This window comes from Peromyscus eremicus, chromosome 11, assembly GCF_949786415.1.
Source record: "Peromyscus eremicus chromosome 11, PerEre_H2_v1, whole genome shotgun sequence".
NCBI lineage: Eukaryota > Metazoa > Chordata > Mammalia > Rodentia > Cricetidae > Peromyscus > Peromyscus eremicus.
The window spans coordinates 18,924,559-19,068,737 of record NC_081427.1 but is presented as its reverse complement, the minus strand read 5'-3'; the positions used below and the strand labels follow the sequence as shown (position 1 = coordinate 19,068,737).

At 35.2% G+C, this 144,179-nt stretch overlaps 1 long non-coding RNA gene and 1 pseudogene across 1 annotated transcript; both read right to left on the bottom strand.

Moving 5' to 3' along the window:
• Window positions 1-29,830: 29,830 nt before the first annotated feature.
• Window positions 29,831-118,185, bottom strand: LOC131921469 (uncharacterized). Its single transcript, XR_009382012.1, has 4 exons — window positions 118,074-118,185; window positions 62,261-62,366; window positions 56,368-56,491; window positions 29,831-29,979 (listed from the first exon to the last, which is right to left on the bottom strand). It is a non-coding gene; the product is annotated as an uncharacterized LOC131921469 (long non-coding RNA).
• LOC131921467 (origin recognition complex subunit 2-like) lies at window positions 114,421-116,553 on the bottom strand (annotated as a pseudogene).
• Window positions 118,186-144,179: the final 25,994 nt, after the last annotated feature.

Below are 144,179 nucleotides of genomic sequence, written 5' to 3'. Positions count from 1 at the left end.
GAGTTTGTGGAGTGTGTATATTGAGGATCACACTAGGAAATTACTTGAACATCAAATAGAAGAAGATTCCAAGTCCTATGGGTCAAATATAAAACCTTTTCTGTACAACCAACCTCTAGTTGAAGCTCATTCCAGGAATATTTTGTTCTGCACCACATACTACTTCTCATTTCAGAAGTTATTAGCATTAAAACACAAAGCATAATGGATGTAATTTAGAAAACTTCTCTATTCATTTCACTGCCTAGAAATTAGTTTATTTTTTAATTCTTCTCCAGCTTTCAGATCAGGATTCTAGAGAATTACTGAGAGTTTAATACCACACTACAATCATTATACCTGGCATAGCTACCAGCTCATAGAAGCACAGTTGAATGGTGCTCTAAAATTGAAGGATAAGCAGCAAACTGTGAAGCCGTGGTGTGAATTGCTATGTTTATTCATCTGAGAGGATCATGAAAGTTTTCTCTTCTCTTTAATCCCTGTGAGTCATTCATTATTTTTTTTGGAGTTACAGCAAGAGGTGAGAGAAAAGAACATAAAGGTTTCAGGTGCTGTTTAAGGTGTATTTGTTTGTTTAGATTTTTTTTATTTTTAATTTTCATTTTACATAATGCCCACTGTTCCTTCTCCTTTCCCTTCTCCCACTCCCTCCACCTCCCCGCACTCCACCCCACTCCACCCACTCCTTATAGGAGATGAGGTCCCCCCTTGAGTATTCAACATAGGCAGGCATACCAAGTTGGGGCAAGCCCAAACCCCTCCCCTCTGCATCATGGCTGAGTAAGGCATGGCACCATAGGGAATGGGCTCTAATAAAGCCAGTTCATGTACTCAGGATGAGTCCTGGTTCATTTGCCAGAGAACTCACAAACATCAAGCCACATATCTAACACTCCCATTCAAGGGGCTTAGTGGGTCCTGTGCTGGCTTCCCAGCTGTCAATCCAGAGTCTGTGGGCTACCACTAGCTTGGGTCAGCTGTCTCTGTGGTTTTTCCCATCATGATCTTTGCTCTTATAGTTCCTCCTCCCTCTCTTCATCTGAACTCCAGGAGCTTGACCAAGTGCTTGACTATGGGTCTCTGCATCTACTTACATCAGTTGCTGGATGTAGGTTCTATGATGACAATTAGGAGAGTCATTGATCTGAATACAGGAGAAGGCTAGTTCAAGCACCCTCTCCACCACTGCTATGAGTCTTAGCTGGGGATATCCTTGTGGGTTCTCAGGGATTTCCCTAGCACCAGATTTCTCCCTAATCCTATAATGGCTCATTCTGTCAAGACTTCTCTTTCATTGTTCTCCCTCTCTGTCCCTCCCAAACTCAGCCATGTCAAGTCCTCATGTTCCTACCCCCATCCCAACTCCTCTACTCTGCCATCCCAGTTTACCCAGGAATTCTTAACCCTTTCCCTTCCTTGAGGCAATCCATGTATGTCTCTCTCAGGGTCCTCCTTTATACCTAGCTTCTCTGGGGTTGTGGGTTAAAGTCTGTTTATTCTTTGCTTTTCATCTACTATTATTTACTTATGAGTGAAAACATAATGTCTTTGTCTTTCTGGGTCTGAGTAACCTCACTCAGGATGATTTTTTTTTTTCTAGTTCCATCCATTTCCCTACAAATTTCATGATGTCAATGATGTCATTGCTTTTTACTGCTGTATAATACTTCATTGTGTAAATGTACCACATTTTCTTTATTCATTCTTGAGTTGAGCAGCATTTAGGCTGTTTCCAGGTTCTGGCTATTACAAAAAGCGCTGCTATGAATGTAGTGGAGCAAATGTCCTTGTGGAGTGGTTGAGCATCTTTTGGGTGTACGTCCAAGAGTGGCATAGCTGGATCTTGAGGAAGACTTATTCCCAATTTTCTGAGAAACTTCCATACTGATTTCCAGAGTGTATGTACAAGACTGCACTCCCAGCTGGGCGTGGTGGCGCATGCCTTTAATCCCAGCACTCTCGAAGCAGAGCCAGGCGGATCTCTGTGAGCTGGAGGCCAGCCTGGGCTACCAAGTGAGTTCCAGGAGAGGTGCAAAGCTACACAGAGAAACCCTGTCTCGAAAAACCAAAAAAAAAAAAAAAAAAAAAAAAAAAAGACTGCACTCCCACCAGCAGTGGAAGAGATTTCCCCTTTCTCCGCATCTTCTCCAACATAACCTGTCATCAGTGCTTTTAATCTTAGCCATTCTGACAGGTGTAAGATTGTATCTCAGAGTCATTTTTATTTGCATTTTCCTGATGGCTAAGGATGTTGAACACTTTCTTAAATGTCTTCAGTCATTTTATATTCTTCTACTGATAATTCTCTGTTTAGATCTGCATCCCATTTTTAAATTGGATTATTTGATATTTTGATGTCTAGTTTCTTGAGTGAGAAATTTTGCGTATTTTGGAGATCAGCCCTCTGTCATATGTGGGATTCATTAAAAAACTTGTTGCATTTTTTAGGCTGCCATTTTGTTTTATTGACCATATCCTTTGCCTTACAGATGCTTCTCAGTTTCAGGAAGTCCCATTTATTAATTGTTGCTCTCAGTGTTTATGCTACAAGTCTTATATTTATGAAGTGGTTGCCTGTGCCAATGTGTTCAAGGCTACTTCTAGGGGGCTGTTTTTAAGGACTTTGGGGACAGTGAGACACCCTCTGAAGACTTGGAATGGGCCCTTTGGCCCCTGAAGAGGTTCCCTAACTGTACTAAAAAGCACATGCGTATGCTTCAATCTTAACACATGAGGTTTCTTAAGAACCTGTCCTGAATGGAAGCTTTTTGATGAAACATGGGGAAAAATGGATACAACTTTTTGTAAGCATTTATTATTAGTTTTATTATTCTGCCCCATTTTCATTTAATTGGAATCAAATTATTATCTTATAAATCAGGCCAGTGATATTATTACTATTCCAATTTTACAGTGCTGAGGAAATTATATTCAATGCTTGCAGGCTCTGAATTTAAGTATTTAAAAATAATGAGTGTTTTTAACTGAGGGATGGGGAGAAAGCAGAAACTCAACAAAACTGTGTACATAACACCTTAATATATATTTACATATTCCATATGGCATATATAATGAAATACTTCATACACATGCACATGGTGAAGGATAACTTCAGCTACTGTGTTCTGATTTTTACGCTTTGATATTGTGATAGTATCTCATCAAGGTTCTCAAGCCTTATTGTTTTCCAATGAAAAATTAGCAATTCAACTCAGATTACTACCAGTAGTTAGATATATTCCACATGAAAAAATATAATTTTTATAATTGGATTCATAGTATTTGTCAAATTAATTAGAATAATTTTATATTTGGTGGGTTGAACCACTTTATATCTAAAAGAATAAATAAACTAAGTCACTTTTTTTTTTATAATCCTGATCTTAGGACCTGGAATTCTGGCTAAATTATATCTGGATAACAAGTATACATTAAGCACATCTGGACAATATGAAGTTTAGCACAATGTGAGCACACACTTTATCTTAAGCCCATAAGAATCATGTTGGAAAAGCATAGATAACTGGCATAACATGATTGATGATTTCTTTCCAAAGAAATTTTAGCTGTGAGGGCCATAGCTATGTCAATATTGCTATGGCCTTTGAAATTATATACTAGAGTTAATTGAATCTGTATTTGAATAATTGCCATAGTGTTGAAATATCTACTTTACATCTAAAATCATCAATAAGTGATCTCTCAGCATTACATATTCCATGTTATATTTGTATTTTTATATTTGAATATAAAATTTAAAGTTTTCAGTTTATAAATTCAAAATAATATTCAGAACTTTCTGAATCATAAACATATTACATAATTACTTTAAAAATATCCTTATGTTTGGGAACATAACTGTAAATATCTGAGTACTTATGTAATTGAGGTATATAGTTTCATTTATATAAATGGGGAAAATACTAAATAACTTAAAATAGTATATATTAATATTATAGAATTTCTGAAATGTAGTAAAGATTAATAATTCCATTATCTCTGGTAATATGGCAAGGACAACCATTTATTTTCATGACATTCTTTTCTATGTAGTAATGGCTCTCATATATTTTTATAAGAATATTATTTGCTTGGTCAAAAAACTGAATGGCTTTATTATAGCCAATGGGGCATATACAGAAATTATATGCATGGAATATAGCAAACCTACTTACTAAAAATACTGTCTTTCTAATCTCTACCATACAGGCTATAAGATAGAGACAATGTGTCAGTTGACAGAACACCAGTGTAAACCCTAAGGAATGATTATAAGCAAGATAGATCTCAAAAACTAAGATGATATTGTGAAATAGAGCTTGTCACCCATTCATACCATTTCATTTCCTTAAATAAGAAGAAAGGAATGTCCATTTTTTTAATCTTAGCTAGTCATCATTTAACCATAAATTAACACTTCATTACTATGTGAAGTTAATATTTGAAAGTATTGTACCCTTAATAAAATGATCTAAACCATAATTAAATGACTCAGCAGTTTGAACATGAATTGTATACATAATGCAGGAGAGAAAGGTTGCTACCTTTTTCTTAGAAAGTAGATAAAAATTCATCAATGTTTACTTAGAGGAGAAAATAAGTATTCACTTGGCTTATACTTTCACAAGATAGAGTTGCTGGCATTGTCTTATGTTTGTAGAAGGATGAAAAAAGCAGCATTCAATCCAGGCAAAATAATATAATAATTTCCAAGTTCAAAGATAAGGGTTTTATCTCTGCTCCACAGAATCTCTGTGTATAATGTTTTCAAATTATCTAACTTTCTTATAGTGCTAGGGATCAAACTCAAGTACTATTACTTCTAGTCAGGAGTCCCAGTACATAACTGCATTGCCAGATGACACACATTCAACTTGACTAACTGTTCAATATTTTTGATTCTGACAATTGAAAAACCCAATAGGTTTTAAGTCCATCCAAAGCAAAAGATTTTGGTTTGTCATTTGCAATATATTTCAAGAGCCTTGATTTCAGAGCTAGTCTGTGGAAGTTAGCAGAGTTGTTAGGAATAGCTGGAGAATGCTGTTCTCCACAATTAACTATAAGCTTTACCTGACCTAACCATGGTAACCAGATTTGATCTGGGACTGTTGAAATGATAGATAGCTGACAGAGAAAAAAAACTTATCTATTGAGTGTTATTATGTGTCCAAAGATGTATGCATTCTTTGTCTGTACAGTATAATGGACATATCACAGCTAATGAACTAGAGATCATTTCACTATAAGTATGCCAAAATAACTCCAAATTGGCTAATCAGAGAAATGTCTCCTCTCAGAAAATGGGGGTTTCTCGATTTCATAGTCTCTGCTACCTGACATTGATACCTGCCATTCAATGCAGACAAGCATATGCATTCAATAAATTTTCACATTTGTTTAGATCCTTCTCCTCTTTTCTGTCCCTTTTCATCATTTCTGCCCCCCAACTCCTTTACAGTTACTAGTTCTGAAGTTGTCTAACTCATAGCAATCACAATCAAATACAAAGCCACATCTTAACCTGCTGTAATTAACTGTACTTCCTCTAAGAACAAAGGCAATGTGTAACACAAATCTTAAAATGTCTTAATAATAGAACACCTAGAGCCAGATATAGGGGTAAAAGCTGAAAAGATCAGAGAAACAGAACAATCCAGCCAAAAGCTCTTACCTCAGTCTTAAGACATGAGTTCCTCATGCCTTATATACCTTTCTTTGCCCAGACATCAATTCCTGGGATTAAAGGCATGTGTGCTTCCCAGTACTGGTATTAAAGATGTGTGCCCCCACTGTCTGACTCTGTTTCTAGTGTGCCCTTGAACTCATAGAGATCCTGAAGAATCCTCTGTCTCTCTAATGATAGGATTAAGGGTGTGTGCCATCACTATCTGGCCTCTACGTCTAATCTAGTGGCTGGCTCTGTCCTCTGATCCTCAGATAAGTTTTATTGGGGTACACAATATATCACCACAGCAAAGAGGTGGGGTTATAATTAGAACACTATTTTATAGGTGATCATAATGACTGACACAGAAACGTGAACATACGGGAGACAGTATTAATTGGTATCCGAAGTTTTTCATGCAGAGCTTTTAATATGGCAGCACATTTAGTTTTTTTGTTAAAAAAAAAACCTACTTCCTCCTCTGCCCTTCTTCTAGTAACCTGCAATGATGAAAGACTAGAACTAATCCAATTTTGGCCACCAGAAAGGAGAAATGTACAGCAAACTATGGTATGAGACAAGGAAAGCTTCACTCTGGGTTGACTTCTTTAATTAAGCTGGTTCTTACATGAGGTCTGTCTATTATCTATCAGGTTTCTTTCTATTCTGTAAAACATTTTATGTTTTATGTTCAAAAAAGTATATTACTTGGATAACTTTTGAGACTAATTTAAGTTTCTATTCTTTTTTGTCTCTTTTTTCTTGATTCTTCTTTCATACAGTGCACCCTGACCATAACCTCTACTCTCCTCCTCCCAGCCCCCCAACTCCCCTCCAAAGGCCTGTTCTTCTCTCAAGTTTCTATTCTTAAATATTATATATAACTTTACTATTATAAATGATATTTTATATTTTTTATTATTTCTTTTAGGTGAAGCATGTTTATGAAATTAAAATAAGGAATAAATGTTCTGCATCAGCATTTCCTCAGATGAAGCATAGACTTTCAATCCATAGATTCATAATTTTTTAACTATTACCTGCTATTCAGCTATGCATGTGTTATTTTACATTTTGTGTAATAGATTTCCAAATATGATACATTAATTGTCAACAACTTAGTAGTTAAAAATGATGCAAAACTTTCATTCTGCCAGGCACTGGGTAGAAAATATGACTCAGGTTATATAGTTCACAAATAAAGGTATCATAAAGGTAATGTTCCTTTCTGGAAAGGAAATGTGTATATATATATATATGTGTGTGTGTGTGTGTCTAAGTGTGCAGAAGTTCATAGATACAGATGTTGATATTGCTGTATAAAAACTCAGGTATTAACAAGCATGCAGAATCAGTACTGAGAAACTGTATCATCTACAAATTATTTATATATTAGAAATCAAGAGAGAAAATCAAACATGATTTCAGGAAAATAGAAATGGGAGCCACTGTACCTCGTAGGGGCTCACGTAGGCTGTCTGTGTCCTCCTTCCCTGACCCATCCTGATACCTCTAGGACACACCTAGACTTGCTGATGTAGTTACCTAAGCCCCTCCTTGAAGCCCATTTTCACTCCCCATGGAACTCCATGCTACACATTGCACTGACTCATCATGCCCCTAGTTCTCTCTCTGTGACACTCAACCTTTTCTTCCAAATCATCTCAATTCCTTTGTAATTCATCGCTCTCTTCTAGAGACTCCATAGGCTTCATATTTGGTGGGCACTGAGGTAGATTATCTTTAATGTTCTTTAAGCCCTCTACTCAGTCTCCCTGGGTTGCTTAGATGAGCCTCTGCCCCTTACCTCATTTCTTTCTCCAAGCCCATCCCCTTACCTTGGGTGATGTCATGCAGACACAGTATAGGCCTTGTTCTGTGGCTGCTGACCTCTGTGGATCTAGACCTCAAAGCCAATGTGAAAGACCTCAAGAATCAGTTCATTTTCCCATCCAGTGACCTATCTCCCACCATACTCCCTGGTCTAGAACTGCTTGGAGTCCTAACCAAGAGAACCAACAAGAACTTTATATCTGTTAGAAGTCTGAATCTGATCCCAGAAACCAAGAGTGGGATTAAGATTGGGAATCAAGCATGATCTGTCTCATTTATAACTTGACATAGTGAGGTAATGCCAGCCAAAGAACCAGGCACATGCAACCAACGACATGGTATTCATCCATACCAAGAAACAGCACAAATAAGTCTAGATGTCTGGATTCCATTGTAAAAACAAACCCGAGCAAGAAGAGATTATTCTCCTCCAGAATCCATTTAAAGGAATATCCTCCAAAAGTAGTTTAGCTAAAGAAGGGAATGAGGATTTCAAAATAGCAATGGTGGATATGTTCAAGGACATTAAAAAGAAGATGGGCATATGGCTGAAATAGAACCTAGAAAATACAGTGAGTTAAAAGAAATTATCAAAACAATTCATGTTATGAAAATAATTTAACAAATAAATAATATTGATGAAAGAAAAGTCTACCTGAAGTAAAACTCAAGTGAAAAACTCAGGAAGTAAAACAAAAAGTTTAGAGAAATAAATATACACAACTGCCATTATATAGACAGAACAGATTATATTTATGTATTAGGAACACAGACATGTAACAACAGTTAAATAAAAAGAGTCAATTAATTTGAAGGATATGAAGGAGGGATGTACATAGGAGGTATTGTAGGGAGGAAAGGAAAAACAAAATGATGTAGTAATATAGTTTTAAAAGCTCAGAGGAAAGCCCCATCAATAGACTGATTGAAATAGAGAGAATTTCAGATCTTGAAGACAAGACAGAATAAATGGGTGACTCAAACAAATGTTAATTCTAAAAATTATGCGTGTACAAATATTCAGGAAATCAGGAACAAAGATCAAATCTATGAATAATAGATATATAGGAAGGAGAAAAAAACTCAAGTAAAAGATACAAATTTTTCTTTTTTTCTTTTTCTCCCATATATTACATCCTGAGCACAGATTTCCCTCCCTCTTTTTCTTCCAGTCCCTTCCTACCTCCCCTTTCCTATAGATACATTTTCCTCATTTTCCCTTCATATAAGGGCAGATCTCACAAGAATACCAACACAACATGATAAGTCAAAATAAGACTAGGCACATAACACATATTAAGGCTGGATGAAGCAACTTAGTAGGACGAAAAGGGTCCCTAAATAGGCAAAAGAGTCAGAGATAGCTGCTGTTCCCACTGTAAGGTGTCCCGCAAAAACATACATGCACAGAATCTAGGTCAGACCCATACAGGCTACCGGGTTACTGCTTCTGTCTCTGTGAGCCCCTATGAGCCCTTATTAGTGGATTCTGTGGGCTGTTTTCTTATACTATTCTTTACCCCTCTAGCTTCTATCCTTCAATCCTTCCTCCCTCTTTTCCTCATGATTCCCCAAATTCCACCTAGTGTTTGGTTGTGGGTCTCTGCAGCTGCTCACATTAGTGGCTGGATTATGCCTTTCTGATGACAGTTGGGCTAGGCTCCATTCTACAAGCCTAGCAGAATATCATTAGAAATTATTTCATTGAGTTTTTTTCAAGTCATGTTTGGTTATATTCTAGGTCTCTGTGATATTCAGCCTCTGGGGCTTGGCACTCCAGGTAGCGACAAGCATTGGTTCCATCTCATGGCATGGGTCTCAAGTTGGAACAGTCATTCGTTGACCACACCCACGAGATGTACATCACCTTTACCCCCAGCACACGTTAAAGGCAGGAAAAATTGTATATCAAAGGTTTTGTGGCTGACACTCTTTTTTTCTCCAAACCACACATGTGTATTTCTTTTGGCTCCATGTGCTCTTCTCTGTTGTGGACCTCCAATAGAATGATAACCAACTGTGTCAGAAGTCAACACTAGTCTTGTTTGAAATCTCTTTCCCCTAAATGATTCCATTTCTTTATAATTTAGCCCCAGGTAAATCACTAGGACAATGGCAGAAGATTATTACATTCTTGGACTATTAAAGAAGGTTCTCTAGTCAATGTGTTGATATTGCTGCCTGCTGAAACTCCTTGTGCTGAACTTCTAAAATCCAAATTGATCTCAGCAATTCTGTCTCCCAAGCTTCTACTAGGATCACACATTAATCTTAGCTTATAGTACTCAACTACTTTTCCAGGCCAAAGTCTTACACATTCTTCCCAAAACCACCATGGTCAGGCCTGTAGCACCAACTTCTTCTATCTTAGTTATGTTTCTATTGCTGTGACCAAACACACTGAGCAAAAAAGGAAGTAAAAAAGAGTTAAATATATGGTGACAGCTGGAGAAGAATCTGAGAACTCATGTCTTGGTCTAGAAATAAGAAGCCCAGAGATAAACATTAGAAATGATGTGAGTCTTTTGCAAAAGCAAACCCTACTCCAGTGACTCTCTGCTCTAACAAGCTCTGGATCTTTCTCAAACAATCCCACCAACTGGGGACCAAGGGTTAATACATATGATTCTATAGAGACAATTCTACTTGAGACCACCATAGATACCTATCAAGATGCAAGAGGCATAAGGGATACCAAAGATATAGAACTATCAAAGAAACTCCTAAGATAAAAATTCAAACACTAACTGTAAAGTAGAAAGAATAGTTATTAAAAGCTGTAAGGGAAAAATACTTAGTCACATATAAAGACCAACCTATTTGAATAAAACCTGACTTTTCAATCAAAATTCTAAAAGCCATAAGGGCCTGAAATGATATTCTGCAAGCTCTGAAAGGTCACAGACTATAGCATAGACTACTACTACTACTACTACTACTACTACTGTATCCGTCAAAACTATCTATCATTATTAAAGAGAATAAAAAATATTTCATGATAAGAACAAATTTAAGCAATTTCTGTCCACCAATCCAGTGCAAAAGAAGACACCAGAAGAAAAACATTTGTCTGAAGAGTTTAATTATACCCAAGAGGACACAAGGAATAAACAACCCCCAAAGTGTTAATAAAAAAAGATGAAAGAAATAAAAACAACAAAGCAAAATAAAAAAATAGCAAATCAAGTAACAGGAATTACTATGTATCACTCAATAATAACTCTCAATATTAACAGTCTCAACTCTTCTGTAAAATACATATTCTAACAGATTCAATCAGAAAAAATACACCTTTCTGCTGCCTCAAAGAAACACATTTCACCATCAAAGACAGATATCACTGTAGAGTAAAACAATGTAAAAAGTTGTTCAAAAAGAAAAAAAAAAGAAGCAAGAAGCAAGCAGTGTTATTTATTGAATATCTGACAAAACTGACTTCAAACTAAAAACCAGCAAAGGATGTAGGAAGGACACTATGTCTTCATTAAATAAAAAGCTAATAATAGGATATTATATTGTAAACATTTATGCACCAAATACAAAGTCACCCAAGTTCATAAAAGAAGCATTAGTATATATAAAATGATTTATTGATTTAAGACAGCTAGAATAGTTGGTTTCAATAATCCATCTCAAAAATACACAGGTTACGCTAAGAAAAACTAAACAGAAAAATGTAACAAATAATGTCATATATCAAATGAACCTAACAGACATCTACAGAACATTCCACTCAAACACTAAAGAATATACTTTATTGTCATTAGTCCATGGAAATTTATTCAACATGGACCATATATTAGGACACAAAGTACAATTCAAAAAATATAATAAAATTGAAATGACACACTGTCATATTTGACAACCAGGAATTAAAGTTGAAATGGTAGAAAGTACACAAAGCTATGGACTCTTAACAACTCATAATAGAATAAATAGTGAGTCAAGGCAGAAACCAAAAAAAAATTGAAAAAAAGTTAATAGACTCTAATATAAATACAGAATATCGAAATCTCTGAACCACGATGAAGAGAATACTAAGAGGGAAGTTCATAATGCCATGTATGTACATCAAAAAACTCAAGAGATCTCAATCAATAATTTAATGATACACTTGAAAGGTTTAGAAAAAACGACACTGAAAAATAAATTAAAGGAGGCATTAGAACATGGGGATATTCTATGTAACACATGAATAAAATGAAATTTTTAAAATAAAATAAAAAGCAGCTCATTTGGAAAACCCTATACAATACATGCATGAACACCTTAGCTTGCAAGTTCACAGCCCATGGAAAAGCAAGATGGGGTAGCACAGGTTTATTCTGTTTGCCCTTGGATATAGAAACTGGAGGATCCCTGGAATTCACTGACACCAGATTGGCAGACATTCAGACATTACTCTTTAGCATCTATATGCACATGCATGTCTGTGAAACTCATGTAAGATGGTTATTGTAGCCTTGGTACCAATATTTCATTGATGGGCAAAAGGCATATGTTTCTGATGAGTGGAAATGAAAGTGCATTGATTAGTAAGTTATATGGTAGTACAAATATATAGTTAAATACGCATATATTTCTAAAAATTTAAATCAATAAGTTGAGTTAGTGAGTATATAAATTATACAGTTTTATGTTATAAAGAGAATTGTACTTTATACTTTCAAATAATAAGTCTTCCCAGTACACAAGCAACAGTGGCCAGATTACTCATATTTTATTATTATTATTAAATGAGCACAACTAGACACGTCATTTTACGTACTGATTTAATTAAGTACATTCTTAAGCATTTTCAAATATAATTATATGGATAATTATAAGTACATATTATTTTAACTAAATGAATCAAATTTTAACATTTTTGTCTCTCTGTGCAGTAGTATGTCTCTAGTGTCTAGAATCAAGCTGGGAGAATCATTCTCACCATGTCTCACATAAGGACATTTCTATTGTGACACTTCCCTATATTGATCAGAGTTTATCAATGAAAGTGCTATATTATCAAGTAGTAGCTGTTTCATCACAGCTGACTAAGCAATATCAGTGGCCTATAAACATCCACATACAGAGGTGATATAGAACTGTCTTAAAATATGCATATGGCAATAAATTACTTGTTGATTAGTAAGTTTTGATACTCAAAATATACACACGCCATACAAAGGGAGTGTTTTTCTCACATTTCAAAACATGTCTCTTTGAGACATATTATAGAACTACAGCCTTAAAGTCTGAATCAACATAGTGCAGCATCTCATATAGGTCAGAAAACCTAGCTTGTAGTAGAATATTATTTTAAGGTGAGTTACTTTTGTTTGTGCTGCATTTGTTTAACTCTGTGAAGCTGTGTCAGTGTGCCTGTCTAAAACAACTGACTGGTCTAATAAAGAACTGAATGGCCAATAGTGAGACAGGAGAATGTATAGATGGGGCTGGCAGGCAGAGAGAATACATAGAGGGAGAAATCTGGGATGAAGAGAGCTAGCAGCCAGAGAAGGAGGAGGACTCCAGGGGCCAGCCACCTAGCTACACAGCAAGCCATGGAGTAACAGTAAGATTTACAGAAGTAAGAGAATGGGAAAAGCCCAGAGACAACAGATAGACAGGATAATTAAAATTAAGGAAAGCCTGCAAGAAACTAAGCCAAGCTAAGGCCAGGTGTTCATAACAAGAAAAGCCTCCATGTGTGATTTATTTGGGAGCTGGGTGATGTCCCTTCTTAAGAATAAAGAACCAACAAAACCAGCTGGCTCTTCTGACTTCTCTAATTGAGACTTCATATCACAAAACTCAAGAACTCATCAAACTCCTGTCTTCTCAGGAAACTAATTCCACTTTCTACTTACTGCAGCTGTGGTAGAACCCAGGTCCTTGCACTTGTCAGCCAAACATTTCAACTCTTATTTCTGGCAAAGAACCTTAGGTCTTAGATTTTCCTTCTGATCCATGCTTGGAACAGCATAGCCCACAATCAATAAGATGTTCTGGATCTTACCCAGAAACAGATTCTCTGGGAGTCCTTTTCTCTGTTGACAGAGAAAGTTCTTGGCTGTTAACAATTTATGCAATTGTTAGGAGTATTAAACTAGGTAATCCAGAACAAGTTGTTTTCTTAAGAGTTCAGACCTCTGCAAAAGCATGTGTGATATTTAATCTTGCACTTATAAATTCTAGATAGAAGAGAAATTGCATATTTGAGAAATGTTGTTCTTCCTATCATCAGAAAGTATATAATGTCATAAACAAAAGGACTACTGGAATCAGTATTTGAAATACAGTCCTTTACGATATATATATATACATACATATATAATATATGTATGTATATATAATATATATATAATATGTGTATATATATGATGTTTAGTTCTCATCAGCCTTTATTTAGTGATGGAAATATTTATATTTTAGTAGACACACAAACTGTTAAAGACACAATCTTGAGAGACTGGTATATGAGTATTCTAGTACAAACTTGAAAAGACTCGTGGATGCATTAATTTTCATAAAATAATTTTGTATTATTAAATATCTCTGCTTTTACATGTAAAGATATGTGTGAAGGAATGGATTCAACATATTTTGGAGAAGAGAAGACAACAAAACAAAATGATATGTTCTCTAATATGTATGTAATTGACTATTTTTACATCGGATTGCATCTTAGAAATGGGTAGAGTTTTGAGATTTGAACTTGGGAAAATATGACTCCTAACAGAATATGACATAGTTGTGCCATCTTTTCTGTATTCTGGCTGTGTTTCTGAAAGGTCATGACTTAAAGAGCAATGCCTTCCTCCAATTTCAGCTCAATTCATGCATTGACTACTTTTCCTCTTTGTGGGATTGCTGGAGTGAGCATGCTGTCATTTTCCCCCTAAAGGTCACACTGGAGAAAGGTTATAGCACATTGCAAAATCACAATTACAACTGTATCCCCTATACTAGAAAAAAAACCCTCATTTATCAAAACCAGATAGTGGTCACAAGTGGAAAATGCTGAAGCATTCAACAATATGAGCAACATATCCAAGTTAATAAATTTTACAATAAATGATGATAATAATCCAAAAAATTACATAGAAATAGAATGTGTATACATAAAAAAGCATTTAAGTCCAGGAAAGGACATCAAGAAAAATAATATAAACAGAAATAAAAAATAGGAATAAAGTAGGAAAACTATGAATTTTTCCTCTAAATTACTTAAAACAGAATGCAAATAGTATTAGCTATCCAAAAATGCTCTATGGCAAATTATAGATATCTTAATTGTTTAATATTGCAATTCTACCATTCACATACACAATGTATGATTCAGATGATTTACTTAATTTCAGCAATTTTAAATTATTTTTACAACCTGAAAACTAGATCTTATATTTTAAAAATTAAGTTAAATTTTTTAAAACAATATCATGATATATATCCTCTAAGTGGGAAAATATCAGAAGAGGTAATACTAAGGATAAAATATAATAGTTATTAAATGGCATAAGGGAAAATTGGTAAAACAGTCACAGCAGGTCAATGTTTCTTTTGTTGAGTCAAATTTACTTGGAAGAATCAATAATTTGTAAAGCCTTGAGATATTGTGGTTCATGGAGATATCTAATTTTTTTTTTATGACGGAGACAAAAATCATTTCATAGCCAGTGAGTCAGGTTGTCATCCAGGGACAGGAGAAATATTATTTATAGTTATAAAATCTAAAATTTCGTGAGAAATGTCATACTCAAATAATATAAAATTATGGAAAATATGATATCCCAAGTACAGAGGATTCAGATTTTGATATGAATTATTGCTTCATGATAGGAGAACAATTTCTTTCACCTATTACAATAAATTATGTGCTTTATTATTTGTTTGTCCCCATGTATAAAAGGCTTAAATTAGGTGTTATTTGGATAGTGGTCCTATATATAATTGCCAAATGTCAAAGGAAAATCCTACCTCACCACTATTTCATAAGTAAAATTAGGTTCTGAGATATTAACATTATCATTGATATTAGCCTGTTAGCTAGTAACTCAGCCTTAGGAGAGAACTGGAGTTATTATTCAGAGAACAGATTTCAAACACACATAATATGATGTAGTTAGGACATTTGAAGTTCTTTTTCAAGACAGCAATCACTATAAATTAAAGGACAATTAATTTGCTGTAGGTGATGCTTTCTTTTACTATATCACGAAACAGTTATTTGATTAAATCGTACAGGACAATGTAAGAGAACCATCAATCCAAAAGACATAAATAGAATTTTTACAGTAATAAAATAAAATAGCACATGAACACAAGTTTTAATTTTTAGACCAATACTCTGAAAAATAATTTTTCATGAAGGTAGTTATTTAACTTCCAGCATTTAAGAACTTTAGAGATGCTGTAGACATCAGTTGATTCATCAAGTACTAACTGAACATTTAAGATGGCTAAAAGAGTATGCTAGACTTATGGAAGGTAGACTTACGGAAGGTACCTTATAGAAGATAAATTTTGTGAAATAAAAGCCATTGATAAGCCACTGGAAACAAAGTAAACAGAGTATGTGAAAATAGACATCAGCCTAGAGGATAGTGGTCTCTTTTAACTTTATTTGATTGAGTGGGCCTGTGATTACCACTGCAGGATACAGAGGGCCAACATCCATTCAGTCTACTTGGTCATCAAAAAAACAGCCTATATAAAACCAAAATTTAGGTTGTTTGTAAACTAAATGTGCAAGTTTTATAATTAGGAAGCTCTTTACTAAACTTTATTTACTTCTTACTTAGTAGAGTTTCCTAAAAGTTATTTGGCAATTGACACAAATAAAATTCACTCCAGAAATAGACAATTGGTTCTACATATATTTTTGAAATATTTGTTTGAGAATTTGAAACAAGACTGGAGAGGTGGCTTGGCAGCTAGGGATATTTATTGCTCTTGTAGGGGATCTGGATTTGATTGTTCACAACCACATCAGGAGATCTTTCTTTTTCACCTTATTCCTGGCCACTGCCCACATATGATTCACCTATGCACAATCAGGCACACACATCAAAAAAATAATACATATAAATAAAAAAGAATGTGAAGCAAGTAAATACCCATAGCATACACTGCTTTATAGCTCTAAAGGACTAAATTAAATGCATAAAATATTGTGTTAATGGAAATTTTAAAATCTTCATATTTATTCTTTGCACAATGTAAAATGAAAAGCCACTGTGGCAATATTTCCTGTTGAGCGAGTTAATTTTAGTCTATTAAAGGATTAGCTATCCCAACATTAAGATATGTTGAATGTAAAAATGAGGACAGATTACATGTTATATAGACATATTTTTCTTAAACACAGTCTTTTTTAGCAGAAGTCAAATTTTCTTAAAAAGCTACACTGATTAGATTTGCTATACTCACCCACAACTGTCTCTTCTTCAATTTATTAGGTGAATACTCTAAATGTCTTTTATTTTATGCCAAGGTTTCATCACAGAATAGTATTATCTTTGTTCATATAAATATCATACTAATTTTTTACATTAAATGTTATCTTCAGTTATAATGTTTTTCTATGTTTGAGTGAACCTTAATTTTAACAAATATATAAATAATCATTTCAGCAATGTAAACCATATTGATGCCAGTAAAAATAATGCTATATAGCTGATGATGTATCTGAGATGGTTAAAGTTCTTGTAATGTAACATGAAGGCCTGTTTTGTTTCCTAGGACCTGTGTCAAAAGGACAGGCTTCATCGAAGTTTATAATTGAGCTCCAGGGAATGGAGACATGTGGGTTCCCAGGGCTCACTAGCAAGCCAACCTGATCTGGGGATGTCCACACCAATAGATATTCCTGGTCCCACAAGTATTGTTTACAAAAGCTGCTGAATCACGTACATTAAAAATAAAAAAAAAATCATTCATAGGTTGTCAAAGAAAGGAACATAAATTAATACTCTCTATTTTAATTAGGTTTTTAATGTGAGAATTTCATTGTGGCATTTATAAGCATACTTTCTGACTGTACTTCTCCTTGTTTCTTCAACTGTTGCATTGAGTTTTGTCTTGGTGTCTTTTCTTTTCCCAGTTTCTTTGTTTCGGCTTTCAAGTCAAATCATTCCCACTCTTCCTCTTCATCCCTTTTGTTTCTATTAAATTTTCTATTTCCCTTATTGTTGTATCCTTTCAAGTTTCATAAAATAACCATATCCATGATCATGGCTTATAAAATTAAAATCTGAGTCTCACATATAGGAGGACACACAGAGTACTTGTCTTTGTGTATTTGACAGATTTTTGCATAACACACTCTCTGCAGACAGCTTTTAACTAACAGTAATTTGTCTACTAGGTATGGGTCTTGGTGCCCTCCTTCCTTCTCCATGGATGCCAGAATTTTCTCCAGTTTGAACATATGCAGGTCATTTGCATACTGTTCCAACTATTACAAGTACATCGAGTTCATATTTTGATTATTCTGAGAGGCTCCATTTGATAGCCACATAACAAGGAGCATATAGACAACATTAATAGGATTAGGCAAACATGTTGTATAAAGGAGGATTTAAAGTTTGATAGGGATGGAATGAGGCTAGATATGGGAGGAAATGGGGGAAGGAGATGAGTATAATCAAAACAAAATTCAGGGAATCCTCAAAGCAAAAATAAAAATATTTAAAAGTATTTGTATTTGTATCCCATAATTTTCTATATTTATTCAGTATTTGATAGTTATTTAGGCTGAAAACAATTCCTAGGAATTACAATTTGTTCTCTGCATACTTATTGGCTGTGGTTTTCTGTATCATTTGTCTTTGATGTTAACTCTTTTTCTTGAGATGAAATGAAATCTCAAAAGAATGTTAATTGGCTTTTCTGTAATACATAATAATGTTGAGCACTTTTATTTCCCTAAGTACTTTTTGCTCATTGTATTTATCTTTGTAATAACTGTGTTTGCAGGTCATTAGCAGATTTATTGATGTTTTGGTTCTGTTTTGAGACTGCTCTGGTCTATGAGTTTCTTTTATGAGGATGTAAATATAAAAAACAGAACTTTCTTCAATTTTGTTACTGTATCTTGACCTGCCAAAATGATGTCACAAAGCATAAGTTCTTAGAAAGGAAAAGACACTGCATTTTCAATTTGAAGTTCAGTGATTCTTAGTGCCGTAGACCACCTACTCCATGGATAAACAACATATAATATTAGTTTGATTAATAAAGTAAGTAAGGGTCTTCTCCCAAGTTTTCCAAATAAGTATCTTTATTTTACTCTATCTAGACTTATATGTCACCTCATTCAAGATGACCTCATTATATTTCACCTCATTCAAAATGAACAGATGGCAAAACATTTTCCTCAATGACATATTTACTATAACCTCACTTGTCATCAATAGTATGTATCTCTGATTTTATTATTCTTGTATATTTTTTACTATTTTTCTGTGTGATGTAAGTATACATGCATTGATGAAGGAAACTTTCTCATGGAATTCATCACTGCAACTTTAGTACAAACACAACATTGGAGATAAAGACATTTTAAAACCTGCTATAGTATCAAATTAATAGAGTGGTAGTTTTATTTAGCTTTTAAATTCATAAGAAAGTCACTAAAATGTCTTAAATGTAAGAGATAAAAATTTAGTAACAGATCGTGCTGGGGAGGATGTGGAGCAAGGGGAACACTCCTCTATTCTTGGTGGGAGTTCAGACTTGTACAGCCACTATAGAAATCAATATGGTAGTTCTTCAGAAAATTGGGAATCAATCTACCTCAAGACACAGCTACACCACTGTTGGGCATTTACACAAAAGACACTCCATTCTACCACAAGGATATTTCTTCAATTATGTACATAAAGGCTTTATTTATAATAGCCCAAATCGGGAAACAACCTAGATATCCCTGAACTGAAGAATAAATAAAGAAAATGTGGTACATTTATACAATGCAATATTACTTAATTGTTAAAGAAAATGATGTTATGAAAGTTGCAGGCAAATATATGGAACCAGAAAAAAATCACCTGAAAAATCTTAGTGAGGTAACCAAGATCTAGAAAGATAAACTTGGTAATATACTCACTTATAAGAATACATTAGCTGTTAAGCAAAGGAAAATCATGCTTCAATCCACATATCCAGAAAGGTTAACAAGAAGTCTAGGGGGGATGCATGCATCTATCTGTGAAGAGGAAATAATAGATTCTTGTGGGTGAATCAGTGCCATTTTGGGATAGGAATTAAAGGGACTACACAGGAGGGATGGAGGGAGAGAGTATGAGGAGAAACAACTGGAACTGGGGATCATTTGTTGGGTGAGGTGGAAACCTAATGCAGTGGAAATTTCCTGAGACCTATGAGGGTGACCCTATCAAGGATTCCTAGTGATGAAGGATTCAGAGTCTGAACCACCACATTCTTCTAGTCATAGAACGGGGACACCACCCACGCCACAAATCCTTCAATCTATAACCTGTTCTGTCTACAAAATATGCTGGGCAATGGTGACTCAGAGCTTGTGGGAATGGTCAACCAATGACTGCTCTAATTTCAGCCCCAAGGCATGAAAAGGAGCCCATCCCTGACACTGTCTGGTTGGCAAGCAACAGGAAACAGGATAGCCCAGAGACCTAGACTAGAACCAAATATGACTGACACAAATCAAAGTCAATGAAATGATTTCTAATGATATTCTGCTGTACTCAGAGTTCATTGCCAAGTCCATTTGTCATCAGAGAGGTTCCCTCTGGCAGCTGATAGGAGCAGATACAGAGACAGAGTCAAACATTAATCAGGGCTCTAGGACCACATGGAAGCAGGGAAGGAAGGATTGTAAGAGCCAGAGAGGTAGAAGACTCCAGTAGAACACAGCCCACAGAATTATCTAAGCAGGTCACATAGAGGCTCAGAGAGACTGAAGTGGCAATCACAGACCCTGTAAGGGTCTATGCTCGGCCCTCTACAAATATGTTGCGGTTGTTTAGCTTGGGCTTTTTGTGGCACTCCAAATAGTAGTGTGGAGATGTCTCTGACTCTTTTGACTACACTTGGGACACTTTTCCTCCTTCTGGGTTGCCTCATCCTGCCTTGATATGAGAGTTTTGCTTAGTCTTATTGCATCTAGTTATACTGTGTTTAGCTGATAGCCCCAGGTGTTCTGCTGTTTTCTGAAGGAAAATAGAGGGGCAGTGAATCTGGAGGAGTGGAAAGAGGGAGTATGAAAAATCTATGTACTGCATGAGAGAAGAATAAATAAACAGAAAGAACAAATTAGAAATAAATGATAAAGTAAAAGTAAGTATAGATTATTTAAATTTTCTATTCTTTTATCCTTTCTGTTATGTATATTTCAGATACATGTATATACCAAGCAAGCCATTCTAACTATGGGTTATGGGTTAGTAATTGCTATTTTTCCCAACAGAAAGTAAAGATGTTATACTGCATAATTATATTGTTCTAAAGCTGTACAAATATTACTTAAATTTTTGTAGAATCTTAAAAAAAAGAAACAAGTTCCTGAATTAATGCAGAATTTTTTATCAATATTGAAAAAATACAAAATTTTCTACATATAAAGTTACCCATGAAGGTACCAAAAGGAATAATCACCTATGTGCATACAATCAACATTTTAATATTGGGTTGGGGATATAGTTTAGTAGTACAGAGCTTGAGTGGGTTGTATGCAGCGCAGTGTGTAATAGACACAAATAATAAAGAGATAATGAAAGTAAGAGAAAGAAAGAAAGATATACAATACAGTTCTAACAAGATCATATCACTTCTCAGAAAATGACCTGATTTGTATTAACATTTTATAGACTTTGAAAATAAACACACACTCAGGTTTTTGATAATTAAATGGATACAAAAATGATAACATACTTCTTTATATTGTTCATATTAATTTACTGAAAATGCAACTGTCTGTTCTCAGAACAATTCACTGTAATAAAAGTGAAAACAACTGTAGATATAATTTACACTAACCAATTGGAAAAGATTAATTAACAATGCTTGCAGTTTTTGATATTTCATGTAAATACTGCAGACAGGAGTGTGAATTAAAATACCCTAAGTGGATATCACATTTGTGAGTATTTTATAATATGTTTTTTTTTATTTTGACAGTTTTTTATTTAGGTCATTCACAAGAGATGATAAACAGTAATTGTGAGTTTTTCATATGTGAGCTCTTGTTAGCAATATGACACATAATTTTGACACCATATTTGAATGTCTAATTGAATGGTAAGAAAATATGAACATACATTTCTATTTGAAGGAAATATGTTTTTGATTATTTCAAAAGTAGTTTGAGAATAACTTTTTAATAAAAAGTAATGAAGCATATATTAAATCACACAAGAATGTAGCATTTCTGACCCAGAACAAAGCTCAGTTACAATAAGTGTGTCTAGATCCTGGATACAATCTATTGTCATATTCTTTTACCTGTATGTGGATCTATTTTTCATCCTCCTGCTTTTTTCCCTTTTAACTACTAGTGCTAGGTCCTAATTGGCAGAAGTAAAAACTGTTGTTTATGGGACTCATATGCCATTCTCCTGTCTAATTCTTAGGAGTGGCATTATTTCTGAAACAATCAACAAAATGGCAAAACGTCTCCCTAAATTATGAAAATAGGGTATTTGGTTTCATAAGAATATGGAAGTAGATTGGAGCTATACCAAATATTTCTAATTAAAAACAGAAAATAATTTTGGTTTTAATGAATTCTGCCGAACTATATTCCTATATCTTAAAATACCATTGCCAAGGTATTCTTCACATTAAAACACAGCAGCAAGAACAAAAAATTCCCAAGATCAATATTTATTCAAGCATAGACAAAGTTCCCTAAACAGTTCTTTTCTTTTTCATTCTGTGCCACTAAGGGAAACTAAGGACTCCATATGTGGCTTAGGAAAAAGTACTAGGAAGTGGCTGACCTAGTCCCCCAACTCCTACATGACACTCTAATTGTAAAATGATGCAGCTCTAGTTTATGTGAACAAATGAAAATGATTCTTCACTTAAGACTAAAAATGGCCTTTATGGAAAAAAATGATGATGCATCAAAAACATCCATAGAGTTTCTACTGGCGTTCAGAGCCAGACCTTATAAAAAAGATAATTAAATGTAGAAACAGCAGCTATGCTTCGGCAAATCGTTACTGGCATGGAAACATCTAATACGTTTTAATTTCTGCCCATGTATGCTAAATTAATCAGCAAACTACTGTGAATCACATGGACTCTGTTTTCTAAAGAGGAGTGTGTCTATTATGTGAACTAGTAATCATAGGTCTTTACCAATCCCTGCTAGGATCATTGTCAATTAACTCAGATTCCTGGATACTTCAAAAACCACTACCATCTATAAAACTTTTTAAATATTGTCTCTTCTGCTTCAGTAATTCAAGAAATGTGATTTACGCTGTTTCAATATAGTTCTGGTGTTCCTTTGTCACTATATTTCACCAAATTAATGAAATAAACTATGATTCTTAAACAATAATAGCCAATTATTTGAGTGTTCCTAATTAATTCTAGATGCCAATTGTGAATTGTCAAACTAGCAAAAATCTAGAAGGCTTTTTTATAACAACTTTGGTGTCAGAGAATTAAAAATCAGTAGATATGAAAAATAATTTTATGTATTTTCCTTTTCAAATTCATTACCGGATCAGTTATATAACATAACAATGTGACGAGGCATGCTTATCCTTGGGATTCATCTTAGGTCATCTGAAGGAGGTCTGAGAATACTAACTCAGATGTGGCTCCTGTAATCGGAACACCTACTGCTTGTGGCCTGATAGTAAAGCAAATCTGAAAGTCCTGAACTAAAGACAGCATCGGATCGTCAACAGTTAACATTTTTAACTGGGTGACCATTTTCTTTGTGGTTATTTAAAAATATTCTATAAATATGACTAAATTTAGGGTTGACTATGACTATTACAGTTTTAAATCACGAATTTACATTTTTTAAAAAAAAAAAGATCCTTGGACGCCTCTGTACACCCAGATTAAAGCAAAGCCACACAGATTCATGAAAAATAATGAAAGGGGAGTTAGATTGAGAAAAAAATATATAAGAAAAAGAATATCTACAAAAGCATTCCACAGAAGCTAATAGTTTCCAATCAAGTAACCAAGGGAGCAATAAATTAAAGTTATGGTGTAGGGATAAGTAACTAACACCTTATATCTTTTCTCCAGGGCCAGGGAAAAAGAGGAAAGACTGTTGCTAGAAAATAAAACCACCAGCGATAATGAGAACAAAGTGACTGGAGATGGAAGAAACATAAAAGGAATGGAACAATGATGGAATAATTAAGCCTCCTAGCTAAAGCTAAATGAAACACACATGACACTATCTGGGACTCGCTGTGATAATTATTTTATATGTGCCTTAGAAGCATATGGCATCCTGAAATGATGTGTCCACATATGTTGCTGTGTAATGAGTTTTCTTACTGTGCTTATGTAGATTAGTTATTCCAGTGCAGCATGGAGCATGCTACCACCTGTCATCTTTTTGACTGTGACACAGACTGTTAAAACTAGTATTCCAAGGATATACACAGACAAGGTGATTTTTACTAACACTGAGCTTTTTAAGTTGGTGCAGGTATACTATTAGAGTATGCATAACCAATTATCAAGTTGTAGTGGTTAAGTGATTGACAGAATCCAAAGACAGAAAAAAAGATGTGTGTGTGTGTGTGTGTGTGTGTGTGTGTGTGAGAGAGAGAGAGAGAGAGAGAGAGAGAGAGAGAGAGAGAGAGAGAGAGAGAGAGAGAGAGACGGAGACACAGACAAAGACAGAGAGAGAGACACACACAGAAAGAGAAAGGAATAAAATAGAGACATAGAGGTAGAGAGTGACAGAGAGAGATGGGGGAGAGAGAGAGAGACAGAGACGACAGACACAGAAAGAGATAGGAATAAAATAGAGGCATAGAAATAGAGAGAGACAGAGAGAGTGACAGAAAGAGAGAGAGGGAGAAAGAGATAGACACACAGAGAGAGATTAAGAAGAGTGATACAAAAGAATTATTGCAAATGGACAAATGTCATAATACTTGTTTGAAATTATTCTTTTCCCAATGACTATGATTCTGAAAATTTGAATATTTTTTATCTCATTACTCTTGAAGAGGGAAATAAAAGCATGGTAGAGTTCATGTGGCTGTTGTTAAATTAAAACCTATGCAATAGCAAATGATTTTTTTTGTTAAAATGCAGTTTTATTTATATCTCTACACATACATTAGTATTTTTAAATGACATTCTAGACAAGATTTAATTGGCTATGTTCTATGAGTAAAGATAAAATCTTGCTGTCTAGATTCTCAGCAAATCTTAGGAAGGACAATTGTACATCACACATTTAAATAAAGATAGAATGGAAGCATTTTATTGGCTAAAGACAAGCTTCTTTTTAGAAAGTTATGAACTATTTTTTTCTGATTTTTTATCATGAAAATTATACATATGTGGTCATAGTTTAAAATTTGAATAAGTAATAAAACCTGAATTCTTCTAAAATCTGGAATGTTGGAGATAATCACACAGGCTTACTATTTTTCTTAAAGATTGGTGTATAAACTAAACAGAGATTAAAATTATGTTCTTTGCTGTATTATTTCATGACCTCACACATCCATATTCACACATAAATATGCACAAGAATTGCACTGCTTATTCAAGAAGGTTCTCTTTCATAATCATGAGTATATAATTCTGATTGGACTATGTCGTTTTTCTAATTTTATGAAATACCTTCTTTTCCTTTAACTATGATTTATTATTCAAATTTAACTTTAAATAGGCTATGAGAATACATGCAGGAGTTATACATTAGTGTGATAAAAGATCTAGAAAATACCATGAAGTGAAGGGCAGTCTAGAAAAAATCTTTGCTCCCTATCTTTCTAACAGATATAAACATCATTCTCACTGTCTCTGGGCAGTCCTTGAGGATGAGCTGTGGTCCTGTGTTGCAGCACACTACTCACTAGAAATAACTGGAGGAGGAAATCTCAGGTGAGATTTTATTCCCAAAGCCCTGAAGAACCTCTGTCTCTGTCTTTCTGTCATATGGATATTTCATTAGATATTCCCTTCTACTCTTCCATAATCCTCTTCTGCTTCAAGTCATCTACTTTGTGCCAAACAAAAAGGAAAAGTAGATAGCTCCATTGCACTTTGCTTTTTTCACAGTGTAAAATAAAATAAATCAGAAGGGAAGAACTATTACTTCCAATCTATACCTAATTCTCAACAGATCTCTTTTCTACCAACTAATCTAGATTCCAGTTATTGTTCTGTAGGACCACTGTTGATGTCCCTGGTTGACATGACAATCAGAAAACTAAATTTTATATGCTTCCACTCAAGTTCATCATTGCATAACCTCACATGATTTACCTCAATCTTCGCATATATTTGGTGATACATGTTAATTTTTAAACGTATTTTATTATTTTTTGAGGTTGTAATATAATTATATCATCCTCCCCTTCCTTTTCTTTCCTCCAATTAAAGATTGAGGAAGGGGACTATTATAGAAGAATTAGTTTGGTGCTTAAATTAAGAGCAAGCAAATCTGATAATAACATAAGGAATTGTATTATTAATTTTATATACAAAATACCTATAATCCATCATTGTCAGTGTAAAAATTTACATATGGACTTGAAATGAAGTCTTCTCATCTGAACTGATGATACTCCTTCCAAGATCCAGAGACCAGCTAACAAAATCTCAAAAAGAGGAAATCGACATCCTCATCTGAGTTATCATTCAGAGTATTCCAAGAGAATACTAAAACATTATAGACTATTATCATTGCTTTTTTTTGCCCCACACACCACGAGGTGGAAGGTAAATCCTTATTGCTGAAGACACTGTAAAGTTCAAACACAACACCCAGACTCCCCTGAGCAGGAAATAAATTGATTATCACCTCTCTGAAGACTAGCTTTTGTGGTACCAGAAGGCATGAGAAAAGCTGCAAAGGAGGGTAACAACCAATATTTCTACCTGGCTATGACACCTATGAAAAACCACGATGATCAGCATAGAGCAATAACCATAAGCTTCAGGGTGCAGTAGTGGCAGATGTAACCTAGAGGTAACCAATGGTTTGTAAGTTAAATTCATTCTCATTCAACAAGAAAGAAATTGTGCCTGGTCCTGGGAACATAATCAACTTCTCATGGCTAATGAAGTCATGGAAATTGGATGAGATCCCGTAGCCACCATTTTACTAAAATAATAAAATCCTTAAATGAATTCTCATCATCTGTCCTTATATCCACAGATTAAAAATTGTTATCAGGCTGAAGAGATGGTTCAACTATTAAAGACTAGGTTCACAACCAAAAATCGTCCTCACCTCTCATCAACACAACCTGTCTAGTTGATTTTTAACTGATATTTCAGTGGGTCATCTGATAGACGAACTATACATGTTTATTTCCATTATTGGATGTTCAATCTATTTATTATATCATTAATATTATCATTGCAAAGCTCCAATTCTCTGTTTGAGATTCTATTACTTTAAGTGGTCACACCTGTGTTTCTAGTTCCATAATTGACTGCTAATTTACAATAATAATTTTGAGTGATTAGTGCATTTACACAAAAGAGGATAATAGTAAGAGGTATTTTAAGAGTTGGCTTATAATGCATAATTAAGATACTGGATGGTTGACAGCCTGTGTTTGCTTTAGAATCTATTCTTTACCTGGGTACTACTTAAAACTGGTGGACTAGAATCTCATTCAGTGTTCATATTGAAGAGTATTTTAGTAACTTTTACTATGATGTCTCTCAAGTATCAAGAGAAGTACCAATATGTTGTGGTTTCCCTTTATTGGTTTTTGGTACAGTGATAATGATCGCAAGTTTGAGAGATTGTGATCTATAACTATTCCATGACTAAAGCTTTGATTGATGTATTAGGCCTGGAACTGGCATATTTATCTGTAACAAAATATAGTGTACCCCTTTTGAAAAAAAAATCACCAGCAAACCAGCCACCTGTGACTCCTTTACTGCTACCAACTCTATTGTTTGTTGGACAAAGTTTGATTCATATCATGATCTTGAATTTTCGCATCATGCTATAAAGTCATAGCTTTATCTGAAAGCAAAACAAAAATTTAATTGAATTCAATATTAAGAGGCAATATTAGAATTAAATATGGTGGTCCATTTCTGTAATGTTATCATGTAGGTCACTGAGGTGATAAATTTAAATTATAGGTTTATCTGAGAGTCATATCAAGATCCTGTTTCAGTAAGCTAGCCTACAACCAACCAACCAACCAACCAACCCAAATTTTTCCATTTGCATAACAACAGAAAATACCAAAATAGGTAACAACACAATTCATTTCTCCCTTTTCTTTCACGTACTCTTTCAAAGTTGCATGGCTTAAATTGTACAATTTTACACAAAAATATTAATAGGAGATACAGGAAGCTATGTTCATGTTTTGCCTTCTTATTGTCAGGAACCCCACAGTCTTTCCCCCATTTATTAAAACAAAGGCAAAATAATCATTGTCGGAATACTTTACTGTATGTTATTCTATATGTATAAGATCACAGAATCATAAGCTTCATTGGGTATTACAAATTTAGTGGCACTAATATTCTTCTTATAAATATTCTAATGTTAATTTTTACATTAAGTTGGTTGAAAAAGCATATCAGTGAAATAGTATTTTCTTGTAAAACACCTTTTGTTGTTTTAGTTTAGTTAGAGAAATCAAATTTTAAGTTAGTTACCAAGAAAGTGAGGTTTAAAACAACCATTCAAATTATACGTCTCTGTGGTCCTTCATCATAATATGGCATCTCACAAGAGGTGGCTAACCATGAAATAGAGAATGAAGGGAAATATTATCAATTAAAAGAAGAGTGTACAATTATTTTAAAACATTAATTAAATATTCCCAAAGAAATATGGTAATCAGAGATATGCAAACTACTGATTGCACTTCAGTTAGCACTGAATTTGTAGCATATGGAGCAATTAAATCTTTATGGATCAGTGAGAATGTAATGAAGGTGCTTTCCAAAGTCACTGTTGAGATTATTCATGAAGTTAGAGAAACATGAAGGTCTTGTAAGTTATGGCAGCTTCATAAAACCATGGAAATGTGATCTCTTAACCACTTATAATTTGTGTTTTTGTTTGTTGCCTTACATATAAATTTTACTTACAAAATTTAAATATTTAGCTAGAGGATAGTGATTATACTTTTGCAAAAATTCACACCTTGAAAGATGACACAATTTATTAAAACAATTTCAGAAACATAATTTATATATATATGTATATATGTATGTATGTGTGTATGTATATATGTATGTATATATATCAGCCCTGTTTTCTGAAATTTCCTCTCTAAAATAGCATATCTAAATCCATCAATTACTGCTTGGCAGCAAGAACAATAGCAATAGCCTAAATTGTTTTGGTGGTATGCAGGACACTACATACCAATAACTTGAAGAGTGATATCCCATATCTGCCATTGACCGCCTAGGGCTTCTGGGACGAGCATAAAACCCTTCTTAGGGAATCACCTCTCTCTCTCTCTCTCTCTCTCTCTCTCTCTCTCTCTCTCTCTCTCTCTCCCTCCCTCTCCCTCTCCCTCTCCCTCTCCCTGTGTGTAACATATAAAATTTTAAGCTCCCATATTATTTTTCAAATAACTTTAGAGTTAGTTATCTTCTCCCAAGGCCAGATGTGTGCTACACTCTCATGCCGCTACTCACTTGAAACTCCAAATCCGCATTATTTCCCTTTTCTCCTGCATACTTCATCTAGCTCTTATCAATCAGAACATGATGAAAAGACTCATCATGGACGACGACATATACATTGGACAAAGAACGTGGAAAAATCAAGCTGCTCTGGACCTGAGATCTTTCATTCTCCTGGAAAGCTCTTAGTACTTAGTACGGTGACTGCTTGGGAACAAAAGTCAACAGTTATTTTCAGGTATGAATGTTGCGTACTGAAATTGCAAGATATGCCCATGGAAGCAATAGTGACATGAATCCTTTGGGGAAACCAGAAACTCCTTTATTTTTTAAATTAGGTGTTAGATATAACCATTATGTCTTCCTCTAGAAATCTGGACAAGAACCCACGATTGGAGAACGCATATGTTCCAGGAATAAAACTGCTAGTATTATTTTGCTAAATTAACATAGTGTAAAATTACCTTCTCAATCTGTAGCTTGCTAACTGTGTATGAATAAAGTTCTCAGACCTCATCAGAGAAATGTGTTTGTGCAGTGGATGGTGGTTAATGTAGAACTTACAGCTGGTCAAAATGAAGAGGATACATACAGGACTGTGGAGCACTCCAGCATCAATAGCTCATCTGTTTTACACTCTTGCCCCAAAGTTTAAGGAATCACTGTGGAAGAGAGACAGAAAGAATTTAATAGTCAGAGTTTTGGATGACTGGAGTTAAACAGTATCTTCTGTACCTGACAGGGAATCTACCCACATGAATTTATAGCAGTTATTGTTGCCTGCATAAGATCTGCAGAAGAAGAATACAATCAACATTGTAAAATGGAATTGAAAGAAGATCAGGAACCTCCAAATTTTACTTGAGATGGAATGGAAATCTGATGTCTTCTGAGGAAGGGACAGTCAATTTTCTTTAAGTGTGTGGCACGTAAGAAGTCAAGCACACTCTACTGGATGTTCCCACACCTAGAGTTATATGGCCAAACCAAATTGGAGTTGATGTTATAGTAAATGAAAAAAAATTATAAAGGGCACAAAATTTGCTGAATAGGGAGATGGGAATGGATCTTAAAGGAGCTACATGGAAGAGCTGGGGTAAGTATGGAAAATACTTTGTATGAAATTCTCAAAGAATTTATGAAAATGTTTATTCAAATAAAAATTTAAAATAACATTATGCATAAATATGAACAGAAGATATCATTAAAAATATGAAAATGATTAATGAAATTTAAGACATGGTTGAAGCATTTCATAGGTCTCAATATCCAGCCTTGGAAAAAATGCTATTATTATTATTTTCTCTCTTTTACAGGTTTGATTTTCAGTTTTTTACTAGTATTGAAATAAGGTGTATTTTGAAACTCAGCACCATAGCTTATGGCATTATAAATATAAGCAGCTATATTAAGTAATTTCTTCAGGTAAATGTTCCTTTAGCTAAATTTTAGCATCCTCTTAAGCAGAATATATTATATTGAATTTGTAATATTATTGTTATGTGCAACAGAAATAAAAATGAATACTATTTCCTCTTAGAGCTGTAATATAATGAAATTTCAATGATAAACATAACTAATACAGAATAATCAACTCATTTTTTTTTTTTTTTTTTTTTTTTGGTTTTTTTTCGAGACAGGGTTTCTCTGTGTAGCTTTGCGCCTCTCCTGGATCTCACTTGGTAGCCCAGGCTGGCCTCGAACTCACAGAGATCCGCCTGGCTCTGCCTCCCGAGTGCTGGGATTAAAGGCGTGCGCCACCACCGCCCGGCTTAATCAACTCATTTTTAAAAGTAATTTAAATTGTACAAAGATGAACTTTTAAAGAAATAAAATTTTAATTATACAAGAGTTCATTAAGTTCTTAGACAACTAGTTAAACTTAATTTATTGATACCCTTTGGAATCTCTTTCACGCATAAAGTTTCAGTAATTTTATTAATGAATTTAACATTTATAATACTGGCCTACACATAAATAATCTCTGCTGACATGTTACATAATTCACATTTCTAATACTAAAGCTTAAAAATTGAAAAATTCTGAATGAAACCAAAAATATAATTATTTTTAAAATATCATTTTAAGGCAGGATATAACTAAATTTCATGAGTAATATCACGTTTCAAATTTTTGTGTTAAATAAGTCACAAAAATGGATATCCTTATCAGTTTACTTGAGTATATGGGAAAATATCAAATATAATACAGATTTTGCATATTATTAATATTGAAACATAATTGCAAATGTGCAAATTTGTGTTAAATTAAGCATGACTAATATGTACCCATTCATGTATTTTCAGCACACTTTACTGCTAGCCACACTTGGTTTTAATTTGGCTTCTCCATTAATTAATGTTTTATGAAATATTAATCATTTGGAGACTTTCATATTGTAAGAAATTTAGCAAGGTATTCTGAAAGCCTAAGAAGAGTAATGGAATGTGTCAGGTAAAGTTCTTAAAGCCAACACTCTCCTAATGTTGTGGAGATCTTGGCCTATTTCAAGCAAGTGTAGTGGAACTGAGTATTTTAAATGGATACTTTGATTGCTACCGACATGTATTTAGAAATTTAGTACACTAGCTCAGATTACTCCACAAACTGGTGGTGTATATGCTTCAATTGATTTAACTCAGAAGAAAAGTCCTGTTGCCAAGTATTGTTTTTTATACTTCAATTAGATTTGCTAAGCGGCCTTGAAAAATAGTGAGAGCATATCTTTCAGTTTGATAGACAGAAACATATTCAAATCATTTATTGACCTTTGTTATTGTTTATATGTCAATTATAAAGCAATAAAAACTGAAATTGACAGATTCCATCACAAAATCTTCCTACCCTGTAGGTTCAAACTATTTATTACTGAGCAGCATTTCACAGTATGATATGGTTACAGTCTCAGTTGTCAACTTGAAGAACAGAAACACCTGGGAAGAGGGTCTCAATGAGCAGTTGTCTAGGTTATATTGGCCTCTTAACATAGCTGTGGAAGATCATCTTGATTGTGGTAATTGATGTGAAGTGATCCAGCCTGAGAGCAGAAGGCGCTATTTCCTGATTTGAGATCCTGGATGGAACAGCAGTCACAACTCTAGATTGGTACTAAATTCTAAATTAGGCATTCATTTCATCCTCTTCTTGGCAAGATGTTTCAAACTCCTGCCCTTGGCGATGTCTCTGCTATGAGAGACTATAACCTGAGACAGGGATCCTAAACAAATCCTTTCTCCCCTAAGTTTCTTTTTTGTCACATTATTTTATTGCAGAAACATAAAGAAACCCAGGACAGATAATGAATACAAAAGCCTGTTCTTATCAGATTTCTTAGTGAAAACAACTCATGAGTCAGAAACTTGCTGTGTCTTTAACTTTTTCTTACTACTTAGTAAGCTCTAATTTCTTCCTGGGGTTTTTCTTTCTAAAATAAAACCCTAAAGGCATTTTGATATTTTTTATGCATTCAGTTTTTTTTGTGATCCATCTTTGTAGTACCCACATTCATTTTAGGAGCAAGAAAAATTGTGTGTGCTTAATTTTGCTTCTTAATCCCACAGTTTGCTTCCCAGTCATTTGAATTCCCACTGTCTTTATTACTTTTTCAGTAATTGTAACAAAATACCCAAGGGAAACAACAATTTAAGGTGAAAAATCTAATTTTTTTCTTACAATTGCACAATTAATCCATCAAGACAGAAAAGACATGTGAACAAGCAAGGCAGGTCATACTACATCTACACCCTGGAAGGACAAAGTGAATAGAAAGTGGAACTAGGTTGCAGAACCTCAAATCATCCCTGCAATTACATTCTTCCTCCAGCAAGTTCAAAAATATTAAATGTCCCAGAATCTTACCAAAAAGCTGGAGTAAAAGTGTAAAAACAGAGAAGCCAATGTGCATCCAATGGAAATAAAAATACAAAAAACAAAATATCCAGAACACATTGAAAGCAACCCTATGAGAGAGATCCACAGCTATAAGCAACTGTATTAAAAGAATAAATGACCAATGGACTCAACTCAATAAGTTGGAAAAACAAGAACAAACCAAATACCAAGAACTAATGAATCTAAAAGTTCAGTCTTCAATAAAGCTAACATGACCAAAACTCTTTTTACTCTACTTATCTAAATAAAAAGAAGACCCAGAGTCAGAAATGAGCAGAAAATAATTACAACACATATCAAAGAAATTCTGATTGTTATAAGGTAATATTGCAAAAACGTGTTACTCCGAAGAGTTAGAAAATTTAAAAGAAATGGATGAATTTCTAGATTCATCTAAACTTCCAAGAGTAGACCTACAACCTTAACAACCCTTGAAAATGGGAAAGTGGAAAGATTAATGAACTAAAAAAAACCCAAACAACAGAAAGAAAACACTTCCATCTAAATAACAGTTCAAGCTGAAATTGACTACAGCCAGAATTCTACCAGTCTTTCAAAGAACTCCAACCAATATTCTTAAATTGCTTAAAAATATTAGAGAAAGAAAGATAATTCCCAAGCACACTCTATGAAGCTAGTATCAATTTAAAACATAAGCTATGTGAATACACATATGTACACACACATACATTATAAATAAAACTAAATAAATAGAACTAAAATAGTAACAGCTACACACTGATATCCCTCATAAATACAGATGCAAAAATTCTTAGTTAAATACTGTTGTAAATCTCTGGAGCTAGAACAATTAATTCATTTTGAATGAGGTAACCTAGACTAAGAAAGACAAAGATACATGTTCTCCCTCATCTGAGGTTCCTTAGCTTTAAATCTTCAAATGTATGTAATAAGCTGTAGAAACTCCAGAACTCAGAAAAGTATACAGGACTTATCTCTAGAGTGTGAGTTCATGGCAGAAACAGAGGTTAATAAGCAGAGTACAAGTGATCTGATTAAAACGCATTAAATAGGGCTTTTAATTAGCATAGTGTAGACTGATAAATACAGAAGAAGGATAGAGAGGAAAGTAACATTAAGAATGTCTGAAAATTCCATATGGTATTATTATCTACCTAAAACATTTTATAATACTGTAAGATTGTGTGTAAATATGTAGTTTAAAATGAAAATTTTTCGTCTAGTTTGGAATACTCCACCCACAATGGAAGGCAAGCTAAGAAAAACGGCAATACTAGGCATGAAATACCCTCTTTTGAGTTGTTAGTCATGGTTTTCCAAGAGACTCCAAAAACATTGTAGGCTACTACTGTTGACCTTGGTTGCCCCTAAGGGTGAAAGATAATTTCCAATCGCTGAAGAAGCCATGCACTTCTGACACAGGACCAAGAGGATATGATCTGAAACTGATCTTAAAGCTTCCTCCTCGAGGACTAGTATTCACGGTACTGGAATATGCTAGGCAGTACTCCAGATGAAGGAAGTACCAACTGTCCTATCCAGCCATGACACCTAAGAATCATACCAATGTCAAGGAAGACACAATAATCCTATGAGTGCATTAGTGGCATGCATAACTTGGCAGTAACCAGTAGCTCTATAGTTGGACCAAAGCCCGGGCCAGCAATAAATAATGCTTCATGCTAAAATTCTAGCCGACTCCTCAAAACTAATGAAGTAACAGACCTTGGAGGAGAACCTATATCTACCCTTTGACTAAACAAGCATAATACCTAACTACAGTTTATATATGTGTTCACATAACCACAGATAAGTATAGTCCTCTTTCCTCATGAGGGAAAAATATATTTTGCAGCAGGAGACAGAGATCATTACAGAAATTCACGATCAATCAAAATACAGAGTTGTAGAGCCTAATCCCATAAGGTAGCTCTACAGAACAAAAAATAAGATTCAACTGTGAATCTATCTGGACCTAGAAATTTCTTTTTGTGGAGAGTTTAATTATCAGTTCATCGATTTTTTTTAATATTAGGAAATTTTTTATTCATTTTTCATACCAATCACAGATTTCCCTCTCTTCCCTCCTCCCCCCCTCCAGGCTTCCCCCACAACCTACCCCCCATTCCCTCCTACAAGAAGGTAAAGCCTCCCATGGGGAGTCAGCAGAGCCTGGTACATTCAGTAGAGACTAGTCCAGGGCCCTCCCCCTGTCTCCAGGTTGTGTGAGGTGTACCCCAACATAGGTAGTGGGCTCCAAAATGCCAGCTCATGAGCCAGGGATAGATCCTGATCCTAAACATGGTATGTATTCACTCGTAAGTGGATACTAGATGTAAAGTAAAGGAAAAGGAGACTACAACCCACAACTCCAGAGAAGCTAACTTACAGGGGAGACCCAAAAAGGGATGCATAAATCGCCCTGGGAAGGAGAAATAGATGTGATCTCCATGAGTAAACTGGAGAAGAGAATTGGGCAATGGAGGGAAGGGGATGGAGGAAGAGAACATAAGGGGATGGGATGGTCAAGCTAGAAAAGGGGTGGAGTGGGAGAGCAATGAAAGAGATACCATGATAGGGGGAGATATCATGGGGATAGGGAGAAAACAGATACTAGGGAAGTTCCCAGGAATCCACAAGGTTTTTTTGGTTCTTCATATATATTTATTTTTAAATTTCATTTTTTGGCCATGGGGATGATTATTTATGTGGGAAACAAATATCAATGTATGATCAAGAACATGGGAAAAAATAAAATTACTATGTAACTCAGTGGTTCTTCTGCTACCTACGAATCCATGTTAAGAATGCCTCACCCATATAAATATATTTTGACTTTGATGTTCATTTAATATTATTTCTAAAAGAAGGATGAAAGTTTACATGTCCAGAAACAGAAAAACAGATGTATTTTAATAGACAGATCATAGATACACAATAGAGTATTGATAGATGTGATATATAAAAATACCTCATATATGTAATAATTGGATATTATACAGCCTCTTAGGGGAAATCATGTAATATATGAAAAACCACAATGAAACAAAAGAATGTTGTTCTTTGAAAATGTGGCCAGGCACAGAAAGGAAAAAAAATATCTAAGTAATTTTACTTATATATGAATCTTACAAAAATAAATAACGCACATAAGAACTCAGTAGAATAGTGGTCACCAGTGCAGATGGAAGGCAGTTGGGAAGGATAGTTTAAAAGGCATAGCTTTATTTAGAGAACTAGTGAACATCATGAGAAATATAGAGTCTAAATTTAAATGTTCTTCTCCATACAAATAAACATGACACTCTGACTATGTATTCTGTTGGACAGATTAATTTGCTTATATGTACTTATCAGTTCACAATAATATGTACATAAGAACAATATATTTTAATTATTAGCCCTTTACAATAGCTATCAAATAATAAACTTCATCTTGCCAAGAAAGAAAAAACAGTAAATATCCATTTGACTTTATTAAATAAATATTGAGTACATAGTCTCCAAAGTTTAAAAAGGAAAATAGACCAGTTGGTACTGAATTTAAGAAAAATCAGTGTCTTTCAAGTTTTTTATGGACCTTGCATTAATTCTTTGATATAATATGAAGAATATGTGTCTATATTGAAAGTATTAGTTGGGCTGTAACCAAATGTAACTCATATCAGAACTCTTTCATTGGGTATCCCTTTGCTTTTAGAGGAAAATGGAATTATCACCACACTTCCAAATGTGTCAATAGTTTCTAATAAGCAAATCTAGTATATAAACAGACATTAAACACAATGTACAAAAATATTTCCTGCTTGAAAAGTCAACTCAATATTTTAAAATGTTTTCATCTTATTTGTATATATAACTTGTCATCTCTATGTATTCATCTAATTTTAGCCATTTGATAATTTTTGAATACATATATTATATGATGATGATTTTCTTACAGATGAATTCATATCTCTAATCATTTCTAGTTTGTCTTTGTACAGATTTTTTTTTTGAGACAGGGTTTCTCTGTGTAGTTTTTGTGCCTGTCCTGGAACCCACTGTAGACCAGACTGGCCTCGAATTCACAGAGATCCACCTGGCTCTGCCTCCTTAGTGCTTAGATTAAAGGCGTGCACAACCACTGTCTGGCTCTTTGCACAGATTTTTATAAGTGAAATGCTACTTTGTCTAATTTAAATAAGCTGTAAAGACAGTTTTCAAGGAACATGATACCATAAGCTAAGATATTTCATAAAAATATCCCTGAGGATAATTTGTATTTTGATATATTTCTGTGACATTGCTCAAGTATTTCTGATGCTTATACTGAATTATGTTTTCTAATTTTTCTAGCTTAATATTAGAAACCCAATTTTACAATGTCTATTAGTAATTTATAGATTACTATAAATTATGGATTCTTAGGGCACTGAGTTTTCTATTTTGACTTATCACCTGAATAATGGCCATGCTTCTGATATACAAGAGGCTCCACTTCAATCCATTGAAACTCAACAAAAAATATTGAAATAAGTCATCATATTATATCTTAAATTGTTCTCTGCATATACAACACTTATATTTCAACACATCATAGACTATCAACAATTTAAAGGTCATAATTTAAAAATGCTACTTCATTACAAAGGCTGATCACATTCGGCACCCATTAGTGAATGCTGATCTTTTCAATGACAGTCTCATGTGAGATAAGGATAAGAGACTAATCAGAGAATTGGTTGCTGAAAAGTGGAGTTACTCCCAATTTCCAGACATAAAAAAAGCGGTGACATTTTCTGCCTTGATTGGTTCTTCTTTCAAACATTTCTCTATTCACAGGATGCTCCCTCATTGAATTTATTCTCAGAACTTGTTTCTTACTCTGAAAGCCAGCCACTGTGTTAGCATCTTATTTATGAAAACCTTTGAGTCCTCTTTTGTCATGTAACAATATGCATATCATGTTAAACCAGGAGGGCATTTTATCTCAGGGAAGGGACTTATTTTCTGATCAATAAAATACAATACCTTACAAACTCAATTGTAAAAATTTGCATTAATTCAGTAGTATTTTCATGCTCTGAGTCTGAGCCTATTTCTCTTTTCAGCATCTCTGCCATCGCATCCTGTACTGTATACTGATATCCCCAGATCATCCCCATGATTAGAATCAGCTTTATCTAAAATATTTATCATGATATTTAGATGTGTGTCTGCATACCATACATTGAATTGCCTTAGTGGGATATATAATGAGGGATTGTTTCTGTAAGATTTTGAATTTATACTGCTAAAGTATATCAAAAGATTAAGACCTATCAAAAATCAATATTTATTTAAAAAGTACATTAACTAATGCCTTCATAAAATTATAAGCTACAAAATGAGTATTATGACAGGAATTATGACCCTAGTACACATCTCATTTAAATCTATATTACTGTTCTTTGGTCCCCAAGCATACTGCCATTTTAAAATAGTACCTTAAAAACACCAACTTTTTTCTAGACAGTGAATGTAGATAGTAGGCCAAGAATATTCAGTAAGCAATGTGCAGTGATGCAGTTGTGCAGACTTTGTGGTTACATTTGAGAATACACATGGCTACTAATTGGTATACTTAGCACAGAATGATCAGAACAGTAAATAAGCATCAGTATCAATTTAAAGCAAAATAAAAATTCATTCAACTCTAACAAGAAAGTCTGCTTTCCCTGTGAAGACTGAGACCAGACATTACCTTCTGTGAAACCCCTGAATTGTATATAGTACACTATGTAGCAATTTTACATGTATTAAAAGTCTACTGTTTGGGCTAGCAATCATCTTGACTAGTGATTACAACTGTATCTGGGTCATCTGATACCGTGTCTATAACAACACTACTTTTCTTTGCACTTTTATATCATGGGAATGACTTTTTCCCCAGACTTTGTGAACAAATGTATGTACCTTCAGACTTCTGTTTCCTTTAACATCTCTTAGCGTTCAGAGAATTCAAAGGGTATTGAGGGTTTGCTTGGGGTTAGCCTTTGGCACTAAGGGTGTCCTGTGGTTACTTTAACTGCTGTTCTTTAATAAGCACTGAAAGATTCTTTGTACCAGAAAAAAACGCTGCTGCATACATTCTTCTTTTTATTGGAGGAGCACTTGATTCCTTTAAACATCTTTTCTTTTTTTTTGCATTTGTATCTGGTGAGCCAAGACAAATGTGCCGAATTTTAGTCAATTTGGCCTTTTATACCTTCCTCACTAAGCTTAGTCACTTCTAGTTTTTTGTTTGTTTATTTGTTTTAAATGAGAACTCTCCAATTTTTTGCACTCAAGCACTTCCGGTCTACACTGGGATTACTAGTGGGCATTCTCGTCATCCTTTCAATGGCGTTGCTTTCAAGGAGAAGAAGTGGAAACATTAAAAGCAGAATTTAGAATAAACTCATCTAAGATGAGCACATATCATTGTGGGATCAAAATATTTAAGTTACCAAACTGAAATTAAAATCTGTAGATAGATCAGTAAAACTGATACTGTAGCCAGGCGGTGGTGGCGCACGCCTTCAATCCCAGCACTCGGGAGGCAGAGCCAGGCGGTTCTCTATGAGTTCGAGGCCAGCCTGGTCTACAAAGTGAGTTCCAGGAAAGGTGCAAAGCTACACAGAGAAACCCTGTCTCGAAAAACAAAAACAAACAAACAAAAACAAACAAACAAACAAAAAAAACAAAAAACAAAAAACTGATACTGTAGTAATGGAAGAGAAGAACATAATGCAAAGAATGTACATATCTAATAGAGAAAAGGAAATTAAAAAAACCTACACTAAAGTGGTCATGTGCTAAGGGTGATGAAAACTGCCACCTACTACTTGTTTTTGCTTAGGATTGGCAAAGAACCTCTATCAATAATCAATAAGGGTAGTATAAAAGGAAGTATATGAAAACCAGGAATGCCTGCAGTTATTGGCCTGTTATAAATAGCTCCTTTCTTGTTCTCATATTTTCTTTATCTGATATTATGAGTGTGAAAGATTTTGAATTCAGATTAAATTTTATTTTCATCTTTGCTCACATCTTAAGTATTCAAACATCACTTCTATCTTTAGTTTCATAGAAGCTTAAGACTCAAGTGTATTTTATTTATTTATTCATTTTTAAGCTACATCCTTTGGATGAATTCTTTTATATATAGCAAAAACTTCTTGATAATAAAATTCACACATTTCTGCTTACTTCTATAATGTTCCCTTGATTCCACTTTGCCTTGACTCCCTTTCCCAGAGTCCAATGCTACCCACTGTGTTTGCACTCCAGTATTTCTTCTCCTTTCTTTCCCCCCGGGACTCCACTTTTTCTTTCCCAGAGCCCTCAAATATTTGCTTCTATTCCCTTGGAGACCGGCTATCTTAATGTCTCAATTTTCCAAAGATACTTCACAGATGCTCACATGTGAATGCCCATGGATACACATAAACACCACACCTGCACCTTTTGTAGTTATCTTCAGAAAAACACTAGTATAATTCAGAACACTGTCCTGGCTAGTATTGGAATTCCCCGTCAACATTTAAAGCATAATTACATTTCAATCTTTCAGGAGGCTGCATTTCTTTGCCAGTTACTGCACTTTAAATGGTTCATCCTGCTGTTGCGCTGACACTTTGTCGTACTATTTATATTTTTAGGAAACTTGTGAGAGCTAATTTTCAGTGGGATTGCTTCCTGTGGAAGCAAACACGTCTCTTTTGGGGTTTGCCTGTAGAAATGTCTCCACATTTTAAAGGGCTTGGATTTACTATTTATCTGAGTGTGTTTGCTAAGAGCTCCCAACACATACATAGTGTACATCTGCATCCAATTCCCATGCTGAAAGGAGAGGATATTTTTTGCCCGATGAAACTGAATTTTTGCTAGATCGACATTAAAGTTGATCATTAAAGTCCCACTTTGATGCTCATACTCACAGACTACTATGTTGTAAAATCTTTCTTGCCAAATTATTTTGAATTTTGCTTGCACACATCTAGAAATTTTCATCCTGGTTATGTATTTAATAACATTTAACATTTTTATTTTTCTTTAAAATATATATTAATATTACTATTCCTGTTATTGTTATTTTAAGGCAGTATTGATCTGTGTCACCCTCTCTGTTTGGTAACCCATATCAACTAGAAGTGTTAGTATAATTCCAAATGTAGTCCAGCATTCTGTTAAGTTTCTTAGAAATGTCAACACCACAGATGTAAATAGTTTATCAATTTCTTATTTATAATTGAAATATGTATTGAGAAATAAAAAATTACACATTATCAATATAGGGTGAAATGAGGAATTCTTGAATATATCACTTTATTACTTCATGTGAGCAATAACTCTGGAGGTTATGAGGCCATAACATCAACAGCCACAAATCCACCAAGGCTTCCTGGTACTTTGTGCCACTTACTTGAAGACTGGAATTCACAGAAAACAAAACAAAACAAAACAAAACTTGATTTTCAGAATGAAGTTTTATTAACAGTTTTCATTTATCACAAATAAAAGGACTCAACTCATGTACAAGATGGGAAGTTCCCAAAGAAAGGTAGCCACTGAGGGTCCCAATTAGGAATAAAACATTACATGATTGCAGCATGCAGTCAGCTTTACAGATCCCATGAGATGTCTATATGACTCTGTCTAGCTTTGAGTTTTGGACACATGCATTAGCAATCATGTAGTATCTGGTCACTCATAGCTTCCAAGCATATGTCATTTAAAGCTCTTAGGAAAAAAGAGTAGGAAGATAAAACATATAAACAGCAAGGAAACAAGAGAGCAGATCATGAATTAGATGAACTAGAGTACCTATCAGCTTTGGTATCTCTGGTCTCCAACCAAAACAAGAATGCTGATAGAAACAATGACATCTGGATTCAGATAAAGTCAGACTTGTTATCATGAGTCAAAAATAGAATGGCTTGTTTTTCAGGCCCCTACTCTAAACTGTTTAACCATGTTTTCTGTCCCTGACCCTCATCAATAATTCTACTACCTAATAATACTAATAAAACCAAATATAATTTTCCATATGTTTTAAATGATTGAAAAAATAAGTGAACATGTCTTAACATGACTGACCATGAGCTCTTCAACTTGAGTGAAATTCTTTATCAATTTTTTTCAGAGGAAAGATATTACAAATTATTAAAAAGCAAACATTCACTTTTAGTGGGTTTGTTGTTGTCTACCTTTATCAGGGAAAATAAATATGATTCTATGTATGAATGTTTATGTGAGAGTGTATGCATGTTGTAAAAGTATATATACATATACATATATACATATATCTATATAGGAACATACACACATATATTGTGTGAGAGGTTCTGTCTGTGTTCATGTGTGTGTGTGTGTGCATTTGTAGACATGATTTCTAGTATATACAACTGTAGAAATCAGATGTCTGTGGCAGGTCTGTTTTCCTCAATCTCTGACCTTACATTCTGACATAAGGTCTTTCACTGAATATTTAATTTGTCATTTTGGCTAAAGTGGCTTGCTACCAAGCCTCTGAGATACTCCAGTCTCCACACATTACTGGGTTTATAGGTGTATAACTCCAAAACCAACTTTTGAACATGTCCTTGTATCTGAACTCATGTCCTTGTAGTATATAGTAAGCACTTTTTAATCCAATTTAAATATTTTTCAAATTCTGCATTTATAAATATGGTTTAACTGGGTTGTCATTATATTTAGAATGTTTATTTGATAAAATTTCATAAGATAAACACTTTTAAATTTCACATGATAAAATAATTAAATATGTGCAAATAACATAAGTTGTGCTTTTATTTGCATATAAATGGAACATAACTATTAAAATGACATAAAATTTATTAAATTAACCTTTGAGATAGAATCTAATTTCTCATGTAGATCATACTCAAAAGCAAGCATTTTTATCACTTCCTCAAAAATTAGGTAAGTGTTAATTATATTCAGTTTTTAAAGCACATAAAATAAAAAAGTAAATTATATATTGGAAAAATTATATTGGGTTTCAAATACAATTCATTATTATAAATAACCAGGGTTTGACTTTCATTCTTTTTTAAAATTTTTATATATCATCAAGGAAGCTCATTGTTCTCTGAGCACAGACACAAACCAATATATTTTAATATTCACCTTAAAATTTTACAGTCATCAAGATCAATTTGACTACTACAAACCAATTTTGTGACTTTTTTCAAGAGTGAATAAAACTGTAACACCAATATATAGTTTTGCTAAATTACATTTCTACATGATGAAAACTTCAATGTGTTATGTTTTTATCATAATTTGGTGTGTGTCTTAAGGTTTCTATTGCTTTGAAGAGATACCATGTCCATGACAACTGTTATAAAGGAAGACATCTAATGGGGTGGCTTACAGTTTTAGAGGTTTAGTCCATTATCATCATATGTGACATGGTGGCATGCAGGCAGACATGGTACTGAACCTGAGAGTTCTGCATCTTGATCAGTAGACAACAGGAAGTGAACTGAGACAATGGGAGGAATTTTGAGCCAGGAGACCTCAACATCTGTCACCAAAGTGACACACTTCCTCCAATAAGGCCACACCTCTCATTAGTGCCACTACCTTTGGGGATCATTTTCTTTCAAACCACGACATTCTACTCCCTGGCTGCCAAAAGGCTTGTAGCCATATCATAATGCAAAAAAAAAAACAAAAAAAACACCACCACCACCAACAAGAACCACTCAGTCCAGTTTCAAAAGTCTTCATAGTCTCTAATAGTCTCAAACTTTTTCAGAAGTCAAAAGTTCAAAGTCTCTTTTGAGATTCATGCAATGTCCTAATGCCCTATAAAATCAAAACCAAAAATCAGAACACATACTTCCATCATATAATGGCACAAGATGTACATTAAATTCTAAAATACAGGGAAGGGAGCACAATGAGAAAACACTGGACCAAAGCAAGGCCAAAAACCAGAGGGGAAACTGTAAACTCTGCTTCTTCCATGAGTGATGTCTAAATGCTCTTCAGATCTTGAACTCATTTCATTTTTGTTGACTGCAGCATACTTCTCTCTTTTGGCCTCTTTCCACTCCCTGTTAGCAGGTTTCCTTAGCAGGTATCACATGGCTCTGTCATCTCCAGCATCTTGGATCCTCTAAGTGAATTCAAACTTCAAATTCACAGGTTAATGCAATTGCCTCTCTAGGCCTCCATTCATTAACACCCCCTGACACATTCCTGGCTTCAGTAGCTTTCCTCAGTTGAAGAGGAAAATTCTATTGCTCCTTTCATCTACCCTTTACTCCAAAACCACCTGGTCAAAGCTGCCAAGTTCTCCTGCTTGCTGGGCCTGGAACACTGCCCCCTCATTCAATTACATCTTCCCCAGCTTTCTGTTTTCAATGGTTACATTCACTGCTGAAGCTCAGCTCTTCTTGAACTTATTCTGTAGAAAAGGCTGGACTCGCCGTTTTTGGTGGCGCACACCTTTAATCCCAGCACTCAGGAGGCAGAGCCAGGCGGATCTCTGTGAGTTTGAGGACCTGCCTGGTCTCCAAAACGAGTTCCAGGAAAGACGTAAAGCTACACAGAGAAACCCTGTCTCGAAAAACCAAAAAGAGAAAAAGAAAAAAAAAAAGAAAAAAAAAAAAAAGAAAAGGCTGGACTGGAACTCAAAGATATACCTGCCTCTTCCTTCTGAGTGCTAGAATTTAAGGCATGCATCTCCATACCATGCTGCAAGCTTTTCTTTAATTCTTTTTCACAAATTGGAAACTTTGCTTATCCTGAGGTCACCACTCCCTTTATTCCATTTCATAATCTGTTTATCTCCTAGAACATAGAATTTAAATCCATTCCACTTCCTGGTGCTCTTTTTCTCCTCAAATTGTTCTACATCTTGTATTTTTCCTTGCTCAGCTTGCTCCTTTCCATTGCAAGTCTTTCTAAGAATGAACACTGGTAATCATAAGGCAGTGTCTATGCTAGGCTATTTTGATGTTCTTTGCCAGTGGATTTAATCTGAGTATCTTCACTATAGCCTCAGGCAGACTCTTTGGACAAAGCAAAAAGAAGCCATTTTCTTCACAAAAAATATTACAAGAACTATCTATAGGCAACATATTAAAATTCTTTTCCTCTGAAACCTATTGATCCTGCTCCTCACAGTTCAAATCATCCTCAGCACCATTGACTTACATGCTTCTACTAATATGGCACATTAAACGGTGCTTAAAACATTCCACTACTTTTATAAATCAAAGTGCCCAAGTCCAAATTTGTCCAAAGAAAAATATGTTCAAGCCTATCACAGCAATATGCCAATCCCTGTTAACAACTCTGTTTTAATTAGGATTTCTATTGTTGTGAAGAGATATCATGACCATGGCATCTCTTGTAAAGGAAGACATTTAGTGGGATTGCTTAAAGTTTCAGAGGTTTAGTCTATTATCATTAAGGTGACCCATGGCAGCATTCAGACAGATATGGGGCTTGAGCTGAGAGTCCTACATCTTGATTGGCAGGAAACAGGAATTGAATTGAGACTCTGGGAAGCATCTCGAACATGGGAGACTTCAAAGCCTGCCCCTACAGTGACACACTATCTCCAACAAGGCCACACCTTCCATTAGTGCCACTCCCTTTTGGGGCCATTTTCTTTCAAACCACCACAGTGTGCATCTGTACACACATTCACATACACATACACATACACATACACATGCATTACACATATTTTAGTTGGATACATATACATTTATATAAACATAAAATATTTTCCTTTAAATTAACAGAAAATTAAACCTGACTCATCTTAATTATAATTCAGCTAATAAAGTATTATTAGATCCAAGGTGAATTATGCTTTAAGAAATAACTCCAAACTGGCTGAAATGATTATTCAATGGTTAAGAGTATTTGCTGCTCTTGCAAAGGACCAAGCTTTGTGGCTGCTCAGCACCATCTGTGACTCTGGTTCTAGAGCATTTAAAATCCTCTTCTTTTCAATGAGGGTATTGCAAGCACATAGTGTAGAGACAAATACCCAGACAAAACACCCATAGTTAGAAAACACATCAATAAATCTTTAAAAAACAGAATATCTGGAAAGGCCATGCTCCATGACAGAATTTTCACCCTCTACCCAACTATTCAGGGCAGAGACAAATGGCAGTGTTCAGAAATTCTGCTCATTGAATTTTCTGTGCCACTGAACTGGTATGCCATTTATAACAATAAGACAGTTGCAGATCGTAAGATCTGATTGAGCTCCTGTCTTTGAAATTAAGTTGATACCTAAATAGTTTGAGAATTTCTTTATAAAATATGATGACTGTACTTCTACTGTCTTTTATTCAGAAACTGAGTAAATACATTTAACAATGTGTGTGTAAAACATAGAACTGTTCATTTTTAATCTATATGCACTGTCATATAGGAGGTTTTTCTTTTTAATTGACTATGAAATTATTTCAATTTTATTGTACCTTTTATACATAAAACAATGTGGAGAAAATATTTCTTTTTATCTTTATTTCTGTATCTTTGGTATTTTGACACAAAATTTTACTGTGCTGTTCTGGATGACCAAATTTATAATCTAACTTTTCCAGCCCCTACAGGGCTGGGATTGTGGATTTATGTGTTTAACATTCTGGATTCCTCTAATACATGCCTGTGAGCAAAGAGACTCCAGTATCTCCTACAATTAGATACTTGATTCTTTACCATTGGCTAATTTATGTCTTTTTCTTCTTTTATCCTGCTGTGTTCTGTTTATATTATCTGCCTGTCACAGATAAGTTCAAAGATTGAAAGCCCATGTGATTGATTAATTCAGTGTTTCTTATACAAAATAATAAGATGACATTCTATGGAACTTCAGAAGTACAAGAAAGAAAGTTTCATTCAGTACTCAGAAATATAGTCTGTGCTGTTTATGAGCACACCATTTGGGAACCAGAGCTTAGTAATTATACTTAAATTGTATAAACTTAGTACTAAAAACTACTTTACAATCTCAGTAATTTCATCCCAGAGATTCAACAGCAGAATAGAACATTATAGATATTAAGTTGTAAAACTTAATACAGTAAAAACTATTTTTTACAATCTCAGTAACTTCATCCCAGAGATTCAATAGCAGAATAGAACACTATAGATATTAAGCTTTTACCCAATTTTAGTTCTATGTCTTGGAGTAGAACATCAATGGGGTTAAAAAAGTAGTGAACAGCTGTGAATAACAAGCCAATTTGTGTACTATGTACAAATTTAATCAATAATAATTTTGCATGTCAGGCTTTACATTAAATGTAATTTACATTTATATTTGTGAAAAAGTTACATAACAGTTTACTCAGCACTCATTTCTCTGAAATTTATCAAATACAATGATAGCTGATTTTCGTACAGCAGAGGGATGATCCTGACTTTCAGTGATTAAAAGACAAGTCCATTTCAGTGTTGGTAGTTCTTTATGAAACTGACTGGCAGTCATTGCTCCAGCTAATATAATTAAATTCTATGTAGCTGTAATTAGTGACTGTTAAACTTGCACTGTTCCTGTTCCATTATATTTAGCAAATTATTAAAACAGTTCATGGAGAAATTTAGAAATTTAAGAAACTGTTTTCCATTGACAAACTTCCAAATTGAAAATTATCATTTGGTCATTTTTTTTGTCAAAAATCAAAGATTTATGTACTAAATACAATGATTTGTTGCTTTCTTTTACAGTCCCTTTTGTTAACGTGATTTTAACTGGGTTATATATAATCAAAATCTGAAAATGAAAATATTATATATATATACTATATTTTATTATTTACATCAAAATATCAGATATATCAAAATCTGAAAATGAAATATGTATATATATATATATATCAGTAGATATAAATGTAAGTTACTAATAGTGAAATACATTCTTTTTGTTTTTGTTTATTGTTTTGTTTTGTTTTGTTTTTTGTTTGATTGTTTGTTTGTTTTTTCGAGACAGGGTTTCTCTGTGTAGTTTTGTGCCTTTCCTGGAACTCACCCTGCAGCCCATGCTGGCCTTGAAATCACAGAGATCCACCTGCCTATGGCCCTGAGTGCTGGCATTAAAGGCATGTGCTACCACTGCCTGGCGAAATATATTCTTTTTACTTATTTTAATTATATTTTAGGAAAATACAAAAATATTTATGCGAAACCCATGAAGAAGAAGTGTAGCTGGAGAATTTCTCTCCAGCTCCCGCCACCGAGTCCCGCCAGTCCCAGAGCACACTTATAAAATAAACACACAGACTCTTACATTATTTAAACTGCTTGGCCATTAGCTCAGGCCTGTTATTGTCTAGCTCTTACTCTTATATTTAGCCCATTTCTATTAATCTTTACTTTGCCACATGGCTCATGGCTTACTGGTACCTTACATCTTCCTTGTCCTGATGGCGGCTGGCAGTGTCTCTCTCTCAGCCTTCCACTTCCCAGAATTCTTTTCCTTGTCCCGCCTATACTTCCTGCCTAGCCAATGGCCAATCAGTGATTTATTTACTGACCAATCAGCAACACACTTGACATACAGACCATCCCACAGCACTTCCCCTTTTCTTTTCTTAAAAAGGAAGGTTTTAACTTTAACATAGTAAAATTACATATAACAAAACAATTATCAAGCAAGAATTACAGATACAATATTAAAGAAGAGATCCTATCTATCTTATATTTGTGAGTTTAAGGTTTTATATCTAACTTATCTTTTATTATAACTAAGGAAGATTGTAAGTATCTAGTCTTTAACCACATCAAAGACCTCAGAAGGATATACTACTACCTGAGAAATGGAGAAGGATATAAGCAACTTTTAGGAGTCTTGTAGGGTAGACAGAGACAGCTGGCAGCCTGGACAGTCATTCAAAGTTCTCTTGTAAAGTTGGGGCATCTGTCTTCAGCCCACAGGCCTAGAGTCTCTTATTCACTTTTCTCTGTGTCCTGTAGAATGTCTGGCAGTTTTCTCTGCAAAGCAGGAACCTGAAGGACCATTTTGTCAAGCAAAGTTCAGTGGTCACCTTTGTATGGGTCCTGCATGTCCAGTTGATCAGACAGTCCAGGCAAGAACAGTTTCTTGCCCAAATGGCTATTTTTGTCAAGGTGAAGATAAACTCCGTATGGAGTGTCTTCGATGCCCATCCTCCTCTCTGAAGTAAATCGGTGCTGTCAGGAGCAGACATGTCTCATTGTCCAGAAAGTCTAAATTTTTAAAACATTTTAAATGCCATATTCTGTAGGTCTTTGAAGTGTTTGAAGACTACCTATCTATCTGAAATATAACTATGTATACCTAAAAGACTTAACTAACATGGCTACAAATATGATTATCATAAATGACTAATTATTAATCTATTTTTTAATTATCCATTATAATTTTAAATGAGTTACATAAACATAATACCTCAAACAAGAATAGAAATATATATACAGTATAACAAAATTAAGTTTAAACTTGTATCAATAAACTAAAATCTATAGCGATGTAAAACATTTTAAACAAGTTGTTACTCTTTAAAAGTAGGTTCATTAATCTACCCTTTCATCCTATCATATCTAAACTATCCCCTTTTTTTCTTTAGAAAGAGATTGTATTTATAATCAACCTGTTTTAAATAAAAATATTGGTTTTTGTCTGTCCCACATCAGAGGGCTCTTCTGATTTGGGACATAAGAATCTCTTAACCATTTTTTTTTTTTGAGCAATATGTCTGGGTTTAGAGGGGGAGTGAGCCAATTCCATCTCTAAAGCCAGCTTGGTATATTTGGGAATTTGGGCGTAGCTTCTCTTACTACTTCCTGCTGGAGGGGGGCGCTGTATCTTATGGGGACACGAAGAAAATTTTAGGATCATGGAGTAGTCCATGAGGCTGTATCGTCTGAGCCAGTTGCCTTGGAACCATTCTGGATGTTGAGTCATCTGGGTCATGGTGTCATTGGAGACCTTTCAGGGGGTCTTGGCTGGTCAAACCTGATGTATCTTAATCTGGAACAAATCCATAGTCTCTGGCTTTCTGTGGAAACAAGAGCAGAGACTCTTTTCCAAAGCAACATATCCTTATATCCAAATTTTGAAGTCAAGGTACCTTTAAAATATACATTTTGGCATAACTCAACAGCTTTTACAATCAAATGTTTTTCTGCAGTTACGAGTATCAAAGAGAACATAATCCAGATTCTCTGTGTGGTAGCCATCTTTACGTGGCTTATTTTTTTATATTAGCTTGAGCCTATTGCTTTAAATTGCAGCCTTCTAAGCCTGAAAGGGCGCAGTGGCTGCTGGCTCTGCCCATTTCAGCTTCCCAACATGGCGGCGGGCCGCTTTCCGCCAGCTCTGGGAGCCATAACTCTCAGAAATAGTGGGTCTACACTTTTACCAAAGTAGCGTGTAGCCCAGAAACCTCTTTTTTTGTTTTGTACTAGCAAAGGCTAAATTCACCACACAGTTTAATGTGCTACTTGCAGAGGCCTCATTCCCACCATACTGCAGGTCAAGAGCGCACGCTAGGAACCCGCCAGTAGCTCAAACCGGCAGCTGCCGCTTATTTGAGAGAGACAATTAGGAAGCTGTTTTTAGCTCCGTTTTAGAATCTTTTTTCTAAGTTTTTAGGTGGAAACTCTTGCCCCACGTTGGGCGCCATTTGTAGCTGGAGAATTTCTCTCCAGCTCCCGCCACCTAGTCCCGCCAGTCCCAGAGCCCACTTATAAAATAAACACACAGACTCTTACATTATTTAAACTGCTTGGCCATTAGCTCAGGCCTGTTATTGTCTAGCTCTTACTCTTATATTTAGCCCATTTCTATTAATCTTTACTTTGCCACATGGCTCATGGCTTACTGGTACCTTACATCTTCCTTGTCCTGATGGCGGCTGGCAGTGTCTCTCTCTCAGCCTTCCACTTCCCAGAATTCTTTTCCTTGTCCCGCCTATACTTCCTGCCTAGCCAATGGCCAATCAGTGATTTATTTACTGACCAATCAGCAACACACTTGACATACAGACCATCCCACAGCAAAGAAGTGTATGATATTGAAGTCTGCATCTTGCTAGAAAATCATCACTTCCTGAGACAGGCAGGTAGAATATCAATGATGCTCTATTGGGTTTGGATGCGACTTAACTGTAGACAATTTCTGTAATGCCATCCTTAAAGTTGAACTGTGTACATTCTACAAATTCTACCATAGTAATTAATTAACTTTTGGCCTCCAGTGGAAAGAGAGGGTTTAGAAAACTATTCTTTAATTTTCATGTCTTTTTTTTCCATTTTTGCTAAACTCAAGCTGAAAGTTTGACTGTTTTACCAGAATAGAAAAATAAGTGAGTATAGAAATCAATACAGGAAGACTTGGAGCAATTAACCACTAACCCAGACAAGCACCCAGAGATTTTTTTTTTTTTTTTTTGCTCAAGAGGATAAATTAAAACAATGTTAGTATAGATAAGTTCAGAAGAGACTCAATGACTTCATTCAGATGGGGAGACTGTGGGACAAAATGGATCTCAGAAGAAATATTCTGTAAAATCTAATAAGATCTCAGAAGCATTATGAACATACACCTCATGGAAGAAACAACTTGCTACATTTGGTTATATAATTTCTCTTGTGGCAACATTGATTCTAGAATAGCTATATAAGTGAGGGTGTGTGTGTGTGTGTGTGTGTGTGTGTGTGTGTGCAGAGGGGGTTGCATGCACACATATAGGAGTGAAAATATTAGCTAGAGCTCTATGCAATGTTACAAACAGAGTTGCTATTCTGTTTTAATGAAAAAATGGAAATTTATATTCAAAGACAGAGAATTAAATACTGTGCTATGATTTGAGAATGCACACAACTTTACAGAATCTCTGTAACTTTTTATATAAATTGTTCTGTAAAAAGGTATCATTTAGCCTTATGTTTGCTGATGTCTCCTTATATTTTTAAATCCAAGTTTGATGACTCAACCAAATGCCTTAAATTATGTCATACAACAGGACACCATTCTTCCAGACCTCAGCAAATTAAATTGAAATGTACACAGATTGAAAGCAGTCATGTTTGAATATGATTTGCTAAAATTCTGTTTCCTGTGGCTTTAGAAGTTTACTTAAAATTCTTGGCTTTTACTATTATTTTTTTTAATCTTAGAAATGTAAATGTAATGCTCGATGTCACAATATGTAAAAACCAGGATTTAGTTCTTCACATGACATAAGAATTTAAGAATTTGAGAATTAGGGTATCTTAGTTTTGAAAACATCTTCAACAGTGCCCAGTGTGAAACTGAAGCAGTAGAATTCTTTTATTTTTTTCATTGAAAATTAATATTTTTGTGCATTCAGCTGTGTGTGGATACATGTACATGTGTGCTGTACACATTATTTTAAAAGAAGTATAAGATAAATTGTCAAATGTAGACAATTAAATACTTCTTAGAAAAGGACCATTATCAGCAGTATTCTTTCATATTTGGATAAGGCAACTATATATAAACTTTACTATATCACACATGTTAAACTCAGGCATAAAATAACACATACAAGATATATTTTGGCAATTTGGGGGATTAAATCTAGGGCCTTGTAAAAACTAGAAAAATTGCTTACTATGAGCTATAATTACAGCTCACAAATCAATTTTCAGTTATTAATATAAATCCTTGTGCAAAGTTAATTTAGCTGTGGAGTAAGCGGCACAAAATTTCACAATAACAAAAATGCATTACTTTCATTTGCTGTTTAGAATTGTAGGGGAAAAACAATTTATATACAATTAAATAGCTAATATATTTCTACTCAGTAACTTATGCCAAACCTAATAGGACATTTTGAATACATAAGAGAATATATGTAATATAGAGAATGTATTTGGGCTCAACATAAATAGAGAAAACAATAGTAGCTAAAATGAATCATGTTGTTTAAAGCACTGAAAAATGCCTTTTGTAGCGAATATAGATGATTTAATTGTATTAATACAATTTTCTACACTGGTAAATGCAGATCAGGAAATTTCCCTCCCCATAGAAAGAATCATAAATAAAAATTATATTACAATAATTTTTCAAAAGATTAATGCATAACTCATTTTATAGACTTTAAATAACAATCTGCATTCTTGTCAGAGATTCTATTTCTGGATACTATGCCACAAAATGGTTAAGATGGTTTAAACAGTACAGCACATTTTCATTAAATGCAATTACATTTAACCTTGTTCTTACTATCAAAAAATTCATGTGCTTTAAAAGGAGTACAAAATTCTACTATTTAAATAAATACTATTATTTTCAGTTTTGTAGTGATGAGATTTCAAACAGAGATTCCTGCAAGCTGAACAATTCTGTACTACTGCCTCACACCCTAAGACCCAGAATGATATTTTAGGACTAAACAACTACACTAAAGCGCAAATGACACCATGAACACAATTCAAAATAAGCAAATAACTTCTTGTCCTTGTCCCTCTGTCCACCAGCTCCTCTGTTTTGATGACTCCCTAAACTACTTGTACAATAGCTTTGAAATAAAAGTAACTCTGTAGATACTGACAGACACTGGGAGATAAATCCCTTAACTGAATTAGGTGTGAAACTTGCTGTGGGATGTCCTGTATGCTGTAAATATATGTTGCTATGATTGATTGATAAGTAAAACACTGATTGGCCAGTAGTCAGGCAGGAAGGATAGTGTAGGCGGGATAAGGAAGAGGAGAATTGTGGAAGGTGGAAGGCTGAGGTGAGGAGACAAGGCAAGCTGCCATGAGGAGAAGCATGATGTAAGATACCAGTAAACCATGAGCAATGTGGCAAGGTATATATTTATAGAAATGAGTTACTTTAAGATATAATAACTAGATAAGAAGAAGCATGCCATGGCCATGCAGTTTATAAGTAATACAAGTCTCTGTGTGTTTACTTGGAGGACACAAGTGGGAGAGATTTGTCCCGACTGCTGGCTGGCCAGGACACAGGAAAACTTCAGCTACAGAAACTCAAGAAGAACAATATTTCCAAGTGCTGCAAAAACTCATTATTCTTTACTGTGAAATGACTCATTGGAAGGTAAACATCTATTTCCTCTTTATTTTGATACATCATGGTTTGATTGTAATCATTCAACATTAAAGTCTGTTATAACCCTTTCTTTCAAGTTGAACTTGTTCAGAAGGCAAATGCTTGAAATTCACTTGCAATTTTGTTTAATTAAATTATGTTTTAGTAAGCCAATATGTACTCAAATGAATATTCCCTCCTCCACATTAACATTTCTCTTCATATTGTCATTGCTCCGGTCTTGTTTATGCAACTATTTCTAATAGAGATTATCCACAGCAGATTTCCTAGTATTCTAACTCTTATGATCTCCTTGTCTCCTCTTCTTGATGTTTCTGTATTATAAATTGAGCTGTGATATTGCCAGTGGGACTGATCTCTCTATAATCCTTTGATCACAGCACTGTATCTATTTTATTTGTTTTTTTTTTCGTGTGTGTGTGTGTGTGTGTGTGTGTGTGTGTGTGTGTGTTTGTGCCCAAGTATGCATGTGATGGTCACTATTTTATGCAAAGAGAAGAGTCTTTGATGAAGGATGGTAGCTATATTCATCTGTGGGTACAACGATAATATTTAGAATGTAATAAGGAATTGCATTGGTCTACACAAAAGACAGGAATAGATTCTTTCATAAGATAATTGCCTCACTACCTATGGAAAGCAAGCTGGGTTTCAGTATCAGGTATGATTTCCCTCTTGTTAAGTGGGCCTAAAGTCCAATTATACAGCTGTTGGGTGCCACAGATGTGAGTGGCACTTTTTGCACTTTTACAGACATTCTCTCATGCTGGACTTTGTGATGTTTCACAGGTGTTTTAGCTATTTATGTCTGTTTAGTTGTCTCCCTCTCTAGGCAGCTTGATTATTATTTTTGTAACCATGCAAGATACACAGCAGGAAAACATTTTAAGCCACACATGAACACTGCAACTTCTATTCTGCCCTCTTCTCTCACCTCCTCTTTCTCCTACCAAATTTATGAAATCTTTCTATTACTCTGTTTGTGTGTGTATTTCACATATTTATATATGCTAGTGAGTCTAGTAAGTTTGTCAAATTTGTGCTTGTGTGCAGAGCTGATTATTTATACTGGACTATAAGAACACTTTCATCATTGGAGGAAGATAGTGCTCCCTCTCTTATGCTTTTTGTGTAGATATGACAGGGAGCATGTACCAATAAAATCTTAAATGTAATGTTTCCTGAACAAGACTAGCATAATATCAACACCAGCTCACATGGCAGTGTGAACAGGAGAAACCTTACATTGTCCAATTTATAAATTAAGCTTATAGTTTTGAGCATCCTCTTTACTGTTTTCCATACTGGCTATCCTATTTTACAGTACCAATTTCCTTGTTTTAAACATTCTCTTTACTTTAAATGCTCATAAAAAATTGTCACTTGAGGAGTTACAAACATTTCCTAACATTCTGAAAAACTTTCTCTCTTGTTTTCTATGCTGTGCAAAAGAAATACTATGTTTGGTTTGCTTTATTTGTTGTTGTTTTTATAGTGCTACTTATCAATATTTATTCTTTTCTCTATGTTCCTGGAGTCTTTCTCAGAAAATAACTGTCCATAGCAATGGCTGGAAAGGTACCTCTATGTTTCCCTGTAGTATTTATAGAACTTAATTAATGGTATTTAGTTCTTTTGTATATTTTGAACAGACTTTTATGTAGGATCATTCAATTATGGTGTACTTTAAAGATTCTATTTGGCAATATCTTCTTTTTTGTAGGAAGGCTTGTAAACAAATGCTGTGAGTATAAAACAAAACAAAACATCCACACAATGACAGAAAGAAAATAGTTATTGGCAGTACAATTAACAGTCCAACAAGGAAACTTGCACTTTTCAAAAACAGAACATGAGATAATTGGATGCAACGTGTGTATAGAAATAAAAATATTTTAGGTAAAGTAGGTATCTTATAATAAAGAACAAAAAGTCCATTCAAATATATGTTGATCCTATGTTGACATTGTAACTCATAAAGAAGAAAAATAAACTGGCTAAAGAACATAGAGTTTTATGTAATCTTTCTGCCACCACATCCATCAATTTCTCCAAGCCTTCAGGACATGTGTATAATATGTACATTCATTTAAGCACTAAGCATTCCAATGCCTCTTGTTCTTTTCAGACCGGCCAGTTGAAGATCTCTGTGTTCTCATGCACTGCAAGGACAATTTTCTTGGCTGACTTTTGAGAAATGTGCTGATCTATAAATATGAAAATATGTTATTAGTAGTCACCTAAGTACTATATCCATTTAGTGGAATACCAGAATTAGGCTACACCCATGGCCTATGAACTGTCTAGCCACAGGTTCTTGCCAAGAAAGAACTCCCTTTCATCTAGGGGCCCTTATATACAAGCAGAAAGTTGTTAGTTACTCCCATAACTTTTGTGCAACTATCATATCTATGGACAAATTCTTTCCAAACAATTCCTATTTTGGTTCACAGAGTAAGCAATAGGTGAAATTGGTTATAAGATTTCCCCTGCAATAGTATGCTTAGACTCTTCTAGTAATATAAAAGCTATTTAGTAGGAATGAAGCTACTAAAAAAAAGTAAAAACTTATTCTCTCCATATTCTGTGAATCTATTACATGATATTTTCAATAATTGGGTCTTAACATCAAGTTCTGGCAAGTGCCAAAATATGGGCAATAGCCTGTAATACTTTAGGGTCTATTGGATCTCATTGGTCAAATCCTTGTTTGGGCTAGAAAGATTAGTATCTGCAGCTTGAATAAAGTAAGGAAAATATTGTGTAATGATGATTTACTAGGACTAAATATAAAATTAAGATTTTATGACAATGTTTTTGCTATGCTAAATATGTTTCAATCATCTTTCAAACCAAATTATCAAACTGTGTTAATTGAATTCACCTGTTGAAGCAGAGTTCAAAACAATCAGTTTAAGTACTCTTAAGACAGAATAGGTTCTAGGTAAATAAATTGGTGTGAAATCTACTGTAATGTTCCAGATTTTAAATTATCACTTACTTCTTGAACTTTATCAATGATGGATACAACAATGATCAACAAAATATGCTGATGCTGTAGACATGTAACAGCTAGAGCATGATCAAGTTGAAGCTCTGTGTTAAACTCAAAATGAAGGTACAAAATGCCTACAGGCAAAACCCTACTTCCACCTGATCTGTGCAAAATAAAATAGATAGTTTTATTTCAAGGAAAAATGAGAATCTTTGCAGGACTTCATACAAAATTCAACTGATTCATTTATAAAATTATTTAGAGAGCAAATTCAGTGGTTGGAAATAGACTCTTGTTGAAACTGCAAGACACCATAATATGCCTTCATATTAATGATGTTAATTTGTCTTATTTTATGTGATCATGGTTTACTTTCATATGCTCCTTTGTGGTTATGCATTTTTTGTGTATTTAAACTATACATTAAGTACAATTTGTATGCAGAAAATTACATGGCTATAAATATATAAATAAGTAGAATTTTATGCACATAGAGGCACATATAAACCTTAATAAAATGCCAATCTAATCAGAGAATTTAATACTTTACATTATCATTCCTCCTAGTAAATTTATATTTATTTTTAATTTTAAAAATTAGCCTAGCTTATCTCAAAACTTCATGGAAATAACTGTATTATGTAACAATTTTCTTTCCATTTCCTATAAATAATTTGTACAAAAAAATCTATCTGTATTTTCAGTGTGGTTACAGTTTATTTTTCTTTCAGTTTATGCCATTGATCAATACACTACAGCATACTTATTTATTCTATTATCAACATATAAGCATTTCTTAAAGTAGATCTGTTGTGCTTAGTGAAGTTACCACCAAACTTTTAGGGAAGGAATGCAAGTATTCATTACTGAACACATCTACATTCAGTTCAAAGCACCAATTTAAAGGAACTTACAGCATTCATTTCTTGTGATAAATATATTTATTATCTTTAGTTAGTAGATTAAAAAACATGATATTCATCAATAGTCACAAATGCAGAACATGGTGGATATCGCCATAAAAATAAACATGGAGTCATTGCATGATTAAACCATTTCCAGGGATTATATGTATATGAGTAGCCTTGGGAGATAAACAGTAAATAAACAAACATGGGAAGGGTTAGTTTGGCTGACACGGAGATAAGAAAGTTCTAGTTTTTCTGTTTTCTTGTCCCTGTGTAATTCTTTCTTTTGATTGGTACTAGGAATTGCAAGTGATGGGTAGCATTCCAATAATTATTAAGTTCATGCCTGTTATGTAGATACTAAGTGCATGCTTTTGTATGGTTGCACACTGATGTCAGTAGGTCAGAACCCACTAGAATTGGAGTTACCAGGAGCTATGAGCCACCTCCTGTGTGTGCTGGAAATTGAACTTTGGTCCTCTCGAGAATGATACATGTTCTTAACCTCTGAGGAATCTTTCAACACCTTGCCTTATTTCACATGAATCATTAAGGTATTTTTACACCTGTAAGGACTTCATTACATGAAATTGGATTAATTCTGATATTCATTTTTAAATAGGAAGAAGTCAATGATTTGAGCAACTTAAATAGGAATCAAAGAGATACACTTGTGGTTGGTAACTTCCTTTGAAGTGAAGGAATCTCTTCAAGCAAAGGAGTGTCAAACATAAGACTACAGAAAGTAAGTTCTACTGAAAAAGAATAAACTTGAAAATGCTGTTTAGCAATAACTATGAATTAAACCTTGGTCGGTGTGCATGTGTGTACATGTGTGTGAACATACAAATACAAATGTTTGGTGATTTGCTATGCTATGACAGGAATTTATACAGTTAAGAAGAAGGTAAGGGAGTTTTCTGGAGGAAGAGAGGAAAAAAATACTTTCAGGTTAAAGTAACTCTGGTCTCCTGAGTCCAAACATAGGATGTAAAAGAATATGTTATGAATTCTAATAATTTCAAAATGTCTGTAAACATTATAAGGGAATTAAATTACTCTATTGCTAATGTTTGAAAAAATACTTTTGCAACCTATTCATTGTTTCAGGCATGAATTTCTATTAAATCATTTAATAATTATAGTAACACTATTAAGTTAATTCCACAATCATCTTCATTTTGTAGATATGGAAATGGAAATGAATAAAGATTTGGTTTAAATTTTCCAAAACCAAAAAGCTTCTACCAGCAAGATAGAAATGTAGGCAGCCTGCCTCAAGACAGCTATAAAGCTCTGAACTGAACTCAGCACTAAGGTATATTAAGCAGATCAAATTTCAGAGAATTGTTCTCCAAAAAATTTACTTAACTAACCTTACAGTAGAATACTATAGAAGAACTGGAGTCCAACATTTAAAATATGTGAAATATTTCACATATATTTTCTATATATGAGTTCATTATGACATTGTAGGTTCCTGATCAAAATCATAACATCTTGAGCTTAATATGCATAGCATGGATAAGTGTAAATTCTGTAAGGTATCAAAATACAATAGAAGAAAATATATGGATATATTATTAAATTTTAATTCTTATTTTGAATTGAAAAAAAAGATATTTTGATACTCAAAATGTTAACCTAGGAGTTTAATGCTTGGCTAAAACAATGAGGTTTAATATTGAAAACATTAGGCTTCTAGGCTAAGTTAAAGAGCACTTGCAAGAAGATAGGTATCATTACATGCATGATAACTCTTTTAAAATAGAGAATTATAAAAGATGAAAGACTTACAGGGTCTAAAGAGAAACCAGATTAAAGCCTGCTAATGCACGTAGGAACTCATAAAGACTGAGGCAGCACGCACAGGACCTTCATGGGTCTGCCCCTGATGAACAGCTAGAAGTGAAAGGGGAAGTGGACACATGCCCCTTTTCCTAACCAAGAAGCTATCTCTAACTGATAATCACTTGCAAATGAAAATTTAGTTTTCTCCAAGGGAGTGTCATTAGAAAAAAAGACTACTCTTAAGGATGGAATGCATGGCCTGCAGGAGATGGCCAACAGAAAACAAGCATAATGGTGTCGTTGGGGGTCCCTTTTTTTCATAATGCCATGTTGGGAATCTTCCCTTCCTTCCTTCCTTCCTTCCTTCCTTCCTTCCTTCCTTCCTTCCTTCCTTCCTTCCTTTTTTCCTTCCTTCTTTCCTTCCTTTCTCTCTCTTTCTTTCTTTTTTCTTTCTTCCCTTTTTCCTTTTCCATATTATAATATTAAATTTTAATTTTATGTTATTTTTATTCCTTTTCACCTTTTTTTATTATTAAGAAATTTTCTATTCATTTTACATACCAACCATATATCCCCACTCTTCCCTCCTCCCACCCCCTAGCATTTCCCCTGAACCCTCCCCCCATTCCCACCTCTTCCAAGGCAAGGTCTCCCATGGGGAGTCAGCAGAGCCTGCTACATTCAGCTGAGGCAGGTCCAAGACCCTCCCCACTACACCAAGGCTGCTCAAGTTTTTTTTTCTTTTCTTTTCATTTTTCCCCATATGGTTTAGATTCATGCAAGCCCCATGCATGCTTCCACCATCTCTGTGATTTCATGAATGTGTCAGTCCTGCTGTGTTTTGAAGGTTTATATTCTTAGTGTCTTCCAATACCCCTGGCTTGGACAATCTTTGTGCTCCTCGTTTGCCAGGTCCCCTCAGCTCTTCTGGGAGAGATTTATTGCAGACATTGCATTTAGGACTCAGTGTCAATAGGTCTCTCACGCTCTGTGACAGGTGTTTAGCTTTTTGTGTTATGAGATAAATTGCAGAGGTTTTAAAACCAGCGGGTCACCACTCATAGAGTTTCCCAATGAGCACAGGTACCTGAAAACAAAGTGTTCAAAAGCCCTGTATTATGGAGAAAATCTCATTCAAGTCACCACAGGAGATAATATTTTCCTTTCCACAAACACTAACAAGTATCTGAAGTAGATAGTTTGTATGCAAATGAAAAACTAAAAAGAAAGAAAATCAATACTTAATTTAACTATGTTATATTGCTTAGTTTTAAGACACTAATTGTCCTCAGGATTTTTTTTTCTTATGGAAGATCAGTGCTACATAGGCTGAGAGTTTTCTTGGTTTTAAAACAATATACTCAGTAAGTCCTCACACTCCGATCATCCACAGAAATTAAGAATATCTTGGCAATTTGGTCTTAAATGTAGCACACTACACTGTCTTATTTTTTTTTTTATTTTTTGTTATTGTTGTATCCATTTGACTCATGTAGTTTTATCTAATCCAGTCTTGGTAAACAACATAATAGAATGCATATAAATGCATATTATACCAATAAAAGAGCACTGTACAGAGCTTTTAGTATGGTTGTCTATGTGTTAATTAAAGAAGTAGTCATGATCAAGGGTAAGGGAACTGGATTCTTGAAAGCCTCAATGACATCTTCTCAGTAGCTGTCCACACTAAAATATACCCAATTTCTTTAAAATTTCAAATGTATACTGCTACTTGGCACTCAACTATCCTTCCAAAAGAAATGAAGATCTCTTGCCGGGTGGTTGTGGCGCACGTTTAATCCCAGCACTTGGGAGGCAGAGGCAGGCCGATCTCTGTGAGTTCAAGGCCAGCCTGATCTCCAAACTAAGTTCCAGAAAAGGCACAAAGCTACACAGAGAAACCCTGTAGTGGGTAGCCATTCCAGCTTTGATCTGGAAGTTCCAATCCCCATTGAGACTTCAGCAACCATCATGCCTACAAGGCGGGGCCAAGGGAGGCACCTGGGGACCCGAGATCTGGATTGGCGAGCGCTCTCTCTGTTCTGGGACCCTGGATGGTGAGGGTGGATCAAGCAGAGCTCCAGAGAACACCGCTGGACTGTGATACACTTTCCCCAGACCCTGCGACCTACCTATCACTTAATTTGTAAGTTACGCCATTAAATAAATCTCCTTTTAACTACGTGGAGTGGCCTTAATATTTACACCAATAAAACCCTGTCTTGAAAAACAAAAAAAAAAAAAAAGAAAAGAAAAAAAGAAAAAAGAATTGAAGATCTTACTTGCTTCTGTTTAACAGTTGCAATTCAAAGTCCACTTTCTCTTGAATGCTTTTATTTCCATTTGGTTTCTTTTTTGCTGCTACAATAAGAATGAATAATTCAGAATCTAAAAAGGGAGGGTTGAAGGGAGCATCAGTTACTTATACATGCATGTATCTACATGAAAAAGAAGGAGACAGTGAGTGTATGATATAGCCTTAATTTTACTAAGTGGCTCCAAACACAATCTATGAATTTCATAAGCATTCCAAATTACCTTTAAGAACAAACTTTCCCTATAAGACCAATTTATCAATTGAGTAACTCAGTGTTATTACTAACCAATATGATCCTTTCTCCTGCTTGTATAAAATTTGATTTGTCTTCCATTAACTTTTATCCCTAAATATGTTTGCCAAGGAACATTTCCTAAGGAATTACTCAGCTTCTATACATATTTTATTGTACACCAATAATATATTTGACATCATCTGTGGTAGTTTGAAAGTAATTGGATCCCATAGGCTCCTAGGGAGTGGTACTATTAGTAGGCTTTGCTGGAGTAGGTATGACCTTGTTGGAGGATGTATGTCAGAGTGGAGGTGGGTTCTGAAGTTTCCTATATGCTCAAGCCAAGCCCAGTGTCTCAGTTCACTTCCTGTTGGCTTTCAATCAAGATGGAGGACTCTCACTTCCAGCACCACATTGGTCTCCATGCCTCCATGCCATACCATGATTGATGATAAAGGACTAAACCTCTGAAACTGTAAGGCAGCCTAAATTAAATATTTTCCCTTATCAGAATTGTTGTGGTCATGGTCTCTTCACTGAAATACATAATGTAAATAAGAAAAACAGTGAAATGTTTTAAGTACCTCCTAATTGGCCAGGCTAGTAGAAGCATGGAAGACAATGGTTCTGAGAATGATTTGAACTGAGGGGAACAGACTCAAGAGGTTTCAGAGATGAATTTTTGTATGCTGCCTAGAGATCTTTCTTGTGATATTTTGGTGAAGAAAGTGGCTGATTTTTGCCCTGTTCAAAGAGTCTGCCTAAATGGAGGTCATTGCATGAAGCTATGAAGATGAAGCCTAGATAGACTTGGAAATCCCAGGATGTTGGAAATTCCACAGTCCTGGGATACCTCCTGATGAGTGATGCTAATAGTAGAATGAGCCAAAGAGAAAGAAATATGTTGCCAAAACAGTCCTGAATGGAGTTGGAGATGTGGAAATCATTTTTGATATCAGACATGGAGATGCAGAGTTTAGAGTTTGCTCAACTGATTTTTGATCTTGCTTTGGTCTAGTATTTCCTCACTATGCTCCCTTCCCTACAGTTTGGATGTTAATGTATATCACGTACCATTATATATTGGATGTATGTGATCTTTTTTAAATTTGGTTTTATAAAGGATTGCAGTTAAGAGATTATATAACTCTCAGAAGAGACTGAACTTTGGACTTTAAAATATTTTTGAGACTGTGATAGACTCTGGGGACTTTGGAAGTTGGACTAAATTCATTTTACATTATGATATTGTTAAAAGCTTATGGGAGCCTGAGAGTGGAATGTGGTAGTTTGAATGAATTTGGCCCCCATGAGCTGATATGGAGTGGCACTATTAGTGGGTGTGGCCTTGGAGTTGATATGGCCTTGTTGGAGGAACTATGCCACTGTGGAGGTGGGCTTTGAGGTCTCATATATGTTTAAGCCATGTTTGGTGTCTCAGTTCACTTCCTGTTGCCTGCCAATCAAGATGTAGAACTCTCAGCTCCAGAACCATGTCTACCTGCATGCCTCCATGTCCCATCATGATGATAACTGAGTAAACCTCTGGAACTGTACACAAGCCACCCAATTAAATATTTTCCTTTATAAGAATTTCTGTGCACATGATGTCTCTTCACAACAATAGAAATCCTAAAACAGTACACAACCCAGGTAAGAAAGAGTAGCTTCATGCAAAGTCATGATTCACTTCTAGCTTCTATCCTTGATAGAAAAAAAAAAATCTGTAAAACTGGCAAGTATAAATTTAAAATTTGAAACTAACATATTATGTTGTGGTTGTCTTGATCCCAAAATATTTAAAATTAACCTCCTTCATTGAAGATTGTGTCTTTAACTTTAATTTGTGTAAAAACCATGTGTGGAATCTATATTTGAGAGAACACGGCACCTCCAGGATGATTCCAAAACAATCAAGGTGACAATGAAGATTACCTGTCTTATTATGACAGAAAATACAGGTTTAATTAAGTGTTAGAAATGATGCGGGCGGTGGTGGCGCACACCTTTAATCCCAGCACTCGGGAGACAGAGCCAGGAGGATCTTTGTGAGTTCAAGGCCAGACTGGTCTACCAAGTGAGTCCCAGGAAAGGCGCAAAACTACACAGAGAAACCCTGTCTCAAAAAACCAAAAAAAAAAAGAAATGAAAATACAGGAATTATCTTAGAAATTATTTATATAATGCAAAACAGACTGCCAAGTTATATAAAATTTAAAACACCATTCAGAATTAGAGGGTTTTTTTCTGTTAGGAATATGGTAAAAATCTATCATACTTCAATATGAGCAGAATAAAAGTGATATTCAAATTGTTGTTAATCCAAGTTTTTTTTTTAAAATGGCAGAATTGTAACTTTGTTGACACATCATGCATTTGACTTACCTGTCCACAAAGATGACATTAGTTATATAAACAAAGCAGTGTGATTAAACTCATTTCAGAAGAAAAAGCTAGAGGCCACCAACATGCAAACAACAATCCTGTATGCTTCACAACACAGAGAACTAGCTGAAAAGCATTCACTTTTGTTTTATTATAATAAAAGAAATGAAGTCATGACCAAAAATAGCAGCAAAGAAGAGAAACTTTTTAATTTTAAGCTTTTTTTTCTGAACTGGTTGTTTAATTATTATTTAAAATTTAAATTATTTGAAATTAAAATAATGACTCAGTTATTAAACTGCTTTCTTTAAAGTGATTATTTATTCCATTCCTTGAGACTATAGCATTGATATGTTCACTCTTCACATTTTTTAGCCTATTCAATTCCATTGATCATTTTTTCATCTGTAATTGATTATATTTTTGGTTTGCTGTATTAAAACATTCTATTTTATTCCAAAGTCCTAAGGTAATTCTTCTAAATTTTTATAGCATATTTTAAATGACATCCTTCTAAAGGTTTTCTGATAGAGAACCTGCTCAAAACTCAAGAAACTTTGACATAAAAACAATCAATGAAATGCTGTCATGCTTTAGAATATTAAGAACCTCTAGCATTTTTGACAATATGGATAGAGTTGACAAAATTGCTTGTATGTCTATTGGTATTTCTTCTAAACAACCACAATAATATACAAAATCGGTTTACTTTCCTCCTTCATTCTTTTACCACATACTTATTAAATTACAATTAATGATATGTGTAAAATCCTCTTCTATATTTACTAATACACATAATAACACTATGGAAAGAAATGAGATTTTCACCAAATTTCCATTGTTAGAAATTTTACTTAAAAATTTACAATTTTGAGAAATTTTATCTTTAAACTAGTCTGTTCTCCTGACATGCTAGAACATGAAAATGAGATTGAGAAATCATTTTGTTTGGATTTACAATTCATATAATAAACAAAACTTTCTGCTTAATCATCAATTTCTTATGACTGCTTATCTAACATCTAAATTAGAATGAATGGTGTTATATTATTGTTTATTTTTGTGCATTATTTCATAGATTTCTTAAGTTCAGGGGATATCCTTTTCTTATTTCTTGGCTATATTCCCAATCAGAAAATAAACTTCATGAAATATATGATCAGATTTTCTTAAGTTATTATAGTGTTAAGCAACATGGATTAAGCAGAGCATGTGTTTAATTAATAATTCTTAAGGGAAGAAAAGAATAAAAGATTATTTAGACATAAATACAAGTACTTCAGGGATACTGATTTTTAATTACTCATGTATTCTCATTCATTCTGCACCAATCCTCAATCTCTAACCTCTCATTGTCATGTAGTAGCTTTGTCCCCTTTTACATTAAATGAATTAAGTTCCAAACATTCCCTCACGTTCCCAGCCTCAACTGTATTTTGTTTTTGAAGGAGACCCAAACATTACTTGAATTTGTCATGAAGGCAGGTCCCTTAGCCTTTGGTAAATGATTCTATTATGTCTCTAAGCTTGCAATTTCAACCGTTCATTGTCCTATTTTTTGTATGTCTCAGATTTTAAATTTCTCATCATGCCTCTCCTTTCTAACACAGTACTCCATTCTGGCAAAGGAGATTATTCTATCTTTAAAGCTTAAGGCTCACAGCCCAAAAGAATTGCTGTCATCTTCTGCTAAAGGTATGGCTCTTTGCATGGGATTGACCTAGGTCCTCTTCATGTATGTGCCAGTTGTGTAGCTTGGTCTTTTGGTGGACTCCAAACAGTGGGAGCAGAGACTGTCTAGGACTCTCCTTCCAGCATTTGGGACATTATTCCTCATACTGGGTTGCCTTGTTCAGCCTTAATACAAGGTAAGATGTTTGTTTAGTCTTTCTACATCTTGATATGTCATATTTTATAGATGTCTGTAGGAGGACTTTCTTTTTCTGAATAGAAATGGAAAAGGAGTAGATGTGGGGATGTAGATATGATGTAATGGGTGGGAATGGGGGAGAGAAACGAGTGGACACTGCTGTGAAGACGTAAAATTAATTAACCAAAAATAAATGAATGCTAAAACATGTTTCTTAAATTTCAAAGGCCTCCTGCTGCAGCAGATGGGAACAAATAGAGAGAACCACAGCCAGTCATTATGCAGAAAGAGAGAGACCTTGGAACACACAGCTCTAAGATTGATGTCTTCATTAAATCTCTTCCCCTAGTGCTCAGGAAATACCATGGAGAATGTACAGAAAGTGTGAGAGGCAGAGGGTGGGATAACACTCTTGGAATCAACTGAGCAACGTGCCTGTGATCTCACAGATACTGAAACAGCAAGCACAGTGCCTACATGGATCTGAAGCAGGTCCTCCACATAAACATTAGAGCTTTTAGTGAACACTTTTGATGAGACTCTGAGGATATTAATGAATAAGTCTCTGATTCTTGTGCCTTCTCTGTGGCTCTTTACCTTGTGGCAAGTTTTTTTTATATATATTATTATATTTTATATTATTATGTTTTGTTTTTATTTCTTAGAAGCCTTTCTTTCCAAATTAGAGACAGAAATGCAGTGGATCCTGCTGTGGATATAGCTCTGTGTAAATAAATGCTAATTGGCTAGTAGCCAGGCAGGAAGTATAGGCTGGACAAGCAGAGAGGAGAATTCTGGGATGTGGAAGGCTGAGGCAGAGAGACGCTGCCAGCCGCCGTGATGAGAAGCAACATGTTAAGATACCGGTAAGCCATGAGCTATGTGGCAACTTATAGATTAATAGAAATGGGTTAATTTAAGTTATAAGAACAGTTAACAAGAAGCCTGCCACGCCCATACAGTTTGTAAGTAATATAAGTCTCTGTGTGTTTACTTGGTTGGGTCTGAGCAGCTGTGGGACTGGCAGGTGAGAAAGATATGTCCTGACCCTGGGTCAGGCAGGACCAGGAAAACACTAGCTGCAGGATCCAGACTGGAGAAGAGGTGGTAAAGAACTGGGGAGAATAAATGAAGGGAAAACTGTAATCAGAATACATTATATGAGAAAAAAATCTATTTTTTATTGTTCATTTCTCTCTTCTTTTTTTCTTTTCTTTCTTCTCTTTCTTTTCCTTCCTTCTTTCTTTCTTTCTTTCTTTCTCTCTTTTCTTCTTTTGTATCATGACTGCAGCCCCCTTGCCTCCTCTTCTTCCAACTCCTCCTCCAACATCCCTCTGTGCTCCCCTACTCCTCCTCCAGTTCTACTCAGAAAAGGCAGTCCTCATGTGGATATCAGCATAACCAGTTTCAGTAAGATTAAGCACATCCTCTCATATGAAGGCTGAACATGGCAACACAGAATGCAGAATAAGGTCCCCAAAGTCAGAAAGCAAGTCAGAGACCATCCCTGTTCCCACTATTAAGAGTCCCAATGGAAGACCAGGTTATACAACTGCAACAACTGTGCCTTGCAGTCCCATGCAGCTTCTCTGGTTGTCAGAACAGTCTCTGTGGGCCCCTATGAGTCCAGATTATTTGATTCTATGGGTTTTCTTGTTGTGTTCTTGACCCTCTGACTCCTACAATTTTTGCTCCCTCTCTTCCACAGGATTCTTCAAGCTGCACCTAATATTTGGATGTGGGTCTCTGCCTCCGTTTCCATCAATTTCTGGATTAAGTCTTTCTGATGACAATTGGGCTATGCACCCATTCAAACACATCCTGTAGTCAAGACAGATTTTAGGTTAAAGCTTATGTGGCTCAGTTAGTGTCCTAATCCCTCCACTTGAAAACTTGTCTGGACACAGGAGATGGGCAGTTGATATATATATATATATATATATGGTGTGTGTGTGTGTGTGTGTGTGTGTGTGCTATTGCTAATAGTCTTAGCTGGGGTAATCCTTGCAAATTCCTGAGAGTTCCCTTTGGAGTAGATTTCCACCTCACTCCCAAATACTCTCCTTTTTTGAGGTGTCTCTTTCAGTAATTTTCTCCTATCCTACTCCCCTCTAATCACTGATGTACCCTTCCAAACTATCCCCCAGTCCACCCACAAAATATCCCCCCTTGATCCCTTTTCGTTATTTAGTCTGTCTGTGTATGTGGATTGTAGCATGATTATCTTGTACTTTACAACTAGTATTCATTTATAAGTGAGTACTTACCATGTTTGTCTTTCTGGGTCTAGGTTACCTCATTCAGGATGTTTTTTTTTTTTTTTTTTTTTTTTTAAAGTTCCATTCATCTTCGCTCAAATTTCAAGACTTCACTGTTTTAAACAGCTGAGTAAATGTACATTCTGTAAATGTACCACATGTTCTTTATCCATTCTTCAGTTGAAAGATATCTAGGTTGTTTCTAGGTTCTGGTTATTATGAATAAAGCTATAGCATAAAATATGAACATAGTTGAGCAAGTGTCCTTGTGGTATGATAGAGCATCCTTTGGGTATATGCCCAAGAGTGGTATGGCTAAGTCTTGAGGTAGATCATTTCCCAATTATCAGAGAAAACATCATATTGATTTCCAAAGTGGCTGTGCAAGTTTTAAATCCAACCAGCAATGGAAGAGAGTTCCCTTTGCTCCATATCCTCTCTGGCATGAGGCATGTCTTGTGGTTTTTATCTTAGCTATTCTGACAGGTGTAAGATGGAATTTTAGAGTTGTTTTGATTTGCATTTCTCTTATGGCTAAGAATGTTAAATATTTTTTTTTAAGTTCTTTTCAGCCATTTGAGATTCCTCTGTTGAGAATTCTCTAATTAGATCTGTTCCCATTTTTTTTTTAATTGGATTATTTGTTGTATTTTTTTAATGTCTAGTTTTTTGAGTTCTTTATATATTCTGGAAAAGTAGCTTTCTGACCAATGTCTTGTAGGTGAAGATCTTTTTCTCTTATATAGGCTGAGTATGCCATTTTGTCCTATTGGTGTCCTTTGCCCTATAGAAGCTTTTCAGTTTCATAAGGTCCCATTTATAAGTGTCAATCTTTGTGTTTGTACTATTGGAGTTTTGTTCAGCAAGTGGGCTGCTGAACCAATGTGTTTCAAGGATATTTCCTAATTTCTTTTCTATTGGGTTCAGTGTATGTGGATTTATGTTGAGGTCTTTAATCCACTTAGACTTGAGTTTTGTGCAGGGTGATAGATATGTATCTACTTGAATTCATCTAGATTCAGTTTTCCCAGAAATGTCTGTTGAAGATGCTTCCTTTTTTCATTGTATACTTTTAACTTCTTTTTTGAAAGTTGGGTGTCCCCAGATGTGTGGATATATGACTGTATCTTTCATTTGATTCTGTTGATCCACCTGTTTGTTTTTATGATAATACCATGTGTTTTTTATTAATATAGCTCTGTAATAGAACTTGAAATCAAGGATGGTGATATCGCTGAAAGTTCATTTATTGTACAGACTGTGTTAGCAATTCTGGATTTTTGTTCTTCCATATGAAGGTGAATATTTTCCTGTCAAGATCTGTAAAGAATCGTTTTGGGATTTTAATGCCGATTGTATTGAATCTTTAGATTGCTTTGGTAAGATGGTCATTTTTACTGTGTTAATCCTACTGATCCATTAATATGAGAAATTTTTACATCTTCTGATATCTTCTCCAATTTCTTTCTTCAAAGACTTGAAGTTCTTGTCATATGGGTTTTTCAACTGCTTAGTTGGAGTTACCCCAAGATATTTTATAATATTTGTGGCTATTTGTGAAGAGTGTTATTTCCCTGATTTTTTTTCTCTACTCATTTATCATTTCTATACAGGAAGGGTACTGAAAATTTTAGGGGATCTTGTATCTAGCCACTTTGCTGAAGGTGTTTATAAGCTGTATGATTCCTTGATAGAAATTTTTAATGAAAGAAAATAACATTTTCCATGTCAATAAAATTTGATATTTTGTCTAAAGTTTTAAAAAGTTTTTTTTTAAGGTTACATATTTATTACATGAGGAACTGATGAAAATAACAATTATAATATGTGTCTACATTAATGTATTTAAAAGTACATGGGATTCCCAGAAGAGGGGAGAAAGGATTGTAGGAGCCAGATGGGTCAATGATACCACAACAACTTACAGAAGCAACTCACCAGAGCTCATAAGAAGTCGAGACTGAACCTACCACCTGGGAACCTGAATGGGCCTGACATAGGTCCTTTGCATATATGTTACGGTTGTGTAGCTCGGTGTTTTTGTGGGACACACAGCAGTAGGAGTGGGGGTGTTCTGACATTTTTTTCCTGCTTTTGGGACCCTTTTCCTCCTACTGGGTTGTCTTGTTCAGGGTTGCCATGAGAGGATGTACTGAGTCCTATTGTAACTTGCTAGGCCATCTTTGGGTGGTAACCCTGTGAACCTGCTCTTTTCTGAAGGGATACAGAAGAGGGATGGATCCAGGGGAGAGGAGACGTGTTAGGAGGGGAAACGCCAGTCAGGCTGTAATATATAAAAGAAGAATAAAAAAATCAATTAATTAAAATAAAACAAAAATATAAAATGAATCTTAAAATTTGATAAAACAAATATAAACTTATATGTATAATGATTTTTCAGTGATAACATTCTTCAAGTAAATAGGTTTTTTTTTTTTCATCTAGACTTTGAAATACAGTATTTGCTAATTTTAAATTTCCTGAGACTTGGAATGCCCGGCTAGCTCAGTTGGTAGAGCATGAGACTCTTACATTTCCTGAGACTTCATTTATTTATTTATTTATTTATTTATTTATTTATTTATTTATTTATTCATTCATTCATTCATTCCTTTACTAGTATAGTCTCACTGTATAGACTGAGATTGCCTTTAACTTATCATCCACCTACTCTGATTTCTTTGTGATTGAATTTGAGGCCTCTTGTCCCTTTCTCTACATTTTCTTACAAAATAAAGTTTCCATTATCTGGACTCAATACACAAAGAATTCAGAACATAAGAGTGCTTCATACTAGTGTTTCACTAAATTGTGATGTCTGATTAACTGAAACATACAATTAGAAATTCTTTTTTTCTCACTAGATTTCCATGAATTAATGATACAATTGCAAATGGAAATTTTTCATTTTGCTATTCTCTTTGAATCACTCTTCTTTCTTCTTGTCATTTCATACTCATAATTTGGTACATTTTGATATTTATGTAATCTCTTCCACTACCCACTTGTTTATATTAATGATACCACACTCAGGCCAGGTCTATCACGCAACCCTATATGATTTACATATAAACACTTATGGCTTTCTGATATCACTTATATCTTCCCAAGACTGAAATGAAAACTCTGCAGTTATGCTAAAGAGAAAATTTTCTAATTCATACACTATCATTTCAAATATCTAAATGACTGGTTAACATTTCATAAGCATTATAAAGATATTTTATTGTTTAAAATAGAAACAAAGAGAACAATACTAAGAATTAATGAAACAAAATGTTGGCTCTTTGAGAAAATCAACAAGATAGACAGATCCTTATCCAAACTAACCAAAAGACAGAGAGAGAGCATCCAAATTAACAAAATCAGAAAGGAAAAGGAGACAGAACAACTGACACTGAGGAAATCCAGAAAATCATCAGGTCATACTTCAAAAACCTCTACTCCACAAAACTGGAAAATCTAAAAGAAATGGATAACTTTCTGGATAGGTACCACATACCTAAGTTAAATCAAGACCAAATACACTATTTAAATAGTCCAATAACCCCAAAGAAAATAGAATCAGTCATTAAAAGTCTCCCAAACAAACAAACAAAAAAAGCCCAGGACCAGATGGTTTCAGTGCAGAATTCTACCAGATCTTCAAAGAAGAGTTAATATCAATACTCTTTAAATTGTTCCACACAATGGAAACAGAAGGAACATTACCAAGCTCCTTTTATGAGGCTACAATTACCCTGATTCCTAAACCAAACAAAGAAAGAGAACTACAGACCAATCTCCATCATGAACATTGATGCAAAAATACTCAATAAAATACTGGCAAACAGACTCCAAGAACACATCAAAACAATTATCCACCATGATCAAGTAGGCTTCATCCCAGGGATGCAAGGGTGGTTCAACATAAGAAAGTCTGTCAATGTAATACACCATATAAACAAACTCAAAGAAAAAAAAAAACACATGATCATCTCACTAGATGCTGAAAAGACATTTGACAAAATCCAACACCTCTTCATGATAAAGCTCTTGGAGAGATCAGAAACATAGTGAACAGACCTAAACATAATAAAGGCAATTTACAGCAAGCCAACAGCCATCATCAAAGTAAATGGAGAGAAACTCAAAGCGATTCCACTAAAATCAGGAACAAGGCAAGGCTGTCTGCTCTCCCCATACTTATTCAATATAGTACTTGAAGTTCTAGCCAGAGCAATAGGACAACATAAGGAGATCAAGGGGATACAAATTGGAAAGGAAGAAGTCAAGCTTTCACTATTTGCAGATGACATGATAGTATACATGAGTGACCCCAAAAAATTTACCAAGGAACTGATACAGCTTATAAACACCTTCAGCAACATAGCAGGATACAAGATTAACTCAAAAAAATCAGCAGCCCTCCTATATACAATTGACAAACAGGCTGAGAAGAAAATCTGTGATACATCACCCTTTACAATAGCCACAAATGATATAAAATACCTTGGAGTAACTCTAACTAAGCAAGTAAAGGACCTATATGACAAGAATTTTAAGTCTCTGAAAAAATAAATTGAAGATGTCAGAAAATGGAAAGATCTCCCATGATCATAGATAGGCAGGATTAACATAGTAAAAATGGCAGTCTTACCAAAGCAATCTACAGATTCAATACAATCGATGTAGAGGAAACCCAGTGTTCTCTCTGGCATATGAACTTGTACTCACACATATTTATGTAAACATACTCAAACAAGTACTATAATTAAAAGTAAACTAATACTAATGTGTATAATTACAAGGTGAGGTTTTAGAGAAGTTAAATATAATATATATAATCCTGAGTAATTTAGAATATATTCATTATTGGCTAAAGTATTAAGTAAATAACAAAGGTAAGTAAACAGGGTTGTATTGCACACATATTTAAATGATTCGTGCAGACATATGTGTATCTGTAACAAATTGATATACATCGTTCTTTAATTATATCATATCTCTTAGATATTGTTCATGTCAAGTTTGAAATGCCTAATAAATCATATAACACAAAATGCAAATAGTTCAACCACTTTAGCGGCAAAATTTATCATTTGTATGGATGAAAGAACACTGAAACAGATGGTTAGATGGACATTTAAAATGTATAATCTCGTCATATATTTGATCAACTCTGTGTCTATTATTCATCCATAATTAAGATTTAAATATGATTTTTTATTATTGTCCTAACTTATGAGTTATAGTTTTAAGTATTGATTTTGCCAATGTGTCTTTCCAGTAAAAATAATTGAAAACTAGGAAGACACGAGATTGAAAATATCACTTACAAAGTATTCACAACTGCTCAAAGAGACATTTCTCCTAACTAACAGGTGATATTTATCAGTATTATTCATAATAGCAAGAACCTGGAAACAACCTAGATGCCCCTCAACTGAAGAATGGATAAAGAAAATATGGCACATATACACAATGGAGTACTACTCAGCAGTAAAAAAAAAATGATATCATGAAATTTGCAGGCAAATGGATGAATCTAGAAAATACCATCTTGAGTGAGGTAACCCAGACTCAGAAGGACAAACATAGTATGTACTCACTCATAAGTGGATACTTAATGGAAGGGAAGGGATGACCAGACTGCAACCCACAACTCCAGAGAGGCTAGCTAACAGGAAAAGACCCTAGGAGGGACACATGGATGACCCTGTGAAGGAGAAGTGGATGATATCTACATGAGTGGACTGGGTGTTGGGGGGTGGCAAAGGGCAAGGAGTGGGGGATGAGAACATTGCGAAATGGGAGGGTCAAGTTGGAACAGGGACAGAGCAGGAGGGCAGGGAGGGAGATACCATGATAGATGAAGACATCATGGGAATAGGAAGAGGCTGGGTGATGGGGAGGCTCTCAGGAATTCACAGGGTTGACCCCACCTTGGTCTGCTGGCAGTGGTCCAGAGGGTGCCTGCACCAGTCTACTCTGGTGACCAGCCTAGCAAATAACCTAGCTGTCATCATAGACCCTTTGTCCAGTGACAGATGGAGTCAGATACAGAGATCCGTGGCCAGGCACCAGGCTGAGTTCTGGGAATCCAGTTGATGAGAAAGAGGAGAGATACTGCAGGCGAGGGACGTCAAGATCATGATGGGAGGACATGCAGAGATGACCAGCCACTGCTGTGGATATCGCTATATGTAAATAAACTCTGATTGGCCAATAGCCAGACAGGAAGTATAGGCGGGACTAACAGAGAAGAGAATTGAGGGAACAGGAAGGGAAGAGAGAGACTGCCTGGAGCTGCCGCCAGGACAAGAAAGATGTAAGGTACCAGTAAGCCATGAGCCATGTGGCAAAATAAAGATTAATAGAAATGGGCTAAATATAAGATTAAGAGCTAGACAATAACAGGCCTGAGCTAATGGCCAAGCAGTTTAAATAATGTAAGAGTCTGTGTGTTTATTTTATAAGTGGGCTCTGGGACTGGCGGGACTTGGTGGCGGGAGCTGGAGAGAAATTCTCCAGCTACAGGCCACACTAGTGGAAACCCATGAACTGTGAACTGGTGGCTGTGGAGCCCCCATGGGACTGGACTAGGTCCTCTGAACACAGGAGAGGGTTGCTTGGCTCGAAATGTTTGGGGGGCACCCAGGCAGGGGCATTGGGATCTGTCCCTGGTGCATGCGCAGGCTTCTGGGAATCTGGTGCCTGTGGTGTGACACCTTGCACAGCCTTGGTGCAGTGCTAAGGGGCTTGGACCTGCCTATGCCCAGTGTGCTGGGCTCTGCTGACTCCCCATGGGAGACCTCGATTTGGGGGATGTGGGGATGCAGGGTGGCTTGGGAAAGAAGGCTGGGGGGTGAAAGGAGGGAGGGGGGTCTGTGGATAGCATGAGGAGTGAGTAGAAAAATTTTTAATAAAGAAAAAAAAACATGATATTTAATAATTTGAAATATTGTTCAGTGCTACTAAATAGCCATATACAACATGTAAAACTAAGATTTGAATGCTTAGAGACATATTTTGAAATTCCTTGCTAGTGACTTCTAGCAAGCATTTGAATTTGAGTATGATTTGTTTGGGTAATCCTTGATGTTTTACTCTTCAAATATGGCAAATGGTGTCAGCTTATGTATTTAAAGTATTAAATGAAATGTCAATCCTTTGGCATGACTATGATCTTTCTAATTAATATGATAAAGTGACTACTATTATAATTCAAAAATATATTTAAAAAATTCCAACATCTAATTAACAGCTTCAAAAATTACAGTCAGTTACCTGCTTGGTTATATTTCTCTCATATTTTTAAAACAAGAGAAACTTAACAAATTGTATAGAACATATTAATGCTATTAGTTAAAGATTCCAGTTTTAAATATTTCTCATAAAATATATTATACTACAAAAATGGAATCGTCTTGCAGAAATATATTTGAAGTAATTGGTGATTTCTTTTAGAATTTTTGAATACAATTATTCTCATCAATTGATTCAGCTGGAAGATGCCACTGGAAATTATGATCTATAATTCCCCTGATCCCTTTTTATTCTCCATTTGGTCTATAATTATATTAAGAGAGCTATTAGCAATATTCTTCCCACTGTGTGTCCTTATGAAATAATTGCACCACATGGCACACACACGGTTCATATTCAGACTGTTATTTTTGTTCCTTTGGCAACACAAATGCACCTGCTCTCAACACAATTAGGCTTGGCCATATTGAAGATAATCAAAACAAATAATGAAAAATTGTTTTGTTTGATTTGGAAAATAAGGCATAATGCCTAGTCAGGCATTGGAAAAGCTTTGATAATGAGCCTGGGTGGAATTAACATATTTAATGAAAATTGATTCTGTTTATATACAGAGGTAATAGATATGCTTGCATAATTTCTGGGCACTGACTCTGAGATATTAATTATTATTTTATAATTTACCCAAGACAATTTCATCCAAAGGTAGCATCTGTTTGGCACCAAGATTCTACTTTGGTTTAATTTTCCAGTTCAAGGAAAATAGTCAGATAAAGTAGTCAAGGTCACAAAGACAGAATTTTATTTTTATTTGAGAATTAAAAATATGTCCCTTATCAAACACTCAATTAGAAGAGATTTCTAGCATAATAAATTTCCATTCATATGTTACATGGAAACAAAAATAAGAAATTGAAGAAAGCATTGGGGTCAGATCAGATTTCAATTAAAAATCTTTTTTTTTCTTTCTTTCTTTTTTTTGTTGATTTTTTGAGACAGGGTTTTTCTGTGTAGTTTTGGTGCCTTTCCTGGATCTCACTCTGTAGACCAGGCTGGCTTCAAACTCATAAAGATCCGCCTGCCTGTGCCTCCGGAGTGCTGGGATTAAAGGCGTGCACCAACAATGCCAGGCCAAAATCTTTCCTTTCAAAATGCCTTCAATATATATTCATAATTTCTATGTCAATAACTTTTTATTGTATAATTAAATATCCATAATTAGCTTATTCCTCTTACTCAGAAAAGAGTAAAAGTTATCATTTGAAAGATATGTTCTGTAAAACTGAAAACAGCTCTATAAATTAATATTTATATACTTGTGCTAATAGTTACATATCTGTATATATGACTCCACATGTTGAGAGACTCCAGGTAAATGTGCTCTCAGTTCGATCCTTTTGATGCATTATTAATCTCTAGAACTCATGTAAAAGTGAAAGAAAATAACAAAGTCCATAAAATTGTCTTCTTTGCACACACACACAAACACACACATCATACACACACAATACCACAAACCCGAGTAACATAACAATAATATTAATAGTCACATATGAATAATAAGAACAGTAATAAAAACTTAAAAATAATTTAATTTTTTATATAATGATCACTATGATCCTTGTCTAAAATATCTTAAAGACCCCACATTTTTAAAAGTTCTTGCAATATACTCTTTAACATTTGTGCAATCTAATCCAGTGTAAAATTCATTCCTTAATAAAATCATAATATAAATGTTGTTTATATTATTACTTCAGAAGGAATGTGAGACTAAGACAGAATATTAACATAAAAATTATAATAAAATGAATACTTTTAACAAGTGTCAAGGAAGGAACCTAGTTATATTTGGCTGTTATCTAGGAGGACATATTTCTTCTTCTCTATTATCATTCTAATTTTGAAATATTGTGATTCCCACAACATTGGGAAAGGTGAGTTCTTATAATTTTACTGATTTTCCTAGTAGGCCTTGCACCATTGAAACATATAAAATATATTTTTTTCTGTTTGTTTTCTGTGTATTTATATAATGTTGAAATCCCCAATATATTTCTTTACAAAGCCCTGTAGTTTTATTAAAAAGAGCCTCTTTAAGACCAAATAATATTTTAGTTCATAGTATAGACTTATACTTAATAAATCCAAAAATACCACAGTAAGGGAAAATATTATTCAAGAAATGGTATCAAAGAAAAGTTTGTTTTCTCTTACATATTTAATTTAAAGGAGCAAATAAAAATAGATATGTCAATATACATTTCTATAAGAAATATATTTAAGTAGAAATGTTTGTTTTAATATATAGTGCTACATATTTGAAGTGGTTGGAATGAGAATGGCTCCCATGTGTTCATACACTTGAATATTTCATCTTTACTCAGTAGAACTCTTTGGGAAGTTTAGCTAGAGTTTTCCTGCCTGGCTCACAGTCAGGACAAATTTCTGTCACCTGCCAGTCCCACAGCCACTCAGAGCCAACCAAGTAAACACAGAGACTTATATTACTTACAAACTGTACGGCTGTGGCAGGCTTCTTGCTAACTGTTCTTATATCTTAAATTAATCCATTTCTATAAATCTATACCTTGCCACGTGGCTCGTGGCTTACTGGCACCTTCACATGCTGCTTGTCATGGCGGTGGCTGGCAGTGTGTCCCTCACTCAGCCTTCCACTCCCCAGAATTCTCCTCTCTCCTTGTCCCACCTATACTTCTTGCCTGGCCACTGGCCAATCAGTGTTTTATTTATACAGAATGTTATCCACAGCAGGGATGGATTAGGAAGGATGTGTGGCCTTGAGATTTCAAAGGACTCTTTCAGTTACTAGTGAACTCTCCTTTTCCTGCTTTTTTGTCAGAGATGAACTCTCAGCTGATGCTCCACCCACTTGGATCTGGCTACCCCATTCTTCTCATGAATTTTAAGCCAATGAAACCATAAGCACAGAACAAACATTTTCCATAAGTTCCTTTGCCATGATATCCTAGCACAGTAATAGAAAAGTAATCAGTATAGGTGTAGATATGTTGATGCCAGGAAATGAACTTTGGCTGTGACAGGGCTGATCTGTAGATGAATTTCTAAAATAGTCTTATTAAATAAAAAACATGAAACCAAATATAGGGGTGAAAGACTTAGAGAGATCAGGGAAATAGTGAAAGCCACCAGCCAACATTACCTCACCAACTCTGCAGCTTCCAAATGTGAGTTACTTCATGTCTACCTATGTCTATATGCCTTGCTGTTCTGCCATCTGATTTTTTTCTCTCATTTCAGCTACATCACTTGTTCTTACTACACAACTCTGTCACTTCCTGTCTGTCTGTACAGACCTCCAGACCTGTAACAATAAATTTTGCTTGATAACTCTTTTGTTATATGTAATTTTACTATGTTGAAGTTAAAAACTTATTTTTGAATAGAAAGAAGAAGGGAAATGATGGGGCTATAATTCTGTATGCTATGAATATATGTTGTGCTGATTGGTTGATAAATAAGTCTATTGGGCCAATGGTGAAGCAGAATAAGTTTAGGCAGGACATTCCAACTAGAAAGAAAAAAGAAATAAAAAGAGCAGAGGAGACACTGGCAAACACTGCCATGAGAAGCAAGATTTAAATGTATTGGTAAGTCACAAGCCCCATGGCAAGGTATAGATTTATAGAGGTTCATTTAAGATGTAATAGCTAGCTAGCAAGAAGCCTGCCATAGTTTAAAAATAATCTAAGCCTATGTGTGTTTATTTGGGACCAAGGAGCTGCCGGACATGTGTGGGAGAGATTCTGCAGGACCAGAGAAAACTCTGGCTACACTGACCATGCCTTTTTTTGATGAATGTGGAAGATTTTTGATGAGAAAAGCAGTTGGAAGCAGTAAGTAAAGATTAATGGAACATCAGTATGAGCCTGGATGACAGTAGTGCTGAGATCCATGTGAACTATGATAGCCCAGTTCAAGAAATTTCAGATGATAACAATATTACCAACTGGGCTAGAGATGGTTCTTGTAATATTTTGACAAAAAAAAAAATGTGGCTGCTCCTTCCTTCCTAAAACCTTGGCAATGGAGTAATTCCTTTTGTTGAGGACATTTCAACACAGACTAATACTGTCTTGGTTGTGTAGCTATTACTGGTTATCTTTTGTGGTTATGATCAGTTAGTTATTCAGGGCTACAATGAAAAGCAGCAAGTGAGGCAAAAAATGAAATATAATATGCACAGTTTCAAGAAATCAAATAGAAAATTCAATGTTGGAGCCATTCACTTGTGTTGAAAAATGTAAATAAATTAAGGAGAAGTCAGGTCCACATTAGAATAAAGGAAGGATTTACCACTAGGAAACGGCCTCGTTCATCTAGGCTTCCATCTAAGCTTTTTGAAAGGAAAAGATCAGTGCAATTTTCTGTTCCTCCACAGCGACAACAAATTAAGCTATTGCAAATGGGATCCAAGAGAGCCAAGTAGGCCGGGCGGTGGTGGCGCATGCCTTTAATCCCAGCACTTGGGAGGCAGAGACAGGTGGATCTCTATGAGTTGGAGGCCAGGCTGGACTACAGGATGAGTTCCAGGAAATGTGCAGAGCTACACAGAGTAACCATGTCCAAAAAAAAAAAAAAAAAAAAAAACTGAAGAGAGAGAGAGAGAGAGAGAGAGAGAGAGAGAGAGAGAGAGAGAGAGAGAGAGAGAAGGAGTGGAGTCTGGTGGTTTGAATGAGAATGGCCCCCAGTGGCTCACATATTTAAATATTTGGTCCCCAGTTGATTGAAATATTTGGAAAAAGACTAAGGGGAATGTCCTTCTTAGAGAAGGTGCACCATTCAGGGTAGACTTTGGGGTTTCAGAAGGGCTCTTCAACTCCCATTGTGTTTTCTTTGTCCTGCTTGCTCTCTGGAATGTTAACTCTCAACTTCTGCTACAGCTACCTGGCTCCTGCTACCTCTACTCCTGTCTAGTGGACTTTTATTTTATAAAATAGCAAGCCCATAATAAAATCTTTCTATATGCTGTAATGGTCACAATAGATTATCAAAAAAATAAGTTACCTTTAGAAAAAATTTGAAAAGTCTGAAAACCCTTAGGATGAAGTTCCTGTATTGAATATATTGTTACAAAGGAAAACTATTCAGAAGAACTCAGAGGAGTCAGAAAAATTTAACTTAGATGTATTTTCTTGCTCATATATATTAGTCATGTGATTTTGTATATATATATATATATATATATATGAGTAGATAAAGATATACATGTAATGAGAGATTTAACATGAATCAGAAAATAATGAAAATTTGATATGTGTATATTAGAATTGGAGAGCTAAACTCTAGGAGGAAAAGAATGATGCAAATTTTGTTTTGTTTTGTTTTTGCTTGATTTAAACATGGTTCAAGAATCCCTAAGGAATATGTTTGAGTAAATAACAAATCAAGATAGAAAATCATATCTCTGCTCAGAATCAAAAATATTTCTCCAGGGCAAAGGAAGTGTAAGATATACAGAGAAATCTATTAAGCACAGTGGCCAGGGTCATGGGATTAGAGCTCCAGAAAAGTCTGTGTATTTTAATAGTCACATAACTATTTTTGGTACAATACATTTGGTTTAAAATTATATTGTAATTACTAAAACATTGGACAGTGACTCCTACAATCAAATTCTTATAAACATTTTAATTATTGTTAACTTAGAAGAGAAAATACACAACTTTTATTTCAAAATTAATAATGAAAAATTTCCAAGCATTCATTTTTCAAGATATAGTTCTTTTTTTTTCAGCTGAAATAATATAATGATGGCCCAAAATTACTGAGGGAGAGAAAATTTATGTAAAACTATTACAGAGTCATATTTTGTACTTGAAGAAATACCTGAAGTATTTGGCTACAATTTTCAATTCCTTGTATATTACATGTATCATATATTAAGAAGTAAATTTGCAAACTTGTTTTGGAGGGTCTCTTTTTTTTTTTCCTTTGGTTTTTCGAGACAGGGTTTCTCTGTGTAGCTTTGTGCCTCTCCTGGAACTCACTTGGTAGCCCAGGCTGGCCTCGAACTCACAGAGATCTACCTGCCTCTGCCTGCCGAGTGCTGGGATTAAAGGCGTGCGCCACCACTGCCCAGCTGGAGGGTCTCCTCTTAACCTTCACACACACAAAAATAAACCTTCAATATACTGGATTCCAATGTCAACTTCAGTTGCATATTTTCAGGAAGACACAGACAGGATGCTTTTATTTCAACTTCAGAAAGTTGAGATTAGTTATAAACCTTTTCTCTGTGTATTTTGGTCAAATAATGAGTGTGGCCTAGGTTCCTCTCTAGTATTGTCTTTCCAATCATGAAAGAAATTTAGTTTGGTTCTATATATCCACTGAAGCAATGCTTACCTAAACACAGCTATTATGTAATCATTTTAGCACTCCAAAATTGCAGAGTATTTGTTTTTAATTCTTTAGAACAATTTATTTAATTCCAGTTTATCCACTACCTTTTTTAATTTTACTGAGTATACAATGTGTCTCCCTGAGTATTGCTACTTACAGTCACAGAAAATATGAATGGGCTACATTTTATGTTCTAGACACCATTTCTGAAGTTTTTTTGAAGGAGTATCTTAGATAACCGTTACAATGCTCTCTTTCCAGATTTGTTATTTTATTCCTGAATTCTAGTACCTCATAACCATTGTGTGTATTATGTGCTAATAAGTCGCTCTAAATCCCAAAGAAGTTAACTCAACAAACATATTTGCCTATGAGTCTAACTACTTTATTAGTTGGTGGAGATGGGAAAAGGGCATAAAGTATGACTGATCAACCAATCAAGTGTCTGGAACATCAGATACTTTATCTCTGCTGTGCTTGCTGGAGATGCGAAGAAAACCTGACAACCTGTACAGAGAGTATTGAAGTTAGGAAAGAATGACTACATCTCAACTGTGCTTATATTTCAATTAACAATTGAAGAAGTGTTCATTATAAAATACGAAGTAGTGGAAACAATTATCAAATGCTGGAGACATATGTGCATAATGTACTAGTACAAATTATAAAGATGTTTATGTCTAATAATTTATTCATATTAATTTAAAGATGTTAATTTAGTCATAAAAGTATGAAAATTACATACATAACAGTGACTACTTTAAGAACTTTTGATCTCAGCACTAATACTGGATGAGAAATGTTGTTCAAATCATAGTACTTACTACAATGTAATTGTATTTATTAAGTACAGGGATTGAAAGGCCAGAAGCTTTGCATAAAATACTAATACAAACTAAAAATATATTAAATATTTAATAAAAGACAATGGAGTAGGAGTGTTGTCTCAGCTACTAAGAGAATGTAGTGTTCTTTCTGAGTACTGGGATTTGTTTACCAGCACTTATTATCTTGTAGCTGCCTGAAATTCCAGCTTCAGGGGATCCATTGATATCCTCTGGCTTCTAGGACACCTGCATCCACATGAGCAAAATCACAGACAAAGACACACTAGTACACATAACTGAAATTTGAAAACAATCTTGAACACTTCTAATACAGAAAGTGCACAACTGTTCATTTACTGCTTCCAGAATCAGAGTGACCATGGTTCATGGTATTCTGCTCTCTTGGTTTTAATTTAGTTAACAACTCCACAAAATTTACAAGATTACATTTCATCTACATTCAGCTACACAAAATTGACAATGTAGTTTATAACTTTTGATATAACCTTTCTCTGAAGACCCAAGATTATAGTTAATCCCCAAGCTTCAAATGTTCTATAAAATTCTCTTGGCTTTTAAGGAAAAGTTAGGACCCTGATCAAGCTCTTAAACTTTAAGTTCAGGGAACTTAGGATAGTGTCAGGGATTAATCTATTTTTTTTTTTATTTTTGAGAATGAAGGTACTCATGGGAAAATAGTGAGAGAAGACTCTCAGCTAGAGGTTGAGAGAACAGATGATTTTATTCTTCTGTATAAGCAAAACTATGCTCTCTTAGAAGCATGAGCAATTTCCTTAAGAAATAGGTTCAACCTACATTTATTACCCTTTGGTAAAAGTCGAACAGGTATATTACCTTATTTTCTGAAGTCTTTCAGTTTTCTATACTTGCCATTTAATTTTGTACATTTTTCATGCCCTCTTTTCTAAGAGAAGGCTGGTGAGCTTAAAGAATGGACAGTTTTCATCTCCCATATTATGCATGTTCACACTTTGTTTCTAATAGGTGAAGACTCACATAAAAAAGTTCTGAAGACAGTGGCAAATTAGGAATTATGGTTTGAAAGAAAGTTTAAATGCATTTCCACATAGAGGCATCACTGTGAACATCCTTTTATGTCTTACTGTGACCATCCTGTGAGACGTAATTTCAAATCAAATCAACAGTTGAGAGACAAGAGTTCCAGTATTCCTTGAAGTTTTAGTTAAGGTCCAGCTGCTTGTGAGATCAGGACCTGTCCCTGGCACTTAGCTGACTTTTGGGAATCTGACCTTCGTGCTGGATTACCTTGCTCAGCCTCGCTGCGAGGGGAGTAGCTTGGTTCTGCCTCAACTTGATGTTCCATGTTTTGCTCAAGGCCACTGGAGGCCTGCTTCTTTCAGAATGGAGAAGGGGGTAGAGTGGAAGAGGAGGGAGGTAGATCAGAAGCAGAGGGGGGAGGACTTGGAGGCAAGGGGGGACAGAAACTGCGGTTGGTATGTAAAATAAATGAAAAAAAATGTTATTTAAATAAAGAAAGAAAGAAAAAAGACCCAGGTGCTTAAAAACATATACCGTTTTAACCCTTATCTTTATTATATCAATATATGTGACCCTCTGAACTGTTGGGAGGGTATAGAATGCTGAGGTACTCAACACGAACTAATTTGGGATACTGCTAGAATCAGTTAAAAAAAATCAACACTATCATTTCAGGTTGTCTCATGGAATAATTGACAATTGCAATCTAACCCATTGACATAAATGACCACCCCAAAACCTGGCAGCCCAGAATTGTCTTTATCTGATATTTTACAACTGATACACTAATGTAGTCCCAGCAATCAGGAGATGGAGATACCCAGGCAATCCTTGGCTAGAAAGTAAGTCTGAAGTAGACTTAACTACTCAAGGTCCTATCTGAAAAAATGAACAAAATGTCACAAATGAGATAAGATGCCAGCTCTCTATCATGCTCCTACCGGTTGAATGCAGTTTAAAATGTAGATTCAATTAATACAACAAATGTCATCTGAAAAGCTATTAAAAAAAACTGGCAGGAATTATTCCCAGATTTTGGTGTTAACAGTGAGAATCTATATCTCTGTCTTACTAATGACTCCTGTATCATATGGTTACCCACATTGATTACATTTGAGATTTGGATGTAAAGCCAAAATGTGATTTCTTGGTTTTTCAAAATATATTATTGCTTTGTATTAATGTTTTCTTGCAGATTTATTTATTGAGTTACAAAATTTCATCTAACACTTTCATAACTTGTTCTTCCAAGATATAAATTACAATGTAAAAATTATCTTGAAAAGTTATCTGTAAATTATTTTACACAGCTCATGCTATTACAAGTTTTCAACACAAAATGTTTGGCTTCATGTGCACAATAGGTATGCTTGACATCAGAAGTTATCATTCAGTAATTCAAATATTAATTGGCAGTCTAGTAACTCCAGGTCTTATCAGACCCAAACATTAAAAGGCGATTATATTGCAATTGTTCTAATCATTTCTAAGAAATGAGGACGTAGCCCAATTAATCCAGTTCAACCCCTTTGCCAATACAGTAAAAAAAAAAAAAAAAAAAAAAAAAAAAAAAAAAAAATACGTCAGACATGAAAGGCAGTGTTTCCATGGTTAAGGATGACAGTTGATCTTCACTGCTGTGGAAGTTTTAGATGTTTGTCATAAAACAATTTTAATAAAGGGATCACTTGCATCCTTTAGAATAATGGACCAGTGCAGGGCTTGTTGCAAGTCCTTGTTCAAGTAGTCTGTCAGGCTGGATCCTCTCAGTTAGCCATCTCAAATTGTCCTGATTAGTTTGTAGTCCAAAGGTGATCTTTCCGTGCTGTTAAACAGCTTAATGGCTTTACCATAGTTCATGTGGAATCATCATTGTGGAGTCCTGTCATCTTTTTGAAGATTTCAATGTCACTGTTAGCCATGGTCATGGTTCCCTGCAGACATTTTTTTTAATGTGGTGGTATTGTGTTCCCCAAAATATTGTGCACCCTAATAAACTTATCTGGGGTCAGAGACAGAACAGCCACTAGATACAAAGACTAGAAAATGGTGGCACTCACACCTTTAATCTTAGCATTCCAGAGGCAGAAATCCATGTGTTCAAGGAAACAGGCAAGCATGGTAACTCAAACTTTTAATCCCAGGGAGTGGTGGTAGAATGCAGAAAGGTATATAAGGCGTGAGGACCAGAAACTAGAAGCTTTTGGATGGTTAAGCTTTTAGGCTTTGAGCAGCACATTTCAGCTAAGATTCATTTGGATGAGGATGGAGAAGCTTCCAGACTGAGGAAACAGGAAAAGCTGAGGAACTGGTGAGGTCAGGTGGCTGTGGTCTGTTCTGTCTCTGATTTTCTATCATTCACCCCAATACCTGGCTCTGGATTTGTTTTTATTAATAAGAACTTTTAAGATTCCTGCTACATCTTCCTGCTACAGACCAGAAATCTTTCCATTTTGAGGTTACTTCTGCTTGGACCACAGCATATCTTGAATGGAAAGATGAAGACTCCATAGCCTAACAGAAAATTATTTGACATCTCAGAAAATCTTTGCCCCTTTCCCCATGTATTGTATCCTTAATTATTTTCAAGCAAATTGTCTTCTTCTCCAAGTGACTCAGAGCATGACAAAGTCTAGCAAAGTCTACTGAATAATTTACTAAAATTGCTTTTGAAAACATATATGATGTAGAGATCAACACTATGAGCAGGTGGACGTCGTAACAGAAGCTTCTGTGCCCACTTTCTCAGTAATAACTCACAAGAACTTTACAGATCCCCACCTTGACGCATTCCCAGGTATGCTTTACTGTTCTGTTAGACAAGAAAGTGATTTCCTGTGTTTCAATTATCCCTGGATCAGTTTGGAGGGAACAGTTTGCCAGGTGGCACTTGTGCTTATAAGTAACTCAGAAGTGCATTTCTAGAGTCTAAAAATAGTCTGGCTAGCACTTTTGGCATCAACGGTAGCTGAAATCCTTTGCAGACATTCCCTGGACAGCTGTCTGGTAGTGTTCTTCAGAGCAAGCATAGTGTTCCCAAAAATCTCTGTGTATACTTGCACTCCACTGGACATTTGGCTAATCTGCCACAGACACTCATTGGGTATTTCAATCCGTATTGACAATATGGATTTTTTTTTTTATATTTTAAACTTGAGCGTACATGAGTCAAATAATTAAAAAGAGGCATTCAGTTAGTAATATAAACACTAAGATAAAGGAACATGAGACAAGTATAGGAAATGGGAGTGGATAAACAAGGAAGTGTAAACGACACAGGTCTGGAGAATAAATCTGCGGCTAACTTACATAGGATGTGTCACCTTGTGAGACTCACATCACTTCTTTCCCAGATAGTTCATCTATTATACAAAGTTTGGGAAATAATGAAATCACCTTCAAACACTGCTCGAACTGGCTCACAGGAAACTGCATGGTAAATTAGGTTTGATTATTATTCATTTATTTTGTCTCTGACTTCAGTATTTTCCTGGTTTTGTAACAGGAAAGATCATACCCATTTCTCACGGCTGTTAAAGATGTAGTGATTCATATTTAAATGCTTTGTGATGTGCAAAGGAGAGTAATGTCCACTGGCTAGACAAATGAGGTTGTAACAATTATTGTTACTATGGAAACTATTTAAGCAAACAATTTATGTCATGACACTAATTGAATAATTCATTTTTATTTTTCTACTTATAATGTATTAAAATTCTTATTACAGATTAAGATTTTTTTCATAAATTATAGAACTATGAAAAATGGAATTATGAAAGCCTTCGAATTTTGCTTCTAGTGAACCTCAATAATATTTTCAGAAACAGTTACCTTCAGAATTATATGTATAGTTAAATCATAGTCTTTCTTAATTGTTTACTCAATTGAGTAAATTTATTTCTGCTTACTTTTTATTTGTAAAAATAATGAACATGGGGTTTGGGAATTTAGCTCAGTGGTAGAGTGCTTGCCTAGCAAGCACAAGGCCCTGGGTTCAGTCCCCAGCACCAGAAAAAAAAAAGTAATGAACATGAACACTGTAACATTATAATATAAATACCCAAGTAAAGCATTTAAAACTTTACAGAAAATGTTAATTTAGAATGACATAATAAAATATCATTTTAATTATAGCATACGTGTATCTCAGTAACTTTATCATGTGCAGTAACATTACCTATTTATTGCCTCATACAAAGAGACTAATGCTTTGTAGAGAAGAATATTCAGTTGATTATGAGTGCTTCACCAGAACCAATTCTTTAAGTTCAATAATTTCATAGAATTATTTAATTTCTGTTTTAGACAAAAAATGAATATAATCAATGGTATTATCAATTTTGATAAAATATACTTTTTTAGTAAATTGAAAATAAGAGTTACCAACAAATGATAATCAAATAATTCTTACAATACTTGTGTCTTTTAAAATGATTTTCAAGGGTAATGTCTAAACATGTTACTTTGTAATATGAAAAGTCCTAAATGAAGTAGAAATACCACAAGTCTATTCCTTCAGCCAATAAAAGTACTAAGTGCTTACTACATGGTGAATTTTTTTTTTTTTTTTGGTTTTTCGAGACAGGGTTTCTCTGTGTAGCTTTGCGCTTCTCCTGGCACTCACTTGGTAGCCCAGGCTGGCCTTGAACTCACAGAGATCCGCCTGGCTCTGCCTCCCAAGTGCTGGGATTAAAGGCATGCGCCACCACCACCCGGCTTACATAGTGAATTTTAAGCATTTCTTATTCTGTATTTTTAAGAGATTATTTTAGAATCCCGGAATGTTGATGATCTTTGTGACATTAAAATTCCCCTATACTACAATATAACCTTAACATAAGGTTGACATATTTTAAAAGTTCTACATTTTTAAATTGGGAGTTAGCCTTTGTCATGTTTATTATTCATTTGTTATGTTTTATAATGATTTTTCTACATGTAAAATGTTAGATCCTATTTAATCCTAGGTATTTGGAAATTTTTTTAGAGGAAAATGCTTCTGCTTATTTTAGTCACTTGGCTTTTCCTCAGGTAGTGCTATATGGATGTGGGAGGACACTTGCTATGCAGAAGGAATACAATAAGTTATTCTATCTTCACCCAACAGCCCCATGATCACTAAGGAGGGCTCCAGGGCAAAGGGAAGAAGACTATCAAGATGGGAGTAGTATTACTTTTAAGTTTTCCTGTAGGTGCAGAATTCAGTTGAATTATTTTGAAAATGTCTTATGTTACTGAGCTCTTCAGAAACAAATAACAATAACAACAACAAAACACTGTTGGTAATGTCAGAGGATCTGGGGTTATGAGCTCCTTGCATTTTTAGATGACATCATATTTGTTCTAATTATATTAATCTATTTGTTTATTCATTTACTAACACAAATATTGTTATTAACTAGTCATCACAAGGAACTTTAGCAGTTTCTGTAAATTAATAGATAAAAAAGTCTTTTCTTGCCTATGAGATTTTAAATACAATGTAAAGTAAGTTTCTGCTGAAAAACTAACCTATCAAATGATATATAATTTATTAGAGACAAGAATGAGGCTTCATGTAGTGACAACAAAAATTCACCTTTAATTTCAAATAGTCAACGAATGGATATTAGGAGGTTAATATAAGAATAGGAAATTTAGCTGGGCGGTGATGGCGCACGCCTTTAATCCCAGCACTCGGGAGGCAGAGCCAGGTGGATCTCTGGACTACCAAGTGAGTCCCAGGAAAGGCGCAAAGCTACACAGAGAAACCCTGTCTCAAAACAAACAAACAAAAAAAAAAGAATAGGAAATTTAAGTAAAACTTCATATAGTGTTCTCTCAATTGAATCTCAGAGAAAAAATACAGATGTGTATAAATCTTCATCTCCTGAAAATGATGTCAATCTGTGTGGCCTTGGTCAATATGACTTATTTATTGAGCACTGACTTTAGAGACGGTAAGATTGGTACCATCATACTATCATGGAGGATATAGTCAACATTAATTGGACAGGAAACCTCTCTTTTCTCTTTCAGATTTATCATATTTGATCTGTTCTTTTGTCATTGTCTTATTAGCTGTCTTTACAAACATCTCCATTCTGTCACTTTATTTTGGGTCCTAATTAGATTTGACCAATGAGAAGACATGGGAGGAAAAGCCTGGAGGGTAAATAGAAATGAATATCAATGTCTTCATTGTCACAACCCCAGCCAAAGAAATGTCTGTATCAGATGGTATTTTGGTTCAAAGCTACCTTCTCCCCCTAGAGCCGTGACAAACACAGTTGCCTGAGCAGCTCAGCCTGAGGGTTATTCTTACAACTGTAAGCCCTTTTCACACAGAGTAAAATGTGAGACTCCAGATATTTTTTTTTCTTGACGGGAAACAGTAGTCTTTTTCAGAATTGGAATGGTTTGATCAAAAGTGTGATATATATTTTTCATAGAGGAAGAACTGAAAGGCTCTTACAATTGTCTCAATAGCAGACCTAATAGCAATACCCTGATTCCTTTCTCCTTCAATGGTGCTGTCCTTCACTAGGACTCCATCAAATAGTTAATATCTAACACTGCAGTGTTTGATTGGCAGCTGTTTACCAAGAAATTCCACCATCCTGACAGGTTCTTTTATTTCAATATTAATTGTTTATATTAATACTCAGACCATAGAGTAAATACATTCCTATCATCTATCTAGCTATCTAGCTATCTAGCTAGCTATCTAGCTAGCTATTATCTAGCTATATCTATCTATCTATAGATAGATAGATAGATATATACAGTGATAAAGGATGAAAAAAAGCTTTCAGAAATTTTCATGTGTTTAAAAGAAGACCTGAAGGCCAATTCTGGGTAAATTCTAGGAATACAGGAGAGTAAGCAGATTGATAAGACAGTGAACCCAAGCAAATGGTGTGTTGCAGAAACTGTTGACAATGTAAAGACAGGCTTATAATTACGTTTTCGTGGCTCTTCAGAGTTGAGTCTAGCTGCAGAGGTAAAGACTGAGTCTATAGGACAGAATAGAGCATTGGATTTCTGACTGTCTCAATAGCTTCAGCTTGATTTGATCTCTACTGTTGATGCGTCCAACTGAAATTTATCATGTTCCCATTCTGCACCATGCCTGTTTGTACTTGCTCTTCACCCACCCTCATAGATCTTGTCCTGTTCTCAAGAAGTTTGAAATATAAAGGTACCAGGATCTTGATAATTAAGTCTCTAGGTAAAAAATATAACAGGACAAGAAAGATTTCAGAGGTGAAACTGCCCAGCTCCAGATGTGCATAAACAATTTAAAGCTTCTAAGAATGTGCTGGTAGACTCCTCTTCCCAGTATCATATGGCTGAAATTGCCAAGAAACTAATCCTAGATCACATCTTAGAACTAGATGATTGTAATGCAAGTCAAATACCATATTGAACACTGTCAGCTGTTACAGTGTGGGAACTACAGGAAAGAATGAACTCTGGCCTGTAATTTTCTTTGGAGATATTGGGGAGGACCCTGACGAGACTTCAAGCAATGAATTCTCAAACTCTGAAGTGATTGTTTTGCCTGAGGAATTAATTTCCTACCCTCACTGACAGATTCATCCCTACTCCCATCCCTTGCAGTATTTTTCTCTCCACTCTTGTTTTATGGGAATTAATCCTGTACTGTATAAGGAACCATCCATGGCCTTCTCTGAAGAACATGTTAATGTAGACAATGTTGATGCCCTTCACATCAATTCTCAATACCAAATGTTGCCCGCAAACCTATACCTAAACTCAGAAAAAGCATCCACCCTTAGAGATGAAGTACAGAGTGAAACCATGAGGAGCTGTGCAGCACCATACCCCACAAATTTAAGTGGTTTATAATGCATACAATTAAATTTCTCTGATATCTGGGGAGGGATTTTCAGTGTACTGGGTAATGGAGGATGAAACACAAAACTAGATAAGGCTGAGTTTACTGTGATGGGCTGACACAAGTCTAATACATGGGATCCAGAATTGAGAGGAGTGGGCACAAGTCCCCAGCCCTAATCTATAAGCTATTTCCAAGTGATAACCATTTGCAAAGGAAAAATTTATTTTTCTCAGTGGAGTCTCACTCAGATTTCAAACCACAATTAGGGAAGCTCTGATGCCCAACAGAAGGGCAATGTAAAATGATCTCAACAGTCTTTGTGGAAAGATTTATATCTCATACTGCTTTGTGTGGGTGTGTTTTCTTTATTTGTACCATAGTGGTCTTTTGATTAAGGTTTTTAATTTTGTGTCTTTATGTGATTTCTCTGTGTGCATGTGAATGTGTGAGGGAGTGCATTTCTTTGTTTTTTCTTTGACTCCTTTTATTCTGTTTCTGTTATCTTAAGTTTTTTTTAAATCTTATTGTATTTTATTTAATTATCTTATTTTTCTTTATATGCTTGTTTTTTTTCTAATGAAAGGAATCAAGAAAGGATATGCGTTTAGGTGGTTTGGAGAAGTGGAAAGGATGTGAGAGGATTTGGGGAAAGAGAAAGTATAATTATACATTATATAAAAGAAGAAAATCTATTTTTAATAACAAAGAATATAACTATAGATCATGTATCATTAGATTGCTAGATAATTTATTAAAGTCCAAGATGCATCAAGTTTCCTTGGATTTACTTCACATTCTAAGACACACAGACACTTTTTTTATTAAGAATTTTTTTATTCATTTTGTATATCAATCACAGATCCCTCTCTCTTCCCTCGTCCCACCCCCAGCCTGTGCCTCCAATCCACCCCCATTCCCTCCTCTGAAAAGATAAGGCCTTCCATGTGGAGTTGTCAGAGTCTGGTACATTCAGTTGAGGTAGGTTCAAGCCCCTCCCCATGCGTCAAGGCTGTGCAAGGTGTCCTACCATATGTAGTGGGCTCCAAAAAGCCAGCTCATGCACCAAGGATGGATCCTGATCCTACTGCCATGGGGCTCCTTAAGCAGATCAAGCTACACAACTGTCTTGCTTATGGAGATGGCTCCACAGCTGTTGGTCTAAAGTTCCCATTAGCTTGGTTTAGTCATCTCTGCAGGTTTCCCCATCATGATATTGATGCCCCTTGCTCATACAATATCTCTTCTCTTTCTTCAGCTGGACTCCTGGAGCTTGGCCTGGTGCTTGACTGTGGATCTCTGCATCTGTTTTCATCAGTTACTGGATGAAGGCTCTATGATGACAGGTAGGGTATTCACCAATCTGATTACCTGGGTAAACCAGTGCAGGCACCTTCTCCACTACTGCTAGTAGTCTAATCTGGGATCATCCTTGTGGATTCCTTGAAACTTTCCTAGCACTAGGTTTCTCCCTATCCCCATGATGTCTCTCTTTATCATGGTATCTCTTTCATTGCTTTCCCATTCCATCCCTGTTCCAGTTCAACCATCCTGTTCCCTTATTTTCTCATCCTCCATCACCTACCCTCTATTACCTCCCTAACCCCAGTTTACTCATGGAGATCTCATCTATTTCCCCTTCACTGGGCAATTCATGCATTCCTTTTAGGGTCCTCCTTGTTAGCTAGCTTCTCTGGAGCTGCACGTTGTAGTCTGATTATCCTTTGATTTACATCTAGTATCCAATTATGAGTAAGTACATACCATCTTTGTCTTTCTGAGTCTAGGTTACCTTACTCAGGATGGTATTTTCTAGCTCCATCCATTTGCCTGCAAATTTCATGATGTCATTTTTTTTATTGCTGAGTAGTACTCCATTGTGTATATGTATCACATTTCTTTATCCATTCTTCAGTTGAGGGGTATCTGGGTTGTTTTCAGGTTCTGGCTATTATGAATAATTATGCTATGAACATAGTTGAGCAAGTGTCCTTGTGGTCTGATTGCGCATTCCTTGGGTATATGCCCAAGAGTGGTATCATTGGGTCTTGAAGTAGATTGATTTCCAACTTTCTGAAAAACTGCCATACTGAATTCCAAAGGGGCTATACAAGTTTGCACTCCCATCAACAGTGGAGGAGTGTTACCCTTGTTCCATATTCTCTCCAACATAAGCTGTCATCAGTGATTTTGATCTTAGCCATTCTGACAGGTGTAAGATGGTACCTCGGAGTTGTTTTGATTTGCATTTCTCTGATGACTAAGGATGTTGAGCAATTCCTTAAACGCCTTTTGGTCATTTGAGATTCTTCCACTGAGAATGCTCTCTTTACCTCTCTAGCCTTTTTTTTTTAATTGGATTGTCTGGAGTTTTGATGTCTAGTTTTTTGGATTCTTTATATATTTTGGATATCAACCCTTTGTTAGATGTGGGGTTGGTGAAGATCTTTTCCCATTCTGTAGGATATTGTTTTGCATTTTTTTTAACGTGTCCTTTGCCTTACAGAAGCTTCTCAGTTTCAGGACGATCCATTTATTAATTGTTGCTCTCAGTATCTGTGCTACTGGTTTTGTATTTAGGGAGTAGTCTCTGGTGTCAATGCATTCAAGGCTACTTCTTACTTTCTCTTCTACCAGCTTCAGTCTAATTGGATTGTTGTTGAGGTCTTTGATCAAGTTGGACTTGAGTTTTGTGCATGGTGATAGTTATGGATCTATTTGCAATCTTTTACATATTGACATCGAGTTATGCCAGCAACATTTGTTACTTTCTTTTTTCCATTGTACAGTTTTGGCTTCTTTGTAAAAAATCAGGTGTTCATAGGTGTTTGGATTAATGTCAGTGTCTTCAATTCAATTCTGTTGATCCAACTGCACCTGTCTGTTTCTATGCCAAAACCAAGCTGTTTTTATTACTATAGCTCTATATTAGAGCTTGATGTCAAGGGATGGTGATGCCTTCAGAAGTTGCATTATTGTACAGGATTGATTTTGATATCATTTTTTTCCATATGAAGTTGAGTATTGTTCCTTTGATGTTTATGAAGAGTTGTGTTGGGATTTGATGGGTATTGCATTGAATCTGTAGATTTGCTCTTGGTATGATTGCCATTTTTATGATATTAATACTACCTATCCATGGGTATGGGAGATTTTTCCATTTTCTGGTATCTTCTTTAATTTCTGTCTTCAGAGACTTAAAGTTCTTGTCATACTGGTCTTTCACTTGTGTAGTTAGAATTACCCCAAGGTATTTATATTATTTGTGGCTATTGTAAAGGGTAATGTTTCTCTGATTTCTTTCTTGGCCTGTTTATCATTTGTATATAGGAAAGGTATTGATTTTTTGAGTTAATCTTCTATCTCACCACATTACTGAAGGTGACAAACAAATACTTTACCAACAAGTTTTGAGTGGTTTAGGTTCTCTTACTCACTTGGTCCAAACACCCTGTAGTCAACATAACTGACAAATATGATACCTTGCAGAACAATGGTCACCAAAATTTTTACAAATCAAGTTGTATCCAAGGCTGGAGAATTAATATACCCTGTTTAAACTGTACTGCTGGTCACCCTAACATATAGCATATTGCTTCTGATAGTCATTATGTGAAAGTATGGGGAGAAAAAAAGAAACATTTCTGAGAATAATCCTTGCATATAAGATACCAAGAGATAGCTTAATCTGCTCAAGTAAAGAAACCACATCTGCCACAGCAATTAGAATTAAAATTATTTGCTGTGGGATGGTCTGTTTGTCAAGTGTGTTGCTGATTGGTCAGTAAATAAATCACTGATTGGCCAGTGGCTAGGCAGGAAGTATAGGTGGGACAAGGAGGAGAATAAAGCTGGGAAGTGGAAGGCTGAGTCAGAGAGACACTGCCAGCCACCACCATGACAAACAGCATATGAAGATGCCGGTACGCCACGAGCCATGTGGCAAGGTATAGATTAATGCAAATGGATTAATTTAAGCTGTAAGAACAGTTAGCAAGAAGCCTGCCACGGCCATACAGTTTGTAACCAATAAAAGTTTCTGTGTTTACTTGATCGGGTCTGAGCGCCTGTGGGACTGGCAGGTGAGAGAGATTTGTCCTGACTGTGGGCCAGACAGGAAAACTCTAGCTACAATCATTCTCCAGGATGCATCTGTTTTCTGCACACACACATGTGAACTTGGAGAGTTAAAGGAACCACCATTCTCGTATCTTTCCAGTCTTTTGGTTGTGGCTGTAATTTCTAAATCCATCCACATATATGGTATTCTTTTGGTTCTCTATTTTCTCCAATGATAATAGCTCTAATAGATTTCATCTGGCCTTCAAACTAAGATAACCTTCAATCTACAGGTCAGTATATCAATCTGTAGACTCTGCAAATTGCTAAATATATCTATCTATCCCAATCATGCATGCTTATGTGAAGGAAATAAAGACATTATGAATCTGGGACACATTGCATGCACCATAATAAGACTTTTTCATAAGTACCTGACTACTATAAGAGCTTGCTTGGCCTGGACAGACAAAATGTTGACTGGGATCTCCCAGTATTGATGTCAGTTCATAGCCTATGTTTACAAGATACTGAAGGATCTGATTATGTACTTTTTTCCTAAGTGCAATAACCATGGGAACTTGTTGTAGGTACCATTGATGAAGTATACACTAATATTTAATAGAAAAAAATTCAGTCTTTCTTCAATGGGACTTAGCCTCTCTTCATGTGAAAGGCATGGATGGGATGTATAAATCGGCTCATCTAAAATTGATTGGGATATCAAGGTTTTCTGATGCTATGATTGAAAGTAAGTTTTTTTTTTTTTTTATTTTGTTGTGATTTTTCCCACTTACACAGATCAAGCAAGAACTTAGTCAACTTTCTAAAGTTCTTTGACAACTTTCTTAGCCAAGTTTCCCTTCTGGGAATACTCTGATTAATTAACCAGGGCCAAAGGTCTATACAAGTCAGATCATTGTGAGCATTCTTTTGTCTATACTGCCCATTAAAGTAAGTGTACTCAACTTACCTTTGAAGATTCAGTACTTCTGCTAGAGCATTGTTATACCAGGGTCCCATTACACCTATTGCATTTAAATTATCCAATTAAGCAGGTGTGTTCCCATGTATTACCTGCCACACAGTGAAGCACAGTGCCAGAGATTTCTCGGTATGCTTGTACTTTCTTTACAAAGCTGTTTTTTTTTTTATAGTAATAGTGAAATGCATATTTTCTAGTCTCTTTCATTGTGTAGGATTAGGTTTTATATGGCAAATCTACTCTGCCATTCCAATTGCTCTGAGTCTTTGCATTACTTTATCTTAATATATCCAAAGAAACTTTGGAATTTCCACGATATTCACAGTATCCTGTTCTTGAAAAATAGTTCACACAAATAATCATGTAAACTGACGACATTATTTTTATCTGTGTGAGGAAGTACATTAATACTAGAAACAGAGAGAGAGAGAGACAGACAGAGAGAGAGAGAGAGAGAGAGAGAGAGAGAGAGAGAGAGAGAGAGAAAGAAAGAGAGAGAGAAGAGCATACCATAGAGTTTGCATAGTTAGAGTGCAGCTTTTAGGAGTGTCTCTGTCCATTTTGTGAATTCTGGAGATGACATTCAGTCTGTCAATGTTGGAAGAAAGTATCTTTACACTCTAAGCTATATCTTGGAATTTCAAATGAATTTTAAATCATAATGTTTATAAAATTGAAGTAATTAATTCCATTTTGCCTCTATTTTACCTTCATTAAAATTCTGAGAGATATTTTCAATTTTAATATATGTAGTTGAGATTTGTGAAAATTAATTTTGAAAATAAAATTTGATTTGCAAGTATACAGATCATAATTATTTTTTTTTAGCCATTTAGGTTCCATTGAGTCATTCTTTGGGATTAATATTCTGAAAGTCCACAAAGATTACACTGACTTTCCACTGTTCACAAATACATTTTCAGAATGAGCAGTGTATAACCATACTTTTAAAAAAACTACTGGACAATGATTATCTTGTACTGTTTTCTCAGCTTAATCATGCTGTCTTTTCTAAAATAGGATGATAGCATTAACCAACAATCAGTAGGGAATGTGCTTTGAGCAGTTTTCTCCTAGTAATTAGTAAGATGACTGAATATCCACCAGATAAAGCAAGAGAATTTGAAAAGACCACAAGGGATAATGTATGCATTAAAGAAGCATAGTCTTTGCCGTAATCACTACATTTTAAACCTAAACTTACTAGAATCCAATTAATTGACAGGAAACAATAAGGCAATAAAATGATTTGAGGACGAGCTTGATACTTATAATCCAAAATCCTATAACAGTAAACCCTCTGATTAAAGATTTAGGGAAGGGTAAATGGCCTGTTTGTGAAATCCAAGCTGAATTTTAATCTTGAGTTCTATCTGCTAGATAAAAGAATTAGATTCTTAAAAGAATACATGATCATATGCACAGGTCTATAGTAGAGTCTACAGTTATGCTGAAGTCCCAAGGCCTGGTGCCCATCAGAAGTACAACAAAAGAAGAGTAACACTACCACAGCCTAAGTGTCAATGGTGGAAGGTCAAACGTTAGATTAGCATTGCTAGACCAAGCATATGTTGTTATATGCTTAACTTCATTTCACTGAATTTTGAAATAAGTACCATTTTATAATAACATACATATTCTCAGTATATTAAAAGTATGTAAAAAAATCTAATGTTAATAATAAATACATATACTTATCAGATACAAATATTTTACATGAGGTTCTATTTATTATGTATTGTGTAGACATATATACATAAAATGAAATATTACCCCTAATATAGAAAATTAACACATATAGATCACCATTAAGAATGCAAGGGCAGAGGGGGTGACACATATCTAATGTCAGCCCTTTTGAGGCTGACACTGGAGAACTGTCAAGCAAGCCTGGGTTGCCTAATGAGATGATTGCTCCAAAATAAATGAAATGCATCATAAAGGGCTTATGTAAAGTTATGTTAAAGTTGTTTAAAATAACATATCTTTCTTTGTCCAAGATCTACAAATGGGTAAATAGGCTGTATTTGAACTTAAAAGAGCTAGTGGGCAACCTCTTCCATGTTATGTTCATTGAGTCTACCCGTGTTCAATCATCAGCTTCAAAGAATGACAGTTAAACCAAAAAATAATGTTTCAAGTTTCTGGGTTCAGCAACACAAAAAATTTTCAGACAACTTTTCACTCATGCAAACCACATTAAAGCAGCACATAAAAGACAGTGAAAAATTTTCCTTTCCTTTATATGAGTAAAACTGTAGATTTTTCTTCAAATCTCAGGAAGATTTGGAGTAGACACAGGAAAAGGCAAGCAAATATCAGAGAAGAGGAAGGTAAACTCGTGTGTGCATGTGCTGACTTACACCATGCAAAGAATGAATCCTTCATGAAATAGAGGCATAACAGTCATAGAAAATGCGGAAGAGAAGGTATCTTTGAAAACAGATATTCAGACTTTAAATGAGAGTGATAGTTACAAAAAAATTGAATAATTGAAGGTAATGCCATGGACTAGGCAAATGATAATAGTTTTATTTTTTGGAAAAGGTCAAAGTACTGAGTGGACAATGTTAATGGTGATGATGGAGAGTGGAACAGAGCATCCCGGGAAGGTTGTGGAACAACCTTTTGCTATGGTTTAGTGTAGTTTGACTGCTGAAGGTTCCTGTGCAAAATCAAACCCTCATATGATAGTTGATGACAGAAATTTAAAAGAAGGAAATTTTGGGAGGTAACTAGGCCTTGTCAATCATTGCCCAGGAAGATAGTAACACTGTTTTTGCAAATGATTAAATTCACATGGAACCATTTCTCTTCCCATTTCTTCTCATATGGTGACTTCAGTTCCCTACCATAGTCTGAAAGATAAGGTTGCTTAATTTTGGGAATTTAGAATCCAAAATTATTAAACTAAATAGGCTTTTATTTTTATGTGTTGGGAGCATAGTACAAAGGTCTTTGTACCCACAGATCTCTAGATAAACCAGGAATGTTAAACTCAAAGGATTGTCTTTCCAAAGGAAAAGATGCAAAACCTGTTCTTCTATTCTGAAGACTGAAAATTGGAAGTGATGAACTGCATGGTGAGCTGTGTTATCTGTTCTGCCAGGCCATATCAAACTGCTACAAACAGAACTGGAGGTGGCTAGAAATTTAAATGACCTTTATAGCCAGTGTCTCCTCTGAGCTCCCACAACCAGGACTAGAGATGACTAAGAGCTCAAACGCCCTCTGTGCTAGTGGTCTGACCAGGACCAGGGCAGGCTCTTAGGCCCTTAAGCTCGTACAGGTAGTCCATCTCTAGAACCCCATCTTCTTGGAAGAAATGACACGTACCCTGAGTTGAGTTTCAGTGTAATTATGCTTCCTTATTTGTAGCTTGAGTTTTCCTGCCTGGCCCACAATCAGGACAAATCTCTCTCACCTGCCAGTCCCACAACCGCTCAGACCCAACCAAGTAAGCACAGAGACTTATATTGGTTACAAACTGTATGGCCATGGAAGGCTTCTTGCTAACTGTTCATCCAGGTCAAATTAATCCATCTCTATAAATCTATACCTTGCCACGTGGCTTGTGGCTTACCGGCATCTTCACACGCTGTTTCTCATCGTGGCAGCTGGCAGTGTCTCTCTCTCTCAGCCTTCCACTTCCCAGCTTTATTCTCCTACTTGTCCCGACTACACTTCCTTCCTAGCCAATGGCCAATCAGTGTTTTATTTATTGACTAATTAGCAACACATTTGAAATACAGAACATCCCACAGCACTTCCCCTTTTTTTTTCAAAAAGGAGGGGTTTAACCTTAACAAAGTAAAATTACATATAATTTGGGAATTTGGGCGTAGCTTCTCTTACTACTTCCTGCTGGAGGTGGGCACTGTATCTTATGGGGACACAAAGAAAATTTTAGGATCATGGAGTAGTCCGTGAGGCTGTATCATCTGAGCCAGTTGCCTTGAAACCATTCCGGATGTTGGATCATCTGGGCCATTGTGTCATCGGAGACCTTTCAGGGGGTCTTGGCTGGTCAAACCTGATGTATCTTAATCTTGAACAAATCCATAGACTCTTGCTTTCTGTGGGGACAAAAGCAGAGACTCTTTTTCAAAGTAACATATCCTTATATCCAAATTTTGAAGTCGAGTTACCTTTAAAATATACATTTTGGCATAACTCAACAGCTTTTACAATCAAATATTTTTCTGCAGTTAAAAATCCCAAAGACAACACAATCTAGATTCTCTGTGTAATATTCATCTTTATGTGGCTTACTTTTTATATTAATTTTACTGTCTCTTTAAAGACTTTATTTTTTAAAACTATGTATTTGTTTATATAACTGTATATATCACATTTTTTGGCTCTTTCAAGCCTACGTATCTTTTACACAAATTGTAAACTATTACATCTGAATCTGTCTTATTGTGAATCTAATGCTTTAAACTGTAGCAGCTGTGGCTGCTGGCTCTGCACACCTCAGCTTCCCAACATGGCAGTAGTACGTTTTCCGCCAGCTCTGGGAGCTATCCTGGGTCTCTGCATTTATCCAAGCAGCGTGTAGCCCAGAAACCTCTTTTCTTGTTTTGTACTAGCAAAGGCTAAATCGACCATGCAGCTTAATGTGCCACTTGCAGAGGCCTCATTCCTGCCATACTGCAGGTCAAGCACACGCGCTAGGAACCCACCAGTAGCTCAAACCGGCAGCTGCTGCTCATTTGAGAGAGACAATTAGGAAGCTGTTTTTAGCTCCGTTTTAGAATCTTTTTTCTCAGTTTTTAGGTGGAAACTCTTGCCCCACGTTGGGCGCCATTTGTCACTTGAGTTTTCCTGCCTGGCCCACAATCAGGACAAATCTCTCTCACCTGCCAGTCCCACAACCGCTCAGACCCAACCAAGTAAGCACAGAGACTTATATTGATTACAAACTGTATGGCCGTGGCAGGCTTCTTGCTAACTGTTCCTATAGGTCAAATTAATCCATCTCTATAAATCTATACCTTGCCACGTGGCTCGTGGCTTACCGGCATCTTCACACGCTGTTTCTCATCTTGGCAGCTGGCAGTGTCTCTCTCTCAGCCTTCCACTTCCCAGCTTTATTCTCCTCCTTGTCCCGCCTACACTTCCTTCCTAGCCAATGGCCAATCAATGTTTTATTTATTGACTAATTAGCAACACATTTGAAATACAGAACATCCCACAGCACTTATTCACTGAGGATTGTGTTAGACCTGGAGACTTTTTCAAATTATACTGGAATTAGATACACTGGGAATAAACTGCCTGTTATTAGAATGCCCAAAGTCTGAACCAGGTTGATGAATTCAATCATCATCATGTTTTCGGTCTTATCTCTTTGTCATATTTGCTTCCCTGTATCACATCTGCAGGGACAACCCCCCCTCATTTATTAGTATCTTACTTCAAGTATTTAGTTTTGGCCACAAAAAAAAAGAGTTACAGATTTTCTAACCCAAATATAACTTACACTCTTGTATAATATTATTTTAAAATGTGTTACTTTTGTTTGTGTTACATTTGTTTAACTCTGTGAAGCTGTATTACTCTGCCTGTCTAAAACACCTGATGGTCTAATAAAGATCCGAATGATCAATAATAAGGCAGGAGAAAGGATAGATGATTTTGGTAGGCAGAGAATATACAGAAGGAGATACCTTGGAGGAGAAAAGAAGTATCCAGAGAAGAAAGAGGACTTCAGGGGCCAGCCACTCAGCCACCCAGCTACACAACAAGCAATGGAGTAAGAAATATTGAAAGGTATACAGAAATAGAGAAAGATAAAAGCCCTGAGGCCAAAGATAGACAAGATAATTTAAGAAAAGCTGTGTAGAAACAAGCCAAGCTAAGGCCAGGCATTTATAATTAAGAAAACCTCTGTGTGTGATTTATTTGGGAGCTGGGTGATAGGCCCCCTAAGAGACAAAGATTAAAAAGAAGAAAAACCAATAACAATATTGTACTTTCTGTCCAAGAATTTGAAAGAGCTGCATTGTCTCAACAGGAGACCACTAAGTAATAGTAACTTTAATTTTCAAATAGAAATATTTACTTATATAGTTTTATTTATGGAAAGCCCTGTTCTCTTTGTTTTTTGTCTCTTTCTGGCTGAGGTAGAGTGTAGCTAGAGTTTTCCTGCCTTGCCCACGGTCAGGGCAAATCTCTCTCACCCGCCAGTCCCACAGCCACTCAGACCCAACCAAGTAAACACAGAGACTTATATTGGTTACAAACTGTATGGCCGTGGCAGGCTTCTTGCTAACTGTTCTTACAGCTTAAATCAATCCATTTCTATTAATCTATACCTTGCCACATGGCCCGTGGCTTACCGGAATCTTCACATGCGGCTTGTCATGGTGGCGGCTGGCAGTGTCTCCCTCTCAGCCTTCCACTTCCCAGAATTCTTCTCTTTGTCCCGCCTATACTTCCTGCCTAGCCAATGGCCAATCAGTGATTTATTTACTGACCAATCAGCAACACACTTGACATACAGACCATCCTACAGCAGTAGAGTAGAGTACATGCTCTTATCAGTTTAGTAAACTTACATCACATTTATACACAGAACTGCTCATTATAAAATGCAATTCTCCACAAAGTTAGGGTTTGAAGGCTAAATAATATACAAAATTTTAACAGAAAATAGTAGAGTAGTTTTGAAATAACAGACTAAAATATACTAGCAAATTTTGTCTTTTCCCAATACATTAGTAGTCACATAAAGTCATAGGTATTAGCTCACTAAACTTTTATAATACAGTTTAAAATTTCTTATTATTCCCTTTAATTGTAGTGATACTTTGTTTATGGTCATAATATAATTGGATGCATTTTAATATATTGATATTCAGCTGATATTATCAATTACGAATTCAGTTGAAACCATTATAGTAAGTTTTGTGAATCTAGACTTGCGGATAAAGAAGTCCCAGTGGATTTAATGGAATATAAAACAATTCAAAGTATAAAGTAAAGAAATAGTAGTTTATTGGTTCTTTACTTATTATTTTATTGTTTATGCATGGATGGTTTCCCTGCATGCATGTCTGTGTACAACTAGTGTGAGGTGTCTATTGAGGCCAGAAGAAGGAGTTGGATTTGCCTGGCCTGGATCTACAGACAGTAGTGAGCCACCATGTAGAGGTTAGGGATCAAACCCAGGTTCCCTGGAAGAGCAGACAGTTCTCTTAACCACTGAGTCATCTCTCCAGGCCATATGAGATTCTTACTTTTATTGACCTTTTGAATGCTAGCATACAATGTAAAGGGTTAAATTATGACGTTTAAATGCATAGTTTGCTCTTATTTATGTGCCTCTCCTGATGATCTCAGTTGTCCTCATTGTAACCTTCTGGTCCATTTTCTCCCTTAATTGAATCAAACTAGATCTTTATATTCCACTCTATATAAAATTCAACTTCTAGTGGTTCAAACACCTTAAGAGAATACATGACATTTTGAATCTGATTGAGGAACAATTAGAGAATTTTCTTGAACACACTGGCACAAATGAAGACTTTTCAAAAGCATAAGCATTAAGATGCACAATGATAACTGGGAACTCAAAGTACTAAAAATCAGTACAGAAAAGCACCTCCAACAATCAAGCAAAAAGGCAGCCTACAGAATGGAAAATGTCTTTCTTAGCTGTACAAGTTTGTTTGAGGTTAGCCTGGGCTACAGAGTGAGTTCCAGGAAAGGCACAAAACTACACAGAGAAACACCACCCCCACCCCCATCCCACCCCCCTGCAAAAAAAAAAAAAGAACTCAAAATGTTCAAAGAACTCAAAAACTAAACTCAAGAACACAAACAACCACCATATTGCAGTGGGGCACGTCTTTAATTATAGCACTTGGGAGGCAGAGCCAGGTGCCAGCCTGATCTACAGAATGAGATCAAGGACAGGCACCAAAGTTACACAGAGAAACCTTGCCTCAAAAAAACAAACAAACAAACAAAAACAAAACAACAACAACAACAAAAGAACACAAACAACCAAATTGAAATGTAGTATGTAACTAAATAGCTTTCAAGATATAAACTGAAAATGACTGTAAAACATTGAATAATATTAAATATCCTTAGCTAATCAGGGAACTTGAAATTAAAACTAATTAGATATTTCATTTCATGGCAGTCAGAATAGTGAACATAAAAAACAAAAATCAAACAAAACAAAGAAACGGATAAAAAAAACTTCTGACAACCTAGGTCCTAGATGTGGGAAAAGGGGAATATTTATTCTTTGTGGTCCACTTACACATTATGGAAAAGGAAATCCACAGGTAAACTGGATGACACTGGACAGAGTTATTCTCAATGAGGAAGTCCAGATCCAGAAAAACATACATTGCATGCTTTCTATCATATATGGATTTTAATATTTGGGCATATGTGTTTCATTTGGAATATACATTGAGATTAGGAAATTACCAAGAGGACATGGAGAGTTATTTTCAAGGGAGGAGAGAAAGACACTATGGTTAAATGGTGAAAAGTGAATGGAATAAGAAATGGGAAAATGTGGGGGTGTTAATTGGGGAGGAAGAAGGAAGGAAGATAGAGAATGAGGGGGAAGGAACAGACTTCCTTCCAAAATACCCTCAAGTATATGATTAGGGGTAATATCAATCAGATTTGCATACAAGCAGAGGGAGATTCACTAAGCCTGCATAGGGGCCAGGATATCCAGGCATAAAAGTAGCTGGCTTGCCTCTTAATTGGAGAGTGCTGTGGGATAATGCTTTTGTACACTGGTTTAATAAAATACTGATTGGCCAGTAGTCAGGCAGGAGAATTCTCGGAAAAGGAAGGCTGAGTCAGGAGATGCCAGCCCATTGTTCAGGGAGCAGCATGTAATGGCACACAGGTAAAACCACGGAAAACATGGTGACATATAGATTAACAGAAATGGGCTGAGTTTAAATGTAAGAGCTAGTCAGTTGTAGGTCTGAGCTAATGGTCAAGCAGTTATAAATAATATTAAGCCTCTGTGTAATTGTTTGAAAGCAGGCCATGGAACTGCAGGGCCCAGGCAGGACCAGAGAAAGTTCTAGCTACAGGAGAAAGTCTGGGACACCCCAACAATAAAGACTAATCATACGCCCTTACAATGGGAAGAGGGCTGGATACTCTGTAACAGATAAGAAACTTGGATTTCATCATGCCTGATGATTCTCCAGAACTCAAGAAAAGACTATGATGCCCTGTAAAGTATGGAAGGGAACATTCATGAATGTAACAGGCTGAAATCTCAGTAGAATGGAGAGTGGATGGAAAGACATGTAATTTTGAGAGGCAGGACTCTGAAGATTTATATGGGAAATTATAACCCAGGTTTACTGGTAATGCTCTATTGAGAGGGTAGCTGGGATGTTCTGGAGGTGCAGATAAGTCAGGCTACTCAAGAGGCCAGGATGTCTTTCATCTGTAAAGGGGCCCAGATGTCCATGGAAAGAGATGGTGAAATAAATGCTCTTGAGTTGGATACGGGCTGTTGTACCTTTTTTTTTTTTTTTTTGGTAGAAGGAGAATGAAGCCACAGAATTGCAAAAGGAGTTGGACTCATCAGGCCATGAAAGATACCCATAGTGTGTAGAAATGAAAGAGTTCAGAGTTCCTTGTGCCTGCCAAGGCTCTGAGATGCAATGGCCCAGGAGAGGGTTCTAGGAACAACATATCTAAAGAGGCATTGAGTTTCTTTTGGAATATTGAGGACTTGCAGTTATAAATGGGCAGGGATGACCCAGACTTGGAGGAAGATTTGAGTTACTTAGACATGAATGGAACCAACAATGCCTAGTGGTACCAGCATACTCTGTGATGTCAAGAAACTGGAATGCTTGTTAAATTGAGAGAAGCTGAGATGCCTCAGTGTAGGGTGTCCTGGCAAGTGGCTCAAGTACCCCAGGACAGTGGGTAGGCTAAGGTCACTTGTTTTTTATTTGTTTTTATTTGGTTTTGACTGGTTGTTTTTTTTTGTTTGTTTGTTTGTTTGTTTTGATTCAATTACCCCAGAAGCCTAGAAATAGCTGGAGCGTTCTAGGACTTAGAGGAGCCACACTATTCTACAATTTCAGAAGGTTACAATGCCCATGGATAGTGAGAGGCCAGGATGGAAAAATAACGTTTGGATACCTAGCAAATTGTGAAGGGTTGGAATGCCAGGGGCACAGTGGGAGTCTTGAGTTTACATTTATGTCCTAAATTGAACTTTTTGAATTTTCAGGCTATTCAAGATTACAGGTGAAAAACTAGGGAAAGTCAATCTGTGGTTTAAGATGAACTATGGAAGCTTAAAAAATATGTGTCCCGTAAGATCATTTACTGTACCTGAAACTCTGAGGTAGACAAACTGATATCCGTACATCCTTCTAAGAAAGGGAACACTGGGATGAAATTTGCTCAATGACTCCCTGCCAAATCATATTTTCCTGAGGCCAAAAATGCCCATTTCCAAAGGAAGTATCCTTATCAATTGACAGCTCACTCTACCACCAATAAAGAGTCCCCATTTTATCTTTTACACTTCATAAGATGACCGTGAATAAAATTGCTGAAATTGTAAAATGCATAGGCATGCTGATAGGAAGGGTGTCATCAGAGAGAAGGGAGGATCAGTGAAGACTTCCTTCACGGAAACGAAGAAGTCACAGAAATTGGTATCATTTCAGTATTTATGGTTATATGTATCCAAGTGTGCCTGTGTGTGTGTGTGTGTGTATGTGTGTGTGTAAATTACTAATCTATAGTACTTATAGAGTACTTAAATTTATATTTTATCTATCTCTAAGTCTGTGTCTGTCTGTGTGTCTCTCTCTGTCTATCTATATACAAATATATGTGTATTTGTCTCTATCCCTCTGATGGATTTGCAAGTGCCTGGCTTTGTCTACAGACTTTCTGTATATTAATATGTACAAGGAAAGAGGAATAGAGTTTATTTGTTTCAATCACATGCACACTTCTATGTGAAGGTGAGAAATACTCATATTTAGAGGCATATTAGTTCTTACTGTCAAAGTCAATCCCTGCATAAAGAATAATCAGTTCTGCATGCAAGATGCAGGAAAGTCCTGCTGAAGTGACATCTGAGCTGGATTTTGAAGCAAGGAGAAACTACATTCAACTTAATATGTATTTCTAGCTTATTAAGTGCAAGGTATTCTGCTAAGGTGCTATGAAGCACAGAGAAGTGAATAAAATATGGTCTCTTCAATTCAAGGATTTACAGTATAATGAAGGGGACTGGCACATACACATAAGCTCCTGTGGAAGTTCTCCAGACATCATTAAGTTTAATCCGGAGACATTCTGAGATGCCTTGCATTCTTAAAAGGATTATCCATTACAACATCCTCTGCAATGACTTGGGAAAAGTTGGCTAGATAAAAATTAGTCTATGGAGAGTGGGTTTAGCTGTAAACTAGCAATGTATTCATTCAATAAAAAGTTACTCTTATTCATTCTCTGATCCAGTGTGCACAGAAAGGTAGGTATTCAGCTTACCTTCCTCAAAGGGCTTATGGTCTACTGCAGCAGGCAAACAAAGCCCACATTTCCCCAGATTGCTTCTTCCAGAATGTGCTAATACCCAGACATGCTAATAAAGGAAGTTTTTGACTACCTGGTACCTACTTGCTTTTTATTTCTTCCAATGACTCCTTTTTACTAAGTGTAATTATTATTTGCAGATGCTGATGCAATATTCAAAGAATTTCATTATCTTCTTCACAGTACAGGAAAATCCTTAACTCGTGAACCAAGAAGTGTTCTTATGAAGTCTGTACTCCCAAGAGAAGAGAGGGAAATGCTCATTCTTACAGAAATATCTGAAGTCTGGAAATAGAAGTTACAACAAAGGTCATAAATATCTGTAATGTAAAAACAAAGTCAGTGGAACAGGTGAGCAAGCTGGCAAAAAGGAGGAGGATTCAGAGTGTAAGGCATGTTTCTGTATAGGATTTCTGGTTTGGAAACTTTTAGAGCCCTAAAGGATACAATATTTAGCTGTGAAGTTTGGTGTTTGGGCATGTGTCATTTAATTAGCGTTTTGCTCTGGGTGTTTCACTCTTAGTAATATTTCTTCACAACGATGATTGCATGGTGGGTTCAGAAAATTTCTGGACCATAATCTGAAATCACACAGTTCATTTAGTTTTAAATCATTACAGTTAGCAGAGTAACTGTACCCTAACAACATTGTTACATCTTTTTCCCATCTCCCTTCTGGTCTGCTGGATAGCATCTCATTTTCTGTACCATTTGCTCCTATGTTAGGAGCAACCAATGACACATCTCTCTTCAATGGCTGAATCGAACTCCTGTTATCTTCTTGATCTCAAGCCAATTATATTTATTTCCAACCGTTGAACTAAAATTGGTCCAAGTCATGTTCACATTATAATCTTCAGATACTTGTTAGTATTCAAGCAAAGTCTAGTTCCTCACAATTGATTCCCATGGATCTGTATGACCCTCCTCCTGACCATTCATCCTGCTCACTTTCCACTCCTCACCAGCCCCATCAAGCACATTGAATTCCTCTGATTAAATTTATTTCTCACCTTCAGAATTTCACACTTTTTGGATATACTTGAATCATTCTACCTACCACTGGACAATTTTAAATTAAAGACTGTTCTCATAAAGCACTTCATTAGGGAAACTTTTCTGTCATCTGTTGTACATGAACTCCAACAGCTTCTGTGATGACCATCTTTTCAGCCACTTACGTCTTAATACTTTTTTTTTACATATCCTTTTGTTGTCATTATTTATGTTTTATACTTGTAATTAGGTTTTGTATCTTATATATTAATTTTCCAGGTTAATTGATTTGTGACAATTTATCATATATGCTTCATCATTTGCTTATGAGCCACAAAATAAGCTATGTTCTTAAATTTTCATTTTCTAATTAACTAAGAGATTGGGGAAGAGCTGTAGGTGTGTTTGAGAGAGCATTTGCAGGGAGGGTTATCTTTGCTAAAGACCAACAATACATGCAGGTGGCATGTTCTTATGGGAAGTGGTCAAAAACAGAACAAAAAAGGAGGAAGGTAACAGAGTGCTTCATCCTACCTTCTCTTTTCCTTCTCCGACTTGATGGGAACTGCTTTGTCTCCCAGAATGCCCCCACAATGCAATGCACTGACACTTTGGGAACTGCAAGGCAAACACATATCCCTGCCTAACCTGTTGTTTTGTCGAATATTTTCCACAGTGGTGAGCAAAGTGACTAATCAACACTGTTCTGTATTTTTTTTCTAGGTACTTTTCCTATTCAGTCTATAAAGATACATCTATGCCTGAATGTATTTATCAAGCCACTATACATATATAGTGTTGGTCTTATTCCTTTGGAGAACACTAATATTTTCTGAAGTCTTTTTTCATGCACAAACAGTACACATCCATAGAGATAAAATATCGCTATGGTAGTTTCCTCATTAGTGAGGCTTTGTATATTTCCATACAAAGAGGGCCTTACAATATTCTTTCCAGTTTCTGTTTCTTCTGAATTATCTTTGTTTATCTAGTGAACCCCTTAGGATTTTTCCCATTCATTCTGTGAACATTTGTTCTGAAATATTACTTTTCCTAAAAAGCAATTTTTCCTTTCAGCAGTTATAACTTACACACTGGGTCATGTTTTACATTTAGAAAATTGTGCTTCCTTAAAGCATGTCAACATAAATATTTTGGTAAATACTGTTTTCTGAAGGTTACTCCTCTACATCACATTACACATGAGTAACTAATTTAAGTACATCCTAAGACACCCTTCCTTAGTATACTAAGCACTAAAGTGTGTGCACAGTGTTTAAAAGTATGTACATCTTGTAATTACAAAAGAAAATGAGAAATTGTGCCCTTTACAAGTTATTTTTTAATTCACTGCTGTTTTTTGGGTGAAAATTTTTTTTGTACATAAGCACTGAGATTGATCATTTTTCTGTATTTTACATCCATGTGAATTTCTTCTAGTGAATTCTATCACTCCTTCCCTCTCCCACAAAGATACATCTGTCAGTTGCAAAGCCCATTGACTGCTCAAGTTAGTTTGACAACCGTCAACTTCTTGATAATGAGGAATGTGAAATAGTAGTATTTTAAATCAAAGATTCCTGTCAGATATTTTTTCATGACTTCTGGCTTTTTACTTTTCAAAATAGAAATATAATCTGCATTGTGGACCCATGTATTTCATACAGACAGAAAACCAGTATACTTTTCTGAATCCCAAACTTCACATGAAAAATAAATGTCTTATTATTTCTAAGAAGATCTTTAATTTGAGAAATAGGCCTTGAGCTATACTGTGCAGAATGTAAAAATCATTCTCTGCTTATAGGTCAAGGTAGCTCAGTGATGGAAAAGAAAGGCTTGTTTTATTCAGATATAAGAAGACAAGAGGGACTAGATATTAATTTCTATTATTACTAGTGAATCTGACCTTTACTTTATAAACTAATTTAAATCTAGTGTTCAAATAAGTGCTGATTATTTTTCTTTTTTTCTTTATTAAGTCTGACTGTAGGCCATCTCAGCCTCTTGCTTCTCTGCACTAATGATCTTCCTCTTCAGGAAAGATCTCCCCACACCTCCCCAGAGAAAAGAAGTAAAGTACTTTAAAACAAATGAGCTTTCATTCCATTATGTATTTCTTACATTACACATTCATTACAGAAACAAAAAGATTTGAATTTCCAAATGAATATTATTATTCTCTCTCTAATAATTTCCTTTTCTATTTTCAGTTGAGTGTGTTGAACTCACATGAACATAGCCTTTATCACCAAGAATTCCACAAACATGGTATAATTTCTGGATATGGCAGGCCCTGGTAGGTATCTGAGGAGCATTATGGTGTTAAGTACATGCGTCTGGGGGTAGAATATCCTCCCAGATTACTCTCCTCTACTTTAGATCCTCCTATTTATTGCTCAGAAAATTTATCCTTGTCCCCAAAATCTTATTTTCTGTTTCCTCAAGAACATTTCCAAAACATTCTGAGTATTTTGAAAGTATTTTTACACTTATTTATTTTCTCCTATACTGCCCTTTAATCACATAAAAATTTTTGATACCTTGCTGAAACTCTACTGTTCTTTTAACTTATCGATGAAGTAGGAATCATTCACTGATTTATTTTTTCATAGTTGTACAGTCACCAGGAAGCCAGTCAGTTGATATTGTGGATATTACTGACATAGTGGTTATTGATCTCCTTGCAAAGTGGCCCATTCTCTCTGCAAATGTAAAATGGCCTACATTAACTAAACATGAATGAGAAAATAAATGGACATATGAATGTTCTTTGTTTATGAATCAAATTTGATTACATCATCAGAAATGAATTTTCTGTTTGCAACAGACTTTTTCATATGCATATATTGTCATGTTTAAAATTCCTGTTTCTATTCATTATAACCATCATTTTGTCTCTTTACCTTATAATAATTGATGAAACTGATTTTGAAGCATTTTCAGTGGAGAAGTATGTCTTAATAAGTAAACCAAACATGTGATACCTTATTTTCAAATAAACTTATATACACAGAACATCTCGTACCACAAAAAAAATTGGCAAATCAGGAAGATCTGTCCTTTAAACACATAGTTCCTGTCACTAGTATTCATAAAATTACACACACACACACACACACACACACACACACAATCTTTCTATTACAATAGAAAGTAATCTTACTAATTTAACGCTTCCTCATCTCATTGCTTGAAACTCTAGAAAACATTGATTATTCTACTGTATCTAGAATGTCGTACAATTGGAATAACACGGCCTATCACTTTTACACATTGTGTTCTTTTCCTTAATAATGCATACATATGAGTCTTCTATGTCTTTTATGGATTGATCAATTATTTTTATTTTGGCATAGCATTTGTTTTATGATGGTACAATTTGTTTATCCATTCACCTATTAGAAGCAATGTTGATTACTTGTAAATTCTTGGCTGAGGATGTATAGGTTGGCAGTAGAGGACCTGGTTAGGATGCTTAACTTGCCAGGTGTAATCCCCAGCACCCAAAAGAATCCTTAGAAATTCTTTGGTGAGTTTTCAGCTCACCCCTGCAGCCATTCATGTAGTTCCTTTGACATTTATTTTCTTGATAGTACAATTGTTTTATGTTATTCTACAAACTACTTAAAAATAATTTCACTAGGGTCTGTTCTTTCTTAATAACACTGGAAGCAAATGAAAGCATTTCTACCTGACCCAAGCACTCACTGCATGCCAACAATCATTCATTTTCCTTCATAATGTTGAGCAGTACATATTTTCAAATTCATGTTTCACCTCTCTCATATATTTAGGCCTGAGTGTTTTATAATTATATAAAAGTAACCATAAAGAAAATAATGTTGAGATTCTCCTTAGACACTTCAAGATTTCTTTGTTCATCAAGCTTTAGACTCCATTCTTTTTTTTCCCTGTGTATCACTGTGTGTTTATTGAATGTTTTTGAAGCAGGGCGTCATTGTAGCTCAGACTGGGCTAGAACTCATCTTTCCTTGCCTCCGTCTTCCAGTGTCGGATTACAAATGTGAGCTCATGTCTTGCTACTGTTGTTCTGAAGGAGAGAAGCAGTCTGCCTGCCTCTGACTCCTGAACAGTGGCAGGAAAGGGCTGGGCCAGCTATTCCTGCGTGCTATTTAAGAAAATAAATGTCAATATACAAGAATAAGGAAATCATTTTATTTTCTATTGTCCTGAAAACAATTACTAACATGTAAATCAGGATTTTATTTCTTAGTCTGACTTCTCGTTCGTATCATAAAAATCAGGGTCATGGTATAAATACTAACTATTTTAAATGTGCTTCTGAGGCTGGGCACATGCCCTAACTATTCCTTGCATTTCTCCCACTGTCTCAGTTGAGACAGCCTACATCCGCAGGGAGAGACTTCTGAAATGCTTTCATCATTTCAGAAAAAGCGGACGGACCACCTCCTTCCTCCTAAGTTCTGTGTGACCCCACCTTTGTACTGATCTGAAACAAGTGCGCTTGTAGTAATTCAGCTCGGGAGTTAAACTGCCCTCAAAAATTAGGGATAGCATTCCATATAAAATAATCCAAAAATATCCACTTCCAAATAATCCCTGAGCATACTGTTCATCCAGCAATAAGTCTCCAGAGAAGTAATAAATTAAAGGCACATTTCCCTCCCAACTCGATGACCACTGCATAGTATTAGAGACAGTACACCAGCCAGGCTAATCAAAGTTCAAATTGATGATATGCCCCTTCAATAGTAAATCTTGTATGCTGGACCGAATGATCTAATGTTGGATGTAAACCAGCATTCTTGCTAGAGGAGGAGCAGCTGGGGTACAATGACTTTTCCACCTAAAAGGAGACAGTCTAAGCCTCTTCCTCTTCCTTCTCCAAGAAATCAGCCAATGTTCCACTGTCAATGGGAATTAATAAATATTCCACACCATCAGTTCCCTTCTTCGTTCTTATGAGTTTGTGATCCCGAAATTCAGTCAGCTGGGCTCACAGTGTGAGATCACTGTTCACGAGGAATGCCTCCCGACACTGCTGGTAAAAGCCTTGAAAAACAAGTCCTTGCATTGGGGGTAAGGCTTCTTCGTAAGACATGAATCAGAGAACTAAGTGGCAGAGATCCAGACTGTTTAACCAGAAGGGAGTTCTCATAGGACGTCTCTTCACAGTAAGGATTGTATGTCGTAGTTTCATACCAAAGCCACATATACAGACTCTGCTTCGCATGATCCCACATGAGAGGAGCACTGAGGTGATCAATAGACGCTAAAAGGTACATGTTCTCCAAAGACGACAGCTGTCCAAGAACTTGGTGGCTGGTGTCTCCTCTCAACATCTGGCTATCCAAGTTGTGGATAAGGAGGAAGAGTTCTAAAGAGGAATCTTCTTTAAATTATAGATTATAGATTGAGGACTTCTTCAGTTATAGAATTCAGGATTGATTTCACACTAATTCCAGGAAAGAAGCCGTTGATGACAACATGAATGGAATCTTGAAGCATGGTGGTTCGAAATTTTTCTAGTAAATCTCTCTTGGACCCCAAACCATAAAGCACAATGTTGAACCCAAGGCATAGCTGTAGCATCCATTTATGAAACAACTTTTCATGCTGTTGATTTAACTGTGCAATTTCAGCAGAAAAGGAAGGCGAGAATTTGCTCAATAAGTTTCATAGAGTTTTCTGGTCCAGTTTATCTCTCCTCAGCTTCTGCAGGGTTCTGTCAGATGTTAGAACTTTTGAACTACTATGGCCTTCAAAATATTCTCCTACCAAGTCACTTGCTTTGTCTCTTTTCATTTTCTTAGCTGGGGTCCCTTTGGAAACAGGCACTGTACGTCCTCTACTCTGAACTCGACTCTTCTGAGAGAGCCCCAGCTCATTAGTGTCCTCCTCTTCCTCATCCTCTGAGTGGGAAGCAGAATATTCACTTTCACTGTCACAATGAGACGTTGGCACAATTATTCTTTTTCTTAGACTACGAGGTGGTGTTGACAGAAATTCAGTTTTGTTATTGTTCTCCAGCTGAACTTTCTCAGAAGTGGAGTGCCCCTTGCTTTTCTGAGCGTTTTTCATAATTTCAGGAACATTCTTTGAGTTAACTGGAACAATTTTTCTTAGCTTTTTTGCTAGTTCTAGAGCTAATTTAGCCATCTCTTCAGAGTGTTTTCTATGTTGAAAAGAATAAACTTTATTCCCACTATCTACAGAAGAGCCATTTTTCAAGGATTCTTGACTATTTCTTCCCAAAACTTTCACATAGTTCTGATCCTTAAAGACTTCCTGGTCACTCTTCTCCAATTCACATTCTGGCTTCTTTATTATTTTCTGTGGATTGACTGAAAGCTGAGCTTTCTCCTTCTTTAGTTTAGTTCCTCCTTCTCTATCAAAAATGTGATTGAGAACATCATCATCTCCCACAAACTGAACATCCAGGACCTTAGCCTCCTTTAACTGCAGTGTGTTCATCATGGCCAACTTTGTAGGGTGCTATGTATTCTGCAGCTTGAAACTTCAGTCACCTGCAACTCACTAGTCCAGGGCTGGCAGGAAGGAGCATGGCCGCGAAGGCCCCACACCAGGCCAGGGAGGATGCCCTGCGCTGGAGACCGCACGGGAACCGCAGAGGGAGGCCGACTTCTCCCGGGAGCTCCGACCCGACCCCGGAGCCCAGCGCGGCCGGGAGGTAGACTCCATTCTTTTATTGACTCCTTCTGCTGTCTTTAAATGAAAGCCAAATCTCTATGATTGTACAATTGATAAATATCAAAATCCAGGTCCAAGTACTTCATTGTTCTGCTGTTTATTTAATAAATTTAACAAATCAGTTTTTATATAACAAGTTTCTCAGAGTCATGTCTATAAAATCACATTAAAATTTCTGGCATGAAATAATCATTGAGCAGGGTTTGATAGGCACGTTATAAATTACTGTCCAAACATTAGTTTTTCACAGCAGTTCATAACAGTCATAATATAACCTCTTTTTGAGCTGTATTTTCAAAGTTTTGATTTTAATTTCAATAATGATATGAATGTTACCAATGTGTTTTCAATGAAACTTGTTCACAAATTCCCTGTTAGCAAGTTGTTTAATTTACAAATCGGAATTAATAGTGATTATATTAATTTTTAAAATAAAGACAGAAAAGCATAATTACGTAGTATGATTTTATAGCAGCTGTTTCACATATATTGCAAGATCAACAGTTAATAATACACAAAGGTATCTAAGGAAACCAGTTGAGAGAACGGAGCATGTATTTTTGGTATTGAAAATGTGATGTTTTAATATTATTCCAAATGATCACGTTATTTTATCTATGAGATTTCAGTTAAACTAATTCACAAATTTCCTGTTAGTTAATTATTTAACTTTCAAATAAGAGGCTCTTCCTATCTGGGTACAAGAGAAAGATTAAAATTAAGGCTATATGCTTTAAATTGGAAAATGGGCAGCCATGGTAAAAATTTGTGCAAAGCAAACTGCACAGTCATTATTGGTGAGTGGATAACTATAGATTCAAATGTTACAATAAATAGCATTACCCATGAAAAACACACTGGCTCTATCACTCTACCCCCAACTTCAGCCACTTGAGAAGAAACAAAACTCTTATTTAGTAAAACATCATAAAAAGTACAAAAAGATTTTTTTCTTATAAATTAGTAGTACCCCTCCCTCGTAGGTAGATCCAAAAGCTCTGAGCAGAAGCAACTACTCAGAGACAGAGTGGCAAACTGGGCTTCCATCAGATGGGAACTTTTGTGACTAGACTGAGTTTCTATGTGTATCATCACCAGTTACAGCATGGTTCTTGATGCATCTCTGATGCAGCATGAATTTTTGAGTTCATGATATGTTGGTCAACTACTCTTGAATGTGAAGCCTTCCATAGAGTGGTAGATACACCCAGCGTCACTCCACTGAAGCAATTTTCCCCCTTCCCAAAGAAAGGGGAAATATTAATTACACAAAAATCCACACCTTTTTATGTTCCAGACAGGTGTTACTACATACCTAAGTTAGGGTTTCTATTGCTGTGAAGAAACAGCATGACCATAGCAACTTTTATAAAGGAAACTATTTAATTGGGGCTTGCTTACAGTTCAGAAGTCTAGTCCATTGTTATTGTAGTAGGGAGAATGGTGGCACACAGGTAGACATGGTGCTGGGGAGGGAGAGGAGAGTTCTACATTTGGATCCACAGACAGCAGGAAGAACGTGTGAGCCACTGGGAGTAGCATGAGCTTCTGAAACCTCAAAGCCCACCCTCAGTGACATACTTCCTTTAGTAAGACCACACCTACTCCCACAAGGCCACACATCCTAATCCTTTCAAATAGGGACATACCCTGTGAGCCTAATGCCAATCTTCAGTCAAACTACCAGAATAGCTCCGGTTGTGCTCAAACTTTATATAGAGTCCCACCTGCTTCTGCCTCTAGAGTGCTGTGATTAAAAGATATGTATTTATAATGTGTTGGGCATTTATTTTATTTACAATCACCTACAGCTTTTTCCAGTTGTCTTGTGCCATGGGTCCATTTAAAAAGTGGCATTCTCTCATTAGTGGGGCCTTATTTAAATCATTCATGACTGTTCTGGCCTCCCCAGAACCTGAACTCAGGTTGTTCTTATTCATGGCAGGGTGGACATATGCAGGGCCATAGGTATAATGTTGGTGTATAAGGATGGCTCATACATATATTTTATTAGCCATAGATTTGTGACAACAGGAAAGATTTCTGTACCTCTGTGGACCTAAACAGAAGCTTATGGAAAAGGACTATACACTAGACACATTAAGATTGGTTATTCATAATAAGTATCAATAGTGAAATTAGGATAAAACCGAATACATAAAACTGTTTTGTGGCAAAATAATAATAGCACAAGCACTGCAGTTTCATAGAAAACCTATAAGTAGATATAATCAAAAGGATGAAAGTGTGGAAGTGATTATAGGCTCATTGAAGAGCAGAAATTCATTAAGATAAGCATAAACAAAGCTTAGCAACTCAAGTTGATATACATGCATAATCTTCCTTTGCTTTGATCACATTATAGTCCATTAATAATCTCAAAACGTGACCTCCCATAGTGCTTGAAATAAGGTGCAAGAAACTGTCAGGGTGAAAACAATATAGAAGATATCACAGAAAGTGAATTTAAATGTGTGTGTGTGTGTGTGTGTGTGTGTGTGTGTGTGTGTGTGTGTGTGTGCTGGTGTTTAAGGGTCAATGAACTTGAAAGAATAATGCAAATGTTTTACTAAAAATATTTAAAAATGAGTTGGAGGTAATTAATAAAACTAAGCCAAAATCATTGATATCAAACTACAGTCAATAAAATAAGAAAGTGATAGACTATGTCAATAATAGAATAAATCAATGAGACAAATGAATGAGTTTCATCAAAGAAATACTGATCAAAAATATTCAATCAGAGAGGAATGAAGAAAGTTTACATACATTTTTGGACATTTAAAATTGACCATGTGTTCAATATAATGGTGTTCAATAGAATTTAGGAATTCAAGAATTAACTTTATATCAAAATAATATAAAGTTTATTCAATGAAAAAAGATTTACAAAATGTTTAAAAATTAAGAAAAGAAGAAATAAAAAAAGAAACAAAGAGAGAAAGGAAGAAAGAAGGAAAGAAAGAAAGAAAGAGCTACAGATTTACATGGTAGGAACTTCAAAGGTCAGTAATCAAATTTAAATAAGTCTAGCTTATATAACTTATGCCTCCTTAAAAATCTAGCCATCACAGGAAAAATCTAAAATACTAAAGTTCACAGGGAAAGAGCAGCATATAAAAATTAGAGGAACTCCAATCTTCATAGACTTCTGAGAAGGAACATAGGAGAGAGAAGACTTACATACAGTATTTTCATAGAACAAACACATGAAAATATCTAATAATTATAGTATACCAGCAGAGGTAACAATCACAAATGAGAAAGAAAGATACTCTCAAACAATCAAAAAGTGAAAGAATGAATCTCCAGGAGACTTGGCTTATTTGAAATGTAAAAATGAGTTTTGTCATATTGAAATTAAGAGACACAAATGGCTAAGTAAAAGACACTCAAGGAATTAAAACTCACTGAGAGTTTTAATTATTCTGAGAAATGGAGAAAGCTCCATTCTTGTAAGCATTCTGTATAAACTCATTATAACTGAAGTCTGATGCCTAAAACCATTAAAATGGTAACAATTACTTCTATATGTTAAAAATAAGTAATTTCTCAAACATTTCATCAGTTTCCTATTATCAGAAACATCCAATTGAGATAATATACTTACAAAAAAAGTGGAGGTAAAAGACATGGGTATTTCTGTAAAGGAAGAATACAAGTAAGTAATAGATACATGCAAACGTGTTAAAGTTCACTTGTTCTGGATATCAAAAATCAAATCTACAATGAGTTATCACTTCATCTTATTAATAATGGTACTTATCATAATTACATGAACAAATGCTGGTGAGGTAAATAGAGCAAAGGGACACATGGGAAACTGCCGGTGGGAGTGAAAACTGACATTGCAAACGCTATGTAGTTTCCTTAAACAATAAAAAGAGCTATAATACTATCTTGCCATTCCAACTCCAAGTATACATGTAAGAAAAACGAACTCACTATGCCAAAGGGTGTTCTGTTCTCCCGTGTTCACTGAAACATTGTTTCTACTAGACAAGAAATGGAAGCACCTGAGTGTCTATTAGATGATAGATGACAGAATATGGTGAGTTTACATGATGGACTATTATCCAGTCCAAAAATGGAAAAAGAAGGGGGCTTTCCCATTCGTTAAAAAAAAAAAAAATAAGAAAAACCAAGTAGAAATGTGAGACTTATTTTAAAACGTGTTAGTTAAACTTAGAAATGCAAATTCTGCCTGTTACTACTCACACATGGAATCTAGAAAAGTAGATCTCATGACACCAGTGGAAAATACAGGTGAGCATGGAGTAGGAGGGACTCATGAGTCCCTGACTCCAGATATTGAGCTATTGATAATTGATGGCTCTTTAGTGAAGGAAATTCAGTATTTTTAAAGTCAGCGTAACTGGTAAGACCTGGTATGTTCTATTAGATGGTCCCACATCTAAGTGGACTCAACGAATTCCATTATATTTAACATTTTTCATTTTTATTTTATTTAGTTATTTTACTTTCCAACTGTAGTTTCTCCCTCCCACCTCCTCTCTGCCTCTCCCCCTCTTGTACTCCTCAATTTCTGTTCAAAAAGGTCAGGCCTCCAACGAATATCAACAAAACATGGCATATCAAGTTGCAGTAGAAATAGGCACCTCTCCTTATTTTATGGCTGGGCAAGGCAGTCCAGTATGAGGAATAAGGTCCCCAAAGCCACCCAAACTTTAGGAACAGTCCCTGTTTCCACTGTTGGGATTTCTATGAGAAGATCAAGCTACACAACCCCCACATGTATGCAGAGGGTCTAAATCAGTTTCACACAGGCTTCCTGATTGTTGGTTCAGGTTCTGTGAGCTCCTATGAGCCCATGTTAGTTGATTCTGTGTTTTTTCTTGTGATGTCCTGAAGCCTCTGGTTCCTAGAATCTGTCCTCCCTCTCTTCAGCAGGATTCCTTGAGATCAGCCTAATGTTTGGCTGTTTTTCTATGCATCTCTTTCTGTCAGTTGGTGGATGAAGGCTCTCTGATGACCATTAGGCTTGAGACCCATCTATGAGTGTACCAGACTATCGTTAGACAGCAGTACATTGACATTCTTTTCTTCTCCAACTGTGTTTGGTTCTAAAAGAACATGAAATTTGGAGAACTGAGCATGACAAAGTATATTGGTCTGGGAGATGTTAAAAGGAGGAATAGGTATGAATATAATAAACATATAATGTATGTGAACCTATGGAATTCTGTAATGATTAGTAAAATGTTATGTTTTAAAAGATTTGTAAAAGTTAATCAATAAGGACTAAGTTCTTGTTACACATAAATGAAGCATTCTAATATGTAGTAGTGGGAGTACAGATGATATACAACATGTAGTTATAGCTAAAAGGAACAATTTGGAAGTTTTAACCAGAAATAGTAATATTTGGAAAGATAGATATGCTAGCCTTGATTTAAATGTTATGCAATATGAACACATATTTTGTAAAATCATTTTGCTCAATTAATTCATTCAATAATTATATTTTACTCATATAACACATACTCTTACCAGATATATTTGTAATACAATTTATGCTGCCTTTGAGATCATTGAACATGTACATGAGATTGTGCATATTGGTTCCTCTTAGGTTACTTACATAAGGATAAGTGTTATCCAAAAGAGGAAATTTCCATTGGCTTAAAATGAGCCAATGATTCCTTGTAATGGATTACATATATAAATTAAAGTTGCTAGAGCAGGAATTAGAATGAAGACCATTAAACTAACACATATTATTCTGGGTTTGTTATAGTCAAATAGTTTTCAATGCCTGGAAACAACTAAATTGTAAGTGTATGTTTTAGAAACCTATAATTTTTGTCATAAAAGCTTATTCTACAGAGTGAGTAATTCAACTTTTTTGGATTAATTATTTTTTCTTTTGTTTTGTTTTGACAAATAATAATGTTCCTTTCCTTGTGCCAGGTTTTAATATGTAAATTAAGATATATTTAAATTATACCTTCTTGAAAAATTATTAACAATACTAGACAAAGTAGGAGAAGGTATGTTAGGTTAAACTAAGGAATGAAATACAGGTGGAAACTGCTAACAAATAGGAAAGAATTTGGTTAATTAACCACAAATTGCAATGAATACTGTGATTTTACAAAATTCAAAATACTAAAGGTAAGAAGATGGATAGATAGCTCATGCTGATTTAAGTTCTGGAAGTACATACAAATATACAATCAGTGGTTTCATAGGGATGGAACTATTATATTTTATCAAATGTTAATTTACTCTAAAGTTAAACACAAAGGAATGTTGAGAATGTGGAAACAAGTTTGCCAGCATAATAGAATTTGTCACATGAGATTTATTTCCTGTCAACTTTATTTCAGGACAATTTCTAGCGTGCCAGATTAATAAAGGAATGTCTGTCATTTTTAATGTGTCTGCTTTCTTGCTTGCCCTAAAGCAGACCATTAGTTTGACTTTGTACTTTTAAAACAATCTTGTTACTCTTCATACTATTGTGGGAGTGTACATGATCATGCATAGCCTCTGTCCTAGGATACCATGGTAGGAAAATTAATATTTGTCACTAAGATTTATATAAATATTTCTTCCAAAATGTGACTGATTAATTGTTTTCTCAAGAGATGTATAAGAAATTGTGATGTGAGATTATTTCAAAATAGCCATAATTAAAACTTACATATTTAAAAATTATGGTAATTTAGTCAGTGTTTAATTATTTTAAAAAAGCATTTCCATTCTTATTAACTGAAAAGTAAAATTTTACTTCACTGAAGGCTTTATCAGGAGATGTAATTCATTTTTCATATTTTCTAGAACATAAAGGTTTAAAGAATGTTGTTTGGGCAGACATGATGTAATATAAATTGGAAGTTAAATTATTTGTTGAATAGATTACATGCCACGACTCTGCATTTGAAAAGTGGGGAATATGTCTTAAGAATATCTTAGTCTATATGTTGTAACAGAAAATACCAATAAATGTAAACATTAAGTGCTGATTTAAAAGAAGTGGAACTGCTAAAGAACCATATATGTTAATTAAATCTAGGTATGAATGGTGTTGTGACTATTTAACTGCAAGTGACTTTCTCATCAACATTGCTACAGTGTACTATTGAGTTCTGGCTTCACTGATCTCTTGAAATCACAGAAAGTGTGCTTCCATCTATATTTATGCTCATTAATCATTACATAATTTATATCTGTGTCTTGCTAAAGATACTTTATGGGCCCAGGGAAGATCACACAGCATCTAACAGTACATAATACTCTTGCAGAGGACCCAGTTGAGTCCTTGCACCTAGATCCAGAGACTCACAAATTCCTGTAACTCAAACTATAGAAAGCCCAAAGCCTTCCTCTGGCTTCCTGGAGAACCTGCACTCCTATCCTTAAGCAGACACACATACACTCATATGATGGAAAAAAATAAAACATTACATTTTAAAAATTATGATAATACGGATTCAAATGTAAATCCTAATCATTTTGTTTAATCTTGTTGAATTGACCAATCTTTTAAGTTACATGGATAGGTGAAGAACAGAGTGTTGAGTATCCCCAAATAAAATATACATGTAATAAAAAATGTGGAGTTGACCATGGTTTTCCATGTTCCTTGGCCAACCTTTAATTTTGAAATGAATTACATCCACCTGAAAATTTATCATAGCAGTCATTTATCAAGTTATGATTCAAATATCATTGCTTGTTTAAGCTATTTAAGATTGAATGGTGTAATATTCATATGCATAGATTTAACTACTACATGAAAACATTTATGCATTGTTTAATGATGGGAATTTATTCTGGAATTTGCACAGTTGGTGACTCCCAATCATACATACTTTTATGCAAACCCATTTCCAATGGCTTCAAATATGTTCAATTTACACAGATCTTATTTTGATGTTATTCTGCTCTATGGCATACAAAGAGTTGGGATTTTTAATGTCTGAAGTCCATATTAATTAATAAATAGTAATATCCTAATCTTTAATACACCATAACAGTACTCTGAAATAACAATACAGAAGAAAAGAATATTTATTCTTCTCCTCTACCATAGGCACAATTATTTACTCGAGCACTACAGGATTTAGAAATTGCTGTCACTATCCTGACCTTCTATCTACAGTTCTTTTTAAGTAGTGCAATCTAATTTGATATAAAGGAAGTTGTAATTTGAGTGTAAGTTAACAAATAAGGACTAAGAATAATATAGAGGGGCTTATTAAAAATATGAAGCCACTCTAAAATGACTTTTGCTTTGTCCAGACAATTTTCTGGTTTTAAAATATATTTATGAATATAAAACAAATTGTGACATGAATTACTGAATTATATTTCTCACTCTAGAAACTATTTTAGAATGTTACAAAAAAACTTATATCAAGTATAAGTTGAGTTGGTCACAACAGGTCAATTAACAATTGAAATATATTTAAGTCAATTAAAGCACCTTATAAATACCATAACAGTAATATATATATATATATATATATATATATATATATATATATATATGCTTTTATCTAAATCCATTTCCAATGGCTCCAAATGGCTTTGTGAGTCTCTAGATCTAGGTGTGTATATATACACATTTAAATAAACCACACCCCTTCATTAAAATTGGAAATAGAATCTCATTGGTTATTGTTCTATAAGTGGTTGTCTTTATCCCCCATTAGTTTGTTTAAAATTGAAAATGATATTTCCTGCACCTAATAAAATTTCCTACCTGTAAGCTTGCACTCTTATGAACTCTAAGCAGTTGTCATAATTTAGTACTCTTGTTTGAGTAGCAATTTTGCCCATGGCATAATTTTAACTGGCATTTCAAATTTGTAAAACAAAATACTCACTAGAATAAAATATTCCTGGTCATTTAAAATATTTACAACTTGGTTCAAATGTTGAGCTTTTCAGTTGTTGAATAACTTTCTCCAGTATTACTTTCTCTGGTATTTAATTATTATATATTGCTCCATGTTGTTATTTGGAGGAGATAATGATGCATAGCTTGGTGTGTGATACACCAAATGTATTTGATATCTCAAATATATTTCTTCTATTTGCAAAGAAAATGTCTGAGAAAGTTAAAAATTAATCAAAGGTACATATTAAATTGAAAATAAAATTAAAAGAAAATCAAATGTGGTAGTTTAATAGATTAGTTGAATACTGTTAACAACTCTTGAGTTCTTCTGGGTTTAAAATATTAGCAAAAAATAGAACTTGTTGGTGACAGCTGGAAGGAAAAGGCGGCACCAAGACTCAGTCTCTCATATTTCCTCCAAAGGTAATATGAAGTTAATGACAGAAATATCTGAATGCTGTTATCATCAGAATGTGAAAACAGAAAATACATGGAATCATAGAAAGAAACATGAAAATTAGTACTAAATTATAACATAAATCATAGAGTTTCTTACTAGTACGCATCTAAATTTCTCATGGCAGTTCCAGAAGTGAGAAGAATGGCTGACAGACACTAAATGGGTGAGAAATGAAATGTTGGGTGCCAAAGGATATCTCAGGCTGTCAATAGAAGATCTAGGTCCACTTTTATTTACTCCTGAAGTATTACTTGCATCTGGTATTCAAGTAGATGTTCAACATACATTCCCTGGAATAGGATCAAAAGTTTGAAATAATAGTCATTGAACCTTACTGGTAATAAAAAAAATCTTTTACAGTAAAGGAACATAGTCTTTGGCAAATTCAGAAAGTCAGAAAGAAAAGTAGCAATACCATGGTTCAAGTCACAAAGAAACTAATTTTTCCTACAGCACATAGTCACTGGACCCTATAAAACAGTAATAAAGAGGCTGGAGACATGGACTTAATAAGCTCATAAATGAAAATTGCCAGACTAAGAGGATATAAATACCTTCTAATGCTATAAAATAAGAACTAAATTAAAATATTATTCAGGAAGTCAGAAAACAAAGTCTGGTGCACACTGACTGCATTGAAACCATAACCATAGAAGGAATGATAATCACTGCAAAGCTTGAACAAGACACTTGGCACATAATCAGTTATACTTAATAAATAATGGAATTTGAAATTTGGAAAGTTACCCTAAAAAATTAAAAGAAACATATATAAAATTGACCAAATAGAGAATGTGTTGGATAGTGTTTTCTCAATTTAACATAATCAAGAGTCATTTGAAAGATAGAACCTCTGGTGAGAATATGCCCCCACCAGACTGGCCTGTGCGCAAACCTGTGAGACATTTTTTTTTTATTAATATTTGATTAAAGGGACATCACATTGTGGGTGGTGCCACCTTTGGCTAGATGGTCCCTGTAGACGAATGTCTAAGCAGTCTTATTAAAGAAGAAACAGAGTCAAATACAGGGGTGTAATCCGTAAAGATCAGAACAATAGCCGCCAACTAACCTTAGCTTACCACCACGTTGTAGTTTCCCAAGAGAGCCTCTTCTTCTTTAACCTGCGCCTTTATTTCCTTTCCTGTTCTGCCTTCTCATTGGCTCTAACCCCAACCACATCACTTTCTCATCACTGTCTGTCTATATAGACCTCCAGGTCTCTATGGTTGGTACTGGGATTAAAGGCATGTGTCACCACGCTTGGCTGTGTGCTTGAACACACAGAGACTCTGCTTGCCATGTGATCAGATTAAGGGGGTGTGCCACCACCACCTGACTTCTATTTATGGCTCACTATTACCTCTGATTTCCAGACAAACTTTACTTATTAACATACAAATAAAATATTACGTTTTAGCACAAATAAAATGTCACCACAGTCCCGAGTTACATAATAGTGCAGGATGAGCAAGCCATGAGGATTAATCTAGTAAGCATCACTGCTCCATGGCCTCTGATTAAAACCTTGTATCTAGGTTCCTGCCTTCACAGGACCTGGTTTACCTGGATGATAGATGGTAAGGTATATGAAAAATTCAACCGCCCCCTGCCCAAGTTGCTTGTAGTTATGTATTTTATCACAGCAAGAGAAACTGTAGCTGAGACAGGGGAATATTAAAGAATTAAAAATAATTCAGTTAAAAAATAAGAGTCTTTGAAATAATTAGAGTCCTTTTATTTTCCTGCCAAAATCATTATTTCTTTTTTTCTGGATTAATGAATGTACATCCATTCTGTACATCTACTATATTTATATTAAGTCACAAAAATGTAAGAAAATGTCAAACTGGGGCTAGAGAGATGGTTCAGTGGTGAAAACTTTGAAATAGACTCAATTCACTTAAGAAAAATACTGGGAAAATGGTTTTTTATTTATTTGGCCAGTTTAATCAGAAAACTACCAGAAATTTTATAAGAAATCTGGGATATAGTTGGAAATAATGCTTGAAAAGTATTTCATTTTATGTATCAATGAATCACCATTCATGATATATGTGCCTTCTCAACCTAAGTATTCATTTATAATTGTATTTTAAACTGGTTTAAAAATATTATATTGAATCTATATGCATGTGTGCACACATTTTAAAATATACTGAAAGATAAATGGAGTTGATTTGAATGAGAAGTTGTAAATTAAAGAAATTGTAACATATTTGGATTTCATCATATTTTTAAAAATTGAAAAACTCAATGGAATTACAAAAAGTTATTCATTTCCCAACTCAAATATTTTTGTTAATTTAGCAATAACAGATTTTCAGCCCTATTTAGCAATTTGGTGTTTGAATCTGGCGATTTTGCTAGCATCACACTTTATGCTAACAAATGCACAAATAAGAAAAGAAAATTATTAGCATGCCTGGATATGATTTTGGTAGCCAAGAGCATTTGGGATTTTCAGCTCCCAAAACATAGATGCCAGTATTGTCTCTGTATAACAATACTAAAATGAGAATGTTCCATTTATTTCTGTTTTACTCTCTTTTGAATCCTGACTCAAAACAGAATTTTCAATTCTGAATGACATAGTCTATAATAAATAACCAGCAATATATGAAAAAATGGTACAAAATTGTATTTCTTATGACAAAAGCTTTAAAACATTTTTAAACAAGTGGTTTAAAAAATGAAGAATTATCAGTCAGCAGTTTTAAGCACCACAATCTTGAAAAAGCATTTATAAATAATGTCCAATCAACTTTATAATTAAAATAAACAATGAATGGACAAGTGCAAGTTACAGAAAGTATATATAAAATTTCTAAAAGAAGTCTTGAATAGCATACAATAATTAATAGTTAGCCATGTTTTTACCCAAACAACCAATACTGAATATATTTGATACAGAGTGCTTTATAATTTTGGCATCTTATATTAAAAGCTTGAACAAACTTGTACAGGGAATAATACTTTAGTTTCATGCAGGAATAGAAAACACAAAATCTCACCTTTAGGGAAAACTGTAAAAACATAATTTCATTAAATCCACAGCAATATTTTCTTGTGAATGGAATACTAACAAGTTGAAAATTATGCTGCAGGGGAAGTATGGTGAATCATGCTCTAATCCTAGTCCTGGTGATTGAACCAGGAGGGTTCCATGAGTTTGAAAACAATGTAGGTAATGAAGTGCATTCCTGAGAAGTCTGTGCTACCACGGTTTAGAACACTGTCTCAGAAACAAAATAAAGGTAAACTTCAACCATTCTTATGTAGGTCTCATTCTGTAATGAGTAGAGATTTTAACAATGCTTTGGCTGTATATTATTTTCTTCAGGTACAAAGTATTTGAGTATTTTACTCAAACTCTGTGTGAAATACTTCCCCTTTCAAAGGGTTCTATATGATTTATGTGGAGTGGATCAGAATTAGAAATTCCAACCATGTATTTATCAATCCATGACTGACCATCCATCATCCAAGCATTGTACACACTCCATGCCCTTTAGATATTTAGAGTTCAGTACTACTTACCTTTGGTGTAACATGCTCATATTCAGAAAAAAAGGTCATCATCAATATAACTGTAACAAAAGAAAAATTTTAAGTAACAAGGTTAAAAATGTTTATTAACATGATCCATTGCTGAGGGCCATGGAAGTATACAGAAGGTGACAATTAGTATTTGACAAGTTGACCCACCAGACGCATTTACAGTCAATAACCCCAAAACTGTGGGGTTTTCTGTCCATAACTTTCTCAGATGGCACTGCTATGCCTCCCTAATAAGAACAGGTGTGGGGTGATTTCCACAGCCCTTTAGTGGTCTGTTAGACACTTATTGGGCATACATATAGCTGTGGGTGTTCAGGAAGATGATTTTTGTTTAAGCAATATAATTTTGATGTATAGAAATAATACTGGGATATTTTACATTACTCAAACTGACATAGGATTCTCCGTTACAAAGACATCCTTTTACACAGACAAAGAACTTTAGTCTTTAGAGCAGATTCAAAGCAGGCTGGTTACCAGCTGTCTCTGTCTACTGTTGTAAGACTTCTGAAAGTTGCTTGCATCCTTCTCCCATTTCTCAGGTAATATTAAATCCTTCTGAGGTCTTTTATGTAGTTGAAGACTAGATAGTAATAATTCCCTTAGTTATGATAAAAGTTAAGTTAGATATGAAACCTTAGATTCACAAATATAGGATAGATAGGATATCTTCTTTAATTTTACCAAATACAAATAGACTAGAAATATAAACAGACTAGACATTGTAACTGTAATTCTTGCTTGATAATTGTTTTTTATATGTAATTTTACTATATTAAAGTTAAAACCTTCCTTTTTGAAAACAAAGAAAAGGGAAAGTGCTGGTAAAATCTGTATGCTGTGAATGTGTTGTTCTGATTGGTTAATAAATAAAGTGCTAATTGGCCAGTAGCCAGGCAGGAAGTACAGGCGAGACAAAGAGAGAGGAGAATGTTGGGAAGTAGAAGGCTGAGTTAGGAGATACTGCCAGATGCTGCCATGAGAAGCAAGATGTGAAGGCAGAACTGGGAAAAGATATCAAGCCATGTGGCTAAACATAAATAAGAATTATGGGTCAACTTAAGTATAAGAGCTATTCAGTAATAAGCTTGAACAAATGACCATACATTTCGTAAATAATATAAGCCTCTGTGTGTTTACTTGGGTCTGAGCAGCTACAGGACTGGCGCTGACCTCTGGCAGGCTGGGACACAGGAAAACTTCAGCTACACACAAATGTACCTGTGGTAAGCTTTTTGAGAGCAGGTAGAGTCAATATTAAAGGAAATTAACATAGGTAGTGTTTTAAATGATTGGTCAGCAGCTCAAATTGACACGAGTACATTTTGACAACAGCTCTGAGCTACTTGAAAAGAAATTATACTCTGGAAAGAGGCCAATTTATAACATTATGAATGTGAATATCACCATTTAGGAGTAAGAGAATTTCAGTAATAAAGTGATAAAATATATAAAATGAAAAAAGATGTCTCCTTAAAGATTTAAATACCTACGTTTTCCTCAGCTATGAAAGAAAAAGAAAATGAATTCAGAAGTCAGTATTGTCAAAATATAGGTATTTAAATTGCTTTAGATTAATGAATAATGTAATCGGAAGTTTTCCTGTGTCCTGCCAGGTCCTGCAGCCTCTCAGACCCAAGTAAACACAGAGGATTGTATTATTTACAAACTGTATAGTCTATGGCAGGCCTCTTGCTAGCTAGATCTTATATCTTAAATTAACCCATTCCTACTAATCTATGTTTTGCCACATGTTCCATGGCTTTACTGGTCTGCTGGCATCTTGCTCCTAGGGCAGCTGGATGGCATCTCCTCTCTTTGCTTTTCTTCTTCCTGTCCCTCTCTTCAATTCCTTGCCTAACTATAACTTGACTTGCATAGGCTAAATGGCTTTATTTATCAATCAATCAGAGCAATACATATTCACAGCATACAGAAAGACATTCCACAGCAGAATAACATATTTAATTTGTTGCTTCTTGTGTTATATATTTGATCACATTGAATGCTTAATTTCCTATGTTAAGAAGTAGACAGTGCTGGAAGTACCTGTGTAGGGTACTTTCTGATATCTGGTTCTACTCACGGACAGTTGTTTCTCCCTAGAAAGTGTTGTCAGTATCCCCAGGCAGCCAGCTGTGATCTTGATGATAAAATGGTTTTTAATTTTAGCAGTACATTATGAAATTATTTTATAAATTATGTCTTATTAATTGCTCCTAAAGACCTTTAAATCAGTACCAATATTGACCACAAACACTGTAAATGATTACTACAATAATGTTGTGCTTGCCTTTGTATAATAATTGTTTCTATTATCAATACTTAGCTGAGTAAAATCAGACTCATTTCAGACTAGACAAATTTCAGAACTAAACTCATCAAGCAAGAATGACTTTGGGTGTTTCAATCATGTTAGCAATTCAGCCCTCTGTTACTCACAAATGAACTCTATTATGGTTTGATTCAACATTGTAAACATAGTGTATCTAAAATAACTGATATTCTTTATCATGATCTTAAAATCTAGTAAAAATATTGACTATAATTTATAGTTTGCCTTAAAATTCCAATAGTGTTTACTATGTCTGTGGAAATAAAACTTTACAAATAAAATTTAAACATACATTGGAACATTGGCTTGTCTTCCACATTAACTAGAAGAGCAGAGAGAGATGAGTAGACATAAATCCTCTGTTGTAAGTCAACAGAACACAATTTCCAAATGTCTTTTTGTTTAACTGTGTCCTCATGTGGATGTAGTTTTTATTGCTATATTGACATTACTGTCCCAATGATGATGGGCTAAATAAGAACATGTATAAAAGTAAACTACCAAAAGAGATTTGAACATTCTTGTGTAGAGATTTTTACAAAGTGTCATTCCTGTGGCATATTTATACACAGTGGTTAGGATCAGCACTTAAACATTAGTGACTTTGGAAGAACTGTATGTTACTTGCTGTCAGTAGCAGAACTCTAGGGTCTAAGGTATCACACTTCTACACCAACCTGCATGTGCTTTCTAAAGACACTCAGCCACTGCTGTGACTCAGAGCACCACAGACTGAAGGTAGCCCTGCAAAGCTCAAAGAAGAAGCGCTCACAGAGGGTCATGTAATAGGTGAAAGCTACAGTTTGACTGTGAGTACAGGATGAGTAAAATTTACTGTGGAAGATTTGTTACATGAGAAATAGGAAAACTAAGTCGGGCGACAGTGGCTCTCACCTTTAATCCTAGCACTCTGGAGGCAGAGCCAGGTGGATCTCTGTGAGTTTGAGGCCAGCCTGGTCTACAGAGTGATATCCAGGACAGGCGCCAAAACTACCCAGAGAAGTTCTGTCTTGATTAAAAAAAGAAAAAAAAAAAGAAAACTAAAGAGTTTAGATTTACATGTTATACATAATTGTCCATTAAAATGTTAAGGTAGTATATTGTTTACTTTAAATAATAAAAAGTACCCAAATCTAATCCTAATATGAGAGCTAATGCCATCTCTTGTAGATTATTTCCCAACATTAGAGTTAATTATATTCAATATTTTAATCATAATTTTTGGAAGGTTGACAAGGTATTGAAATGATTCCTTAAAAATTATTTGATCTCACCAATTATTCCAATATGTATTATTTCTTTCATAAATTAGGATAAAACTCATGAGTACATCTATTTATATAGACCAAGCATTTTTCAAAATGTTCATATAAATTAACATCTATTAATAGTAGAACTATTCTCTCAGACAATAATATTTTCATCTTTATGAATAACTTTCATCTTTGAATGAACTGAGTCACAGAAGTTAATTTATCCAATAAGTAATTGCTAATTATTTTTGAAATTGGAGTTTGTGCAGTTACTGTACCTCAAACACTCATCCCCTAGATATAACACTGAAGATTTTTTTTATTGAATCAAAGAATTAAAAATTTACAAAATGGATAGTCATTATACACAAAGAAGACCAGTAGAGAAAAGATTAGACATTTAAAGTCTCAATATCCTTTCAGGAAAAAATTGGAAAATTATGAAATATTTGTAGCCTAAAATACTACTATATAACACTGAAAGAGAACCACTTTGTCTAGCTCCAAACACGTTATGCAATAATACAATGCTATTAGTATCTCACTTCAGCAATAGTTATAATTTTATCTGTGCACATTCGTGTTTCTATCTGATTAAGCTAAATTATACCACATACATTTACAAATGAAGACATGAAAATTTGCTTAAATAATTCAGAATGCAGATGAGAAATGAATAGTTTTACATTTCTACCTGCAAAAGAGTATCATAATTTAAATATATAATGTAAAATTCATTTTATATGAATGAAATAATATATATATATATATACATATATGTTATTCTTACATGTTGACTCTGATTTTTGCTAAAATATTTTCTCATTGAGGAAGAAGAGATGAGGGGCACAAGGAAAATAGGAGAGAAGTAATGGTGGATAGATATGAAAAATATACATTTTATACATTTATGAAAGTTTTAAATAATAAAGAGTATTATTGAAAAAAATTTCTTTTCATCTTTAGTTAAACATTCTTCTCACAAGTTTTAATCAGTTCCAATTTGATTTGATTTTAAATGCCATTTAATTTCAAAGTTAATTAAATTATCTCATAAAATATGAGCAATATTTTGCACAGGGTACAAACTCAATGATTATTTAGAATGTGAGGTTTATATAATGTTGTGAATAAAATTTTATATCATCCTGAAAATGTGGTAGTAAAGAATACATACATATATATATATATATATATACATATCTCAAGGGTTCAGTTTATTTAACATTAATAAAAAGTACTCATCACTTGATTAGTGCTGTTTTTCATTAGAAATAACTCTAAAAGTATACTACAGAAACCATAGTGTTTGGAAATTTAAGTTCTTCAAACTTGCAAATCAATTATTATTGTTTGTTTTGTCTAGTTTCATTTTTTGTTTTATTATTATCACACAGAAGCCTGTTTGTTTCCTAATGAAAGTCAGATAAGGGGATGATCTGGATACCAGGGGAAGTGAGGAGGAGATGGTAGTAGTAACAGAATGGGAAACCATAATTTCAGATATATTATGTGAGAAAAAAATATTTTCAATAAAAGGATACTCACACTATTAATGTTCATAATTAGAATATTAGGTAATGTTCAATAAGAAAATTAGTTTCAACCTTGCCAGAGCAGGGTGGGAGCTGGAGGCCGGTCTCTAAGTCTCAGGAAGTGGCTGAGGTCTTGGGCAGGTGGGCATGGGGGCAGGGTGTGGAGATTGCAGGGTCTTGGCACTTTCTTAGAAAATTGGGAATCAATCTCCCCCAAGATCCAGCTATACCACTCTTGGGCATATACCCAAGGAATGCTCAATCATACAAGAGCACTTGCTCAGCTATGTTCATATCAGCATTGTTTGTAATAGCCAAAACCTGGAAACAACCTAGATGCCCTTTAACTGAAGAATGGATAAATAAAATGTGGTACATATACACAATGGAATACTACTCAGCAGAGAAAAACAATGACATCATGAGGTTTGCAGGCTAATGGATGGATCTAGAAAAAATCATGCTGAGTGAGGTAACCCAGACTCAGAAAGACAAACATGGTATGTACTCACTCATAGCAGGATACTAGATGTGGAACAAGGATGACTGGACTGCTACTCACATCACCAGGGAGGCTACCTGGAAAACAGAACCCCAAGAAAGACACGGGGATCTCCCAATGATAGAGAAATGGATGACATCTACATGAACAGCCTGGACATGAGTGGGGGTAGTGAAGGGCGAGGGTCGAGGGAAAGAGAGTTTGGGGGAGTGAGAGATCCCAGCTGGATCAAGAACAGAGAGGGAGAACAAGGAATAGGAGACCATGGTAAATGAAGACCACATGAGAATAGGAAGAAGCAAAGTGCTTAGAGGCCCACATAAATCCACAAAGATACCCCACAACAGACTGCTGGCAATGGTTGAGAGACAGCCCAAACTGACCTACTCTGGTGATGGGATGGCCAAACACCCTAATTGTCGTGCTAGAAACCCCATCCAATGACTAAGGGATCTGGATGCAGAGTTCCATGGCTAGGCCTGGGGTGGAGCTCTGGGAGTCCAATTTGCGAGAAAGAGGAGGGTTTATATGAGCGAGAATTGTTGAGACCAAGGTTGGATAAAGCACAGGGACAAATAGCCACATGAACTATGAACCAATGGCTGAGGGGCCCCCAACTGGATCAGGCCCTCTGAATGGGTGAGACAGTTGATTGGCTTGATCTGTTTGGGAGGCATCCAGGCAGTGGGACCGGGTCCTGTGCTCATTGCATGAGTTGGCTGTTTGAAACCTGGGGCTTATGCAGGGTTGCTTGGCTCGGCCTGGGAGGAGGGGACTGGACCTGCCTGGACTGAGTCTACCAGGTTGATCTCAGTCCTTGGTGGAGGCTTTGCCCTGGAGGAGATGGGAATGGGGATGGGCTGAGGGGAAGGTGAAGGGGACAGGAGGGGGGAGAACAAGGGAATCCGTGGCTGATATGTAGAACTGAATTGTATTGTAAACTAAAATAAAAGAAAAGGGAAAAAAGAAAAAAAAAAGAAAATTACTCTCTATATAAAATAAATTACTGTTGCAGACTGCAGGTTTTAATTTCAAGATCAAGCAGGCCAATTTCTTTGATATCCAGTGAAAGCCTCATGGTGGATGGGTTCAGAGTGTGAAGAGCGTATATGGATAAGGTCACACATGTATAGAGACAGTAAGGAAGAAATACTGAAAACATCTACACTCTGGAAAACTGGGTAGTATTACTTTCTGTTAATCCATCAGGATGTATTTCTGGATAACTACATATGTTAAATATCTTACATATTTATGTAAAGGTGTAAATATATAAATTTATATGTAAAACACTAAATCATTAAATAGTGCACATCATCTCCACACAGCTTCCAATTTTGCTGGGCAATGTAACACACTTGTAGAGGACTTGCCCAAGACATGCAAGAAGCTTTATGTTATCAGGAAGTTTTATATTATCATATAGACTAAATATGTGACAAACACTGTAATATCATTTTGGGGGGATGTGGATGCAAGGGGAACAGGAATTCAAAGTTTTCAGATATCCAACCCTAAAAAATAGGGTTAAAAATTAAAATTCTGAATGAGTATATGGACATCTACATCCATGAAAGTGAGTCTGTGTGTGTCTACTGAACATTTTAATCCATGACATTACGTGAAGGGACACTCATGTTTTTTTTCCTGAAGGTTGTATTACTTTCACAATTGTAGTCCTGGAGGAAGTAGGAAAAATTGATGGCCAAGCAGGATTTAATTTGTGCCAAGAAAAGGATTACTGTTTCCTTTACAATTATAGTTTATTCAAGTGGTTCCCAAAGTTGTCATGTGACCAACCTAAAAGGAAGTCTGTCTGTGCACATTAATATACATACATAAAATATATTTTCATAAATAATTCAACCTAAAGTTATGTTTATCTTCACTTCAATGTACATTTGCTTTTCCTCTAAGGAATACATTGACATTTTTTACTCTTTACTATCTCAATTTGATTAAATATTTATCAGTCTTCTGAGGTAGTTAAATTTTACAAAACGTTAGTCATTAAAACTTAACATAGCACTTCATGTGCTGATAAATATCTCCCTTCAAATGTGTGAATCTCAAACAAGATGAACAGATTGATGATATATTATTCAATCAATTGAAACTCACCCCATTCCTAATGAGGTACACCAGAAATATATTTTAGATGAATAGAGATGTTATTTAAAATGAAGATTATTAATATAAGAAATAACTCAACATTGAAATCTTTTATTTTTTCTTCTGTAATCAACATTCTTGGCTATGGAATATGAATATACAAGTATATATACACATATATTTATTTTACTCACATTTTGGATTTGATAACATGCAATTATAGTGGGGTTTTTATACATTTACACATGATGCATATAGCAAACCTGCCTTCCTTTTATATTTTCCTCTTCATTTCTCAACAATTGTAGCAGGAATCCTAATTCATCTTAATAATAAAACTCAGAGTCAGATATCAGGGTGAAAGCTGAAAGATCAGATAAGCAGAGCAGCCAGCCACAAGAGAGACTTCTTATCTCTCCCGAATTCTCTTACTGAAGGGATGCTGAGCTCCTGTCTCCCTCCCAACTTATGTTCCTCTCTACACCCAGCCATATCACTCCCTGTCTCCAACTCCCTTATGGGAGCCCACAGAGGCTTCCTAGTGAGAACTTAGTCAGGATCAGAGAATCTGAGCTTGTTTTACCCAGCAGGGCTGCATAACAGGATGATTTGACCATGGACACGGTTACCAGGTGTTTGGAAGGGTCTATACGTGGCTGTATGATGTGCTTTGATCTTGCAAGGGGGAGGTCTTTTGCTCCTCCCCTTGGAATTGTTATAAAAATCTTTTTGAATAAACAAAGTGGCTGTTGGGTATTGACTCAGGCACTCCTGAAGCTGTCCTTTTTTTCTGTCTTTCCTCTGATCAGCTAGGTCTCTCTATCATTTCTTGCTTCCTCTCTCGCCTACCTAAGAACACTTCAAAAGGTGGGAGCAGGTTGGAGCTGATCTCTCACAGGCTCTCAAACTCCCTAGTGCTGGGATTAAAGGTGTGAGATCCCATGTTCTGGGATCTAAGGTGTGTGTCACCACTGCCTGGCTGTGTTTCTCTTTTAGACTGGATCCCATGGTGGCCTTGAACTCACCAAGTTCCTTCTTCCTCTGTCTCCTGAGTGCTGGGATTAAAGGTGTGTGCTATCACTGCCTGGCCTCTATGGCTATCTATGGCTAACTAGGGGTTTAGCTCAGCACTCTGATTTTTAGGCAAGTTTTATTTGTTAGATCACAAACAAAATATCACCACAAACAATTAGACATTTGAGTCAAGTTTGTATTTTATAACTTCAGCCTATGCTAGAGACCATTCAATGTATTTTTTCAATGTAATCAGGTTACTTCACTTAAAATTCGCTAATAATTTCATGCCATTCAAGTATATTTTCCAGTTTGAGGAAATGTTAATTGTTTTATTAATGAAGGAAATTACAAATATATATGTACATATGAACAGAGGTATGAATATACAGCAAAGTAATAAATATAGTTTGGGAAAATTGCCACATAAATGCTTCAAAATTGATTTGAGACATAAGAATCAACACACTTTAAACTCTGTGTAAGTAGGTTGTGTTGGGAACATACTACTGTGTCATTAAGACTAAAACTATAACAGTTACCAAACTTTCTTTTATGTAATCCTCACATACAGACCAAATGCTCATCTTTTGCTTCCCTCATTTTGGACAATGTCTTGATGAGAATAACTTTAAAGTGTTGATTCATTATCTATACCTCACTTGGGGAATTAGGCTGAAAGAACAATGGCTATAGCTATCAAGGGGTAGATTGATTTCACAGTCATCACCTGAGTGGGAGCAACGTTCTTTGTGTTAATTTCATCACACTCTCTGCTTCTTTTTTGGCCAAAATGAATGTTGACAAACAACTAGTAAAGATGGAACAGAAGTTGGATCTCAGTCTGGTGCTGAATCCACTGACAAACTGCATCTTAATGGAATCAGTGTAGTTTACCGAAACAAAATCAAAATAGTCCACTAACAATCTAACCTACCACATTAAACCTGTAAATGTTGTTTTATCATTTTATTTATTTAATTTATTTATTAATATTACATTCTGACTGCAACTTGCCCTGCCTCCTCTCCTCTTATTCCCTTCCCCCACCTCCCCTCTGCCCACCCTCTCAACCCATTCCTCCTCTGTCCCTGTTCAGAAAGGAGTAGTCCTCCCTTGGGTATCAACAAAGCATGGCATATCAAGTTGCAGTAAGTCTAAGCACCTTCCTTTGTATATAGCTGAGAAGACAATCCAGTATAAGGAATAGGTACCTAAAAGCCAGTCAAAGCATGAGGGAAAGCCCTTGCTCCCACCTTTAGGAGTCCCACAAATAGACCAAACTACACTGTCACATGTATGTAGAGGGCTTAGGTCATTTCCGTGCAGGCTCCCTGAATGTTGGTTCAGACCAGAAAATATTTTTAGAAAACAGCTTAGAACCTACCAATATCATATGTCTTATGTGAAACTTTCTTTAGTTTTAAAATTGTATACTCTGAATCTTATCAAGAAAATTCATTTTAGCTATTGAGAAACTTGGTAATTAATCAAATATCCTTTAATCATTTATTTCTGTTGACTTCAATTCCTCAACCCAGAACCCAGTTGATCATGGTATTAAGGTGCTTTATTTATTTGTTTAATTTAGTTAACACTGAGTACAGATGTATCTCTCAACCACAGTGAAGGTGGGACAGGAACATATTTCACATATAAAGTAGGCTGACATCAGAATCATTGGAAATAAGCTTAATACATGGTGAAATAAAAGAAATGTCTACAACTAAATTTACCATTCACTTGTGTTTCCATATTGACTGTCTGAGAACCCTAGTGGAAATGATTTTTAAACTTCTTCAAAACAATATTGAAAGATGACTTTTAGAAGCACGGGTAGTCAATAAAATGTTTAAATCATACCAAGGTAAATTCCATGCAATTACAAAAAATGGAGGAAGAGTGTATTTTAGAGACAGGGAGAAGAAAGGGGAGTGTCGGGAGGAGTAGAGGGATGGAAAACTGTGGTCAGGATGTAATGTATTAAAGAAGAATAAAAGTTTAAAACAAACAAAAAAACAGCTATGTAATACTTAAAAATTTACCTAGTTTCTAAAAGGATACATTAATTGGTTCAATGTCTTTATAATTGGATGTATTACATATGAACATGGATATAGGAGGTTCTTTTTGTTTTGTTTTGTTTTTGTTTGTTTGTTTGTTTGTTTTTCTTGAGAAAGGGTTTCTGTGTGTAGTTTTGGTTTCTGACCTGGATCTCACTCTGTAGACCAGGCTGGCCTTGAACTCATAGAGATCTGCCTGACTCTGCTTCCCAAGTACTGGGATTAAAGGCATGTGCCACCACCCCCTGGTGGATATAGGTTCTTAAAAGAGTTTAAAATGTCATACTTGATTCCCAATTTTCTAAGAAAGTGCCATATTGATTTCCAAAGTGGCTTTACAAGTTTGCATTCCCACCAACAGTGTAGGAGTGTTCCCCTTGCTCCATATCCTCGCCAACATAAGCTGTCTTCAGTGTTTTTGAACTTTGCCATTCTGATGGGTATAAGATGGTATCTCAGAGTCATTTTGATTTGCATTTACCTGATGATGAAGGATGTTGAGCAATTCCCTTAAATGTCTTCCAGACATTTGAGCTTCTTCTGTTGAGAATTCTCTGTTTAGCTGTATAGCCCATTTTTTAATTGGACTGTTAGTTATTTTCATGTCTAATTTTTTGAGTTCATTATATATTCTGGTTATTAACCCTCTGTCAGATGTAGGGTTGGTAAAGATCTTTTCCCATTCTGTAGGCTATTGTTTTGTCTTGTTGACCATGTCCTTTGACCTACTCTGGTGATTGGACAGCCAAACACCCTAACTGTCATGATAGAACTCTCATCCAGTGACTGATGGAAGTGGATGCAGAGATCCATGGCCAAGCCGCAGGTGGAGCTCCAAGAGTCCAATCAGCAAGAGAGAGGAGGGATTATATGAGCAAGAAATACTGAGACCATGATTGGGAAAAGCATAGGGACAAGTAGCCAAACTAGTGGAAACACATGAACTATGAACCAATAGCTGAGGAACCCCCATGGAACTGGACCAGGCCCTCTGGATAAGTGAGACAGTTGATTAGCTTGAACTATTTAGGAGGCCCCCAGGCAGTGGGACCGGGACCTGTCCTTGGTGCATGAGCTGGCTTTTTGGAACCTAGGGCCTATGCTGAGACATTTTGCTCAGCCTTGGTGTAGGGAGGAGGGCACTGGACCTGCCTCAGTTGAACCTACCAGGCTGGGCTGATTTCCCAGAGGAAACCTTGCCTTGGAGAAGGTGGGAATGGGAGGTGGGTTGGGAGGGAGGGCTGGGGGACAGGAGGAGGGAGGACAGGGGAATCTGTGGCTGATATGTAAAACTAAATTAATTATGAAATAAAAATGTTTTTAAAAAGTCACACTTTATAAGATTTTCTGTTTTCTTATAAAGTGAATTGACTTCTTGCAAGACATTATGTTTCAAATGCTTCCCAGAAAAGGCAATGAGCATGAGCAAGAGAATTCAGAATGTCTTAACTCTATTAGCTTGTTAATTAACCTTGTAATATAAAAGTTCTTTAGAAAAAACAGTTGCTCATATCATCTTTTCTGACAATCATTGTGAGGACATTTTCCATAACAATTAAACTTTAAGCTTGAATGAAGATACTGTTTAAGTCATTTTAATCAACTCAAATTGAAAACTGTCTTGTGTCTGGATGAATCTTGTGCAGAAACTTAACAGCTACAGAAACATCATAGATGGACAGGTGGTTGCTGCCATAGACAAATGTCTTGCTAAACAGACCAGAAAAGCAAATTAAAAGCTGTGTTGTGCAATTATAATTATCACTGAGTTTTCAAGCCTGTAGTTGGGAACTTCCAAAGGATTTGCACATTACTGTATTTATTTTGTGAAATAAAAAGTAAAATTTTCATTTTCCACACACACACAGAGAAAGTGAGAGAAACAGTACATCTTGAATGTCTCTACCTGATGCACCCAAACTTTAATCATTCTTAGAGCAAACAGTAGAGAATATTTTTTATAATAAAGGATGATGGCCATTTAAAAAAATCTTAAAATAAATTTAAAATAATTTATTTTATAGGTCACATTTGTAATGGGAGCAACTGTGCTTGGTTATGGCACAAATTAACAGGCTGCTGCTTTCAGGTAAATTATCTAATAGGAACATAAAGGAACAAAGTATGAAGGTTCAGATTATCATCACATGTCTAAACCTAGACCCAGAAGCTACACATTCATCAATATATGTAACTAGGAAAGTTACTCTATTTCTTTGTTTTTAAATTATAGCTGATAGAGAATGCAGCTGTTTGAAATTTAAATAAAACAAAATGTGCAGAAATTTTAATTCTTGATAAGATAGCTTGCATACAGAATTAGTTTATATGAGTATTAAAACATTGTGGATTATCAACAGACTATTGATGATCTGCCAAATATTGACCACTTCTCTGTTTTAGAGACTGTTAAACTCTTACTCTTCACAGACACAAAAGTATTGTTTACAAAAAATTGCAGTTTTTCAGATTAACAATGTATATATGTCAACAGTGAAACTCATAAACTTATAACATTAATATTAGAACTAAAAAGTTTTGTCCACCTTTAAATATTCCAAATGATTGGTCACTGCATAGAGTAAAATGTTATCCACTGGAAATTTTCTTTTCACAGCCATTAAATGGTTATTGATTTGTTGAATAAGTTAAATAATTTCATATATTTATAATTTTTAATTGCAAAAAACCACAAATATTTTGTTTATATTTTTCTGCGTTATTTTTAGATTTTTCCAGAAGATACACACTGATTCAGCTTCATAAACTAGTAAAAGTGAGTAGGCAGGGCAGAGTATATGGTAAGGTTGGCTTTTATGTTGCTGACAGGAACTTATTAATACCACACTGTACATATCTTCTAAGTACGGAACACTATTATTCTGAATGAAGATGTTAACCAGGAAGGATGATTTATTATTATTACTTGATACAATAATGAAATACTGTTCCTTTTATCTTTTACTTCAATATGTTATAATATATAAATACCACTACTCCTTCTGATGTTCAATTTGTCCTAGATTTGGCCAATACAAGTTTCTTCCAGCTGGAGCTCGAGTTCTGTCATGTTCCCATCTGGTATTTTCTGAATACTTAACTGGGCTAAATTTGAATCTCCACAGACAAAAATGAGACTTTCCAACACATTTAATACAGCAAAGAATTCAAATGTCAAAAAATTATTACCATGTAAAGCAAGATATAAACAGAATGACTCTCTTCCACATTATTCTTAACTTTACTATAACATTTTCAAGAGAATTATATTGATGACACCAATTAGAATCGCACAACTTCAGGGTGAGGGTGACTGTTATTTTTTTCTTTCCTTTATGAAGTTGGTCATTATTATTGCCAACATAAAATACTGATATCTTTAAAAGGCAAAGTTTTAATATGACATCTTTTTACATATTGGATTTTGCATTTTTTGTCTAAATATGCGTCCTAAGAAAAAACAATTCTGAAGTAGAGTTCTACAAATAAGTATAAATTAACTATAACATTTAAACTCGTTCTGGCCGGACGGTGGTGGCGCATGCCTTTAATCCCAGCACTTGGGAGGCAGAGCCAGGCGGATCTCTGTGAGTTCGAGGCCAGCCTGGGCTACCAAGTGAGTCCCAGGAAAGGCGCAAAGCTACACAGAGAAACCCTGTCTCAAAAAACCAAAAAAAAAAAAAAAAAGGCTAAACTCGTTCTGAAACTAGATTATCTTAAAAATGTTTTCAGTAGTACTTTGAATGCTTATTGCTACTTTAGAAATGGCTACTTTAGAAATCAGGATGTTCCAATTTAGACTG